The following is a 144179-nucleotide window of genomic DNA, read 5'->3' on the forward strand; positions in this document are numbered from 1 at the left end:
GATATCTCATTTTTTCTTGGGAAGGGAAAAAATAAGCAAAACCCTTGAGAATCAAGGTCCGGGAGTTGTTTTCGCTACGGGAAGGTGTTAGGCACCCATAACGACTATAGTATCCTATAGGAACCGTCTTTACTTTCAACGCGCACGCTTTATTTTTAAATGCTATTTGAAATTGATATTTACACCTAAGAGTTTACTGAGTCAAGAATTGGAGGGAGAAGAAAGTGTTTGGAGTTTTGTTTTATTTGAATTGAAGGAATATTGTTTCCTTGCCTACGTACCCTTTTAAGGGATCAAATCCACCGTAGTTCTCTTCCAAAAATGTTTTTGTTTTTGTTGGTTGATTTTAAGTTTGAAAATTGGAATTTTGAAGAATGAGAGGGAGAGGCCTCAAGGGCATAAGATTGTGAAATTGTGAGGTTGAATTAGTTATTTTGCAAAAAAAAGTCTAAGTATGATTAATTTTCATTGGAATTTGATTAAGAAAATAAAAGGAAAATCAATGGGATTTTGATCCCAAAGTTTATTTGGAAAATGATTTGAGTGATATTGTTCATATTTTTTTGGAAAATTGATTTTTGGCTAAGTTTTAAAGTTCCTAACATACATCTAAGCATACATTCCCTAAACATACATCTAAGGCATGCATACCCTAAACATACATCTAAAGGATCTATGTGATGTGTGTGCATGTGTCGGTGCTTGTGTCGGTGTACATCATTAGAGTCCATTGTCCTTTACATCATTGGCCCTAGTTTACATGCTACTCCTTGCAAGAAATTAAAATATAAAGAAAATTACAAAGTCCCTAAATTTTACATACTAAGTCTTAGCATGAAAATTAAAGTGCAAGAAATAAGAGATGAAAATATGATGTGAAATGCTATGGAAATGAGACATGAAACAAAAAGAGGTTAGTAGCATAGGTGAAATGGGAACAACATACTAAAGGCATAGTAAAGTAGATGTAATTTGAAAGTGAAGTAACAAGCAAAATTAACTAAAAGTGATAAAAGAGACTTGACATTTTAATACCATCCTAAGGTACGGTTAAAGGCCTAAATCCTCATGATATTAGAGAAATCTTGAGTGACTTAGTTCAAGAACAAAAAAAACATGAGAATTAAGGTCATTAACTATACCAAAGATCATAACGGTTGCAAGTTCTTTATACACCTTATTTCACAAGATAGCTTCACATTACTTACTAACATAAAATTCATAAAAAACTATACCTAGACAGCAAGCACACACCACATTTAATAGGTAAACTCACTCCAAAGATTACATGGTCAAGGCCACATTTATGCACCAAAACTCAAGAATAAAATCACATCACAACTTTCACAAGAAACATAACAAAAAGTACACAAATTAACAAAACACGAACACATATATTTTGAGGCAAGTTTCAACATGTAAAACAAACATTCAATGCCAATAATTGATCACAACAACTTCACACAAAAGCTTTAGAAATTTTATCAAGATTTGAACAAAAATTGACACAAAGTGTTAATCAAGAATTAAAATATTTTTCACATGTTGTGATCAAGATTTGGCATGTAAGATACATCAAAAATTATCAAAAGCATGAAAAAAACTACTAGAATTTTTTGTGGAATTTTTCATGCAATTTGAGGCCAACAGGGGGGTGCAGTAAGCATCACTGGGAGGTGTAAACAGCCACAGAAAACACATGAGAATACAAGCAGTTGGGCTTAGCAAATCCAGCAATAGGCTGGGTCGGTTTGGACTCTGGGAACCGGGTCAGGATCATGGGTTATGGGTGAAATTGAAATAGGTTAGGATCCTTTCTTCCTCATTTTTACAGAACACACATTCTTTCTTCTTCTCCACCGTTCTACTCCTTCTCTTCCAATCTCAAACAAAACAAGCTTCTCCTCATAACAATAACACACAAACAGACTCACATAAGGTTAATCATTCCCCGAATCGCCTTTCTCTAATGTTCCATCAATCGTTCTTCATCTCCAAACATGCAACACAACACGGGAACGAATTTGTAAAATATTGTGCGATTGTTGTGAAGGAAAGGGAACGAAAATGGTGTGTGTTGATGGATTTGTGGAGGTTTGAAGTTGTTAGGGCTGAAGGAGGTGGCGATTGAAGGTGGTTATGGTTGTCGGAGAGAGGTTGAAGATGAAGTTGTGGTGGTTTTTGGTTGTTAGGATGGTTAGAGGTGGTGGAGGAAAGTTGTTATGGTGGTTGAAGGTGGAGGAAGAAGTTAGTTACAATGGAGGAAAAAAGAGGGAAAAAAGAAAATTAATTTTGTGGTTTTTTTTTGTGTATTTGTGAAAAATGATTAGTTATTGACCTTGACCATGACTCATCTATTTATAGGTGATGAATGGGATTGATGGACCAATGAAACAATGTCATGTGTACTTGAACTTAACAAACCTTGACTTTGACTCTAACAAACTTGAAAAAGGATTAAGATGCAAATAACAAGAGTACAAGGACCAAAATGAAAATTAAAAATTGAATTGAAAAAGTAAATTGCAAATTAACGTAAAGCGAGACGATTAAAAGCAACAAAGCAGATTAAAATGAATCGGAAATTTTACGTGAAATGACCAAAATGCCCCCTAGGGACTAAAACTACTCAAAACGACTCAAATGCAATTTTAAAATGGTTTTTGACATGGAATTAAAGCAAGAGTTTATGCAAGCAAAATTAAAAGACTCAGAGACAATTTTTAAGGATTAAACAGGGTTTTAACACAGGAAATGACTGAAATACCCCTAGGGGCTAAACTGACTCAAAATGACTTCAACTGTGATTTTTTGAAATAGATTTTAACATGAGATTGAAACAAGGACTTATACAAATCAAATGAAAAGACACAAACAATTTTCAATGACTACAATGAATTTGAATGCAGGAAATGACTAAAATACCCTTTTTCATGAATTTTGCAAATAACATTGAAATAAGATGCAGAGGAAGGTGCAATTGATCAAGGACAAATTCAAATGACTTGAAATGCAAGAAAAGAAGAATTGAGCTAGTATTTTTAGGTCCAAAATTAGGGTATAACAACTGCCCCTATTTAAGTTTCTTTGTCCGGAGAGTCAAGAGACGGAGTCTTTGATTTGACGGGACGAAGATACTTAAATATTAACATTTGCACTGTTTTTGGACATAAAAATACGCTCTCAGATTTTCAAAATATGAATGCCATGCAACATTTTGATTATGAATGCAAGACAAACGAACTGGAGTCTACAGAGCATGTCATATCACTGGGGATTTAGGTAGACATTGACAGGGTAGACAAACCAGGGGACAAAAGAGAGGTACAAGCTGTTCTTTGGATCGAACTCGCCACTTGACCATGGAATACAAACAAGAGATGGGTACAAGCTGTTCTTTGGATCGAACTTGCTGCTTGACTGGGAGTAGAAATACAAGACAGGTACAAGCTTTTCTTTGGATCGAACTTGGCACTTGACCGGAAACATAGACATATAGAAGGATACAAGCTGTTCTTTGGATCGAACTTGTCGCTTAATTGAAAACACAAACAGATAGGCAGGTACAAACTGCTCTTTGGATCGAACCTGCCATTTGACCTAGGGGCATAGACAAAAAGTTGATACAAGCTGTTCTTTGGATCGAACTTGCGGCTTGATCAATATCACAACATGTAGGTTGGTGCAAACTGTTCTTTGGATCGAACTTGTCATTTGACCGATAACAAAATATAAGCAGGGTACAAACTGTTCTTCGGATCGAACTTGCCGTTTGACCGGAAACATAGGCATATAAGCAGGTACAAGCTGTTCTTTGGATCGAACTAGCCACTTGACCAATAACAAGATACAAATTGGAAGTTTGATTTGGAAGGATACAAATTGAGAGTAAGTTGATATTGACTTGACTTGAAAATAGACATGACCATTATTGTTGGCCCAAGAGCAAATTGAGAGTGGATTAACATTGACAAAGACATTGAATTGAAAGTTTGAGATTGAAAGAGGGATTGAAAATTGAGATTAATCAGAGACATAGACATAGACATTGAATTGAGAGTTGAAATTGAATTGAATTGGAGATTGAGATTGAGTTGAATTGGAAATTGAAACTGAGTTAAATTGACATTGAGATTGGATTGAAAGTTGAGATTGAATTGAATTTGACAGTTGAAATTGAATTGAATTGAAATTGAGATTGGATTGAAAGTTGAGATTGAATTGAATTTGACAGTTGAAATTGAATTGAATTGAAATTGAGATTGGATTGAAATTGGAGATTGAGTTGAATTTGAAAGTGAAGATTGAGTTGAATTGAAAGTTGAGATCGGGAATGCAACATGTATGTATGGTATAACAAGATCATTAAATGTATGAGCACATAAAATGCATGATTATGCATGTATGAATGCTTGGAAATGCATGATTGGTTTGTAGTTTGACAGAGAAGTTTCACGGAGACAGACGAAACATTGGAAGATTGGGCACGTAGTGGCTCGTGCTACAACATATTCACATGGAAATCCTCTTTGGAGAGACCGTCGTTGAGAGACGTATCAAAACCACGGCTGAGGGCAATAAAACTTGTAGAGGTGGGTCCTTTGGAAGCTTCTTGGATACAGGTCGCCGTTGTTAGGCGTGTCAGTGCTGGGTAAATGTTGGATGTTCGTATCTGCGGTCAATGCTTTTCAATATTTCATTCTTTTAATTTTTCAATTTTTCATTTTTCAATCCCATTTTTGCCTGAACCGCCCTTTCGGGTTTTCGATTCACCGAGGACTAAATTCTTTTCATTGACCCATTTTTGCCTGAATTGCCTTCATAGGTTGTCAATCAGCGGGGTGCTCTTTTATGCCTAAGCCGCCCTTTTGGGTTTTCGACTTAGCGAGCCTTTCATTTTGCATTTTTTTTCAATTTTTCATTCTGTTTTTTCATTCTTGCCATTGACCACAGATCATCCTGGGGAGTAACCTGCTTGTAACATGTATTGATATGGACATTGATATACATTTATTCATGCATGTTTCACTGGAATGTACCCTATTGCTCAGGTTCGCTTTCAAAATAGATAAAAAGATTTTTCAATTTTCAAAAATGTTTGTTTCAGACATTGACATTACCAAATAGAAAGATAATATTTTGTATATGGCATTGAAAATAGAAAGAAAAATAGAGTTTCAAACAATAGCACAGGCTCAAATTGATGTAGAAGAGTGAGAGTCAGCCAAAGGCATGACTTCACGGATTTACAAAGCTTGGAAAATGGTAATTTTATTGGTTGGTGATACATTGAACACGATGACCGCTATATTTCATAGAAATTTTGAATTCACAAGTACAGAAGCTTCTGATGAAGACAATCATTGACAGTTGTGGATGCCCCAAAGGGGTGATGGTGGTTTGCCGGATATAGTTACTTGTCTTTTATTGTTAATCTCATTTTTGCATGAACCGCCCTTCCGGGTTTTTGGCTCATCGAGACGCTCATTCTTGCCTGAGTTGCGTACAATCTCAGCGAGCTTTTTCATATTCATTTTTTTGTCCCTAACTTTTGCCTGGACCGCCCTTTCGGGTTTTCGATCCACCGGGAAGCGTATTTTTGCCTAGGCCGCCCTTTCGGGTTTTCGACCTACCACGCTGTTCTTTTCTTTTTAGACAAAGTATTTCTTGACTATATCGGCATTAACTGGATTTGGGAGTTCAACACCATCCATGTGTGTAAGAATCAAAGCACCACCAGAGAAAGCCTCCTTGACAACATAAGGACCTTCATAGTTAGGTGTCCACTTGCCCCTTGGGTCGGGTTGCTGGCTTATCCTTCTTTTCAATACAAGTTCGCCTTCCTTGAATTCTCGAGGTCGGACTTTCTTGTCAAAAGCATTCTTCATCCGCACTTGATACAACTGTCCATGAGCCATAGCATCCATACGTTTCTCTTCAATCAAATTCAACTGATCATATCGACTTTGACACCTTTCAGCCTCAGTTAGTTTTGCTTCCATGATCACTCGAAGAGACGAAATCTCCACTTCCAGAGGGAGAACTGCTTCCATACCATACACCAAAGAGAAAGGAGTTGCCCCGGTTGAACTGCGCACTGTAGTACGGTAACCATGCAAGGCAAACGGTAGCATCTCATGCCAGTCTTTGTAAGTAGTGACCATCTTCTGAACAATCTTCTTGATGTTCTTGTTAGCGGCCTCAACTGCACCATTCATCTGAGGTCTATAAGGAGAATAGTTGTGATGTTCAATCTTGAATTCTTCACATAAATCTTGCATCATGCTATTGTTCAGATTGGAACCATTGTCAGTGATGATCTTGTTGGGAACACCATATCGACAGATGATGTTATTCTTGATAAACTTTACTAGCATTTGGTTGGTCACATTTGCATAGGAAGCAGCTTCAACCCACTTGGTGAAGTAGTCAATTGCCACTAGAATGAAACGATGTCCATTGGAAGCTTTTGGTTTAATTCTTCCGATCATGTCAATGCCCCACATAGAGAAAGCCCATGGGGAAGAGATAACATTGAGGGCATGTGGAGGTACATGAATCTTATTAGCATAAATTTGACATTTGTGGCATCTCTTGGCATGTCTGTGGCAATCACGCTCCATAGTTATCCAGTAATAGCCGGCTCTTAACAGTTTCCTTGACATGGTGTGACCTGTAGCATGGGTCCCAAAGGTACCGTCATGTACATCATGCATCAATTTCTCAGCTTCTTGTTTATCAACACATCTCAACAAGACCATGCCATAGTTCCTCTTGTATAGGATTTCTCCGTCCAGAAGGAATTTACTAGCCCATCTTCTCAGTGTCTTTTTATCCCTGTTGGAAGCACCAAGTGGATATTTATGACTCTGCAAGAATTGTTGGATATTGTAATACCAAGGTTTTCCATCATTCACATCTTCATCAGCCTGACTTGGCATATTTTCAATAGTAAACACATGAGCGGGTCTATCAAGACGCTGCACTTTGATTACGGGCACATCATTCCAGTGATTCACACGAAACATGGAAGACAGAGTAGCAAGAGCATCAGCCATCTGGTTTTCATCCCGGGGATGTGGTGCAGCTCAACCTTAGTAAAGTATGTCAATAGACGTCTTGCGTAGTCACGGTAAGGGATCAGCTTCTTATGATGAGCCTCCCATTCACCCTTTATCTGATTAATAACAAGTGCAGAATCTCCATAGATGTCAAGGTGCTTAATTCTCATATCAATGGCTTCTTCAATGCCCAAGATGCATGCTTCATATTCAGTTATGTTGTTCGTGCATTCAAAGGTTATTCGAGCAGTGAAAGGAATGTGGTGCCCCTGCGGAGTTACAATAATGGCCCCAATTCCTTTACCATAAGCATTGACAGCACCATCAAACACCAGTCCCCATTTGCTATTGGGATCCGGCCATTCATTGATCAGTGGTTCTTCACAGTCTTTCGCTTTCAAATACATAATCTCTTCATCAGGGAAATCAAACTTAATCGGCTGGTAATCATCAAGAGGTTGACAAGCAAGATGCTCAGAAAGGATGCTTCCTTTGATTGCTTTCTGAGCTTTGTACACAATATCATATTCAGACAACAACATTTGCCAACATGCAATCTTTCCAGTAACCGCAGGCTTTTCAAAGATATACTTGATTGGATCCATTCGGGATATCAACCAAGTTGTATGATTCACCATATAATGACGCAGGCGTTTGGCAGCCAAGCTAAAGCACAACAAGTCTTTTCAAGCATTGTATACCGAGTCTCACAGTCGGTGAACTTCTTGCTCAGATAGTAGATAGCATGTTCTTTCTTACCAATCTCGTCTTGTTGACCGAGAACACAACCCACAGAATCATCTAACACTGACAGATACATAATCAAGGGCCTTCCTTCCACTGGCGGGACAAGGATAGGTGGTTCCAACAGGTATTCTTTAATGCTATCAAAAGCTTCCTGGCATTCATCATTCCATACAACAGGCTGATTCTTTCTGAGTAATTTGAAAATTGGTCCACAGGTAGTAGTCATGTGAGATATAAATCTTGAAATATAATTCAGATGTCCGAGGAAACCTCTGACTTGCTTTTCAGTTTGAGGGACTGGCATCTCTCTGATGGCCCGGACTTTGTCAGGATCAACTTCAATGCCTCTTTGGCTGACAATGAAGCCTAGCAACTTTCCAGATCTTACACCAAATGTGCACTTGTTAGGATTCAACCGCAGCTTGTACATTCTCAACCTTTCAAACATCTTTTTCAAATACACAATATGTTGCTCTTCATCACTCGACTTCACAATCATATCATCAACATATACTTCAATCTCTTTGTGAATCATGTCATGAAACAGAGTGGTCATACCCCTTTGATAGGTAGCACCAGCATTTATCAAGCCAAACGGCATCACTTTATAACAGAATGTTCCCCATGGAGTGATGAAGGATGTCTTTTCTCTATCTTCAGGTGACATCCGTATCTGGTTATAGCCAGAGAAACCATCCATAAAGGAGAACACTTTGGATTGGGCAGTACTGTCAACAAGCACATCAATATGAGGCAGTGGGAAGTTATCTTTTGGACTGGCTTTATTCAGATCCCTGTAATCAACACACATTCAAACTTTCCCATCTTTCTTTGGCACTGGTACAATGTTGGCAATCCACTCAGGATATTCAGCTGTCATGAGGAAACCCGCATCAATTTGCTTCTGCACCTCGGCCTTGATCGTAAGAGCCATGTCGGGACGAGACCTTCTCAACTTATGTTTGACAGGAGGACATTCAGGTCTTGTCGGTATCCGATGTTCCACAATCTTGGGATCTAGACCCGACATATCTTCATAGGACCATGCAAAGACATCTGGATAATCATGGAGAAGCTGAGTAATCTTCTTTTTCACTTCTGGCTCAAGTGCAGCACCAATCTTGATCTCTCGTTTGTTCTCTTTAGTACCCAGGTTGATAAGCTCTATTTCTTCCTGGTGAGGCTGAATGGCTTTTCTTTCTTGCTCAAGCAGTCGCGTGATCTCATATGGTATCTCTTCATCATCTTCCTCATCTTCAGCTTCATATACAGGAAATTCAAAATTTGGAGGAACCGTAGGGTCACTGTGTTCAACGGGTTTGTTATGGTTCAATCTGCATAATATGATTGGGATGATTTTTAGAAGGAATGCTTTTTATGCAGATTTTTAAAATTAATAAGAAAATACAGATGTTTTGGTTTTTTCTGGCATTACCATTATTTCCAAGAAAAAAGGCACTAAAAGTAAAAAACAAAGAGTCGTGAGAAAGACGACAACTTGTATTGATAACAGCAATGCCGAAACAAACATGCCCTTACAAAGATATCACTTTCGCCTTGGGCAGAGCGAAATGATTGTTATTTTGAAAACAAAGAAAAACATGAGTAACAAGACACATTACATGGAAGCATGCATGACTAAAGGAACATCAATGGCCTCCCAATTTCTCACAGTGCCTCCTGGTACAACAAATGTAGGCACATAACTACTTTCAGCAGCATCTTCAGCAATAGCATTGATAAACCCAGCACTGTAGAAAGTTCCAGTTGAAACGTCTGAGGTCGGGGAGAATCCAAGGCCTTCTTTGCACTTGTTTTCCAAAATCTGTATCACTTTGCCCCAGCCAGCAGCTTGCCCTTTTTGAACAGCTTTCTGGGCGTCTTTCAATGAAGCCATACTAGCACTAGCTCTCCGGGGTTCTGCACTTTCAACAGTCAAACCTTGAAATGCCGTCCCTTCAGCGGACCCTGCTTCAACACAAGAGAAAGATGACACTTGGCTAACCAGATACGCTTCTTCACCATGCACAGTGACAAGCTTACCCTTCCTCACAAACTTGAGTTTCTGATGCAGAGTAGAAGTTACTGCCCCAGCGTCATGAATCCATGGTCTTCCGAGGAGACAACTGTAAGAGGCATTGATGTCCATGACCTGGAAAGTAATCTAAAATGTTTCGGGACCAATGGTAATTGGCAAGTCTACTTCCCCAAGAACATCCTTGCGAGATCCGTCGAAAGCCTTAACCAAATAGCTACTTCCCCTTAGGGAGAGTCCATGATGACTCAACTGTCTCAGTGTAGACTCAGGCATTACATTTAAAGATGATCCAGTGTCCACCAACACATTGGATATCATGTCAGACTTACAGTGCACTGAGATATGTAGAGCCAAGTTGTGGTGTTTTCCTGCTTCGGGGAGCTCATCATCACCAAACCCCAAGTTATTACAAGCAGTAATGTTACCGACTATTCCATCAAACTGATCCACAGAGACTTCGTGGTCAACATAGGCCTGTTCTAGTACTTTCATTAACACTTTCCTGTGAGCTTCTGAGCTCAAGAGCAGAGACAAGATGGATATCTTTGACGGAGTTTGCAGCAGCTGGTCTACAATCTTATAATCGCTCTTTTTGATAAGCCTCAGAATTTCGTCCAGATTAGACTCTTCAATAGATTGGCCTGTTGGGCCGGCATTCTTGTCAACAGGAGGAGCAACTGGTGGAGTCATTGTAGCAACAGGTGTAACCATCTTCTTTTGGAACAAGGGTGGACGGACTTTTCCGTTTCTCAGAGCTGTAATTTCAACAGCAACATTATCAACCATAGCTGGGGATACCAGAGGCACTTCCACTCCATTCTCAATCATGGTTGCATCGTACTTGTAAGGGATTGCCTTTGTAGAGGCATAAGATACCGGACCAGGTAACCTGATCACCAAAGGTTCAACATTCCTTGTCTGAGATGCACTTCCAGCGGGAGAATCATGAAACACTGGCACAATCACACAAACATCACTGGCAATCAAGTGTTTGTCATCCATTAGGCCCTGTATATCATCTTGCACTACACAACGACCCATAGGATTTTGAAGACATTCTGAACAAGAAGCATGATCGTGATTGAACAAAGAAGCTTGGCAAAGTTTGACATGTAGCGGTACCAAAGGGGTAGCAACATTACGGACATCTAAAGTGGGAACCTCTCTAGGAACACGAACTCTGTCGAACGCCTCGATCATGTTAACAACAACATGGTTTGGAAGTGGATTGTCAAGAACATGAGGAACACTATTTTCAAAAGTCAACCGTCCTCTGTCCATCAGGTCTTTTACAATATACTTCAGAGCATAGCAACCCTCAACATCGTGGCCTTGAGTGCCCTGATGGAATTCACATGTGAGATCCTGTCGGAACCTGGGAGGCAACGGTGTAGGCGGAGGCTTGCCTGGTCTGGTGACGCAGTGGCCCTTAGCAAGTAGAGTTGGGAGCAGATCGGCATACCGCATTGGTATTGGTGGAAAATAAGTCTTGGGCCGAGGACCCTGTTGTTGCTGCTGTTGCTGTTGAGCAGGAGGCTGTTGTTGTACTTGTTGAGCAATGGCATTAACGGGCACTGGTGGTTGACCCGGTGGCAGAGGATATTGCTGGTAGAATGGCGGGAAGAAAGGATGTTGAGAGTACTGCATGTATTGGTAGGGCAAAGGTGACTGAGCAGCAGCTGTAGGCTGGTTACCGGATACCATCCCTATTTCGGAATCTTTCTTCTTATGGTGGCCATTACCATACTTCTTAGGTGCACTAGCTGAAGATTCCCCCTTTTCAAGAACAATGATACCTTCTCTGACAGCCTCCTCTAGACGAGTTCCCAAAGTAACCATGTCGAAGAAATTATTTGGAGCAGAAACTATCATTCTTTCAACATATTCCTTCTTTAAAGTTTTTAGGAATGTCTGTGTTAGCTCTTCCTCATCAAGCCGGGGAGAAACACGGGCAGCTGCCCCTCTCCATCTCTGAGCATATTCACGGAAGGTTTCATCTGACTTCTGAGACAAAGATTTAAGAGAATCTCTATTCTGCTTCAAGCGGGTGTTAAACTCATAGTGATTTTCAAAAGCAGCAGCAAGTTCCTCAAAAGTATGGATATTGTCTTTGCTCAAACCAGTGTACCAGTCTACCGCATCTTCCATCAAACTATCCTGGAAACAGTGGATCATCAGCGCATCATTATCTGCATAGTTGGCCATCTTTCGGACGTACCGAATGACATGGCTATGTGGACAAGAAGTTCCATTGTATTTGTCAAAATCTGGCACTTTGAACTTCTTAGGAACCTCAAATCGGGATACCAAGCATAGATCATGAGCCTTAGCAGAAACATCGTTCCCACGGCTAGCTTTGACCTCACGGAGTTCTCCAGCTAACTCTCTTAACTGTCTCCTCATAGCTTCCATCATAGGGTCTTGTCCACGCGGGGTATCAACATCAATTACCTGTTGCACAGTGTGTACAACAGGGTCGGTAACGACAGTAGTCACTTGAGGCATAGAAATAGGTGTAGAGGCAAAAGTTGTCACAGGAATCTGTCCTTGATTTCCAATACCGGCCGCAGTATTAGGAGCATAGAAAGCTGGGAGTCCATAAGGGTGTCCATTGGGCATAACAAACCGAGCATCAGACATCACAGTAGAAAGTGGGATAGATGGAATCACCTCAGTAGAAGCTGGGACAGATGTGGCTGGTTGTTCTTGTGCAGCCATCATAGTGGACATAGCGTCATGAGCCTTAGCCAAGTCTTCTTTCATAGCAGCCAATTCGGCACGGAGCTGAGCATTTTCTTCTTCAAAGTTAGCCATGTTTCTTCTCTTGTACAATCTTGTTTGATGAACTCTATCTGGTTGGTAAACCTTACGAGCACGAGCCACTTTTCAGACTGGGGCGGAAAAAACCAGGAGGCAATGAGCACGAGAGAAATATTTTGTGACCAGTGAATGCATATGATGCATGAAATGTGTTAATGCATATGCAAAAAGACTCTTTTTGTGTTATCGAAGGGTTTTAGACAAATTAGAAATTTGTAAACATTACTAAACAATAAAAAAAAACAATCAAACATCATAGAGTCTTACAAGATGATTCCCTTTGAAATACTAAGCCAAGGGATAGACTTTGAAATGTAAAACATCATTAACAACTGGAAATGACAACAGGAAACAGAAATCCTCAAGCATAGGAAGTGGAAGCATCATCCTCATACTCAGACCCAGACTCATAACTGCAGTATCGGGCATAGAAGTTACGGGCCCCCTAGCCCTCTTGGAGTCTCTCATAAGCACCTTATCCTTTTCCTCAATTTCCTTCCTAGCTTTAGCCAACTCTTTCTTCAATGTCATCACCTCATGAGTCTTCTGTTAATCTTTTCCATCCAAAGTCATGATCAAGTTCTCAGCCTCATAGTATCTAGTCTTCCACTGATGCTTCTCTCGGCTCTCCATAGCTAGATGCTCCTGATACATCTCCTGAGTAGGTGGTAGTAGAGGCAAAGGCATGGTTGGAATAGATGCAGACACATATCTCATGGCGAGGTAAGGCATACCAATCTTCTCAGCTTGGTTTATCACCCACCGTGTATAGGCCTCATGAGCAACACCGGACCTTACACCCATATGCTTCACCTCTTTCTTCCGAAGCTTGGACCAAGCTTCTATGAAATCCTCTCTTATTCCTGTGGGTGCATTGGAGTAGTGGAAGAAGTAAGGAGATGTAGCAAGATTGATGGGCTTTTCTTTCATCGGGAAACCAAATTGTCGCAAGGCGAGCTCCGGGTTATAGTTGATTCCACCCCGGGTACCAAGAAGAGGTACATTAAGAAACTTCCCACCACCAAAGATGATTTCCTTGACTCTAGAAGCTGGAGTGAGCCAAACCACTTCATTAGGAGTGAGAGCCATGATCCTCTGTGGAATAGACCAATTCTCTGGATTATCATGGAAAGACTTCGGAAGGTGCAAAATAAACCACCTATAGAGGAGAGGCACACAACAAAGAATGTATCCACGACCCTTGCCGGATCGATCGTGAATAGCATGGTATGTGTCAGCTAGCAAAGTAGGAACCGGATTCTTGGAGTGGAAGATCATAATAGCATTCATGTCCACGAAGTCATCAAGATTTGGAAAGAGAATAAGCCCATAGATGAGAAGTGCGAGAATAGCCTCAAGAGTGTCCTGACAAGTAGTTTCGAGATTGGCTTTCTCAAGTAGATACTTCGAAGTGAACCCTCGGATGTGAGCCTTAGTGACAAGATTCTTGGAGACATCGGTGGTCTTGAGATAGAGATCCTTAGCAATAACCAATGGAGTAGGAGGATTCTCAAGTCCCGCGAAGGGTACCCCTTTAGCAATAGATAGACCCATCAAGCAAAAATAAGCCTCTAAAGTGGGCACCAACTGAAAGTCGGGAAAAGTAAAACACTGATACTCCTGATCATAGAATTGTACTAGAGTGTGCACAAGCTTCTCATCCACATTAGTCTGGAGAAGAGTAAGTAAAGCCCCGTAACGGTGTCGGAAACCAGTCAGATCCTCGATCTTGAGTGCCAAACCTCTCAAACTAGCCAAATCCACTTCCTTGAACTTGTAGGACTTAGTCTTCCCCATTCCTACAATGTTTACAAATTCAATTGGTCTAAGCCCTTCGATAAATGCATGGAAAAAAAGTTTATGCATGTATGCATGTATGCATGATTATATTCAAGTTCGGAGAAAACATGGTGGGTTGAAGTTCAAAGTCGAGGAGTCATGGGTGGACACGGTGTCCGGTGAAACTAGGGCTTTGGATAATAGTAACCGAGTTCTAAAAAGGTTCCCAAGTTGCAACCTCTCCGACGTATATCATGGTGTCACGAGACAAAAACTCGCTCCATGATTATCCGTAAGAAGGTCTAACTTGAGTGTAGTATCGCATGACGACTAAAACTCGAGACAACACTCGGTTTAGCCTCCGCACTACATCCTAGAAAATGGCCATGGATGGGTTTGGGTATCTACGGTTCATAGCGTCATAGAACAATTAGAAGTAAAGTGCCTAAACACGACAACACGCGCCGACAACATCACCCCCAAAATGCCTCAGCTATGTGGGATTGATCGCATAATCCAATACACGAGGCAACCCTCGGAATGAATTGTCGATTATATCCCCCCTAAATCGTAAGTTCACTCAGCCCGGGTGTAGGACTTTTGATATTCTCACCCCACACGTTTGCAAGAATTTAAACATTTATTCACATAAGGAAGCAAGTAAAAGAAGCAAGTAAAAACGAAAGCGCAAGCGTGGAAATAAAGACTAGGCGTAACTCTCGAATGTATCCCCAGTGAAGTCGCTAGCTGTTTTATCTTGATTTTCGGGTGTCAAACATTGATTACGTTTGAACCTTTTTAACCTTTGATATCTCATTTTTTCTTGGGAAGGGAAAAAATAAGCAAAACCCTTGAGAATCGAGGTCCGGGAGTTGTTTTCGCTACGGGAAGGTGTTAGGCACCCATAACGACTATAGTATCCTATAGGAACCGTCTTTACTTTCAACGCGCGCGCTTTATTTTTAAATGCTATTTGAAATTGATATTTACACCTAAGAGTTTACTGAGTCAAGAATTGGAGGGAGAAGAAAGTGTTTGGAGTTTTGTTTTATTTGAATTGAAGGAATATTGTTTCCTTGCCTACGTACCCTTTTAAGGGATCAAATCCACCGTAGTTCTCTTCCAAAAATATTTTTGTTTTTGTTGGTTGATTTTAAGTTTGAAAATTGGAATTTTGAAGAATGAGATGGAGAGGCCTCAAGGGCATAAGATTGTGAAATTGTGAGGTTGAATTAGTTATTTTGCAAAAAAAAGTCTAAGTATGATTAATTTTCATTGGAATTTGATTAAGAAAATAAAAGGAAAATCAATGGGATTTTGATCCCAAAGTTTATTTGGAAAATGATTTGAGTGATATTGTTCATATTTTTTTGGAAAATTGATTTTTGGCTAAGTTTTAAAGTTCCTAACATACATCTAAGCATACATTCCCTAAACATACATCTAAGGCATGCATACCCTAAACATACATCTAAAGGATCTATGTGATGTGTGTGCATGTGTCGGTGCTTGTGTCGGTGTACATCATTAGAGTCCATTGTCCTTTACATCATTGGCCCTAGTTTACATGCTACTCCTTGCAAGAAATTAAAATATAAAGAAAATTACAAAGTCCCTAAATTTTACATACTAAGTCTTAGCATGAAAATTAAAGTGCAAGAAATAAGAGATGAAAATATGATGTGAAATGCTATGGAAATGAGACATGAAACAAAAAGAGGTTAGTAGCATAGGTGAAATGGGAACAACATACTAAAGGCATAGTAAAGTAGATGTAATTTGAAAGTGAAGTAACAAGCAAAATTAACTAAAAGTGATAAAAGAGACTTGACATTTTAATACCATCCTAAGGTATGGTTAAAGGCCTAAATCCTCATGATATTAGAGAAATCTTGAGTGACTTAGTTCAAGAAGAAAAAAAACATGAGAATTAAGGTCATTAACTATACCAAAGATCATAACGGTTGCAAGTTCTTTATACACCTTATTTCACAAGATAGCTTCACATTACTTACTAACATAAAATTCATAAAAAACTATACCTAGACAGCAAGCACACACCACATTTAATAGGTAAACTCACTCCAAATATTACATGGTCAAGGCCACATTTATGCACCAAAACTCAAGAATAAAATCACATCACAACTTTCACAAGAAACATAACAAAAAGTACACAAATTAACAAAACACGAACACATATATTTTGAGGCAAGTTTCAACATGTAAAACAAACATTCAATGCCAATATTTGATCACAACAACTTCACACAAAAGCTTTAGAAATTTTATCAAGATTTGAACAAAAATTGACACAAAGTATTAATCAAGAATTAAAATATTTTTCACATGTTGTGATCAAGATTTGGCATGTAAGATACATCAAAAATTATCAAAAGCATGAAAAAAACTACTAGAATTTTTTGTGGAATTTTTCATGCAATTTAAGGCCAACAGGGGGGTGCAGTAAGCAGCAATGGGAGGTGTAAACAGCCACAGAAAACACATGAGAATACAAGCAGTTGGGCTTAGCAAATCCAGCAATAGGCTGGGTCGGTTTGGACTCTGGGAACCGGGTCAGGATCATGGGTTATGGGTGAAACTGAAATAGGTTAGGATCCTTTCTTCCTCATTTTTACGGAACACGCATTTTTTCTTCTTCTCCACCGTTCAACTGCTTCTCTTCCAATCTCAAACAAAACAAGCTTCTCCTCATAACAATAACACACAAACAGACTCACATAAGGTTAATCATTCCCCGAATCGCCTTTCTCTAATGTTCCATCAATCGTTCTTCATCTCCAAACATGCAACACAACACGGGAACGGAAGCAGGCACGAAACAAGAATGAACAAAAACGATAATTCCACTACAGCTTAAATCCGACGCAAAAATGGAAAAGTAAACGAAATCACACATGAACCCAGCAACAAATCGGAATTACGACATGATTACAGGTGGAGTGCAAAACGTAGAACAGATGCGAATAGGAAAACGGCGATACCTGAGGTAATATCGGAGAATCTAAGAATTTAATACGGAAAGCTTCGACGAGATTCCGATCCAGTAAACATCCTCGCCGATCTGGACAATTCTTCTTCTTGATCTGGATCCGGTTGCGTTTTTTTGCTGTTGTTCCTCATGTTCAAACTTCTTCCTCTTCTTTGATTTCGATTCGTCCTGCTTGTTGTGATTGTATGCTTCTTTAAAAAAGATGAACATATTGGTGTAGTTTGCGTAGCTTTTGAAAGAATAATAACAGAATATGCACGTGGTTCAGCTTTGATTTCGTGATTGCTGCCATTGTTGTTTGAGATGGATACTCGAAATTGTTGTCGTGTTTATGGACGAATTTGTAAAATATTGTGCGATTGTTGTGAAGGAAAGGGAACGAAAATGGTGTGTGTTGATGGATTTGTGGAGGTTTGAAGTTGTTAGGGCTGAAGGAGGTGGCGATTGAAGGTGGTTATGGTTGTCGGAGAGAGGTTGAAGATGAAGTTGTGGTGGTTTTTGGTTGTTAGGATGGTTAGAGGTGGTGGAGGAAAGTTGTTATGGTGGTTGAAGGTGGAGGAAGAAGTTAGTTACAATGGAGGAAAAAAGAGGGAAAAAAGAAAATTGATTTTGTGGTTTTTTTTTGTGTATTTGTGAAAAATGATTAGTTATTGACCTTGACCATGACTCATCTATTTATAGGTGATGAATGGGATTGATGGACCAATGAAACAATGCCATGTGTACTTGAACTTAACAAACCTTGACTTTGACTCTAACAAACTTGAAAAAGGATTAAGATGCAAATAACAAGAGTACAAGGACCAAAATGAAAATTAAAAATTGAATTGAAAAAGTAAATTGAAAATTAACGTAAAGCGAGACGATTAAAAGCAACAAAGCAGATTAAAATGAATCGGAAATTTTACGTGAAATGACCAAAATGCCCCCTAGTGACTAAAACGACTCAAAACGACTCAAATGCAATTTTAAAATGGTTTTTGACATGGAATTAAAGCAAGAGTTTATGCAAGAAAAATTAAAGACTCAGAGACAATTTTTAAGGAGATTAAACAGGGTTTTAACACAGGAAATGACTGAAATGCCCCTAGGGGCAAAACTGACTCAAAATGACTTCAACTGTGATTTTTTGAAATAGATTTTAACATGAGATTGAAACAAAGACTTATACAAATCAAATGAAAAGACACAAACAATTTTTAAGGACAACAATGAATTTGAATGCAGGAAATGACTAAAATACCCTTTTCATGAATTTTGCAAATAACATTGAAATAGGATGCAGAGGAAGGTGCAATTGATCAAGGACAAATTCAAATGACTTGAAATGCAAGAAAAGAAGAATTGAGCTAGTATTTTTAGGTCCAAAATTAGGGTATAACATTGTGTGTGCATCTGCTAATGCTGAGAGATGAATGATGAATTATTGTGCAAGATGATTAAATAGTGGTATGTATATATAGCACCCTAAACACTAAAAATGAAGAACATGATTCATGCGTGATTCATGGAATCTGTGATCTGCAATTTCAGCCCTCTTAATTTCTTTTGTTTAGTGCACCAAAGAATCGGGCGTCACCCCTCTTTTATTATGAAAAATGAAGAAAAAAAATGAGTGAATTTCAAACACCTGTAATCTTTTTATTTAATGACATTCCAAATTCGAATCGTATTTGTGATTTGCATATTGATTACTCTATAAATACACGAAATAATTTTCCTTTCACTCCAAACACCTGTAAAATCAACTTTGGTAAAATACACGGTTTTATTTTATAATCCAAGCAGTCCATGTTGATAAGCAAATAAACATGCCACCCGTAGCAAATGTTTACTATGAAGATGAAGATGAAGATAAATAAGAGATACAAAATAAAAGGATTTTTAATTTGTACCAAAAAAAAAAGATTTTTAATTAATGATATATAAGTCAAACATATTGTTCCGTTTTTGTATCCCTTACATACACACCTTTTTAAGAATTCAAAAATTAAAATCATTTCTTAATAAAAACAATGATCTGGTACCTTTTTAAGAATTCACTAATTAAAACCCTTTCTTAGTAAAATCAATGATAACGCAGTGATACTACCATAACATATGCCAAGATCAAAACAATTAATGACAATTAGAATAGAGAGAATGACACGTGTACTATTGAAAAAAAATAGCGCACATATATATAATAGAGATGACTATACTACATAAATTATAAAAGAGGCTTATAATAAGTGAAAGATGTAGCCTATAAATAATGGAATAAAAAATACTACGATTTACATTTAACGAATTGAAGGCATCTTACTCATTTATTAATCATATCCTCCATTTTGACCTGCAATAGGAGCTAGCGCAAAAATATATTTTTTTACAAATTCATGTCCATTTCTAATAGAGACAGATCAATTATTTAATTTTTGTAAGGACAAAATTCATACTTAAAACTATACGACTAAAAGTATATTGCATACTTTTAGAGTACAAACAAATATTTAAGTAGAGTCCATCATTGACTAACGTAGTGGTTAGAGTGTTTCGAACAAAAAATAATAATGAACGTCAAAGTGTTTGCAGGTAGAACATCCTACCGAGATGAGCTCAACTACCTTTCTCTTTTGTTCTTCATCAAATGTGGTCATCGATCTTGGTTTACCCTCGACTTCGTTTTTATTAATTGATTATAACTTTTTAAGAAATCAACAACCATAATTTTTTTAGATAGATCCCCTCTCACCACTTCTCTTTTGCTTAGCTGAAGAGGTGCTTAGTAGGGGTTTGGAAGCTCTTGTTCAAGAAGGACATGACTCTAATACATGCTACCAGAGGCCTCTTAATGCCATGTCACTGTTTGTATGCTGATGATATCCTTATCTTCTGTAAGGGTACTCTTTCTAATATCCGGAGCATCATGGATTTGTTTGATGATTATGGCGTTTATTCGGGCCAGTTAGTAAATGCTGCCAAAAGCAAGTTCTACTCTGGTTCTTTGCCCCTCTCCAGAATCTCTGTTATTGCTTCAATTACTGGATTTAGTCATGGATGTCTACCTATCACTTATCTTGGAATCCTTCTTTTTAAGGGGAAACCTAGAACTCTGCATCTCAGACCTATATATATGATAAAATCAAAGTTAAAATTAGTGCTTGGAAAGGAAGGTTGTTATCTATTATGGGTAGAGTCCAACTGGTAAATGTTGTTATTAGTAGTATGCTTGTATACTCTTTTCATGTTTACCAATGGCCATCTAGTCTTCTCTCTGAGCTTGCTAAATGCATGAGAAATTTCATTTGGAGTGATGACCTCGCTCAGCGGAAAATTTGCACGGTTGCTTGGAATATGGTTTGTAAGCCTAGAGAGGAAGGAGGTCTGGCAGTGAAGGATCCTTCCATGGTCAACAAAGCCGCTCTGCTCCATCTTTCTTGGAAGTTGTTAACTTCAAATGAGCAATGGGCCATTCTATGCAGGGAAAGATTTTTGTGCAAAGGCAAACCAAAGGCCAACTATATCTCTTCATCTGTTTGGCACGGAATGAAGCATCACATAAGCAACATTTATGAACAATCCACTTGGTCTGTTGGCAATGGTGAACAAATATATTTCTGGACTGATCGTTGGCTGGATAAGCCCATTGCTGAGCATTGGCAACTTCCTACCTCTCTTTATGACTCTCTAGATATGAGGGTTACTGATTGTATTGTGGCTGGGACCTGGTGCCTCCCGGACTTTCTTGTGACTAGGGACCCTGACTTGGCTACGAAAATTCTTAAAATCACTCTCCCTGTTTCGGATATTCCGGACACGCTTAATTGGAATAGAGCGGTTGATGGTGTGCTGACCAACAAACTTGCTTACTCTCACTTTGCTGGTAGTAGTCAGAAAGTTCCTTGGTTTAAGTTGATTTGGAATACTTATACTCCCCCATCTAGAGCTTTCATCTCTTGGAGACTTATTCATAATAAGCTCCCTACAGATGACAACTTGCGTAAGAGGGGCTGCATTGTTGTATCTGTTTGTTGTTTTTGCAGAAGCCAGGAGGAAACATCTCAACACATTTTCTTTGAATGCCATGTTACTGCTCAACTTTGGGATTGGTTAAGGAAAGGCACGGACCAGAATATTGATGTGTCTAACGTCCTTAATCTAATTATGGGCAGAGTTGGTATAGGAAGCAAGATGGTTCAACAAGTGATGAATTCTGCTATCTTACATACTATATGGAGTATATGGCTTGAAAGAAATCAAAGATACTTTAACGATAGGAAGAGATCAATGACATCTTTGTTCAATGTCATTCTTGCGGAAGTGCACTTGAGCTTTAACTTGGCTATTGTTAAAGGAGCTTCGGTCATGACAGATTATAAAGTTTCTAATCTTTTTAATATTCCTCTTAAAGTCCAGTATATTGCTCCAGTTCGCGAGGTTATTTGGGTCCCTCCTTCTTCTGGCATAGTCAAGGTTAATTGTGATGGCTCCTCCATTGGAAATAATCCATGTGGTGCTATTGGTTTTGTTATTAGGGATTCTTCCTCCAACTTTTTGGGAGCTATGGCTAGCAATATTGGTCATGCAACTTCTCTCGAAGCTGAATTTTGTGCTTTTATGCTGGCCTTGGAGAAGGCTCAAGAGATGAATCTCTCCCAGCTTTGGATGGAAACTGACTCTGTGGCAGTGGTTACAGCCTTCCATAAAGATACTGGAATACCTTGGCAGATGCTTGCTAGATGGTCCAATTGTATGCATTTTAGTAAATGATCACTTGCTCTTGCACTCACACCCTTAGGAAAGGTAACATGATGGCAGATGCTCTTGCCAAAAATGGGCAGGGCCTAGCCTTATTCTCCTCTCAGTGGTGGACCTCCCTGCCCACCTTTTTGTCTCACTATCTTTTAAGAGATAGTCTAGGTTTATCTTTTTCTCGTTTTAATATGAACTAATTGTACGTGGTTCCGGCTGCTCCGGGTTTTTCTTATATTTCAGTGGTCTTTATTAAAAAGATACAAAAAGCTATACTAGTTTTTTTTTTAATTTATTTACTCTTTTTTATGTATTTTTGATATATTAGTTACTCACAACCATCATTTTTTCTAAAATATGATTGGATGAACATGTGTAAATAATTTCTACTTTAACATTGAATGTTAATTAAACTTTAGATTTAATCATTCAATTAAATCAAATTAATAATTTATTAACTTTAGAATGATTGACATCATTCTTTTGGGGGTGAGTAGTGACGGGTGGTGAAGGATATCGTTTTACAGTAGTCATTTTCGTGAAGGCGTCTGTTTTAGGTGGTGATGTATTTTGGTGGGTGTTCTTCTCATGAGTGTTGAACGAAGGGTATGGTTAGATGTTGTGTGTAGGGATGTCTTTTTTGGTGTTTATTTTTGGATGTTCCGCCTATATACGATGCTTTTAGTTTGTATTCTCTAAATTATAGGTTTCTATTCGTCTTGTGCAAGGATCTAATTGTTAAATAAAATTTGTCATTAAAAAAAAAAGAATGATTGGCATCAATCCGAAGCTTCAATATAGTTAAATCTTCGTAGTCTTCCTAAAAGGCTACATTGTGTAGAAATTAAACCTCAATATTTAGACTCAAAGCTCGTCATCTGTACTACTAATATTTCTACTGATTCACATTAAAAATAGGGAAATGGAAAACCTCTCGTTTCTAGTTTGTTTAATATCTATTTGAATCAAGTATATATTTGTATACTTTATGCTACAATCCATCAAAGGATATTATCTATATATCCACCTGTTTATTTTATAAAGATTAATTATATGATTGTTCTAATTACAGTATATTAAAAAATGACCTTTAAAATTATATAATAAAGATCTTAAAAACGTGTGGCTTTATATACTGAATCCAATAATTAGGCCTATATATGAGTTGGGTCAACCCAGAAAATCACGTTAAACTCATCCAAATAAACCTAAAAAAATGGGTTGAGTTGGGTCATTGGATTGATATGGTTTTAAAAAATGAAAAATCATAACAAAATAACGGCTCTTGAGTAAAATCAGACTCAGACCCAAACTCACTTATCCAATAATACCCCCATTTTAGTTTTACTTTCATAGGAATGAAGGAGAATATTAAAAGTTTTAGTCATAAATCAAGTCTAATTTTTAAAATTGGCACCAGGTGTCATCTATATAGAAAATTAATGCATGATAGAAAATTAATGCATGATAAAGTTAAAAATTAGAATATTGCATTTTTTGGTTATTTTGATATTAATGCAATTTTATGTCACGTAACTTTGCGATTATTTTATTATGAAATTTATTATCTGATATTATTATTATATATTATTTTATGATGCTAAATTATAGTGAAAATAAGTTACACTAATCTTTTTTAAAAATAACAAATTTGGGTAAATTTTATGAAAAAAATATGAGGACTCATTATTTAGTCATTTCTTATTAACAAAAAAAAAAAAAAATAATTGGTAACCCAGTACCCAACCCAAACTAGAAATTAGTAGGTTTGTCCAATCCAACCTAATAATATAACGGGTAATTATTTTAACTCACCTAAATTAAAGTAGTTCAAGTCTTAGGTTTAACCAAACTCAACACAAACAGATCCAGGTACACCCTAATAATACTCCAATGGCCGCCTGATTAGCTTCTTGGTGATTAGACGGTAAACAATAAAAAAAAAAAAAAAAAAGTTACATGCAATATCATGGTTGTCCAGCTAAGTGGTAACATACTCAAATTTCAAAAAAACAATTCTTTATTCAAATTTGAAAATGATGCAATGATAATGACATATAATCATCTTAGCATAAAAAATAGAACACATGTAATCATATAAACAGTTTGGCTAAGTAGTTGGAAAAAAATATCGCATGTCAAAAGGGTGCACATTTTAAGATAGGACTTTTTCTAATTATCACACCATGTATATTTCTGGTTACATCCTAAAATGACAAAATTACTCTTTCATAAAATTTGATTTTTAAAAAGCCTCTTCTTTCTTTTTTGGTTCCACCCCAAAACCCGTCTTTCCTTAAACTCAGTTTAAGTAGGTCATGTAAACTGAGTTTAAGTGTACATACTTCGTTTAAGTAGGTCATGCAAACTTAGTTTAAATAGATCATGTAAACTGAGTTTAAGTGTACATATCAACATTGTTCAATGATTCTACGTAATCTTATTTTAAGTATGTACATGTAAACTCAGGTTAAGTAGGTCATGTAAGTAGGTTCATGTAAACTGAGTTTAAGTAGGTCATGTCAGTTTAAGTAGGTTATTGAAAACTTAGTTTAAGTAGGTCATGTTAACTCAGTTTAAGTAGGTCATGTAAACTCAGTTTAAGTAGGTTCATGTAAACTAAATTTAAGTAGGTCCATGTAAACCAAAATTAAGTTAATCACAACAATGTAAATTGAAACAGTCATACGTACAGTGCAGGTGAACAAGAAGAAAAAATTGAAACTAACATTATTGAAAAAGAAGAAGAAATTCATTTACTTATATGCAATTGAGTATGGATTAAAGATGTTTTAATTCACTCTTTAATCTTCCATAGAAATTGATTGAACATCAGATTGTTTGATCGTTTGTGGGTGAAAGAGTGTGAAACTATGTGACATTGAATAAAATCAAGGTTTTAAGAAAATTTATATAAAAGGACAATTTTGGTATTATCAAAAAGTTTTAAGAAAATTTGGATGTAACTAGAAATACATGGGGTGTGAATAGAAAAAGTCTTAAGATGGATAAGTCATTGTATGAGTAAAACCAAGCCACTTGTTGTACATACAATATGATTTAGATTTTACAGGCTCAAAAGATCTGTATGTTCCTTTCCCACATAATTAACTATATACACCTGTCTTTAAATATAATATCCTTTTAAGTAGTCGTTTTGTCTTTGTTATATGACCATTTGTAAACATATCCTTAACTAATACTACAAAATTATCTTGAAATATGCAAAATTAAATTTAATACACATACAAACAAATGATGATTTGATATTATTAACGCACAAAACAAACACATTAATTACACTAATAATGATTCTTAAAAAATGTGAAAAAGGCAAAGAGTACCTATATATAGGGACGAAGGGAGCATAATTTTATCTCAATTAATGTATATATTTTTAATTAAATTAAGAAAAATGCTTGATAGCACGACAAACTAACAAGCAAGAAGGCACATGACATATCTTAAGTCGTTTGATGAATCGTTTTTCATTTTATTAATTATTTATTTTCTGCCACTTTTTTTGCCTTCTGCATGATTTGTGTGTCGTGTATTGTCGTGGGGGTAAAAATTCGTGTTGTATAACACTTCACTTAAATTAAAGATGCATCTAATATAACTTCTTAAAACTGGTTAAAGAGTTAAACGTTGTGTCTTCTTATCAATTAAACCTAACTTTAAACTTTGTTGACAATGGGTGCATATATTTTAGGCTAAATTGCATTTTTGGTCCCTTAACTATTTAGGTAGTATCACTTTGGTCCCTTAATTAAAATTTGATTTATTTTGGTCCCTTAACTTTCTCTCTATTACACCTTTTGGTCCTTTCCGTTAGTTTTAATTCAAAAACGTTATGGTCTCTTCATTTTATTCTGGAATTTTCCTGCGATTTTTGTTGTTGAAGGTTGATGGAGATGGCAGAAGATCACGATGAGACGGAGGAGGATGACGAATGTCCTGCGGTTGCGGAAGAGGCGGAGGCAGTACCATTGCATTCAATGCAATTGCAGCGCGAACATCAGTTGCATGATCAAGGATAACATCGTTTCCCTCAGGATTCAAAGGCTCGAGAATCGGAACCGTTCAACTTTGGAAGATTTGGATCGTTGAATGCGGTACTTGAGAGGTGGAGGACCGACTCGTGGTGGTTCTTCTGCGGGTTCCAGCCATTACTTTGAAAGTAGGAGTGATAATTGTTAACCGTTGCGGTGGAGGAAAGTGTAACTAAATACGGTTACGACGAAGATTGTTAAACGTTGAGGTGTGCTCCTGTGTGGCACGGTGCAGACATATTGGCGTGCTCCCTAGAGTGCGTAGCCTCAAGGCGGCGTATTATAGTACATGTGTAGCTGTGTGAGTGGTCTTGTGACCGATCCAAAACAATTTCAACAAGAGTATGTTGGTTGGGGTTAATGTTTCTGCATCTTGGTTGGCTGAGGCGGCTTCTGTTTTGAATTGTAAATCTGGCAAGTTACCTTTCCTTTTATCTTGGGCTACTTATTGTTGGAGATTCCCGTAAGCTGAATTTTTGTAAACCTTTCATTGACCGTATAAAATTTAGATTGTCGAGTTGGAAGAGTCGAAGCTTATCTTTGTGTGGCCAATTGGTTCTTCTGAATTCTGTCTTGTCCTCTCTTCAGGTCTACTTTATTTCCTTCTTCAAGGCTTCTGTAGGTCTATCGAATCATTATTTAATTGTTTTTTCCGTGGGCCGAAAGTTAAACTAGTTGGTCCCCAAACCATATTTACAACTCTTAGTTTTGAGTATTTATTATAACCATTAAAAAAATTCGACGTCAAACTAATATGATGTTGAGAGAGTTGGTAACATGACTTCCTAAAAAAAAAAAAAAACTGAATTTCATTCATGAAGTCGTCTATTTGGGATTGAGTGAACTTAACCTGTTCAAAGATCATATGTCTTACTATCAAGGTACCTCGAAATATGATTAACCATATAGTCTAAGCTACGAAGGTACCTTGAAATGTTCTTAATTATAAGGGTTATGCACTTGTTAAGGAAACTAAAAGTAGCATGTTTGCATTGGATTCAACAATATTTTAACTTTTAAAAAGCTAAATTCATAACTTTTCGCCATTTTTCAATACAATATTTCTATTTTTATCTTCTTATACAATGTTTCAAGAGCACTCTTTAACATTTTCCTAATTATAATTATGATTATGATATGCTAGAAAAAAATTGAGGGCCAAGGGCAAACTGGCTCAGTTGTCCTGTTATTCCAAGACCTTAAATAGATAAATAGACTTTAAAGCAATTGGTCCACAATCCCAAACTACACATCAGCAAGGAAACAAAAGTCAGCTTTTAATTGTTAGCATTCACATATATAGTAAAGACTTTTGGTTTAAGTTAGGCAATTTTATCACATCAAGAACATTTAGAAGATGCCAAAAAATAAGACTAAATAATGCAAAGGTTTTGATGAACTATTTTGACTCATTGTGTGGATTTTAGGTATGTTTGGTGGGTAACCTACATCATTCGATCATTCCCATCATATAATTAAATGAATCCCACTTAATAAAATTGAGAATCATATCCTGTTCATGATCATGTTGGTGTATGCTTAGCACAGTCTCATGGTAGTTTAGAAGTCCTAACTCAACTGACAAATGCCGAAATTGCAAGGCCCGACGTCATGATCCGGGTTTGTACCCGAAACCTCAAAGTTGTGTGAGTTTAATTTTAGTGTTTACCACTTCATCTAAGAACAGTCTCATGGTATCATTTGACATACAAAATTACCAGCTAGGCACAAAATCATAAATTAAAAACATTAATTCATACACAAAATTCGAGCGTATTACATAAACTACATAAATTATAAAAGAGGCTTATAATAAGTGAAAGATGTAGCCTATAAATAATAATATGATTTACAGTTAACAAATTGAAGCCACCTTAGTCATTTTTTTTTTTTAAGAAGAATAAGGCATCTTCGTTATTATTAATCATATCCTAAATTTTGACCTGCAATAGGAGCTAAAACAGCTAGCGCTAGGGTTTTGCTAGAAGACACCTTTTAGCAAGTTATTCTATGAGCATTTGCTAAAAGACACCAACTAATTTTTATGAAGGTGTCTTTTACCAAAGTTATAACTAAAAAGTGGAAATCACACATTGAGGTGTGGGTTGTTAAAAGACACCTTCATTGGTGGCTTCTAGCATATATAACTTTACGAAGGGATGCCAAGCAAGCAATAGCACTAATTTTTTTTGGAAGTATTTTTACAATCCGAAGCTTCATTACACTTAAAGCTCCTTAGTCTTCCTAAGAGGCGTCTTGTGTAGAACTTAAACCTTAATATTTCTATTAAGTATATATTTGTATACTTGTGCTAAAAATCTATCAATGGATATAATCTATCCACCTGTTTATATTTCTATTAAGTATATATTTGTATACTTGTGCTAAAAATCTATCAATGGATATAATCTATCCACCTGTTTATTTTATAAAGATTAATTATATGATTGTTCTAATACAGTATATCAAAAAATGACCTTTAAAATTATACAAATAAGACCTTAAAAATGTGTGGTTTTATATGCTTAATACAATACTCCTATATGGCCGCCGGATTAGCTCCCTGGTGATTAGACAGCAAACAATAAAAAAAGTTACACGCAATTTCATGGTTGTCCAAGTAAGTTGTAACATACTCAAATTTCAAAACAATTCGTTATTCAACAAATTTGAAAATGATGCAATGATAATGACATATAACCATCTTAACATCAAAAATATAACACATGGAGACAACACTTGATTTTTAATAGAAAAAAAATGATAAAACTACTCAAAAACTAAGACTAATTTAAAAAGTTATTTGAGAAAGCTGCCCCAATTTAATGTATGTGCATCCATCCCCTGCATGCATCCTCAATCTTTTATAACCATGGCAATACATTGAAAAGACCTCATACAATAAGGGAATATATGATTCTTCAAGGCTCAAATTAAAGGAGGTCAAGCAAAAAAGTGCACATCAACACTTCTAACACATTAAAATTAACTTAACAGCATAATAGCCAAAAAGATAATATAAAGCATGAGTTCTTGAGAAAAAGAGACAAATGACCAATATGAAAAGAGCATGAACGCACCAATTTAAATAATCCTTAAAAAATGAATGAAAAAGAAAAGGAACACGCCTGCTTCTTGGATCCAACAACAAAATCTTTGTTTTTGATTAAGGAGTATGAGAATGATGACCATTCCCGTTTTCAGTGTGATTGGAAAGAAAAAAACTCAAATAAAATCAAATGTATAGTAAATGTACATATAGAAAATAGGGGTTAAGAAGCACTATATATATAGTAGACATATGAGAGTTTCCATAAAAGGTTCTCATAGATAGAGAGGGTCGGTCGCGCTAGTCGATCGGGGTTGAGATGGTTCCAGCGGAGAATTTGGAAGGGGAAGAACGGAAATATGAGAATGTGGAGAGAAGAGTAACATTAGTTGTTATTGATTATAATTTATTTAGTCAATAACTTTCTGCGTTAATTACATACTCGCTCCGTCCCTTAATGTAACATACCTTTGCTTTTTTCACATTTCTTAAGAAAAGCTGTCAGTGTAATTATTATGTCTGTTTTGTGTGTTAATATTACCATATTGTCATTTGTTTGTATATGTATTAAATTTGACTTTTTAAATTTCAAGATAAGTTAGTAGTATTAATTAGGGGTATGTTTAGGAAAAAAAAATAATAAATGCATCTAGTAATTTGAAAAGGGGTTTAGATTTAAGGACAAAAATAAAGTCAAATGGGTGGTTAGTCATAAAATCAGTGCTTATTTGAAATGACAACATATGCTAATTTTTTGCATCTCGATTGTATGCATTTTGAAATACGAATTTGAAACGCAAAACAAAATGAATAATTGTAATAATAGCATTTAATATCCAATTAAGGACAGTAGAGAATTTCAAATTAGTGACATTTTTTTTAGGGGTCAAATTAGCGACATTTAACACTCTGTGATACCGGTGTTTCTAACATTTTTTAGGGGTCAAATTAGCGACATTTAACACTCTGTGATACCGGTGTTTCTAACATTAAATTGTGCATTTTAAAAATGTTTTTTTGGTCTCCTAGGGTTTCCTCCATCTAGGGTTTCTAGCGCCTCCCTTGCTTGGGCTGCCGCCGCACCTTGGGCCGGATTCACCTCGTGAGAAGTTGATCTGCATCTGTTTCCATGATCTAGATGCTTCCTCTTAGCCTTTATATACAGTCTCCTTCTCTGATTGTTGCATCGCATCCAACCCTAATCCATTCTGTGTTACTATACGCGTCTGTGTGTTTCCATCTGTGTCTCCCTGCTTTCCTTGCGTTTCCTCAACGTTTCCTCCCTACCAATCGACCTAATGGATCCTTCAAACCTCAATCTCAACGGTCTAACTTTGTCTGAAGAGGGTTTAACTCTCAACCTTGAGTCTGAAACAGAAACTGCTGCAATCCTTGAACACTGCCTGATTGGCCGAGTCCTTGCTGATCGAGAAATCCAGCTTGCCTATTTCAGCGAGCGTATGTCTCGTGCATGGAAGCCAGGCAAGCGGGTTACGATCACCAAGTCTGTGTCGGATCGGTACCTCTTTCAGTTTCACCATAAAGTCGATGCTACACGTGTTCTGGATGAGGGTCCCTGGTTGTATGACAACTTCCATATTGCCATGGATCGCATCTCTCCTGGTGTCGTTCCTAGTTTCGTTCCTCTGAACCATATCGACTTTTGGGTTCAGGTTCATGGTCTGCCATTCGGATTTATCCAACCAAAAGTAGGTCAAGGCATAGGAAGTTTCTTAGGCACCTTCAAAGCATATGATAACCGAAATACTATCCATAGCTCTTTTATGCGTGTTAGGGTTTCCATTGATGTCACTGTTCCGTTGAAAAAAGAGTGGCGTGTCCGTGCTTCTAACGGTGCTTTTGTTACTGTTAATTTCAAATATGAAAAATTGGGTGTTTTTTGTCATAGGTGTGGATTGATCGGACATACTGACAAAGTGTGTCCAGAATTGTTTGAATTAGATGCTGATGACGGTATCCGTAATTGGGGAGCTGATCTGAAACCAGTTACACAAAGGCTTGGTACCGCTGCTACAAACCGTTGGCTACAGGACCCTATTCCTGCCACTTTGCCGCAACAAAATCATCCCTCAGGTGTTGCTTTTGCTGGCCGCGACAAAGCTACTGAAGGAGTGGGAAATTCGGCAACTTTCAATGACCGTATGCTTGCCTTTCAGTCACAACTTACTGCTATGAAACATGATGTGCTTGCTGCCCAAAATGCAGTGCTGGCTAAAAAAGGTAATGGTATGAATTCTGCTTGCAACGTGAATCTGCTGCCTTCTTCTTCCACAGGCACTTCAGCTTCCAGCTTGCTGCCAGGCCGCCCCATAGTGCTTGGTTTACCTGCTGCTCCATTCTCAATTGATTCCACTGCTGAGACACTCGAGGAAAATGGTTCGGAATTGAAGAAAAGAAAGCGTATGCTGGCTCTTCAGAATGGAGAAACTTTTGCTGCTGAAGGGGATATGGGAACTTTTGTAATAGGTTCGAATGTTAGTCATGGGGGGGACACTGATATGAATGTAATTGCTGATCCTTTAGGTGATGAAAAAATTGTAACGGCAGGCTCTGATGATCAGGCCTGCCTAGATAAATGAGCCTTGTAGCGTGGAATTGTCGGGGTGTAGGTAGCCCGAGCACAATTCCCGACCTTAAGTACCTAATCCGGCACTTCAATCCGGACCTACTTTTCTTAAGTGAGACTCTAGCTCACCGTAATAAAATTGAAGAACTCCGTTTTTTGCTTGGTTACGATGCTTGTTTTCATGTCGACCGCACCGGTAGAGCCGGGGGTTTAGCTTTATTTTGGAAAAATTCTCTACATTGTCAACTTGTTAATTTTTCTAATAATCACATCACTGTTGAAATTGTAAATACTACTCTTGGTACTTGGAGACTTACCGGCTACTATGGCTATCCTAACGGAGGGCGTAGAACAGCCGCTTGGAATTTTCTCCGACAACTGTCTATGGAATTTTCTGGCCCTTGGTGTATTTTCGGTGACTTTAATGATATTTTGGATGCAGGTGAGAAAAGAGGGCGCACCATGAGGCCTCCTTGGCTTATAAATGGCTTTCGTCGAGCTGTTATTGATTCAGGTTTATCCGATGTCCCGGTTGAAGGGTACCCGTACACTTGGTTTAAAAGTCTTGGCACTCCACGTGCGGTGGAAGAAAGGTTAGATCGTGCACTTGCTAATAACTTATGGTTTAATATGTTTCCCAATGCTATTGTCGAGACTCTTGTGGCACCTGTTTCCGATCATTATCCAATTCTTGTAAATGTTGCACCTATAACTCGGCCTTATGTGCATAAACGCCATTTTCGCTATGAAAATGCATGGCACCTTGAACCGGGTTTTAAGGAGCTAGTTACTAACTCTTGGCAGGAACATTCGACAAGTACGCTCATGCCTAAACTATCTTGTTGTGCGGAAGACATGTCAATGTGGAAAAAGAATCATTGTCACAAATTAAGGACAGACATCGAGGATTGCCGCAAACAAATGCAAGACGTACGGTTGCAAACTGCGGGTGAGGACCAAACTCGCATGTTTGAACTTAGGAAACGAATGCAACGTCTGCTGTCCCAAGACGATGCCTATTGGCGCCAACGAGCTAAATCTTTTTGGTATAAGGATGGCGACAGAAACACCAAGTTTTTTCATGCCTCGGCAACAGCTCGGAAAAAGGTAAACCGTATAACTTCCCTTGATGACGATGTAGGCAATAAGGTTACTAGTGATTGCGGTTTGCAGGAAATAGCGCGAAATTATTTTGTGAATATTTTTCAACAACAGGATAGCGATTTTTCTCCTGTTATAGATGTTATGAATCCATCTATCTCTGTTCATGATAATGATATTCTCACGGCACCTTTTACTAAGGTAGAGTTTCGAGAAGCCATTTTTTCTATGCATCCAGACAAGTGCTCCGGCCCTGATGGTTATAGCCCGGGATTTTATCAACACTTTTGGAATTTATGCAGTGATGACATATTCAAAGAGTGTTGTGGTTGGCTGGATACAGGACAATTTCCACCTGATTTAAATATTACTAACATTGCTCTCATCCCAAAAGGTTCTGTGCAGGTTAGTATGAAAGATTGGCGGCCGATTGCACTATGTAATGTGCTCTATAAAATTATATCTAAAGTGCTAGCGAACAGGTTGAAGAAAGTGCTTTCTCAGTGTATTTCTGACAACCAATCCGCATTTGTTCCCGGTCGTTCCATTCTAGATAATGCTATGGTAGCAATTGAGGTACTCCACTTTATGAAGTCAAAGACACGTGGGGAAGATAGGTATGTCGCTCTCAAACTTGATATTAGTAAAGCCTATGATCGTATGGACTGGAATTATTTAATGGCAGTTTTAACTAAAATGGGTTTTCATCAACGTTGGATTCATTGGATGCGTATGTGTGTAGAGACAGTCGATTACTCTGTACTTGTTAATGGAGAGCAGGTTGGCCCTATAATTCCAGGGCGTGGTCTCCGACAAGGGGATCCTCTTTCCCCCTATCTATTTATCATTTGTGCAGAAGGCTTATCGTCACTTATCAGAGATGCCGAGAATCGAGGTGTTCTTACGGGAACAAAGGTTTGTCGCCAAGCACCTTCTGTTTCCCATCTTTTGTTTGCTGATGACTGTTTTCTATTTTTCAAAGCTACGGAGGAGCACGCACTTGTTATGAAAAATATTTTATCCACTTATGAGTTAGCTTCGGGTCAAGCGATCAGTTTGCCGAAATCAGAGATCTATTGCAGTCGCAATGTCCCTGTCGACCTTAAAACCACTATTACTAATATCCTTGGTGTTCAAGTTGTTTTGGGTACAGGTAAATATCTAGGCCTACCTTCTATGATAGGTCGGGACCGCAAGGCCACCTTTGCGTACATCAAAGACCGTGTCTGGCAGAAAATTAACTCCTGGAGTGGTAAATGTCTCTCAAAGGCGGGTCGCGAGGTAATGATAAAATCAGTTTTACAATCTATTCCCACTTATGTGATGAGTATTTTTCAGCTACCTAGTACGTTGATTGACTCCATTGAAAAGATGATGAATTCCTTTTGGTGGGGACATGGCAAAACAACGCAACGAGGAATACATTGGATGAATTGGGAGAAGTTGTCGGCACCAAAAATACATGGAGGTATGGGTTTCAAGGATCTCTCCGCATTTAATTTAGCTATGTTAGGGAAACAGGGATGGAAGTTCATCACAGAACCGCATTCTCTTGTTGCTCGAATCTTTAAAGCTAGATATTTTCCGACTGGTTCCTATCTCACGGCTACTGTGGGACATAATCCGAGCTATGTCTGGCGCAGTATTATGCGAGCTAGGTTTGTAGTGCGTGGGGGAGCACGCTGGAGAATAGGTTCAGGGGCGTCTATTTCTATTCTTAATGAACCATGGTTGGCTAATGGGGAGTTTATTAGTAGTGATATTCCAGGTGCTCAATTTGTTCATAATTTCACTATTAATAGTCTTATGAGTTTACATGAAAAAAGTTGGAATGAACAGGTGGTTAGACAGGTGTTCAGTGTGGATGTTGCGAATAAAATACTTCACACGCCACTTATCTCCCAGGTTGATGAAGATAGACTGATCTGGAAAGCGGAAAGACACGGACGCTACTCTGTACGTAGTGCCTACAGGTTGTGTGTCTCAGAATTAATTGATTCCTCCTATTTATGGCGTCCGGGGTACTGGTCTGGTATTTGGAATCTTAAAGTCCCACCGAAGGTTAAGAATTTATTGTGGCGGATGTGTCGGGGATGTTTACCAACTCGTGTCCGTCTGTTAGACAAAGGTGTTGTTTGTCCCACTAACTGTTCTAGTTGTGACTCTACTCATGAGGATCTTTTGCATGTTTTTTTCGACTGTCCTTTTGCTATACAGGTGTGGGATAGAACCAGTCTATGGGGCTCAGTGCAGCGCGCCCTCACTCATACTGCGTCAGGTACGGATGCTATTTTTTATCTTTTAAAGAACCTGTCTGCTGAATTAACTCAACGCCTGTCCACTGTAATTTGGAGTCTTTGGAAACATCGCAATCTCCGTGTTTGGGACAATGTGACAGAAACAAGTGCTGAAGTAGTAGATCGTGCACGGAATATGATTACCGATTGGCAATTAGCGAATGCTCCGGCTGTACTTGCAGCTACCTCGAGCCCACAACATACCATAGATGCGAACTTGGAGGCCTCATCCTCACACCAACACAATCAAACTATGTGGCAGCCCCCTTTGTCAGGTAGATATAAATGTAATATTGACGCTGCTTTTTCTTCCCATCATAACCGCACAGGTATTGGCATTTGTGTGCGCGACTCGGAAGGTAGCTTTGTGCTGGCCAAGACTTTTATATACCCTTGTACTGTTTCGGTGGATGTGGGAGAAGCGTTGGGGTTGCATTCTGCTTTGCAATGGTTGAGCGATATGCAATTGGATAATGTAGACTTTGAAACAGATTCCAAGGTAACAGTTGATGCTTTCCTTTCAAACAGGAACGACTTGTCCGAATTTGGTTGCCTTATCTCTTCTTGTTGTTCTTTGTTTCGTGAATTCTTTTCTAACTCTAGGGTGGAGTTTGTTAGGCGACAAACCAACACGGTGGCTCATACTCTTGCACGAGAGGCCACGTGTTCTGCTAGTTCCGCTGTCTATTATGAGATACCCATTTGTATTGAGCCTATTATTATTAATGAAATGCTATAAGCACGTTTCCCTCAAAAAAAAAACATTAAATTGTGCGATTAGAAATTTAAAGGGATGAGCAGTAATGATAATTAGGCCATAAAAATGACATGTGTACTATAGAACAGAGAACGATTGATTTTTGTATATTCTAGATACGACTAATATTTTTAAAAATGTCAATAAATTTGTACAAAAAAGCAATTAGGGAGTGTAATGCCAAATATTAGTATCATGAAGCTGGTCAAAAATTACTTTATTATTGCAAATTAAATTTGTTTTTTTTTTATGCCAACTGAGTTTAAATCTAAAAAACAAAAATTGTGTTTGTATTTGACTGTTATGCATTTGATACCATTTATTCTAATTTGTGAGAGAAATAATTAATTTTTTATTAGCCAATGATACTTTTGTTATAAAAGAAAATTAGCCATTGATACCATTCATTCTACTTAGTGAGTGAGATGATTAATTGTTCATTGCCACACATACGTTATTATATTTTTAATCAACAAAATATTTTATTGATCCCAAGTGTACTATCTAATCTAACTTATTTCTAATACTAATAACAATGTTAAGAAAAATTGCCAACCCTAATTCTACTACTCTTTGGCGCCAAAGATGTTTTGTTGTTATTGGTCCACGTGATTTTGTAACTCATCTATTTACTAAATATTTCCATTTACATATATTAATTCTTATATTTATTATGTAACTTTCCACTATCTATTCATACATCTTTCTAATCTTATTGTATAATCTTTACTTTCACAGGCTGGGAGTAGTTAAAAACAAAGGTACGCATACCTTTGTGGATGATTTCTCTAATATGCTAATTGATGAGAAGGTATTGGTTGTTCTTCTTAAATTGACCATAAGGTTAGGTTATGTAATTATCTATACTCATCCTCTTTCATTTGTATTGCTCAGTTTATTCTCTTATATGAATATGATGTTGTTTAAGAAATTAAAAAATTTCTTAGTTGTTTCAAGTGTTTATTTCTAATATTTTTCTCTATGATTCTAAGAACTTCAACTCAATACACATGAAGGCCACAAAGGAAATAAATAGGAAATCAAAGTAGAATGCATTTAGATTTGTACCAAAATAATCTCATGGTCAAGTAATGTAATTTCCTACTTCTTATGAATTGAATTGAGCGATGACAACTTATGTTAGTCTTAACATAATTCGTTGCAAGTGGATTTATCATGTAACATAATTTTCTACTTATTCTGAAGTTAATTGAGTAATGACAACTTATATTAGTCTAACATAAATCGTTACATGCGGATTTCTTTATTTATATATATTGCGCCTTCTACAAGAGGAATCACATTTTGTATTTTTTTTAAAATTGGCAAAGATGTATTTAAAGAACTCCGATCCAAGCACAAGATGTTCCCAAATAATACTGACGACAACTTATATTAATCTAACATAAATTTTTCCATGTGGATTTCTCTCTCTCTCTCTCTCTCTCTCTCTATATATATATATATATATATATATATATATATATATATATTGACTACTCACAAAGAAAAATGTGGTTATTGGCCTAATTGACAAAGAAAGACAAAGAAAAATTGACAAAGAAAAACAAAGAAAAAGAAAAATTGACAAAGTTGCCTCACGGTGGAGTGGCTGTCCGAGAATACATTAGTCATGCTATTATTGGCCATTGAACAATGCATTCATTATATGCAACTTCTTGCAAGCTTCATTTTTTCTCTATTGATGTTATGGTGTAACAAATTTGTGAAACTAATGTTTTAATTTGTCACAAGTGAATCTAAACTTATTTCACAAGACCGGTCCTAATATTTTTTTCTTCAAGGGAGACTGGTCCTAATATATGTGACTATCTTTTATGTTTGGTCATGTATGTATTGGTAAAATATTTCTGAAACAACTATTATCGCAAAACTCAAACTAATTTTTTTTCTTGCAAGCTTCATTTTTTCTCTATTGATGTTAATAGGTAACTCCATGAAGTCCATCACATTTATTTTCATATATTATTTTTCAATGTAAATGACCCGTGCGGTAGTACGGGTAAACGGTCTAGTATATCTAAGTAATAAGACATCCTTCTAATGCACATAAAGAAAAGTTACACTTTTAGGTATAGAGACCAAAACTAAAGATCCAAAGAGCAGCTGATATAAAAAAGGAAGAAAATGGCAAAAGCCACATAGCAGTACAACCAAAAGATATTGAGTCCCCAAGATGGTTAAACGGATAACTTGCTTTACTTCTCCTGTATAATTCTTGTGCAATGAATGATAATGCTACAGTCACTAAATATGACAGATAGCCGAAATCACTAAAGTTTTTACAAATTTTACCCACCAAAACCCAAAACAATCTTCCCTAAAAAAAAAAAAAAAAAACCCAAAACAACCTATCTATCAATTTTCCTCCCTGCAATTGCTAGTGTCACAAATTCTTTATAAATTGGAGACTAAGTATAGCAGAATCGTGTTGTGCTTGATATGCGACATTTTGTTTGCTTTCAGAAAATAAAATAAAATTGGCTAGAGAATTATGGGGGTTTGTATGATGATATCAAAAGAATTATGGGTAGAAAATTTTGTGTATAAAACTCGAATGAATTGATGAATATATAGGATGGTATGTTATAGAGAAGCCATTCGTTTCCTTTTATTTTGCGGGTGCTTTAATGAAATTAAAAAAAAAATCGTATGAATAAATGTGATATTAAAAGTTGCCATATATAAATCATTGACTTAGAATGTAAGATTAGAAAATAACCTTATTAACACCAAATCCTTAAATTGAAAAAACATTAAATTATAATTAGGCCTAAATCTTGCCACGTGTACTTTTTTTATAGAGAAGCTTTGAATTGTTTATACTAGTGTAACGCCCCGTGCCAAGCACGGGATACATTTTATTAAAAATTATTTAACAGGTTTTACATATCAACAGATTTTTTAAATATTATTGTTTTTGTTTCCTTTCATCCATAATTTCGGCGTCATGTGGTATTTTATCTTCATATTTAAAATTGAAACAATAAATCATCATTTATTGAGATAAAAAATGTTAAATTTTATAAAGAGATGATTATTTTTGTGAAAGGGATAAAATATTTAACAAAATTACAATTAAGCCTAAAAGATAAAAACACTATAAATAATTAATATATTCCCAAAAAATCAACCAATTAGTAAAAGTTCATTTTTTTAAGGGAAATTGGTAAGAGTTCATATTAGATTTGGTTTATCAGTCATTCAATATATCCATTTATCAAATGGATATGATTACCTATGTTTTAATTTTCCATTCTTAATAAAAAAAAAAAAATACTTAATTTCAATACTCTCTCAGATCTCAATTATAAACAAAAATACCTAAATTCAAAAACTTAGTTGTATCAATTATTATTCTGGGTTTCATAAATAATACAAAATTCTCAAAAGTTCATCTATTAAAACTTTCTTTCATGAGAATATAAAAGTCATTAAAAATAAACTTACATGAATTAAAATATATTTTAGGATAAATAACATTAAGGGGGGGGGGGGGGGGGGGGGGGGGGTGCGCGCGCGCGACCAAACCCTCAAAATGTTAAGACAATCTATAACATAGAAGACCAAATCTATTCTTAACTAAATCTTCACTAATCTGAACATGTGTGAAAGACCACCAAATAAAATCATTGATAGACAGACCTAAAGTACCCAACTTATCTGCGCAATAGTTTTCCTGTCTGAACATATAGGACATCATGAAATTCATTGATTGCAATGGAGTAAGACAGTTAAGCCATCTATTTTTGATATGCCAAGGAACAATTTGAATTACTTGATGACTAAGGTAACCATTTTTGAATCACTTTCAATCCAAATATTATGCCAATTTTTCTGGTAAGCACATTCCATTGTAAGAATGACTGCCATAATCTAAGTAAACAGAGCATTACAAATTGCAAGTTTTGAAACAAAACAACCAATACTCTCTCCATGATTGTTTTTGTAGATGCCTACAGAAGCTGTTGGTTTTGGATTGCCTTAAGTTATGCCATCAGTATTACACTTTATCCAACTATGGATAGGTGGTTGTCAAATAACCCCAATAATTTTTGTGTTCTTTGATGATGAGTATCCATTTTAAAAGCTTTCAAAATAACAAAATCAAAGATAGTTGGACCATTTGTTAGATTTGTCCTACCAGATAGAGAAGCTTGAGTTGTGATCATAGCAATAATTGCATTTCTAGCAAGTCTTGTTTTTTTTTTTGGTTACAAAAGTCTTGAATTATTGAATCTGATTATTTCTACAATACCACATAGGATAAACAACATTAAATAGAGACAAAGTAAGTTATATTTGATTTGAGATTAAAAAAATTAATTATTATTTATATTTAAGATTGGAAAGAGTCCCTAAAAAAATATTGGAGATAGTATTTTTCTCGGAAACAACTTATCTATGAAGAGAGAGAAAATGAGAAATCAATTTTGTTTAATATCTTCCCTCAATTTTATTTTATTGGAGATCAAAGGGTCACAAATTAAAACACTTTAATGTCCTTTTGCTTTACCGTAATTTTGATTTTCACATCATTATTTTCCATTTTTCAAAAAGAACCATCCCTCCTTCTCAAAGTTCCTAATTGAAACCAACAAACCCAAACGCGGGGAATAAAAAGGTATAATATATGTGCCAACTCCCTCGATTGAATGTAGAACTGTTTTTCATTATAAAGACTGAACTCATCTAATATCATAATCTATATGGAACCTTTTGAAGTTAAAGTGTGACCAAAATATGGAGCATAAAAAAAACATAAGTAAAGTGTGACCAAAAAATTCTCTCTACCAAAATAATAATATATTTTCTATAGTTCATTTGTCTCTATAATTTCAGGGTTGAACGTGATCCTTGTTGATGAAAAAAGATTTTGTAACATTGATTTTCCTATCCCTAAAGAAACAAATAAAACGATTTAAGTAAATGAATATATTTTTACTTTACAATCATATTAAACAATCAAGTTGATAATTATAAACAAAGAGTTTAATTCCTCAACATAATATACGAAGAGAGTACATTCAAACCGATATCTATGAATTGACAAATAATCAAAATTATAATTAAATACCATAGTCTATTCCATATTAAAAATTAAAAATAAAAAACAAATAAAGGTCACACATTCAAATTCAATTCAATGACATTCATTTTAGTTATTGTATTATATCTTTTGTATTCTATTTCAATACCACCTCAGTTGGTTTAATTTATTTCATTCTTTAAGGCTCCCACAAGTATAACTTCTTCCATTGAATCCTTATTTTTTATTTTTTATTTTGTTTTTGTGAGGAGGGAGTAAGGAATCTAGAAAGGTTAATTGGATTAAAAGAGATAAGGTGTATCTTGTTCAATATATAACTTCTTCCATAGAATCCTTAATTTAATTATTATATTTATTTTTGAATTTGTGTAAAGTTTAAGACATAAGTAAATCGTAAATTGATAATATGAAAACTGAAATATTTTTCATTGAAGTGTCAATACATGCAACAATATTGATTTATTCAATTGAAAATCGTAATTCCGTTGTCTATAACATGGACTTTATTCTACTACATTAAAAATAGACACATAACATTGACATAATGGATAAACAACTTAAACGTAACCAAGTCACTTGTAAATATTATTTCTCTATCTTCACAATCTTTTTGACCAGTTGAACAATTGCGTCAGATGTCCCACAAATCTTCGTTTATTGGCAACGTTCTCTTCTTAGGAGGTGCAAATGATTAAGAATCTGAGTCAATAACATCTTTCGCGTTTACATCCTGTGGAGTTGTGGGACTTGTTTCAGAAAACTTATCCATTAAATCCTATCATAAAAATTGTCAAAAGAGTACATTTAAGCTTACCCATAATACATGTTTAAAAAACAAACAAACATACAAAAAATAAAGCGTAGCAATTTGAATCTTGTTCAATGACATTCATTTTAGTTTTTCCACCATTTATTCATATTCTCTTTCAACACTCACTCTAGTCATGACTCCAATTACATCTGCATATATAACACAAATTAAAATATTGATTAAATTACAATTTAATATTATAAAAATATAATGTATACTTGAATCATATTAAACAAAATGTTTTATTAGCATTAAAAAAAGATCTAAACGGTTACTTAATTATTAAACCTATTAATTCAACCTTTAAGGTAATTATACAACGTTTAAAAATAATGTGTAACATTGAAATATCATTAAAAAACAAAATATATATGAATGAGAAAAATCAAGGTTGAAAAAAAAATATTGAAAAATAAAACTATTTTCACCAAAAAGTAATTAATTTATTATTGCATTATTATAAATAAACAATATCAAATAATCCAATTGATACGAAGAAAGGGATGGTCACTTACCAACCAAGTAGTTGTTGTAAAAATCATTGAAAACATCAGATGCATGTGTAAATGAATACACGTTTGTTGGGACCAAAACAGTTTTAGATAGTTTGACTTTTGTGTTGATTGTGAAATTCAGTTGATGGTCGATATGAACCACTGTTGCAAGCAACATCAAATGAGGAAATCGTGAACACCATTCCCTCTTGGAGTTGCTCCATGAACTTGTAGATCGATATTCTTCGTATAGATGCACCAATTCGATCACCCTAGATAACAAAGATTAAAACACTATACTTTAAACATAAAAAATACAAAAAAACAAAAATGATATGAGAAAAGTACCTTTCGATCCATTAGAACCAACTACATGGAAAATAGTAGTTTTTTATTTTTGTAGTCTTGAACAAACCAAACACGAATAACCCTCACAAGCAATGTCCACGATTGTTTTCTTGGCGAAACATCAAAGATGAAGTCGTGTTTCGTAGATATTTTCCTTTGCAACAGAAAAAATTACAGAAACAACTGAGAGTATAGATATCAGATAATAGTAAAAGAAGAAATATATTTTGTGATTCTTGTGTACTCGTACCCAAAAGCGCTACTATTTATATAGAAAAATAGTACCATAACGGTTAATATCTATTAATTATTAATTTGACCGTTTTAAAATTAATATTATCAACATCTTTAATATTATAAAATGTGCATTAAACGATTAGATTATATTTCATTTTTTTTGAGGGAATTAGATTATATTTTATGTAACCTACAAAAAATTAACTCCATAACATTTGAAATTTAATAATATCTTATTAATATTAAGTAATATAATTTTGTAACGAATAAAAATTAATTATATAACCTTAAAAACTAATTACTACAATTAAATTTTTAATTAGTAGTTTACTGTCATAGTGTAACAGACCAAAATTCAAAATATAATTTATTCAAGTTATTTATTATAATTTTGTAACCTACCAAATTTTTAATGTACTGTATAAATGTTAGTAGAATACTAAATATATTAATAATTATTTGATTGCAACGTACAAATTTGTAATGTAACATATAAATTTTAATCGAAACAATAATTATATTAATAATTATTTGATTGTAACGTACCAATTTTTTAAAGTAACATATAAATTTTAATCAAAACAATAATTGTATTAAGTAATTATTAGATTGTAACGTACCAATTTTTTAATGTAACATATAAATTTTAATCGAAACAATAATTATATTAATAATTATTTGATTGTAACGAACTATCTTTTTTATGTACAATTTAATGTTAAATAAAAAACGGTTTTTAATAATAATTATAATTATTAAGCTTGTATTAAAAATTAGGAGGAATTTTTGGAACAAAGGCCAAGTAGGATTATGATGATGTGGACATCTTTAGAGGAGAGGATTTTAGAATAGACTATTTCTAAAAACTCTAAATTGTTAGTATAAAGATTGTAGATTGTAGATGTAGATTAAATTAGTAGAAGCTTAAATTTTTTGTTATATCTATCATCTTTCCATACTTTGTGCTTGGTTGTGTTTTATTGAATGCATTCTATTTTGCCCCAAAAAAAAAAAGTAAAAATGAACCTGCGAAGAGAGCAAGGAAAAAATTACTAGATAATGGTGATTTTGACTGGTTTCTTAACCATAAGCCTTATGACCTTGCACCAACTTTAAGTACTAAGTAGTTGATATATTAAATTAGGGTTACGAAAGCTCTAGTTTAGCTAAATTAGAGACGGTCATTAATTATGGAGCCAACTTAAAGTGTTACGAAAGCACCTTAAATTTTCAAAATTGTTGTATTCTCATACTTGTATCGTGCCAGTTTTGGTACTCTTACCTATGCAACATACACTACAAGAAAATATGTGATTTGCTAAGGCCAATTTCGTAGCTACACCGCAGCTAATTTCTAGCAAACCCATTTAGCTAGAGATAAGCTACGGAATAACTATTGAATCGGCCGTAGCATGGATTGAGAGACAAATTTGCTAGGGAATTAATCCCTATTAAATCCGTAGCAAGTAAAACTAAAATCTTAGCAAATATTTAGTTAGTCCGCAGCAAAAAAGCATTCAAAATAAATCTTCCGTAGCAACATAACTATGACTTCTCGAAGCAAATTCGCAACAATTCTACAGCAATAAAATTGAGGATATTTCATAGCAATTTCACAGCAAATCTATAGCAAAATTTTCAAAGTAAATTTTACAATATTTAATGTCTATCCATAACCAATCCTGAACAAATAAATACACAAACTTGAAACTATAGATCACCTTTTACAACTATTTCAAATTAATTTCAGTAAACATGTTTTTCAGCAAAGTGAGAGAGACAAAGGTTACAGAGGTAAAACACAAATAAAAACTATTATCAATGCTCTAATACATAGTAACCTCGAGAAGACATTGTCATTAGCTACTCTCATGCAGAGCACTTAAGCCAGAATTTGACCATAGCATCAATCCCATTGACCTTAGTCTCAAGATATTCTTTGTTGGAAAAAACCCCTTATCTAAAAACTCTAACCACATTGGTTAAGCTCTGCAAACAAGTTCAGGAAGCAAGTAAAGTTACCTTAAAACACATCAGGCAATAACTTGTTTCCTCCATCACACCTTGTTTGCACCATCATTGAAGTTGTTTCAAGCAGAAGATGTAATTCATTATCAGTGGTATACGCTATAGCAGAAGCAACATTTCAATACACGAGCACCATTCAGTCCAAACCTGTAGAATTAAGAAATATAAGTAGTGAGCACACATTTCAGACATAACGCAACAAATCTATCTAACATTCAATATACCTATCTGTACGAGTCGTTGAGGCCTAAATTTTCACTCGGCCTCTATGAACGTAGCCTTACACTCAACTCCACCTTGATATTGTCGAAACTACAATAACGATATATTAAATTACTATTAAAGTTAGTCTTCAGTAATGAAATTTCAACAAGTACTAGCCCCAGTAATATAATAAACTCAGAAATATTTTTTTTTAATCTTACGAATGCAGGAATTGTAAAGACTCAGCCCAAGCAATGTAATAACTCAAGAATTCAAAGCTTATCATGTGCGAAACAACTATAAACACACAATATCAACTTTAGATGCTATAGAAACTCAATAAATATCAAAGTCAAAACATGTGTGCCATCTAAAGCTGCCCCAGTAATTGTCCAAAAATATCCATTATTGACAGCAATATAAAATCAAAGATATAAACGAATCACATACGAAACTAAAATAAAAAAACTCCACTCTAACACTAAAGACAGTTCACTTCTCACACCTCAAAAACAGACGAACATGATTTCAATTTAAAAAACACAGCTTACCATCTGTAGGAGTAGTAGCTGCCGAAACAGTCGGGAGTTGAAGCATTGTTAGCAAATGAAAAACCCATCTAAAAAGAAGCAGTCGCCAGAGCCACTATTCTACATGGATTGAAGTCAAACTTATGAATTATTTTCTAAGATTCTCACTATTGCAAATGTCAAAGACACATAAACAATTACTATTGCAGGCACTAACATGCAATAATGCAAAAGGACAAGAGTGGATGTATATCATGGATAAAATCTTGAAACATTATAAATTATTTTAAGCAACATATATTAATCTGAGCCAAATTTGAAATTGAGAAGGATTTGGAAGGTGTATACCTCATAGTCTAACCATTTGGCTCGAGAATCTCCATAAAGAGAGTCTAGCTCATCAGCGTAAACTTTGTTTCCATATCTATATATAGAGAAGGTGGATCCGAGCTAAGAAAAATGATTGTCAATGAAAATAAAGAACACCAAATAAAACATTGTGTTCAGTTGTGTGTGTATTTGGACTAAGAGAGAGTGGTACATGGGGTCTCAGCCACTGACCTGATGCCATCAGAGCGAGACAAGTTAGAAGATGATTCAGAAAGAACAAGGACATAATACGCAGGTGAGGTTTAACCTCTTCCATGAACTTAGTGCTTGGTAATGATTTTCACTTTCAGATTATTAATGTTGTACGATATCAAAAATCTACCAGTTTTAAGAGTAAAGAAACTTGTGAAGAAAAGGTGGTTATAATCATATCCTAGGCCTGATACCTCAAAGAGATGTCTACTTCATTGCAAGCACGCCATATACAGTGTTCCATACATTCCCAATGTTAGGAAATTCAAACAGAAAATTAGAGCACAAAAACAATACAAATTCAAATATAACTTTAACCTAGAAATCAAATAGAATTCATAGTTTCACATATCAATACCTTAAATCGATAGTGCAGATCAGAGAAAGTGTGGCCAAGTAGAGAATCGGAGAAATTGTGACGAAGTAGTTGCGAATCAGCGAACCAATGAGTAACGAGAACGATTCTGCTAGACGCAATTCTGAGGGAATGATTCTGAGAAATAGAAAAGGAAAGCGATTCAGATTAGAGATTCCTAGGGTTCATGATGAAGATTATAAGTGATTATGATGAAGATTGTCTCTAGAAAAAATTTGTCTCAACACATAAAGAAAGATGTGGTCATAACTTAGTGGTTGGTGAAGATTTACAGTATCTTACTGTTAATGTTGTACGATATCTATATTCTACCAGGTCTAAAAGTAAAGAAACTTGTGAAGAAAAGGTGGTTATAATCCTATCCTAGGTTTCATACCTCAAAGAGAAGTCTACTTCATTGCTAGCATGCCATATACAGTGTTTGATACATCCAACAGATGCTGCTCCATCTTTTCTTTCCATTTGAAAATATCCATAAACCTCTCCTGCGTGAAAAATAGTAAATCAATACACAAAGGCAGAAGAAGGAAAAAATTGGAATAAGTGGCATGTATACACAATCGGGATCACCTGAAACATTATCAATGAGTTGTCAACGTTCAATTCAAACCCAATTACGTCGCTCTGCAGAAGCATCATGCGCAATGTTCAATTCATACTCAATTCGCAACAAAACAGTACAACAGAGCTGCAAAGCATGTCATTACCCAATGACCTTCCGAACAAGCCACTGATTCTGCGGTGTGAGCCATCTCTACACATCGTGAATGACTATGTAAAAAGCCAGACGACTACAAATTATTTCCTGACAAAGTACAGTCAAAGGAGAATAAATACCGACAAGACATTCTGAAAAGAAAACGTATTACATGAAAACAGGGAATGTGTAGTCAAAATGAGAAAATATTAAAGAGAAATGGTGAGCCAATTTGTTAGAATTTCAAAAGAAATGAAAGAAAAAGGATAAGGAATAGAATATGAAAGTAAATCAATATTTCAGAAAAAAGGATTTTCTTTCTATTAAGTTATAACATTTCTTTTTTATTCTTGATTAGAATGAAGATTTTTAATCTCCTCATGCACTCATTACAACGTCAATGTAATGCTTGGAAGGACAAAACTAAAATTGTGAGTTGTAAGACAAAGTTCATTATTATATCAGTAACATTGCTTTTGAAGGTGGGCCACTTCCATTTGTTAGATCAAAAACAAAATTTAATGTCAAAGAGGTTTTATTATACCATAAAGTTCATTCATACCTATAAATACTTCTACCAAATATATGCCCTGTTTCTAACTTCCCCTGTGGGACAAAATCTACACATTGACATTAACAGTCTTCATACTCCCTCAAAAATGACAAGTTATGCATATTTAGAAATATATTACATTGGGATAATAGCCAGTTTCTTTTTCAAAGGATTTTTCAAAGTAAATAATTAATAATAATGAACAATCAGATTAGAAATTTCTTGAAATACAATGCAGAATCAATAAAAAGTAAATAGATCATAAGATTAATTGAAATAGATCCATATCAACAAAGAATACTTCTTCCACAATTGATGGATCAACATTGGCCCTTTTAAGAGCAGCTACATATCAACAAAACAGAGATAAGCATATCTTCAATAAGTTTCAAACACAATGAAATACAACATAAGTTTTATGTGACTGTTTGGGAGAACTTTTGAAAATAGCTTATTTATCACATTTCTCATAAGCTTTTTTCAGCTTATTTTAATAAGTTCTTTAAGATAACTTCTGAAAATATCTTATAGCATATACAAAGACAATTAAACTTTATTTTATCATCTTCTGTAGAACTAGCATATGTAACATTATACATAAGTGCTTATCATGAAAAGTACTTGTGCTATAAGCTCCAAATAAGCTGTTGATCTAAACAGACCCTATAACACCCACGTCGTGGCTTTCGATATCCCGCCAGTTGGATACGAAAGGTTCCCGCCAGTTGGAACGAGCACTATCTGTAAGGATGACCCCACGATAATAGGAGGAACCGAATCACATCGGAATGAGAGGGATCCTGAGGCCGTGTAGGTATGGGACTACATGGTTGAAGCAAGGCTTATAAGAATTGTTAGGTACTACCCATATCAACAAGATGCATCTTCTTTTCGGTAGCTCAATCCATAGGAACTCCACAGTTAAGCGTGCTTGGCTTGGAGTAGTACTAGGATGGGTGACCTACCGGGAAGTTTCCCGGTAAGCGTGCGAGTGAGGACAAAACACACTAAAAAGACTCGTGTTGGTTTGTGGGGTTAGTCGGCAATCCTAAAAAGCAGTCTGGGATGTTACAATATGGTATCAGAGCAGACCTCTCCCAGTACGGTGTGGTTCGGGGACGAACCAGGCGAAAGCTGGTGGGCATATAACACCCACGTCGTGGCTTTCGATATCCCGCCAGTTGGATACGAAAGGTTCCCGCCAGTTGGAACGGGCACTCTCCGTAAGGATGACCCCACGATAATAGGAGGAACCGAATCACATCGGAATGAGAGGGATCCGGAAAACATGTAGGTATGGGACTACATGGTTGAAGGAAGGCTTATAAGAATTGTTAGGTACTACCCATATCAACAAGATGCATCTTCTTTTCGGTAGCTCAATCCATAGGAACTCCACAGTTAAGCGTGCTTGGCTTGGAGTAGTACTAGGATGGGTGACCTACCGGGAAGTTTCCCGGTAAGCGTGCGAGTGAGGACAAAACACGCTGAAAAGACTCGTGTTGGTTTGTGGGGTTAGTCGGCAATCGTAAAAAGCAGTCTGGGATGTTACAGACCCTAACAAGTTTGATGCAACATAACAACAACTCACACATGCTACAAGAGAATTTCAACATTGAAAAACACAGAGACAAGTTTCTATGTTGCAGAGGAATGAATTGAACTAAAAAAAAATGATAATACATAGATTTCAGTGAATATTTCACTTATACAAATACACTTTCATTCAGTTCAATTTGACAAGTTAGGTTATAGGTGAAGCAGTCGAATAAAGTTACGTAGAAGATGAAATTGAAGTGAAAATACAAAAATTAGGGTTCTTACCAAATTAACACAGATCCGAAAATTGATTGTATTTGAGACAGATCAAACTGCGTGAATCGGAAATGAAAGGAAAACGCAGATCATAAACTCGTCGGATTTGAGCATCGACAACAATTTTGAGGTACTCGGCCATGAACTCCCAAACAGAGGTAGATTGGAGAGATGGTGGAGACCGGCTCTACGGAGGTGCTACGGTGGAGATCGGCGCTATGGCGGTGCTACGGTGGAGATCGGAGCTATGGCGTTGGTACAGTGGAGATCGGAGCTGCGGAGGTAGCACAGTGGAGATCAGCGACGGTGAGAGAATGTGTTTTTACATCACGATATGGTTGAGTGTTATGCAAGAATGCATTTTTTTCTAACAAAAAAGATTTTGACAAAAAATTATTTAAATTTAAATATAAAAAGTCCAAATAAAACTAATTTCAGTCAAATGGTAGCTAATTATTTTGATATTTGCTACCATTACATTCCGTAGCACAAGTATCCTAGCATATCTTATATTTTCTTGTAGTGATATTTTTTTTTTTAAGGAACCTATGCAACATAGATAGTAGATCATATATCAAGCAATCTTTTAAAAAACATTACTAAATTGGTGAAATTGGAATTCCTAAAGTTTTGTTTTCCTATATTAGAGACGACCTTTAACTATAAGGTTTGAATTATGTAGTCGTCTTAAAATTGAAGGCGGCAACTAATAGGAAACTGATCTAAATACGAACATTTTTTTTTGAACAAGTCAAAATGATACCACAAAAAACAATCTTCTCCCTAGCACAAGGTGTGCAAGGAGGAGCAAATAGTTTTACATCACAGAACTGAAAGGAAAAAGCAGAAAAATTCAGTCAAGACCCAAACAAGCAAAGGGTTGTTTCAACCACATAAAATGACCAATAGGAAAATTAATATTTTGAGCTTTCAATCACCAATAGGTAGAAACTTTATTGTCGAACAGTATTATTGTTAGTAAGTTATACTAGAAGATTATTTCTATATTTAATCTTTTATTGTTATAAAATTCATATTTTATTAAAAATGATAAAAGTCTACATACCTTGAACCAGTTTTAATATCAGTTAGAGAAATATTATTGGGGCAGCCAATTCAGACACAACATATGATAAATATTTTATTAATTGATATCAGTTAAGTTTTTCAAAGTTTGTTAAAGAGAAAGGACATAATAATTTTTTCAAATACTATTAATTAATTCAGCAATGAGTACATGTATATTGTTGATTTTGTACTATAACCAAAATATTAAAATAAGAGCAGTGTCAACATTTTCTAGCTAATAAGCTAACTTATTCTTTTGTTTACATTTCATTTCAAACTCATACCCAACTTGGGACGCATTGGTCCAAAAAGCATACTCACTTATTCAAAGGCAAGCCATTTTTTTAATAATAGCTGAATTTATCATAATAATTTTCACATTTGTAAACTTAGTTTCTCTTAAAAAGACTGTCGAATTAAATATCTAATTAAAATTTGGTTTTTTTATTCAATTATACACTATAATTGATATTAAGCGCCATTAAAAAAATATTAAGTGGATCACCAATTATTATTTACTATAATTTTACTATTAATATTATCCTTCACTTTGAATTACCAAGCTAATTTGATAAAATTATTATTCTATGTGACCTATTTGTAATTACTTCTTAATTCATTTGAAATGAATTACTTTACTAGTTATTAGATTTTTAATTTACGATAATATTTTTCTTTTTACTGTTGGATACTAGTTGAATTATAAAATGTATCAAATCATAGTACACCAACCAAGATGAATAGTTGAGGTAAAATGGATAAAGAAAAAACTATATAAAGGGTGCTCCTACCTTTCATAAGAGCAACAACAAAACCCACTTTAGGAAAATATGAGGTTCCAAATGGCCTCCATTACTCTTACTATTGCATTGACAATAATCTCTCTTAGCCTGCCATCCCAAATTTCAGCAAACAATTACGTCTATTCCTCTCCACCACCACCATCTAAGCCATACAAATACGCTTCCCCACCACCACCAGTTTACAAGTATAAATCACCACCCCCACCTGTCTACTCACCACCTCCACCTGTTTATAAATATAAGTCACCACCTCCACCAGTCTACTCACCACCTCCACCTGTTTATAAGTATAAGTCACCACCTCCACCTGTCTACTCACCACCTCCACCAGTTTACAAGTACAAGTCCCCACCTCCACCCGTGTACTCACCACCTCCACCAGTTTACAAGTACAAGTCCCCACCTCCACCCGTCTACTCACCACCACCACCAGTTTACAAGTACAAGTCCCCACCTCCACCCGTCTACTCACCACCTCCACCAGTTTACAAGTACAAGTCCCCACCTCCACCCGTGTACTCACCACCACCAGTTTACAAGTACAAGTCTCCTCCTCCACCTGTCTACTCACCACCTCCACCGGTGTACAAGTACAAGTCCCCTCCTCCACCCGTCTACTCACCACCTCCCCCAGTTTACAAGTACAAGTCACCACCTCCTCCTGTCTATTCACCACCTCCACCAGTTTACAAGTATAAGTCTCCTCCTCCTCCTACTTACTCACCACCTCCACCACATTATATCTACTCTTCACCACCTCCTCCTTACCACTACTAAATGGTGGTTTATGATAGTATCCCAAGGTATACTTCTTCCTGCGTACAACACACACAAAAAACATAATATTTAAAATACTTTTATATAATTTAGTTACAATGCTTATAATATTAACCCGATAAATACCTATTTGGGTGTAGCTTCAAATAGAAAATATTTGGTAACATACACATAAATAATAAAATTTAGTAGATAGAAGTTTAATAACATCATTTCTTTTATAAATTTTATCATTTATGTATGTGCGCCTAAATAAAGTGTAGTGCCTTTTGAAATGTTGCTCTATAAACCTTGTGGAAATAGGTTTAAATGTGAAATTACATATACCTTTTAAAGTTTTAGTTTAAAAAATTCGATTGTTCAATCTTTTAAAATATTATCATTGGCAATTTGTAACAATAAAGATGAGAATGCAGAAGGTGAGTCCATCAGGTCAACCAATATAGATTGTGATCATATTATAGAATTTAGCTAGAAAAAAAATATATAGTTTTTTTTTTTTTGAGGGAAGAAAAAAATATATAGTTATATGCTTCTTATTAATTTTGTTTGATTTAAAATTTCAAGGGATTAATAATCCTAATAAACAGTTTTAGCTAGATTGTATGTGGTAAATTTTTTAGCTAGATTGTATATTGTTTAAGGCAAAACCATTTTTTTTAATGAAAGATATTGATATATTTATGTGTGCATATACTTTTGTAGGATTTGAGGAATATAATGGAAATAAAGAGAACACAGTGCAAAGCAGGAAGATGCATCAATTCACAATTATATAGCGGAAAAAGAAAAAAAAAAAAAAAAAACCTAAGCAGTTTCCATGCACTCTGATTCAGAAAATGTCACTCCTTTTTTCTTCATTTGTTTTGTTTTATGAGATTATTATTCTCATTATTGTGCTTGATGTTTGAATTTATACTGTTGTAAAGCACTGTGTGTAATATTATTCAAATAAATAGAGAACGATTCTGAAATTTGTCATATTGTAAAGAATTGCTATTTTGTCATATACGGTTTAAATGCATTTTTGACCCCTTAACTTTTAAAAAGTTGTGATTTTGGCTACCTAACAAAAAAAAATATCAATTTTGCCCTCTATATTTATGGAAATATGGTTTTTTGACCCTTTATCTTTAGTAAAATATGTTCTTTTGGCCCTCTATCTTTAGGAAAATATGCTCATTTGATCCCTTATATTTACAAAAAGTTGCAATTTTGATCCTCTGTTTTGGAACTCGTGGCATCTTCTCAACAGTTTTGCTACGTTTTGGAAGTTAAGGGATAAAATTGTTATTTTTTTTGTTAGAGAATCAAAATAGCAACTTTTTAAAGGTTAAGTGGTTAAAAAATAACAGCAGTGTTATATGTCCCGAATAATGTTTCGGGAAATTTCACGAGTGTGTGTATTTTCTAGTTTTATAAGCGAAACTACATACGTCTTGTGGAAAACATGTGGGTCAGGGGTGTTGGATTTTATGGATAACTTTAATTACGTTGATATATAAAATATAATATCAATTATTATTAATTGTTAATGCACTTGGTTAAATAAATATAATGAATATTTATTTGGGCTTAATTGTGAATGACCCGTGATGGGTTGGGCCATTCTTTACGTTAGCCTGTTGAGAGGTCTCTACCCTCATCTGGTGGATATATATAACCTGACTATCCCATTAGGTCAGTGATCACTCAGCCATTATTCCATCAGCAAGAGGGCAGTTACAACTTCTCTATCAACCGTTCAAGAACAATCAATGGATCCAACAATGACAGGTACATGTTTATATGCTTTATCGATAATTTTCTATTCATTCAATATGCCATGTTTTGTGTCTATACCTGTTTAAAACACCGTAAATTTCATCAATTGGTATCAGAGCCAATTAGACACATCATATGGTTATTGTTTTGAATGGAACTATTGCATTATCTTTCATTGTACGATTCTGTTTGTTATGCATGCGATTGCAATTTTGTACCATTCATGTGCATACAACTTATGTTCCTTTTTTAACGTACGGTTGTTTTGTTTTTGTTTGGATATATGATTCTAAAAACATGCTTTTCACAAATACTAATTTATACTATGAATAAACCCTCCCTGTCAGTGATTGATTTCCAAATTCATCGATGCAAAAATTGATTTCCAAATTTAATGAAAACCTAATTTTTATTTGTAATTTGGTTCGACGTTTTCATGAAATTGATTTTGGAAAACTGTTTGCTATTGTCTCGCCATTAAAACCCTGTAAAGATTATTGAATTTCGATGACTAAAACTATATTTTTCATCCGGGTATGATCGCGGGTCGTTTTGACCCGTTTTCTGATATCCGGGTGAGGAAGATGGTCTTTTTAAAAAAAAAAAAAAAAAAAAAAAAAAAAGAGGAACAAATTTTTTTTTTATCACGTGATTGTTTTTTTTTTCTTGCGGACACTCGCTTACGTACGCGTATGTGACTAACTCAGAATTGGCTACCTTATTATTATTATTATTTTTTTTTATTTGGCATGTGTATGTCAATTTTTTTTTTTACGGGAATGTGTATGTCACTTATTTGGCCCAATATTTTATCAATTTTATTGCTTAAGCTATTTTTGGGCCATTAAATTACATAATTGATAATTATTTGGTAGCAATTTATTATTCGTAGTAATAGTAATTACATCCTATCGATGTATTATTGTTAATATGAATTTTGTGTAAGTTGTTCGTTTGTGTAGTTGTATTCTCACCTATCGTGAGACCAACTATGTGAATTTTGTTTTTTGATTATAGACTCAATTTATTAACGAAGTTAATTATTTACGTTAGTAGTAATTACATCCTATCGGTGTATTATTATTGATGTAAATTTTGTTTATTAGTAGTTATGATCTATATTATATTAATAATAATTACATCCTATCGATGTATTATTATTAGTGTAATTATTGTGGTACAATATCTTGTTTATTTTATGCTTATTATATTCAAATATCCTATCGATATTGAAATATTTTGTGCTATAAGCTTTGGTTATTATTGTACTTTGTGATATAAGATCATAATGATGTAGAGTCTTTCACTAGGATAATTTTGACTGCATATTTGTGGAATCATTTTTGTATAATTTTTGATGATTCCTTATTGTTCAATGACAGTCTCTTTTCCTAGCTCTGTGAAAACTCTTAATGGGACTAACTATGAGGACTGGAAAGATTCTCTGGATCTTTACTTAGTTATTAATAACTTTGACTTATCTTTAAGAACTGATAAGCCTGCTACCCTTACCAATGCATCTACTGATACCCAGAAAGCCTTTTATGAAAAGTGGGAAACCTCCAATAGGGTGTGTCTTAAGGTCATAACTTATACCATGGAGAAGTCCATTAGGCAAAGCATTCCAGAAAGTGACAATGCTAAAGATTATCTGAAGTCCATAAGTGAAAAGTTCACCCGCTTTGACAAAGCCAAGAAAAGTGAGTATTTATCATTGTTTGACAAGACAAAGTATGATGGTACAAGCGGTGTGCGAGAGCATATTATGAAACTGATGCACTACTACAATAAGCTGAAGGATCTCAAGGTCGAGATTGGTGAAAGTACTTTGATCTGGAGGGTCCTTGAATCTCTGCCTCCACAGTTTGACGTTATGAGGACCTCTTATAATACCCAGAAAGCTGAATGGACTATAGATGAGATGATTGCTATAGTAGTTCAAGAGGAGGATTCTCTCAAGAAAAGTAAATCTCATAGTGTTAACCTTGCAGCTTCCACCTCTGGCACAAAGGATGTCAAGAAAAATCACCACAAAGGAAAGTATCATCATGATGACAAGAAAAAGGGGAAAGCAATGCATCACTTGGAGCCTAATAAGAAACCTTTTAAGTCAACCTTCTTTAAAGGAGAATGCAAGTATTGCAAGAAGTTTGGTCATAAGATGGTTGATTGTCTTATTTTGAAAAAGAAAAATGAGAAGCAAGGTACACCCCTAATTCTAGCTTGCTTTGAATCTAATGTTGTAGATGTCCCTTCCAATACTTGGTGGTTAGATTCAGGTGCAACTATTCATGTTGTGAATTCCTTGCAGGGGTTCACAAGGCTGAGGAAACCAAGTGATGCTGAGGCAAAGGTCATAGTGGGAGATGGAGCTGGAGTACCCGTAGTAGAAATAGGAGTTGTTTCTTTACTTTTACCTTCTGGACACAATTTAATTTTGAAAGATGCTGTTTATGTACCTTCTATGAGAAGGAATTTAATTTCTGTTTCGGCATTGGATAAATGTGGTTACACTTTTGCTTTTGGTAATGGAAAACTTGATGTTCGTTTTAATTCCAATATTGTTGGTTCTGGAATTTTATGTGATGGATTATATTTTCTAAATGTCGATGAAATGTGTGTTAATTCTGTTGTTGGGACTAAGCGTAATAGGAGGGATGAGAGTTCTTCGATGTTGTGGCATAGACGTTTAGGACACATTTCTAGGCCTCGTATTGAAAGACTAATTAAGGATGGGATTCTCCCTAATCTTGACTTCTCTGATTTTGATACTTGTGTTGATTGCCTAAAAGGGAAATTCACCGCCAAGACTAGGAATAAGAAAGCAAATAGATGTGATGATGTGTTGCAGTTGATTCACACGGACATGTGTGGTCCCATTACACCTACTGCTATGGGTGGATACAGGTATTTTATCACTTTCATAGACGACTTCTCTAGATTTGGGTGGATAGATCTTTTGCAAGATAAGTCTAGTTCTTTGAGTGCATTCAAATCTTTCAAAGCCGCTGTCGAATTGAAAACTGGAAAAAGGGTTAAATGTGTGAAGTCTGACAGAGGAGGAGAATATTATGGTAGATATGACGAGACTGGAAGAAATCCAGGACCATTTGCTAGATTTTTAGATGAATGTGGGATTGAAGCTCAATACACTATGCCAGGCACTCCTCAACAAAATGGAGTTGCAGAGAGACGTAACCGCACTCTTATGGACATGGTAAGGTGCATGCTTAGCCATTCTTCATTGCCTGATTTTCTTTGGGGAGATGCCTTAAGGACTGCTGTCTATATTCTTAATCAAGTTCCTAGCAAGTCTGTGCTGAAAACTCCTTATGAGCTTTTGATGGGTAAGAAGCCAAGTTTAAAACATTTTCATGTGTGGGGTTGTAAAGCAGAAGTTAGACCTTATAATCCTGAACAAAAGAAACTTGATCTGAAGACTATTAGTGGTTTCTTTATTGGTTATAGTGTGGGTTCCAGAGGTTGCAGATTTTATTGTCCTTCTCATTCTACACGAGTTATTGAATCTGACCGAGCATTTTTCTTTGAGGATAACTTGGATAGTGGGGTCTCTACGCCACGACCAGTTACTCTTGAAGAAGATCGTTCTTTTCTTCCCACACCAGTCTTTTCTCTTCCTATAGATAACGTGGTTCCAGTTACTCAAGGAGATGTTATACCACCACTGCAGGTTGAAAACCATAATGATATTCCAGAGCCTATTGATGTTGATGAACCGGGTGATTTAGCTGAAGTAGTTCCATTGAGACGATCTCAGAGAGTACGTAAGTCTCCAATATCAGATGATTTTGTTGTATATCTTCAAGAGCACGAGTTTGATCTTCATGATGATGATGATCCTACTACTTTTAATGAAGCAATCTCTTGCTCTCATGCATCTGATTGGTTAAAGGCCATGCATGATGAATTATCTTCTATGTCTCACAATGATGTTTGGGATCTAACAGAGTTACCAGTTGGTTGCAAGGCTGTTGGATGCAAATGGGTCTTCAAAACCAAACGTCATCCAGATGGTAACATTGAAAGATACAAAGCCAGATTAGTAGCAAAAGGCTACAGTCAAAGAGAAGGGATTGATTATAAAGAGACTTTCTCGCCTGTCTCCACCAAGGATGCTTTTCGAGTTGTTATGGCTTTGGTTGCACATTTTAATTTGGAACTTCACCAGATGGACGTGAAGACTGCCTTCTTAAATGGAGATCTTGTTGAAGATGTTTACATGGTTCAACCTGAAGGTTTTGTTGAAGCGGGAAAAGAAAACTTAGTGTGTAGACTAAAGAAATCCATTTACGGATTAAAACAGGCTTCTAGGCAATGGTATTTGAAGTTTGACCAAGTTGTCACTTCTTTTGGTTTTAATGAAAACGCCTCAGATCAGTGCATTTATTTAAAGACTAGTGGGAGCAATTTTATTATTCTTGTGCTATACGTCGACGATATTCTTCTTGCTAGCAGTTGCATTAACCTTTTGAATGAGACAAGATTAATGTTGAGTAGCCACTTTGATATGAAGGACCTTGGTGATGCTTCAGTTGTTTTAGGCATCCAGATTTTTCGTGATAGGTCACGTGGTATTCTTGGATTGTCTCAGAAAGGATATATTGAAAAAATCCTTAAGCGGTTTAATATGCATTCTTGCTCCCCATGCACTACGCCTGTTCAAAAAGGTGATAAGCTCTCTAATTCTCTATGTCCTCAAAATGATAAAGAAATTGTTGAAATGGAAAAAGTCCCATATGCTTCCGCTGTTGGTAGCTTAATGTATGCTCAAGTTTGTACTCGTCCCGATATTGCTTTTGCAGTTAATGCTATAGGGAGATATTTGAGCAACCCAGGTTTGGGTCATTGGAAAGCCGTTAAGAAGGTCTTGCGATATTTGCAGGGAACCAAAGATTATATGTTGACCTATAAGAAGTCTGATCAACTCGAGGTCATTGGTTATTCTGACTCTGATTTTGCAGGTTGCCCTGACGACCGAAAGTCTACTTCCGGCTTAATTTTTATGATGGCTGGAGGAGCCATTTCTTGGAAGAGTGTTAAACAGACTCTTACAGCTACCTCTACCATGGAGGCAGAGTATGTCGCTTGCTATGAAGCTACTTGTCAAGCTATGTGGTTAAAGAATTTGATATCCCGTTTCAAAGTTGTTGAAAGCATATCTAGGCCACTTGTGATATATTGCGATAATACTGCTGCTGTGCATTTCTCTCAAAACACTAAAAGCTCTTCTCGGTCAAAGCATTTTGACATTAAATATTTATTTGTGAGAGAGAAAATTCTTGAATTTCAGACTCGAATTGAACATCTTGCTACGGAGAACATGTTAGCAGATCCACTAACCAAGGGCTTAACTGTTGGAGCTTTTCAAAGGCATGTGACTCATATGGGTTTAGTTAAGTCTTTTGATATTCTGGATTAGTGGGAGTCTGATTGTTATATTTTGATATAACTTTGATGAGATATTTCTGAAATGACGTCACTTAATAAACATATCTCTTTTGTAGCATCTTTTATGCTTGGACCATTAAGGATTACATATTTCTTATTGTTGTGTTAATCCATATTCATTATTGTTATGTGGAATGTAGGTATTTAACATGTATGATTTGTTTTCCCTATCGGATTCAATTTCTGCATTGTGAAATCTTGCATTCTTAAGTTGTTTTGTGACTAGTGCTGATATAAAGTAGTTGATATATTCGTTTTATAATTTTATATATTAATGATTAATTAAAGTCATCCAAGTGGGAGAATTGTTGGATTTTATGGATAACTTTAATTACGTTGATATATAAAATATAATATCAATTATTATTAATTGTTAATGCACTTGGTTAAATAAATATAATGAATATTTATTTGGGCTTAATTGTGAATGACCCGTGATGGGTTGGGCCATTCTTTACGTTAGCCTGTTGAGAGGTCTCTACCCTCATCTGGTGGATATATATAACCTGACTATCCCATTAGGTCAGTGATCACTCAGCCATTATTCCATCAGCAAGAGGGCAGTTACAACTTCTCTATCAACCGTTCAAGAACAATCAATGGATCCAACAATGACAGGTACATGTTTATATGCTTTATCGATAATTTTCTATTCATTCAATATGCCATGTTTTGTGTCTATACCTGTTTAAAACACCGTAAATTTCATCAAGGGGGTGAATACATGTTGGGCAGGGGTGATAATCAGCCAATCAAAATTATTAATTCAAGGGTGATAATTAGCCAATAAAAAAAAAACAGGCTCCATTTATTTTAATGGTCAGTTACCACAATTCAAGGGTTGTTTTATAAAGGTCGGGAAAATCTCGGGAAGCTTGTTTTCGGGACATTCAGCATTATTCAAAAAATAATACATGCAAAATTCAAAAACTATCTAATTTTTCTGGAAAAAAAACTATCTAATTTGATGGCGGTATATGTCAATCACTTTATTTCTTCAACATATGATGCGCAAGTAGCCACATAGGAAAAAGAGACGAAGGGTAAGTCATAATTTTCAAAAATATAAAATAGATGGAGTAAGGTAAATTGCACATTTAACATATCTCATTCACATAAGCATATAACCATCAACAAGACATGCAGGCATGATATATATCCTAATCATCCTCTATTTCATGTTGGATCTGTCACCTACAACCCCACAAGCGAGTCTAGTCAAGGTGATTCAATATCCAACGGAAACGTCTAACGTTTTAACTTTACATAAAACATTGCCACTAACTTCTATTAACAATATTGGGTTTCAATAATAACAAGACGGCTAGGGTTTTCTAATAATATTTCAATGCTATTACATTACAAAATGTTACTAGAGAATATATATATATATATATATATATATATATATATATATATATATATATATATATATATATATATATATATATATATATATAGGGGTTTGCTACAATAGACCCACTCATTTTCATGAAGGTCTATTTTAGCAAGGTGCACCTTTTGCTTTAGACTAAAAGACCCTTATGTTATTTTTTTGAAAAAGAAGAAACTCAAGGACACAATTGTAATTGACGTTTAATCATTAATGTTTTTTTTTTAATTTTCTATGTTAATGCTTCCTTGCTGCTTATCTATGTCACTGAATCTCTTCTTCAGCTTGCTTCTCTCTCTCCGTTTCCCATTTTCCTTTCTTTCTTCCCGTTTCTTGAAATCAAGTGCAGCTTGATTTCTTTTTTCTTTTTTTAACAAGTTCAAGAGGGACACCAATCAAATAAGTTTTGAAATTTTGGCTCGTTGATTGAATTCTTAATTTCTGGGTGATCTTAATTTGAAGTTTTGAACCTTTTACCAAACTTTTATCATGTTCTTAAAATCAAACGATTACTTTTATCATGTTTTGAACCTCATTCTCTTTCTTCCTTCTCTGTTTCTATGTTATCTCCTCTTCTCTCACAACTTTTTCAGAGATTAGGGGCCTGTTTGGAACACTTTTTGTTTTTAGTTTTAAAAATATGTTTTAAAAAACAATTTTAGAAAAGTGATTTCAAGAAGAGAAAAAGAAAAAACCTGTTTGGTAATGTGACTTTTCAAAACTGTTTTAGAAATGAAAAAATTAGAAAACCCGTTTGGTAACATAATTTTCAAAAACAGTTTTAGAAAACAGAAAATTAGAAAACCTGTTTGGTAATTAAAATTTTTAAAAACTTGTTTTTTTTTAATTTTTTAATAACCTATATAAATTATATTTTTTTCTTACAATTTTATCCTTAGTTGCCGATCAAATTAAATTTCAAGTACTATAGTTAAATGTAGAATTTAGTCGCAAAATAAATTATTTTTTTAGATACAAGTCAAAATTTGTTCAAGCGATACATAATTTAAAAATGTAAAACACATCAAAATATTATAGCATATTAATGTCGATAACATAAACATCAAATAACCAAACAAAAACAATCATCCGCAAAATAACTAACAAAACTCCAATATTGCATATAAGAAAATCTAAGGAACCTAAACAAATACTATGATAAGCACTAAAGATAATTATGTCTCATCACTAGAACCTAAACAACTACAAGTTATATCCTTAGAGCCTAAGTACCCATCCACGCTTCCTCTCATTAGACATGGCGATATACACTTCCCTCCAATCCGGATTCATAAACTTTTCCATAGGCATCATCCGAAATGTCTTCTAGTTCATGAAGAGCAGCCACAGACTTTGCAAGAGAACAATTCGAAATTACACGCGAAGTAGCCTCTGCACTCCTATCAGCTCTTGCCAAAGAAACTTTAGCCCATGCTGCAAGTGCCTCATTCATATGATGTGATGTAGACTCCTTCTTGGATCTCACACGAACCTGTTGCTTTTCACTGCGTGTGATGTGTCAACATAAAAATAAGCATTACAATTTAGAGTAAGCATTGAGCAATATTTTGCATTGAGTAATATTAGTTCTCATAACAAGTTATGTTATATAAAAATGGATCTAATTCTAATCACTTTTGTGCAATATGATCAGGTTATAGAGATGACAAATAAACTGCTAATAACTAATATAATCGATGATTGACAGTGTAAAAACTCTTGACAACAAGTGTATGTGTATCTATCCAACAAGGGGAATGAGAATCAATTTGAGGCAATAAGAGGAAGACTAAAACATGTATAACATAACAGAACAAGGTTTTGTTCAATCCATATAAGGTTTTGTTCAATCTGAATAAGAGACCCTTTGATTGTATGTGTACTCTATTATCTTATTCAAACCATATAAGGTTTTGTTCAATCTGAATACTCAATCTTCTGTCCCTTTGATTGTGAAACCAGGTGGTTGAGTGACATACACAGTCTCTTCTAATGTACCATTCAGAAATGCAGACTTTACTAGTTGATACTGCTATAACCAGTCTGATAGTTTCATGTCTTGCAACTGGTGAGAAAACTTCAGTGTAATCAAAACCTTCCTTCTATAATAAAACTCTAGCCACAAGCCTTGCTTTGTGCTTCGCAATCTTCCCTTCTGGATTCAATTTTAACTTGAAAACCCATTTTATATCTATTGCTTTCTTTCCATCTGGAAACTTAACCAGTTCATAAGTTTGTTTCTTCTCAATAGATTTTAGTTCATCTATCTTAACTTCCTTCCATGCCTTATCACATAGTGCAACTATGTAACATAATGTAATATAATGGCTCAGTGACTGCTAGCATTGTAAAATGCACCAATTCACCATCACTACCTAGTTCATCATCCCCAATTACCTGGCAATCTTATGATCCTCTTGGAATTTGTCTATTTCTTTGTGGTCTGGCTATAGTGGTTGGCTCTTCATCTAAGATTTCTTCTTCATTAGCAACTTGATTTATGGTGAGATCATCAGATTCTCTATTATCTTCAATGATAACCTGTTTCTCAGAGACACTGCACTTGTTTGCACTCCAATCCCAATATTCATCTTCTAAGACTTTCACATCCCTACTGATAACAATTTTCTTAGATTGTGGATCAAGCAATCTTTATGCTCTACTATTATGATAACCAACTAAGATCATAGCTTCAATCTTGTCATCCAACTTCTTTCTTCTTGCATCAGGGACATGCTTATAGCATATTGAGCCAAACACCTTCAAATGACTGACATATGGTTTTCTACCTGACCAAACCTCTTCAAGCACTTAATTATTTAATTTCTTAGTGGGACATCTATTTAAGTGTAAGCTGCAGTATTCACTGCTTTACCCCAAAATTCATGAGGTAGCTTTTTCTCTTTCAGCATACTCCTAGCCATATCAAGCAAACTCTTATTCCTCCTTTCAACAAGACCATTGTGTTGAGGAGTGTAAGGATCTGTCACTTCATGAATTATACCCTGACTTGTGCAGTAAGATTCAAAATCTCTAGAAGTATATTCACCACCTCCTTCTGTTTTAAGAATATTCCCCACCTTCAAATCTTACAAAGAATTTGAGATGGTAGAGTTATGAGAATTTTCTCCATGATTACTTTATCAGAACGAGTCTCACCACATAGCTTCATCTGATTAGTTATTGTTTGAATTGATGAGAAATATTCCTCTATCTTCTCTTCTTTCTTCATCTTCAGCAATTCATACTGTCTTCTCAATGATTGCAATTCTTCCCATCAAGATCACCTTCATCTGTTTCACCCATTTGTCCCAATTCTCCCCATCAAGAACTGGTAAATGCGCAGAGATGTTTCCATTGGAATTCATGGTTAACTCTCTTCTTCTTGGCTCAAAAAATGATTAGGCTCTGAATACCAATTTCTTGGTGAACAAATTGATCTACGATTTATGTGTTTTGTGTGATTGAAGGATAAGAAACAGTTTTAGAGAATGAAAAAGAGAGAAAGAGATTGGAGAATCAAAACTGAATGCATTAGCTTTATTGAATAAGGAACCAAGTATATATACAACATGTTCCAGCTATAGCTTGCATTACAAGTAAATGCTAATTGTATAACTTTCTTTCTAAAAACAAGGTAAAGTAGTTACTTAGGTAGCAAGGTAACTAACCCTAAATCAAACTAAGAGTTTTTAATTACAAATTCAACACTCACAAGGGCATGGTGGCGGAAACTCTAACCCTAAGAGAGCAAGCAAATTCTTGAGAGGTTTTGATTTTGCGTAAAAAAATTTATATAATATTTTGGATATTTTTTTTTTTTGAAGGAAGGAATATAATATCTTGGATATTGAACTCTAGGATGTTACATATCTTATTTACCAAAACCATTTGATTATGATATATGCCAAAAATATTTATAACTAAATGCAATAAAATAAATATAAATAAATTTGACTAGAAAAATAAACACTCCATTCTTTTTACCAGTTAATAATAATGTTTAATTTGCAGAGATGGATACGCGTTTTTTTCCGTTCTGCTTAATTCGCTCCACATTAACCTTCACGTTAAACATATCAGGGATATATTCATATGTGTTTCTCCTGTGTTTGTCTATGGTTATTTAGACTATTTTGCAAAGCATAAGAAACAAATAAAACAAACTAAAAGTCTGATATTATAAAAATCTGGTTTTAAAAAAAGGCAAAAAGTTGGAAAGGGGCCTTCGACAGGGTGACTCTCTTTCCCCCTTTCTTTTTTTATTGCCGCCGAAGGGTTACATGTTATGATGAAATCAGTTGTCGAGCACGGTATGTTCGTAGGTTACGAGGTTGGGGCGCATGGTGATGTGTCCATTTCCAATTTACAATTCGCAGATGACACTCTCTTGATGGGGGTTAAGAGTTGGGCAAATATTAGAATCTTAAAGGCAATGTTGGTTTTGTTTGAATCTGTCTATGGTTTAAAAGTTAACTTTCATAAAAGTATGTTATATGGGGTTAAGATCCTTGATTCCTGGTTGCATGAGGCGGCTTCAATGTTGCATTGTAAACATGGTAGACTTCCTTTTTTGTATTTGGGTTTACCTATTGGCGGTGATCCGATGAAGATTGTTTTTTGGTACCCTTTGGTTGATCGAATCAAAAGAAGCTTGTCTAGTTGGAAGAGCTGTAATCTCTCTATGGGAGGTCGGTTGATACTGCTTAAGTTTGTCTTGTCCTCAATCCTGGTCTACTTTCTTTCCTTCTTCAAGGCTCCCTCAGGTATAATCTCTATCCTTAAATCTATTTTTAATGGATTTTTTTTTTTTTTGGGGGGGGGGGGGGGGGGGGGGGGGGGTGAAGTGTGAGGCGGTTAGGAAAATTACTTGGATTAAATGGGACACTGTTTGTTTGAGAAAGGAAGACGAAGGTTTGGGTGTTAGGAGGTTGAAGGAGTTTAATCTTGCTCTTTGGGCAAGTGGTGGTGGCGGATCTTACAGGAGCAGGGGAGTCTGTGGTATAAGGTTTTATGTGCCCGATACGGAGAGGAAGGGGGTAGTTACAGACAATTTTGAAGGTTAGGGATGGAGTGGGTCAGGATGGATGCTAGATAACATTACTCGGCAGGTGGGGGACGGGGCATCTACTTTGTTTTGGGTTGACCCTTGGCTTGAAGGGAAACCATTGTGTATGACTTTTGTGCGTTTGTATGAGTTGGCTGAGAACAAATTAGACACAGCGGCTTATATATTTGCTAGAGGTTGGGGTGGTAATGGGGAGGCGTGGAAGTGGCGTAGGAGGTTATTTGCGTGGGAGGAGGAGTTATTGGGGGACTGTGTTGTTCGGCTAACTACTTTTTCTTTACCATGTTGATAAATGGATCTAGACATTGCATGTTAATAAATGTTACACTTTTAGCTCAGCTTATTATTTTCTAACAGAGGCAGATTTTGATAGGCAGCAACAACATATTATTAACAATTTTCTGTGGCTGAAAGCAGTGCCTTTAAAAGTACTGATTTTGGCTTGGCATCTGTTCCTCAATCAGGTCCCTACCTGAGATAATCTTTTTCAAAGGCGAATCATCCTAATTTTTGAACAGGGTTGTGTCGCAAATTGTGGCTCAAATGAGGACATAGATCATTTATTTATTATGTGCGGTTTTTTTGGCGGTTTGTGTCATCTTATTGTGGGATGGCTTCGTTTCTTAACAGCTTTACATGGGTATTTGTTTGATCATTGGCATTAGTTCAGGGGTCTGTAGGGTTTTTCAAAGAAAGTGACCGAGTTCATGCATATTATTTGGCTCTCAGTTGTGTGGACTATTTGGAAAGCTCGGAATAATAAAATCTTCCAACAGAAAGAGGTCAACTTGCTTGCGTCAAGCGAGAGGGTGAAGCTTCAGTCATTCTGGTGGTTGAAATCAAAATACGCTAATTTTGATTTTGACTATCAGTTGTAGCGGCAGTGTCCTTTAGCTTGCTTAAATTCAATACTCTAGATTGTTGTTTCTTTTTCTTTTGTTTTCTGCCTTTTGGCTTTGTACAGGATTGTTGACTCTTGTTGTGTCTAGACATTTTAGCACTTCTTGTGCTAAGGTGTCTAGCTGTTTTTTATCTATCTATATATATATATATATATATATATATAAATGGAGGAATTTGTGTTATTTTTGTTGAAGAAAGGAACACGACTGCAACTAATGGCAGAGACAGAAAGAGATAATCAACGCGAGAGAGAAAGAGATGACACCCCATAATTAATTACACTCGTAAATTACTGTTTTATCCCTTAGTTTTGATTTTTTCCAAGAAACAAAGATTGGGTTTTTAGTCCAAATGAAAAGGTGCATGATGCTAAAATAGATCTTCATAAAAAGAGGTGGGTCTATTGTAGCAAGGGTTAATTATGTTTTTGGTCCCTACAAAATTGCGACCTTGTAAGTTTAGTCCTTACTTAATTTTAATAGCATTTTTAATCCCTACAAAAAAAAATTTACTTATAAATTTAGTCCCTGCTAAAATAAATTTTGTTTAATTATACTTAAACTCTTAAATTTTTTAACGATTCTTTTTATACAAGTTTAGAACACTATGAAAGGTTCATTTACCAAAATCTATAATTTTTTAACATGAAATAAATTAAATATGAATTTTTTAAAACGACAAAAGTTTAAGATATAAGTAACAAAAATATGGACGTAGAAATCAAATTTTTGCGATATTTTTTTTGGAGGACCTTTTAATAACATTCTTAACACGCCTGTAAAAAATTGTTGAAAAACTTAAGAGTTTAAGCATAAATTAAACAAATTTGGATTGAGTAATGACTAATATTGAGTGCAGAAATTTTTTGTAGGGATTAAAAATGCTATTAAAATTAAGTAAGGACTAAACTTACAAGGTCGCAATTTTGTAGGGACCAAAAACATAATTAACCCTTTATTTAATAAATATTAATTATATAATTGCTCTACATAGTACATAGTATATTAAAAATGACCATTCCTAAAAAAAGACCTTAAAACGGTGTTGCTCAATATAACAATTTTCTATATATGGCTGCCAGATTAGCTCCCATGGTGATTAGACAGTAAACAATAAAAAAAGTCACACGCAATATCATGGTTGGTTCAATATTTTGTTGTCCAACTAAGTTGTAACATACTCAAATTTCAAAGGAACAATTCGTTATTCAACAAATTTGAAAATGATGCAATGATAAAGACATTTTATCATCTTATCATTAAAAAAACACGTGTAATAATCACTTAAACACCTTGACAAATAAAATCATGTACGCAATGTTAATGAAAGTTGCCTTAGTTGGTAAGAAGTTGATTCATCTGCAACGTCGCAGATTCAACGTTTGTCGTAAATATCAAGATCTCTTTGATAAATGATCCGTAAATACTTTTGTAAATATTAGTTGAATCTTGAGATCTGTTTTGACTATAGTGAATTCTTAGAGGGTATAACTCGTCAAAATTTATATAACAAATAAAAGGGAAAAAAAATTACGTGTTGTGATGTCATGTGAGTCTTAGTGTACATTTAAGTTATACAAGTCGGTGTATGAGTAAACCTAGCTACTTGCGGGAAATGAAATATGTTAAATATCTTACGCTTCAAAGGATCAATATATGTTTCTTTCACACGAATAGTTCTCTCTCTTTCTTCTTTCAAAAACCATAGCCGTCACAACTTTTCTTATTTTTGGTCTACAAAAAGTGTGATTTAGCGTCAATTTTGACCCAAAATCACTCTATCGAATTTTTTTTCTTTTCTTTTTTAACAAAATAAGTGAATTTCACATATATTCAGTTTTCTTTCTTTTGTTTTTGTGATTTTGTCGTCTAACACAACTTTATTTATTTTAATTTCTCGTCTTTGTGTAGTGTGTTTAATCGTTAGCATTCACATATATAGTAAAGACTTTTGGTTTAGGTTAGGCAATTGTACACGAACATTTAGAAGAAGCCAAGAAAATAAGACTAAACAATGCAAAGGCTCTGATTGGAACTATCTTGACTCTGTGTGGTTTTTAGGCATGTTTGGTGGGTAACCTACACCATTCAATCATTCCCATCACATAATTAAATGAATCTCCCTTAATAAAATTGAGAATCATATATTAGCTTTGTCGCGACTGAAGTGAAATAATTGTTTGACCTCAAAAATTAATATCTGTGTATAAAAGCGTAATATAGAAACATTCATACACAAAATTAGCATATTACATTCACTACAATTTTTTTTAATACGTATAAAACAATTTATAAGAGGTTAATAAAGTGAAAAATGTAGTAGTCCATAATTTTTTTTGAAGAAGCCAAAATGAAATATAACTTAACAAGAGTGATTCAACTCGCACAAGGTGTGCTAGAAAGAACCACCCAAAAGGAATACAATGTTAAGAGTATGTTGCCATAAGCACACCGGATAAAAAAAACAAATGAACAACTACTCCCTAACACCCATACATAATAATGGATTCCGCCACCAATCATTATAACTGAAAGCAAAAGTGAGCAGCTTAGCTTTTAACCAAGAAAAAAACATAAACTTGACATAATCTAATAACTTGATCAAATCCTGAGCTTTGTGCTTAAAAATCCTGTTGTTTCGTTCCTTCCAAATGACCCAAACAGTAGTGTGCCAAATCACTTGGAGGTAAGAGTGAACATACCGCGGTAAGCCCGCCAATCGACCAAAATGATGAAAATGTTCAGCTACCGTATCAGGGGTTATGAAAGACATACCAACCCACTTATAAATGAGGTGCCATAGGCTACTGAAGATGTCACAACGCAAAATGAAATGAACCGCCGACTCCTGGCTGCCGCTGTTGGAACAAAATGTGTTTAACATTACCCTTTGAGAGTTTTGATGATAACAAGGTATTAAAATTTGTCAATCAAATATGCTAATATTTTTTCAAGTGTACCGGACTATAGACAAAAATTTGATATCTTAAATAGGTTCTGGAAGAACAAAGGAGAGCTAAGGAATCAACAAAAAGGAAGCTTGAAGCTTCTAAAGAGAAGTGCTTTTGAAGTATAGTGCTCCTGAAGTGATGACGTCATTAGATGCAAGTTCGTCAGAAGCATCTCATCAGAAGCTGAAGATCACCAGAAGCTGAAGTTCATCAGGAGATGCAAGACTTAAAGCTTGAAAGACTGTTCAATGGATTAAATTTCGTCTAAGCATTGTAGAAGACCAGAAGAGTAAAGCAACGACTATTTTGAAAGGATTTGAAGGCATTGGATGCTTGTTCTTTGAAGAGCGTTGACAAAGTACAATTGTACGAAGTGTACAACCACTACCTCCACTACTCTGTTTTTGTCTCTGCTATAAGACAAGAAAAACAGCCCTGCCTGCAACGATGTTCCTTCATAATTGGAATGGATTTGAAATTGATCCTTTATAAGACAATAACCATATCAGGCAATAGATCATTGGTGATTGATCAAAGCTTCAAACGACTCTATCTTGATGTGCTGGCAATTCACAACGTCTCTTTCACACCTCTATATAAAGAAGTGAAGACTTAGAGATTAGCAAGGACTCAACAACAAATTACAAGTGCCAAAACTCTGCTGAAATTGTTCTGCATTCAAAAGTTTACTTAGAATTTCTTTTTCAAAGTTCATATCTTTGAAATTCTAGAGTCTTAAGAGTCTGTATCTGATTTGTATTGTGAACACCACTGATTGTATATCAAGTGTTCAACCTCAAACATTTTTCTTTTTAATTTTGTTTGATTAGAAGTCTCTTGCAGTTGTGCTTGAGCATTAGAAGTCTCTTGATTGTGTTCAAGAGCATAGGAAGTCTCTTGTAGTTGTGCTTGAGCAGTTTGAAGTCTCTTGCTAAGTTTAGCAGTGAGTAGTTGTAATCAGATATTACATTTTAGTGAACTGTACTTGGAAGTACAAGGGGGACAGGACTACTTCCGGTTTGTGGAAGGAACCTGTATAATTGCTTTGTGTCTTTCTTCTTTCTCTCTCTCTCTGTTTTTATTCGCTGCAAGTTAGTCCTGAACATCACTTCAGAAGTATAACTCAATCTGTTTCTGATCAATGTTTTCAGCTTAAGAGAAAACGAAGAAAAAGCTAACACAATTCAACCCCACCTTCTTGTGTTTTTCTCACCTTCAATTGGTATCTAGAGCATTGGTCTACTGTCTTAACACTTAACAGTGTAACAGAAAAAGATCTGAGAAAAACATGTCTGGTGAAGACTCTGGTTTTGGATCTGGGAACAACAATGTTGTTCCATATGATTATGGTGACAACAAGAAATCTGACTCTGGAAAAGTTCCTAAGTTCGATGGAGATCCAGAAGAATTCTCTTGGTGGAAAACCAACTTCTATAGCTATGTCATTGGTTTAGATGAAGAACTATGGGATATACTTGAAGATGGTGTTGGTGACTTGGTCCTTGATGAAGAAGGAGTTGCTATTGATAGAAAGAAACATACTCCTGCTCAGAAGAAACTCTACAAGAAGCATCATAGTATCAGAGGAGCACTTGTCACTGCTATACCTAAAGCAGAGTATATGAAGATGAGTGACAAATCCACTGCTAAGGCAATGTTTGCTTCTCTTTGTGCAAACTCTGAAGGCAGAAAGAAAGTCAGAGAAGCAAAAGCTCTTATGCTTGTTCATCAGTATGAGTTGTTCAAGATGAAGGATGATGAAACTATTGAGGAAATGTACTCAAGGTTTCAAACCCTAGTCTCTGGATTACAAATACTGAATAAGAGTTATGTTGCTTCTGATCATGTTAGCAAGATACTAAGAAGCTTGCCTGCTAGATGGAGACCTAAGGTTACTACTATTGAGGAAGCTAAAGATTTAAACACTTTAAGTGTTGAAGATCTTGTCAGCTCTCTCAAGGTTCATGAGATAAGTCTAAATGAATATGATCCTGCTAAGAAGAGTAAATCTATTGCTCTACCATCTAAAGGGAAGTCATCAAAAGCTCTTAAAGTTATCGATTCTGAAGAAGAGTCACCTGATGGAGACTCTGATGAAGATCCTACTAAGAAGATGGCTATGCTTTCCAACAAGCTTGAGTATCTGGCAATGAAGAACATGAAGTTTCTGAGTAAGAGAGGTGGTTACAAGAGCTCCAAGAAAGAAGATCAGAAAGGATGCTTCAACTGTAAGAAGCATGGACATTTCATTGCTGATTACCCTAATCTTCAGAAGGAGAAATCAAAGGATAAGTCAAAGAAGTCAAGTTTCAACTCAAGGAAATTCAGAAAGCAGATTAAGAAGAGTTTAATGGCAACCTGTAAAGATTTAGATAGTGAATCTCGGTCTGAAAAGGAAGAAGTTGAAGATGAAGCAAATGTAGCTATGGGGTTAGTGGCTACTGTGACTTCAGAAGCAGAACCTGACTCGGACTCTGAAGATGAAAATGAGATATGTCTAACAGCAAAGGAAAATCAAAATCATGGTACCTAGACAGCGGTTGCTCAAGGCATATGACAGGAGAGAAGTCTATGTTCCTCACCCTCACAATGAAAGAAGGAGGAAATGTGAAGTTTGGAGGCAACCAGTCTGGCAAGATCATTGGTACATGAACTATTGGTAACTCCTCTATCTCAATTAATAATGTGTGGTAGATGGCCTTGAGCATAACCTTTTAAGTATCAGTCAATTTTGTGATAATGGTTATGATGTGATCTTTGAAAAGACCAACTGCATAGTAATCAACAAAGATAACAAATCCATAGTATTCAAGGGAAAAAGGTTAGAGAATGTCTATAAAATTAACTTCACTGAACTGATTGATCAGAAGATAATTTATCTTCTGTCAGTGTATGAGTAAACCTAGCTACTTGCGGGAAATGAAATATGTTAAAGATCTTAAGCGCTCAAATGATCAATATATGTTCCTTTCGCACAAATAGTTCTCTCTCTTTCTTCTTTCTTAAATCCTAGTCGTCACATTTTTTCTTCTTCTTGGTCACAATTCTGACCCAAAATCATCCATCCGAATCGTTTTTCTTTCTCTTCTAGCAAAATAAGTGATTTTCACATTTATTTAGTTTTCTTTCCTTTGTTTTTATAATTTCGTCGTCTTACACGACTTTGTTTATTTTGATTTCTCGTATTTGTGCAATGTATTTAATTACTAGCATTCACATATAGTAAAGACTTTTAGTTTTAGTTTTTTTTTTTTTTTTTGACAAGATAAAGACTTTTAGTTTAGGTTAGGCAATTGTACCACATCAGGAACATTTAGAAGAGGCCAAAAATAAGACTAAACGATGCAAAGGCTCTGATTGGAACTATCTTGACTCTATGTGTGGATTTTAGGTATGTTTGGTGGGTAACCTACACCATTCAATCATTCCCATCACATAATTAAATGAATCCCACTTAGCTTTGTGGATACTGAAGTGAAATAATTGTTTGACCTCAAAAATTAACATTAACATCTGTGTATAAAAGCATAATATAGAAAACATTCTTACACAAAGTTAGCATATTACATTCACAAAAAAAAAAAAAAAAAAAAATCAATACGTGTTCGTGTCCTCTAACTGTTCCCTGATCACACGCTACAAACTCGGAGACGGTTATCTCCACGAGCGCCTATATAAAGGTCACTTAACTTCACCCTCAAGGTATGATTCACTTTTCACAATACTTTCTATACACTCTTTCTCAATTCAATTATTGACTTGAACATTGAAGTGATAACGTATCTGCAGACACATTTTGTTCCACCACGAAGACTCATCGTCACTGTACCAGAACACATTCCGCCGCCGTTGTCTCTCATCTATCTTCTCTGGACATATCAATACGTATAAAACAATTTATAAGAGGTTAATAAAGTGAAAGATGTAGTAGTCCATTTTACAATTAACTATTTTAAGGCAACTTAATCCTTATTTTGACCTGCAATAGGATATAGCACAGCGCAACACTTCTTTTGGACAATTTAATCCACTATTATCAGAGACGGACAAATAGTTTTAATTTTGTAGGGACATAGTAGTTCATAGTTTCATACATAAAATTACAAGACTAAATGTATATAAGATTATTTACAATGGAACTTCCATATTATTAAATATTTAAATGTATCCCACACTTACACAATTTTTTTGATGTCAATATATACCCTGAACCTCAACAAAATTCAGCAAATAGGCCCCCACCTAAAACTATATTTACATTTCAACAACCTTCGTTTATTTTATAACTATTATTCAACGGCGGAGAAAGAAAAAAAAAATTCATGTAGGCCATCCAAATAAGCTATAATATATATACATAAAATTTATGTTTAATTAATCATCACTCATAAAATTGATCATAAATTAAATTACATAATTTAAAAATTTAAAATAAACATCTGCACAATCGAGCGACTTCAGAGTATGATAGTAACGTGTACTGAGATGGAGAAAAAGTTAGGCCACAAGGTAATTTTATTTAAAAGTCAATGATATTTTGATAATTTCAATAATAAAAATTTTAATATTTTTTGGGCTAGGTGGGTCGTGGACCACCCGAGCCCTAATGTGCCTTCGCCAGTGACTATATTAAATCGAATCCACAAGAAAATGAAGTGAGAAAATCATTCTATAGTAGTTACTAATTATTTATAAGCACAAACAAATATCATTCTATAATAAGGGCGTCTATTTAGCTTGATGCGTGAATAAGTGAGACACCCACAATCGTTAATGAACTTTCTTATACTTAGGCACATGCTAGGTTTACATCAACTGATGTGATTAAGATTAGACAATGCTCTGAAAATTACATCTGAAATCCATCAAATCTATAGAATGTCGCTTGCATTGGACAAAAGTACCTATATTCTATTTCAAAATTGCTCCGTATTTGCAACTACATGACACCTTCACCAGTGAGTTCAACCTTTCTTTGGGCTTTATCAACTCCTGTCATCGATCATGGTCCACCTGGGTTCAGCCAGGATCGACTTCTATTTTATTAAGTGATTATAACTTTTTAATATATTAACACCAATGATTCTTTAAAAAAGGCTAAAAGTATATTATTTTATAGTTTTATGTTTTAAACTGTTGGTTGTAAATACAAAGTAGGAAAAAATGCCACAAATACTAATTAAAAAAATGTAGTTACATCACAGACAAACTCGAATATTTAAACCGCATAACCTAAAGCAATCTACCTTATGCGAACCAAAACGAAAATGGTATGAAACATATTGGTCTTTATCCACCTTGGGCCGCGAGTTAAACTCATTGGTTTGCGGTCCCGGACCATATTCACAACTCTTATTTTTGTATAGTTTTTATTTGAAACATTAGAAAATTAAGCCTCAAACTAATATAATGTTGAGAGAGTCGGTAACATGACTCTTCCTCGAAAAAAATAGAAAAAAAAAAACTAAATTTCATTCTTGAAATTGTCTATTTGAGACTGAGTTTAACACCGTTCAAAAGATCATATGCCTTACTATCAATTCAAAGGCTCGTCATATTTATATGGGGAGTGTTATTTGAACAACCAATTTGGTGACAACTTATTTGACAACCATATTTTACAAAGAAAAAAGTGGTATTGACACGGAAACCATAGTAATAGAGAGATAAAGTAAAAAATAATGTGAGTATGAGAGAGAAAGTTGTTGCAAAAGTTGTCACTAAATGGATGTTCAAATATCATTTCTCTATTTATATACTTATGTTACTACAATCAATAAATGTCGTAATTTTGTTTTCTTACTCACAGTCGACATTATCTATCCACTTATATAATATATTTAATAAATATTAATTATATAATTGCTCTACATAGTACATAGTATATTAAAAATGACCATTCCTAAAAAAAGACCTTAAAAAGGTGTTGCTCAATATAACAATTTTCTATATATGGCCGCCAGATTAGCTCCCATGGTGATTAGACAGTAAACAATAAAAAAAGTCACACGCAATATCATGGTTGGTTCAATATTTTGTTGTCCAACTAAGTTGTAACATACTCAAATTTCAAAGGAACAATTCGTTATTCAACAAATTTGAAAATGATGCAATGATAAAGACATTTTATCATCTTATCATTAAAAAAACACATTTAATAATCACTTACACACCTTGACAAATAAAATCATGTACGCAATGTTAATGAAAGTTGCCTTAGTTTGGTAAGAAGTTGATTCATCTGCAACGTCGCAGATTCAACGTTTGTCGTAAATATCAAGATCTCTTTGATAAATGATCCGTAAATACTTTTGTAAATATTATTTGAATCTTGAGATCTGTTTTGACTATAGTGAATTCTTAGAGGGTATAACTCATCAAAATTTATATAACAAATAAAAGGGAAAAAAATTATGTGTTGTGATGTCATGTGAGTCTTAGTGTACATTTAAGTTATACAAGTCGGTGTATGAGTAAACCTAGCTACTTGCGGGAAATGAAATATGTTAAATATCTTACGCTTCAAAGGATCAACATATGTTCCTTTCACACGAATAGTTCTCTCTCTTTCTTCTTTCAAAAACCATAGCCGTCACAACTTTTCTTATTTTTGGTCTACAAAAAGTGTGATTTAGCGTCAATTTTGACCCAAAATCACTCTATCGAATTTTTTTTTCTTTTCTTTTTTAACAAAATAAGTGATTTTCACATATATTCAGTTTTCTTTCTTTTGTTTTTGTGATTTTGTCGTCTAACACAACTTTATTTATTTTAATTTCTCGTCTTTGTGTAGTGTGTTTAATCGTTAGCATTCACATATATAGTAAAGACTTTTGGTTTAGGTTAGGCAATTGTACACGAACATTTAGAAGAAGCCAAAAAAATAAGACTAAACAATGCAAAGGCTCTGATTGGAACTATCTTGACTCTGTGTGGTTTTTAGGCATGTTTGGTGGGTAACCTACACCATTCAATCATTCCCATCACATAATTAAATGAATCTCCCTTAATAAAATTGAGAATCATATATTAGCTTTGTCGCGACTGAAGTGAAATAATTGTTTGACCTCAAAAATTAATATCTGTGTATAAAAGCATAATATAGAAACATTCATACACAAAATTAGCATATTACATTCACTACAATTTTTTTTAATACGTATAAAACAATTTATAAGAGGTTAATAAAGTGAAAAATGTAGTAGTCCATAATTTTTTTTGAAGAAGCCAAAATGAAATATAACTTAACAAGAGTGATTCAACTCGCACAAGGTGTGCTAGAAAGAACCACCCAAAAGGAATACAATGTTAAGAGTATGTTGCCATAAGCACACCGGATAAAAAAAACAAATGAACAACTACTCCCTAACACCCATACATAATAATGGATTCCGCCACCAGTCATTATAAATGAAAGCAAAAGTGAGCAGCTTAGCTTTAAACCAAGAAAAAGACATAAACTTGACATAATCTAATAACTTGATCAAATCCTGAGCTTTGTGCTTAAAAATCTTGTTGTTTTGTTCCTTCCAAATGACCCAAACAGTAGTGTGCCAAATCACTTGGAGGTAAGAGTGAACATACCGCGGTAAGCCCGCCAATCGACCAAAATGATGAAAATGTTCAGCTACCGTATCAGGGGTTATGAAAGACATACCAACCCATTTATAAATGAGGTGCCATAGGCTACTGAAGATGTCACAACGCAAAATGAAATGAACCGCCGACTCCTGGCTGCCGCTGTTGGAACAAAATGTGTTTAACATTACCCTTTGAGAGTTTTGATGATAACAAGGTATTAAAATTTGTCAATCAAATATGCTAATATTTTTTCAAGTGTACAGGACTATAGACAAAAATTTGATATCTTAAATAGGTTCTGGAAGAACAAAGGAGAGCTAAGGAATCAACAAAAAGGAAGCTTGAAGCTTCTAAAGAGAAGTGCTTTTGAAGTATAGTGCTCCTGAAGTGATGACGTCATTAGATGCAAGTTCGTCAGAAGCATCTCATCAGAAGCTGAAGATCACCAGAAGCTGAAGTTCATCAGGAGATGCAAGACTTAAAGCTTGAAAGGCTGTTCAATGGATTAAATTTCATCAAAGCATTGCAGAAGACCAGAAGAGTGAAGCAACGACTATTTTGAAAGGATTTGAAGGCATTGGATGATTGTTCTTTGAAGAGCGTTGACAAAGTACAATTGTACGAAGTGTACAACCACTACCTCCACTACTCTGTTTTTGTCTCTGCTATAAGACAAGAAAAACAGCCCTGCATGCAACGATGTTCCTTCACAATTGGAATGGATTTGAAATTGATCCTTTATAAGACAATAACCATATCAGGCAATAGATCATTGGTGATTGATCAAAGCTTCAAACGACTCTATTTTGATGTGCTGGCAATTCACAACGTCTCTTTCACACCTCTATATGAAGAAGTGAAGACTTAGATATTAGCAAGGACTCAACAACAATTTACAAGCGCCAAAACTCTGCTGAAATTGTTCTGCATTCAAAAGTTTAATTAGAATTTCTTTTTCAAAGTTCATATCTTAGAAATTTTAGAGTCTTAAGAGTCTGTATCTGATTTGTATTGTGAACACCACTGATTGTATATCAAGTGTTCAACCTCAAACATTTTTCTTTGTAATTTTGTTTGATTAGAAGTCTCTTGCAGTTGTGCTTGAGCATTAGAAGTATCTTGATTGTGTTCAAGAGCATAGGAAGTCTCTTGTAGTTGTGCTTGAGCAGTTTGAAGTCTCTTGCTAAGTTTAGCAGTGAGTAGTTGTAATCAGATATTACATTTTAGTGAACTGTCCTTGGAAGTGCAAGGGGGACAGGACTAGTTACGGTTTGTGGAAGGAACCTGTATAATTGCTTTGTGTCTTTCTTCTTTCTCTCTCTCTCTCTCTCTCTCTCTCTCTCTCTCTCTCTCTCTCTCTGTTTTTATCCGCTGTAAGTTAGTCCTGAACATCACTTCAGAAGTAGAACTCTATCTGCTTCTGATCAATGTTTTCAGCTTAAGAGAAAACGAAGAAAAAGCTAACACAATTCAACCCCCCTTCTTGTGTTTTTCTCACCTTCAATTGGTATCTAGAGCATTGGTCTGCTGTCTTAACACTTAACAGTGTAACAGAAAAAGATCTGAGAAAAACATGTCTGGTGAAGACTCTGGTTTTGGATCTGGGAACAACAATGTTGTTCCATATGATTATGGTGACAACAAGAAATCTGACTCTGGAAAAGTTCCTAAGTTCGATGGAGATCCAGAAGAATTCTCTTGATGGAAAACCAACTTCTATAGCTATGTCATTGGTTTAAATGAAGAACTATGGGATATACATGGTGTTGGTGACTTGGTCCTTGATGAAGAAGGAGTTGCTATTGATAGAAAGAAACATACTCCTGCTCAGAAGAAACTCTACAAGAAGCATCATAGTATCAGAGGAGCACTTGTCACTGCTATACCTAAAGCAGAGTATATGAAGATGAGTGACAAATCCACTGCTAAGGCAATGTTTGCTTCTCTTTGTGCAAACTCTGAAGGCAGAAAGAAAGTCAGAGAAGCAAAAGCTCTTATGCTTGTTCATCAGTATGAGTTGTTCAAGATGAAGGATGATGAAACTATTGAGGAAATGTACTCAAGGTTTCAAACCCTAGTCTCTGGATTACAAATACTGAATAAGAGTTATGTTGCTTCTGATCATGTTAGCAAGATATTAAGAAGCTTGCCTGCTAGATGGAGACCTAAGGTTACTACTATTGAGGAAGCTAAAGATTTAAACACTTTAAGTGTTGAAGATCTTGTCAGCTCTCTCAAGGTTCATGAGATAAGTCTAAATGAATATGAGCCTGCTAAGAAGAGTAAATCTATTGCTCTACCATCTAAAGGGAAGTCATCAAAAGCTCTTAAAGTTATTGATTCTGAAGAAGAGTCACCTGATGGAGACTCTGATGAAGATCCTACTAAGAAGATGGCTATGCTTTCCAACAAGCTTGAGTATCTGGCAATGAAGAACATGAAGTTTCTGAGTAAGAGAGGTGGTTACAAGAGCTCCAAGAAAGAAGATCAGAAAGGATGCTTCAACTGTAAGAAGCATGAACATTTCATTGCTGATTACCCTGATCTTCAGAAGGAGAAATCAAAGGATAAGTCAAAGAAGTCAAGTTTCATCTCAAGGAAATTCAGAAAGCAGATTAAGAAGAGTTTAATGGCAACCTGTAAAGATTTAGATAGTGAATCTCGGTCTGAAAAGGAAGAAGTTGGAGATGAAGCAAATGTAGCTATGGGGTTAGTGGCTACTGTGACTTCAGAAGCAGAACCTGATTCGGACTCTGAAGATGAAAATGAGATATGTCTAAGAGCGAAGGAAAAGCAAAATGTGGTACCTAGACAGCGGTTGCTCAAGGCATATGACAGGAGAGAAGTCTATGTTCCTCACCCTCACAATTGAAAGAAGGAGGAAATGTGAAGTTTGGAGGCAACCAGTCTGGCAAGATCATTGGTACAGGAACTATTGGTAACTCCTCTATCTCAATTAATAATGTGTGGTAGATGGTCTTGAGCATAACCTTTTAAGTATCAGTCAATTTTGTGATAATAGTTATGATGTGATCTTTGAAAAGACCAACTGCACAGTAATCAACAAAGATAACAAATCCATAGTATTCAAGGGAAAAAGGTTAGAGAATGTCTATAAAATTAACTTAACTGAACTAGTTGATCAGAAGATAATTTATCTTCTGTCAGTGTATGAGTAAACCTAGCTACTTGCGGGAAATGAAATATGTTAAAGATCTTAAGCGCTCAAATGATCAATATATGTTCCTTTCGCACAAATAGTTCTCTCTCTTTCTTCTTTCTTAAATCATAGTCATCACAATTTTTCTTCTTCTTGGTCACAATTCTGACCCAAAATCATCCATCCGAATTGTTTTTCTTTCTCTTCTAGCAAAATAAGTGATTTTCACATTTATTTAGTTTTCTTTCCTTTGTTTTTATAATTTCGTCGTCTTACACGACTTTGTTTATTTTGATTTCTCCTATTTGTGCAATGTATTTATTTACTAGCATTCACATATAGTAAAGACTTTTAGTTTTAGTTTTTTTTTTTTTTTGACAAGATAAAGACTTTTAGTTTAGATTAGGCAATTGTACCACATCAGGAACATTTAGAAGAGGGCAAAAATAAGACTAAACGATGCAAAGGCTCTGATTGGAACTATCTTGACTCTTTGTGTGGATTTTAGGTATGTTTGGTGGGTAACCTACACCATTCAATCATTCCCATCACATAATTAAATGAATCCCACTTAGCTTTGTCGATACTGAAGTGAAATAATTGTTTGACCTCAAAAGTCAACATTAACATCTGTGTATAAATTTAGTATATAGGCCCTGAACCTAAACAAAATTTGGTAAATAGGCCCCCACCTAAAACTATATTTACATTTCTACAACCTTCATTTATTTTATAACTATTATTCGGCGGAGAAAGAAAAAAAAAATCATGTAGGCCATCCAATGCTATAATATACATTCATAAAATTTATGTTCAAATAAACATCACAAATAAAATTGATCATAAATTAAATTACATAATTTAAAATTTTAAAATAATCATCTGCACAATCGAGCGACTTGAGAATGTGATAGTAACGTGTACTGAGATGGAGAAAAGGTTAGGCCACAAAGTAATTTTATTTAAAAGTCAATGATATTTTGATAATTTCAATAATAAAAATTTTAATTTTTTTTGGGCTAGGTGGGTCATGGACCACCCGAGCCCTAATGTGCCTTCGCCAGTGACTATATTTTTTGAACAAACTAAAATGGTGTATATATATATTCACAAGAGATCCCCCCGCACAAGGAGTGCAAAGGGAAGATCAAACAAGAGTTTTTACAATGTCATAGCTGCCCAACAACGGGAGGTAACCAAAAAAGAAAAAAGAGAGCTAACAAATACCCATACAACAAAGTGGGTGTTTCCACCATTCATGATAGCTATAAGAGAAAACAACATGTTTAGATTTTAACCACAAAAAAGAATTTAGCTTAACCTTCTCTAAAAGCACCTCAACACTTAGAGCCACATTATTGAAGACACGGTTGTTTCTTTCTTTCCAAATCACCCAAACCGATGCAAGCCAAATTAGTCGAAGATAAAGGTAAGAGAAACTTGGCAAACCAGCCTGATGAGTAAACTGCACAAAATGATGACGTAAATCTCCATGAAGAACCGATGAAATACCTAACCAATGTGCACAAAATGATGACGTAAATCTCCATGAAGAACCGATGAAATACCTAACCAATGCAACACATGTGACCAAAGGGAGCCGTAAGTGGCGCCCCCTAAAAACAAATGAGTAGTCGTTTCCAATTCCCCACAACCTGTTGTACAGTCCGTATCCATTTCTTGTATAACTCCCCTCCTTAACAGATTATTTTTAGTAGGCAATCTGTCACGAAGGAGACGCCACACAAACAGAGACACCTTCGAAGGAATACATTTATGCCAAACCTCATCAACATGCGATCTGTCAACACCAGCTCCGGAAAAAGTAAGGAAGTGATATGTCCCTCGAGCCGTGTAACCATGAATCGGGTCTAGTAACCACCACCAAGTATCACAAGATGTATCCTGCAAAACAACATTATGAAGCACAACATAACATTCCCCCACACTCTCCTCCTCCCAAGCTAGTAACCTACGTCTCCACTCCCACCCTCCTCCTCCCACCTCCCAACCAAACCTCCGCATCTCCTCAACAGTTCTCTCCTTAAACACAGCCAAGTCAAAAAGACGGGGGAATTTAAAACGTAAAGGTAACTCCCCCACCCAAGTATCGTACCAGAATAAAGTAGCCCTACCATCTCCCATAATCCGCCGAACATTCTCCTCAAACCAATTACCTACTCCACTACCCACCCCTTCTCGAATCCTACATATCGTCCTCCACCAAGATGAACACACAGTCCCCCCCTCCTTCAACCGACCCCCTTCCTCCTCATATCTAGATTTTAAAAAGTGATACCACAAACCACCCCTATCTATCAACATCTTCCAACACCACTTCCCCAACAAAGAAATATTAAACTCTTCTAACCTCCGAACCCTAAAACCACCAACCTCCTTAGGAAGACAAACAGAATCCCAACTAATCCAGGCTATTTTCCGATTATCCTCACCACCCCCCCCCCCCCCCCCAAAAAAAAATTTTAAAAATAGATTCAATAGAAGAAATTATACCTGCAGGGGCTTTGAAAAAGGAAAGAAAGTAAACCAGAATTGAGGACAGGACAGACTTCAGGAGTACCAGACGCCCACCGAAAGAAAGGAATTTATTATTCCACGACGACAGTCGAGTAACAATGCGATTAACCACCGGTTTCCAAAAAGACAGCTTCCTAGAATCACCACCAATTGGAAGTCCCAAATACGTAAAAGGAATAGTCCGCCGTCGACAATTCATTACCGAAGCACCCTCCGCCAACCAAGAGTCTGAAATGTTCACTCCTGTCAACATGCTTTTATGGAAGTTCACCTTCAACCCCGCGACTTCTTCCAACAACAGAAGCACCGCACGCATAGTGCGCACATTCAACCAGCTTTTTGCACCAATGATCAGAGTATCATCCGCAAACTAAAGATGTGTCAACTTTACTCCACCAATCTGACCTACCCCATAACCCTCAAAAAGTTGCGCCCCCACGACAGATGACATAAGAACATTAAACCCTTCTGCAGCTAACAAAAACAAGAACGGTGATAACGGATCCCCCTGTCGAAGACCCCTCTCTATAGGGAACTCATCAGTTGGACACCCATTCACTAACACCGATGCCGTTGCCGTTCCCACACACTCGGCCATCCATTTCCTCCACAGTACTGGGAAATTCATATTGGCCATAACAGCGTCAAGATAATTCAAATCCACCGAGTCGTAAGCCTTTTTGAAATCGACCTTGAACATAAGCAACTCCTTTTTCATGCATCTAGCCTCATCCACGACTTCATTTGCAATTAAAACACCATCCAGGATTTGTTTCGCTTTGACAAACGCGGATTGCGATTCCGAGACCACGGTGCCGATAACTTTTCGCAACCTATTGGCGAGAACCTTTGCCAAAACCTTATACATGCATCCCACTAAAGAGATAGGACGGAAGTCGTTTAGACGCTGCAGACTGATTACCTTTGGTATTAACGCAATAAAAGTAGAGTTAACACCCTTCGTTAGCTTCCCATTTCGATGAAACTCCGTCATGAATCTCAAAAAATCCTCTTTGACTAGATACCAGAACTCCTTTAAAAAACCAAAACTGACACCATCCGGCCCCGGGCTTTTAAAGCTATCACAATCCCAAACTGCTTGTTGCACCTCCTCCCGCGAGAACGGTAAAATTAAGGACCCCGCATCCACAGTAGACAACCGACGAAACTGAAGACCCCCTACATCAGGCCGCCGCATAGGAACCTTCTTAAAATGTGTCGAGAAATGATTAAACACAGCTAACCGAACATTACTTACTCCTTCAGCATATACGCCATTCACCATCACCCTATTGATAGTATTATGACGCTTCCTACTCGACATAGCACCATGAAAAAATTTGGAATTGGCATCTCCCTCCCTTAACCAGTGCATCCGTGACTTTTGCCAATTAATACTATTCTGAACCTGTGCCAACGAATGCAAGTTCACCGACAGATCATGAATCTCGTAGAGCTCGTCCTCACTAAGTGCCGTCACCTCTGCTTTTGAATCCAGGAAAGCAAATTGGTCTTTTACCGTCAATATCTTACTATCCAAATTCTTGACATGTTGTTGATGCCACTCCTTCAAACTATATTTAAGCATTTTCAGCTTCTCTTTCAAGACATAGCCGCCCCATCCTTGACACTAAAAAGAGCCCCACTTTTCGCAAACAAAGTCACTATACCCAGGGAATTCAGACCAATATTTGAGCATCCGAAACGGCCGAGGTCCCCAATTGACTTCCTCATTGACCAACATCAACGGAACATGATCTGATAGGCCCCTCTGATAGGAAATCTGTGTAGAGTTTGGCCAAGTCACACTCCATTTTTCTGACGACAAAAAACGATCCAACCTACTCATAGAGACTCCATCCCCCTTGTACCAAGTAAACAAATGACCACAGATAGGCAAATCAATCAAGTAACTGGAATCAATGAAGTCGTTAAAAGCACTTGCATCTGCCTGTCTGAACACCGTGCACCTACCCTTCCTTTCATCCTCGCCACGGACAGAATTGAAGTCCCCGCACACACAAACATTTAGGTCATTGTTGTTGAGCACCTTAGACTTCAACGTAACCCACATCTCCCTTTTCGCCACCAAATCACACGGTGCATACACATTAAAGATCATGAACTCTTCATCCGAAGGAATAACCTTGCCTTTGATTACCAACACATTGCCATAGCACATGGAAGACCAGACAACAATACGCGACGTGTCCCACACGGTAACCAATCCACCAGAAGCCCCTACCGACCTACAAAAAGAAAAATCTCTCGGAGCATCTCCCTAGATATTGTTAATCATGGCATCCGTCACCACCTGCCATTTAGTCTCCTGTAAACACAACACCATAGGTTGCCGATCTTGTACCAACTTACGAACCTCCGCCCTTTTTTCTCCACCCCCTAAACCCCGAACGTTATAAGATAACACTTTCATTGGTAACACACTTCTCACCAATCCCTACAGCCCCCGCACACCTAACACCTCTTCAACGCCTGCCCATCCCCCAATGTGCTCCTCGATAACTCCTTAGCACCTGAGGTCCTCCACTCCCGTATACCCTCCTTAGTTAACAAACTGAAACCATTTTTTGTTTCGCACTCAAACGATAACCCAGCTGCCCTACCAATCTTCTTAACATCCTCTGCCACACTCTCTGCTTTACCACGAACCAAAACCCAATTTTCCAAATCGTTGTTAACAGAAGATGAAGAGTTTTTTGAAGTTTCCGACGAAGATGTAGTAACCGCCTTAGCGGGAAAACTATCTTTACCCTCTCTCCCCGTCCTTTTATGTCGCTTTAGAATTTTCAAAATTTGCTTCCTTTCCACAGCCGGCATTCGAGCAACTTTTTTCATAAAACCCATATGATAGTTAGCAGCGCCACCCTTCCTTCTGCATACCGGAAGAGATTTAGAGTCCTGTGACTTCCTTCCCGCATTCAGTATCTTCTTCCTCGTGCTCTTCGAACTCGATGTAAAAGCATTCCCGCCCTCAGATATTGGTTTTTTGGATAACCAATGTAAACTCCAAGGGCCACTTAGATCATGTTCCTTCGGATCGATGGCAGGTATAGATTGTTTAATGCTCACGGGGCTTAAGACATGTTGCATATTTGAAGTATCAAGTCGTACTGCTACTTGTCCGAGAATACTAGCTCCATTTCCTTTAACCGTCGTGACGTCCTCCTTGACGTTTGCACCGCCGGTATCCTGATGGACGTGACCCTTATCACAATGCGAAACTGGTGATGTCTGCGAACCAGCTTCATTGTTATCACCTTGTTTCCTCCACCAGACACCCATTCCTTCTCCAAATCTGTAACCAAATCGTCCAACTCCCATTCACCCTTGACCTCGTCCAAATCGTCCTCCTCATGGAACTGCTTGTCATCATCCGAAGTCGGGTCCAAGTTAACTTCCTTTAGAAAAGCATCCTCCCCTAAGTTGTAACCCCATTCCTCGAACATATTAACATGGAACTTGCGACCATCGATGAAGAAAACTGTTGACTGTTTAATAACTTCAACGTGAGTTGTCGACACCAGAATGCGTGCAAAATCCAATCTAGACTTATCCACAGTACTCTCGTCGGCCTGCAACAACTTCCCAACAGCTGAAACGCATAAAGTGAAAAAATCATTATTCCACACGTGCACAGGAACCCCATAAAGACGTAACCACGCTCCCCGTTCATAAGTGCACTTCTCATCCAACCACTTTTGCATATCTGTAAATAACATACTGAAAAAAGAAATTGCGTCGTTAACGATATTCCAAATGTCTTCCTTCCCGGTACAATGAAAAAACACTTTGTCTCCTCCCATCGGTTTAACAACCACTCTTCTGAATCCTGCCTCGTCCAATCTTTGTTGTAACGCCAACACCGAGTCCCCCGAATTAATCGTTGCCACTACACCAGCCTTGGCCCACTCTAAATCATCAACATGTGATTGATAGAAAGGAATAAAATCTGTACCGATTGGGCCTTGTTGTAAATGCACCATGGAACCCATCTCCGGCTTCATCACTAGCGCTGCTCCCTCCAAACCCACCACTGCCGATCTGTTCTTGGGAGGCTCCTCCACGTTAATCCCTTCTTCTTCCGGCACTGGATCCTCCTTGCCACCACGGGCCCCACTCTCCAGCCTACTCCACTTAAGCGCTCGTCCCTTCTCAATCAACGTTTCCTCCTTCTTAGCATCATCTCCTTGTAGCCCATCCTCAACAACTGCCGAGCCAACTTGCTCCTTCCTGTCATCCTTGACGCCGTCGCAGGAAGGTTGAACCACCTGCTTACCTCTCACAGCCACAGCTGGCCTAGCCCCTACAGTAGTCTCCCTATCCCCTACAGCCGTATCCGCATCATTGTGTGCGAATCTGTCAAACCGTGCCTCGCGAGCCAATATTCGATTTTGACCTAACCAAATATTATTCAAAGCCTGCAACAGTTTATCCTTATTTTTAACATTAACGTACTTTACAAATCCGAATTCTTGGCCGCGTGCATTCTTGTACCGAGCTACATAAACTTCCGTCAAAATACTGCAGACTTCGAAAGCTTGCCGAAGGCGAATCAATGGTACGTTCTCCTGAAGCCTTACTACCGCACTTACCATTCACCGAGACAGGTTGATGCCCATGCCGTTCCAAGGTTGCCGGACGTCCTTCAGACATAACAGATTGACGCGCGTTGGACCTATCCCCCCTCCATGCTGATCGTGAATTCTGTCAAAAGTCAGCCTCTCAAAAACCGACTGTCGTGCCTGTACTCCTCCTGAAATCGTCCCTCCGTGTTCGTCAATGCTTCCTATCGCAGCCTGTCCTCTAGGTACTGGTTCCGTCGCTTTCCTATTTCGAGACCTCACCACAGTCCAATCTCCGCTATACCCCCCCATCTGTGCTGCCCTGGCAGGAACCCACACCCCCCAGACTGACTCTTTGCCGGAAAATAGCCCAGACGCGGTTGCCGTAGGTTAACCCTAGGGTTTCCACACTGACACCCTCACCCGCTCTCATTTTCAAAATCCGCCAGTGACTATATTAAATCAAATCCACAAGAAAATGAAGAGAGAAAATCATTCTATAGATCCTTCTTTATAAGCACAAACAAATATCATTCCATAATAGGGGTGTCTATTTAGCCTGATGCGTGAATAAGTGAGACACCCACAATCGTGGATGGACTAACATATTACTTTGAATGTATTTATTTTAGGCAATGTATAAATATTTATTGCTTCATTGATTACATAAATAATTACATCGATTACAACCTCAGCATAAGCCGAAATCGCTAATGAACTTTCTTATACTTAGCCACATGCTAGGAATGATGTGATTAAGGTTAGACAATGCTCTGCAAATTACATCTGAAATCCATCAAATCTATAGAATGTCGCTTTGATTGGATAAAAGTACCTATATTCTATTTCAAAATTGCTCTGTATTTGCGACTACATGACACCTTCACCAGTGAGTTCAACCCTTCTTCGGGCTTTATCAACTCCGATGATCGATCATGGTCCACCTGGGTTCAGCCAGGATCGACTTCTATTTTATTAAGTGATTATAACTATTTAATATATTAGCACCTATGATTCTTTAAATAAAAATAGTTGTAATAAAGATTTTTGTTTATTTACTAAAATTCATTGTCAAAAAGAAAATTGTTCGTACATTGAATAGTATTCATACAATTTCAAACCTCTGAACTAAAGTACAGTAATATTTTCCCTCATAAAAAAATAGTACAATAATCCTCAATAAGAAGCTTCTTAGTCTTCTCAAGGCTTGATGTAGAAACTAAATTAACCATAATATTTTCACTCAAAGCTCGTCATGTTTTTAATAATATTTCCACCAGTATGTATTTATATACTTATACTTATGTTAGTTCAAACAATCAATGTTGTCATATTTTTTTATTCACGGTCGACATAATCTATCCACCTATATATTTATTTAATAAAGATTAAATATCAGGGTCGGTCCTTTAAATTTGGATGTCTTGGACGAATCAAAAGAGTGGTGTCCCTATAAAAAATCCACAAAAAATGATACGACTAAGATAAATGAATGGAAAGATTATTAAACATTTCATTTGATATTGTGCAAGAACACAAATATAAATCTTTGAAATGTGAACCAATTAACTCTATAAGCTAGGGTCCATGCTCGAGTCTAGCTTCACTCCTATCTTGCTTTTCTCCATTAGAACAATATCTTCAGGAAATTAGGACCATTCACAGGTGACACATCTCTTTTAGGACCATTTCTCAGTAGCTCATCCCTTAAGTCATTGCTAAGGCTATTCCATGTTCTTGGATCATAAATGTCCAATAAAATAGACCAAATAGGTTGTTCATCAACAAAAACAGGGATATGTTCATTTTCATTATTATAACCATCATTTTCATTGTTTTCAACCAAAATAGTTTGCTCTTCAACAGTCCATTTTAGATGACCAGACAATTGTTTAATAGGCAACATTTCAAGCAATCAAAGAGATGAAACAATATTAACTGGATGATGATTTTTAACTTCAACTTAAATTCTGATTAATTTGTTCCAAAAGTCTTCGGGCACTAAATCAAACTTCTTGTTTCTGAAAAAAGAAAATCATAAAATTAACATCTTATAAATAAATAAATAAACTTCCACGACTCAGAAAATAAATAAATAAATTTGTTGATTCATGAAAGGTGAAAATTCGTATGACTATTATTGAATAATAAATGTGTGGTATTTTGTATGCCTAGTAATATAACAATTTTCAATATATGGCCGCCAGATTTGCACCCCTGGTGATTAGACAAACAATAAAAAAAGTTACCAGCAATCTTATGGTTGGTTCTATATTTTGTTGTCTAGGTAAGTTATAACAGTTTCAAAAAGGACAATTCGTTATTCAAATTTGAAAATGATGCAATGATAAAGACATTTTATCACCTTATTATTAAAAAAACACAAGTAATAATCACTTAAACACCTTGACAAAAAAGAAATCACGTAAATAGATTACATGTTAATAAAGATGGACTTAGTTGGTAAAAAAGTTGATTCATCTGCAATGTAACGTCCATACTAAATTGTCTAAAATATTTAAACAGGTGTTAACCCCAGCCGTATCCTCAAGCTCGTCCTCTCCAGGAAGGTTGGCCTGGCTCAAAGACTCTTAAAGAGTTTTCTTCTCTTCGGCAAGCTTGCTTTGGGCCTCAACCACCTGCTCCAAAGTAGTTTAAGCATCTGCCACCTGCTTCTCCAGCGAGGCAATACGACAATCTTTTCCCTCCACAACAGCCTTTGAGCTAGCCGCTCCTTCCTCCAGCTTAGACACTTTAGCTGCCAGGGCATCCCTGTCCTTCACCAGCACATCAGCTCTGACCTCACCCTAAGTTGAGGCATTATTCATGACCACTGCTATTTCCAAAGCCTTTATCTCAACAATGATCTCGTCGGTAATTGCCCTGCTCTTGCCAGCAGCCCCAAGGTCATGAATAACCTTCAACTCTGGGTCAATCAGACAAAGGGTTGAATGGGGCCATACCGATCCGGGTTAGACCACATGTTCGGCAATTGGAGGAGGTCACCTCCCTTAGATTGAAGAGGAACGTCCTTGATGGGCGAACCCAACCCCTTATCAGACGACTCCACCCTTTATCTTTTGGCGGACGCATCGACCCTTTCCTCGACACGGTCCTCCTCAACCAACTCCACCACTAGACGAGAAGAGGAGCTAGGATCTGCCCCGACTATCAGATTGTTGACGAAGTGGGCGTCTTTCTTCTTACCGCTTCCAGCCAGCTTCTTCCTCGTCTTGTTCACAAGCTCCTAAAAATTCTACATCTTTCATGCGAACACAAAGTATGAAAAAATATGTTAGCAATAAAAAGATGGAAAAAAAATAAATCAAAAGGAAACCGCGAGAAAAACATATCTATCATGCAAACCCATCATATCCTTCGATACCATAAGGTCATGGGTATTGATGAAGCGGGGCTCTGTTACGGGTTTCCCCTCTGCATTCAACACCGGGTTACCCTCCTTGTCCACCACCCATGTAGGCTGAAAAGACATGACAAAAGCTCAAAGCTTATCATGAGCCTCCTTCTCCTCCTCCGTCAACCAGGCATAATTACGACCAAAATCTTTCAATTCATAGTCATATTGTTTTTTGCTCCAGCATAAGGGGGAGAAGGGAATACGGGTCGGGGCCTCGCCACCAGCCGCATAAGACTCCTCGCCATCTTCAAAAGTTTGTCTAGAGCAGCCTCACTTCTTGGCTTCACCAAGAAGAAGAGCTCCTTAAAACTCCTCACCTTCCCCGCAAAGATGCCGAATATCTTCTTATTCTGGCGGAAGGACACCCAACCAGAACCTCCTCCTTTCTCCAACCCCAGTTGTACTGTGAAAAGGGCGAATAACACGTTTTTAGAAGGGGTGATTTCGAGGTCCTGACACACCAGTTCAAGCGTCCTCATAAAAGCGTAAGAGTTATGGTGGACTTGAGGAGGGGACAACTTCGTCCATAGGAATACATCCTTTTGAAAATCTGAGAAAGAGAGCCTAAAACCCATATCTTTGAAAACCATTTCGTACATGGGAAAGATATGGTCCGGGTAAGGCGAGCATACTATGTCCGAGATGCTCGGGAGCGTAACCTCTCAATCCTCGCTCCTCCCTATGGAGCTAAAAGGGATTTCCACCGTCCCATCCGGCGCAAAGGACGAAACCGTATCTAACAGAATATCCCCCATCCAGGAGTTATTCCGCGTCGCGACCTCCTCTCCATTTGAATTATCGGCCATGAGAAACCTGAAAGTTAAGGAAGGGAAAAAGTGAATCTAACATTTAGATTCACCTTTCCTTCACCTATCAGACCGACCATGACGAGGAAGGGATTGAACATCTTCGCAAACGATAATAGATAGAAGGGAAAACGCGAAAAGACGGAAACTTTCCGTGAGAAAGGCAGCCCTACGATGGAAACCGCCTCTCCCATGACGGAAAAACCACTTTCCGGTGGCAACAGGTCAAAAGCTTATGAACTAAGTCACAATCTTTCATCGACGGTTTCTCCTTAAAAATACAATAAAACAGACTCTAAGTATTACAACTACTCATACACAGTGGAAACCACCAGAACAAACATCAAAAACCATCGTACCGGAGCAACCCTAACTACGCATGTTAGATTACAGTTTTAAACAAATAAATAATGCAATCAAACAGAGAAAATTGACAAGAGAATGCAGAGGAGCATGAAGCTCTTATGCGTTGATGAAGAACTGGACTTGCAAGTGAAAGGTTGAGGGACCAAAATGCATTGGAACTGTTGAATAGATTCTGAAACTTTAGGGTTGCTAAAATATGAAAATGGTAAGAGTGTTCTAAACATACGTTTGAACCTATTTATATTTCATTCGCAACCTTCCAGAAAGCAACGATCTAGATCCGGTGCAGTCCTTCGCATGCAACCATTCAATGTGTAACCAAGACAACGGTTCATATCACATCTATTCGCACATCTAACGGTTCTGAGTAAACACATTTGATTCCCAAACGTCAGGATCAAACCAACAACAACTATGGAGCTTTGGGAACGTAAATCGAGACACTCTCAAGGCAGTAGGTACTCAAGTACCGCGCTAGCCTTTACACATGGCATCAAGGAACCAAAGGTCATGTCTCCTCACTCTCACCCTCGAGACATGGGCATTGATTGCTGAATGACAAATGACCAACTCTCTAATGAAGGAATCTTTCCATCTCACAACAATATAGACAGACACATGCATGCCGAACACATCTCATATAAATCATGGGACTCACTTTGTCCTAACTAACGAGCACATTCAGGGGTTTAGCGAGCATATTCATGTGTACAATACCGTTAACCCTAATGTCAACATAGTCATTGATATGATAAGTGCTGAGGTAGGTTCACTTTCTCTGTCCGATCAACCCACTCATGGTGGAACTTGTGAGGCATCCCCTTGTGAACTATACAGTTCCATCGAGGACTAAATTACCTAACAAACATCTCCGGGATACTAGTGACACATTCTTATGAATAACATTGTTAACCCTGACATCAACATAATCGCCGATGTGATAGGTCATGAGATATTTTCATGTCATCTACCGATCCAGTTCGCTTACAGTAGAACTTGTAAAGTATCCCTTCGCAAACAAATATTGTTCATAACAAGCATACCAAGGAAGCTTCAATAGTAAAGTGGGCACCTCCCTCGCACTATCCACCTTACCTGGATATGAGGCAAAGTCTTCATAAGGCCTCCACGAGCAGTTCCCTCGCTTAGTCTTAAGTAATCACTTTTTACAAAGAGCAACGACTTGGGAGACTACTGTTCTGGACCGATCAAAGACCTAAGGCCCAATTGTTTAGGCCCAATAAAAACCCATCCCAAATATCGTATTTGGAAATTTACTCGCAACACACCTCCTCCCCGCAAGAGGGGGTGCACAGAGCAACTGAGACCAGTTCAAACAAATTGTAACGTCTTTTTCCCCACGTGAATCTTTCCCCGAGGGTTACACTTCCCACGATTTCGTAACTGTCGGGCACACGTGTGCCATACAACAGCTCTACAAATACCCACCTCTATATAAAGGGGACTCCTCATAGTTCCCAAGGTAGAATCTCTCTCATCGCTTATCCCCCATTTCTGACCTCTAATAACTTGAACGTCGGAGTGTTTGCAGGTACACACCCTCTGCCTTTTCAGTTTATAAACTGACGCATTTCAACCACCTACAACCACCGCATTAAAGAGCACCGACAGTCGCCTTCTGATCAAGTACGATCACATTAAAATTACAATAGAAGTTTCTTGAAAAAATGAAATACACCGTTAAATAGTCGTATACATCTGCTGAAATAGTGTCAACAGATGAGTACAATATACATGATTCACGCATGTAAACTCAATACATTAAAACCTGTTAACATAAGATATTAATGTGAAACGACATGCGTAATTCATACAACTTCCTTCTGCTTACTCTTACCACAAACAACTTGTGTATCTGCAATAATTATATTATTAAAAAAACACATGTAATAATCACTTAAACATAAAACACATGTAATAATCACGTAAATAAATTAGATGTTAATGAAGGTCAACTTAGTTGGTAAAAAGTTGATTCATCTACAACATAACGCCCATACTAAATTGCTAGAATATTTAAACGGGTGTTAAACATAAAATACTAGATACATTAAAATTACATCAGAAGTTTCTTGCATAAATGAAATACACCGTTAAATAGTCTTATAGATATGCTTAAATAGTGTCAACAGACGAGTACAATACATGATTCACGTATGTAAACTCAACACATAAAAACTGTTAACATAAGATATTAATGTGAAACGACGTGCGTAATTCATACAACTTCCTTCTGCTTACTCTTGCCACGAACAACTTGTGTATCTGCAATAAAAAAATAAAAGAATTGAGATGAGACAACCACACATTCCTAACCCTAAATGCCAGATTTGTGAACTAAAAGGTAAAAATATTCTAGACAATTTAGTATGTGCGTTACACGCAACCAGGGACGGAGCCAGAAAAAATCATTAAGGATGGCGAAAATATAACACATGATAAATAACATCGATAATAACTAACTTTTACCATTTTATATATATATATATATATATATATATATATATATATATATATATATATATATATATTATGATACTAAAAATGGAGGAACAAAAATAATGTTTTATTAAAATTTACTAAAAATATGAGGGTCTACCGTTGAATTGGATCCATATTAGGTTTCCCCATTTTTACCATTAAGAATTGTACAAAATTCTCTCAAAAAAAATTCGTATAAAATATAGTTTATTGAAAGAAAAAGCCATACAACAAAAAGCCAACAAAATACGTACTCCTCTAATATTTTTGTTGTGACTGTATTATAATTTTTTTTTTTGACAAAACTACATATTGATTGAATATCTTGAGCTCTTGTGTCAGCAAGTCGGTTAGTGCAAGTAGAATTGTTTAAGGGGCGAACACTATATTTTTTTCTTATTGATACAGGGGCGACACTGCATATATGTTTAAGAGTACTGTGTATTATATGTTAGAGGGATGGTGACCACCCCATTTCCATTATACATAGCTTCGTCCCTGCACGCAACATCGTAGATTCAATATTTATCGTCAATGTAAAGATCTCTTTGGTAAATGATCTTCAAATATTTCTTTAAATGTTATTTGAATATGATGTTTGCTTTGATGATGGTGAATTCTTGGAGGATAACTCATCAAAACTTTGTATAAAAAATAAAAGGAAAACAATTTGGCTAGGAAATACCAGTACTAGGAAGAAAACAAATTACATGTTGTGATGTAATGGGAGTCAAAGTGTACATTTAAGTTATATAAGTCACTGTAACCTAGCTACTTGCGGTAAATGAAATATGTCAAAGGTCTTGTGCGCTCAAAGGATCAATATATGTCCGTTTTGCAAATAATAATTTTTTTATGGCAAATAAAAATAATGAGTAGATTACTTTTTCTTCTTAGTTCGAGTTTAAACTTATGACCTCCGATCCTTATTTTTTAGTTTAAACCGGTTGAATTACACCCTTAACTCAATCCCCTTCCCGATTCAGACATAATTAATGATTACATCAGTCTTTTTTTTTTTTTTTATGGAAACCGTTAGTAGTCTTTAAATTTAAGATAGAAAACCAATTAATGTTTCTGAGAAAATTTGTAAGATCCAATTTAGTCTTTGAAAAAAATAAACCGAAACAAGTTAGTTATGATCTTTGTACACTTAGCTTGGTTTATAAAAGAAATGAGAGAAAGTGAAAAGAAATTATTAAATAGTTTGGTATGAGAGAAAATGAAAAAAAAATGAAAAGAAATACGTGTATTTTTATGAAAATATATTCTAATTTTATCTTCTTCTTTTTTTTAAAATAAAAACATTCTAATTATCGTACGTATATTTATTTCGTAAACCACTAGATATTTGACCCGCGCTCCGCACATGTTTATTGTAAAGGGATTGACATACGAATAAGGATATAGCCAACATGTTAGGAATGAAATTATTGCGATGCATTTTTTTAATATTAAATAAGTGTACAAAAAAAAAGGCAAGAGGATAGGAATGAAATTGGTGCGATGCTTTTTTTTAGATGGAATTTGTTAGGTTAAATTACTGCTAACCTAATACAGTAAATGAGCGGGAAAATATTAGGTTAAATTGCTACAGACCTAACAAAACTAATAAATAAGAATATAGCCAACATGATAGGAATGAAATTGGTGCGATGCATTTTTTTAGTATTAAATAAGTGTACAAATAAAAAAGACAAAAGGATAGGAATGAAATTGGTGCATGCATTTTTTTAGATGGAGTTTATTAGGTTAAATTACTGTTAACCTAATATAGCAAATGAGTGGGAAAATATTAGGTTAAATTGATGCAGACCTAACAAAATTAATAAATAAGGATATAGACAGCATGATATGAATGAAATTGGTGTGATGCATTTTTTTAGTATTAAATAAGTGTAAAAAAAAAGTCAAGAGGATAAGAATTAAATTGGTGCGATGCATTTTTTTTAGATGAAATTTGTTAGGTTAAATTACTGCTAATCTAATACAGCAAATGAGCGGGAAAATATTAGGTTAAATTGCTGCAGACCTAACAAAATTAATAAATAAGGATATAGCCAACATGATAGGAATGAAATTGGTGCGATGCATTTTTTTAGATGGAATTTGTTAGGTTAAATCCTTATTTATTAATATTGTTACCTCTGCAACAACTTAACCTAATTTTTTCCCGCTCATTTGCTTTATTAGTTTGCACTTATTTAACCTAACAAATTTCATCTAAAAAAATGCATTGCACACAAATTTCATTCCTATCCGCTTGCCTTTTTTTTTGAAGAAAATATTTTCTACCATATCAATGATCTTACGGGTTAAAGATTATTTATCAATCTCTATTATAGTCGAGAAAACTCATGCGACGCACAGGTCAAAAGTCTAGTTACTGCTAACCTAATACAGCAAATGAGGGGGAAAATATTAGGTTAAATTGCTGCAGACCTAACAAAATTAATAAATAAGGATGAAAAAGATGTAATATCAATTTGGTGTACTTTTTTTTAAAGACTAGAACTTCCTTGCTACCGCCCGGGTCATAAAAAAATGGAGAAGCTAATATATGGTGATATGATCCATTACATAAATAATAAAAGAATTAAGAACATACAATGGTTGTTCACACATTTTGGAAAATCTTTTTATACACTACATTTGAAGTGGTGTTAATACAAACTTCATTGTCATCTGTTAATAATATTTTTAGGACATTATAAATGTAGTAGACAAAAGCAAAATTTTATAGTACAATCCCAACTTATAATTTTAATGTCATAATTTTAAATAGAACTATAAAAGCAGATTGTGCAATTGATTCAAAATATTTTTAGCGACATTGAGCAGCAATCCATAATTTTTTAACGAAAGAGATTTTGGCAAAAACACCACACAAATTATAAATTACTGAAACAAAGCAAATGTATTTTGATTCTTATCAGTTCTGTATGTAAGTTTAAAATATCTGTCATGATTCTATATTTATGTCATTTATATTGTGCACTTAGTTTTAATGATAATTTTCCTTATCCTACTGTAAATCATCATACCAATGCTTGTTATAGTAATATGTTTAACTCCCAAAACAACTAACATAATTATGGCCGAATAAATTAGATTGATGATAAGTTGAATAACTTATACATAAACTATATAAGAATAGAAGAACGAAAAAATCCAAAACAATTAGATATGAAAGAAACAAATTTGCATAAATTGTAAATCACTTCCTAGTAGTAAAATTTGTTGCTTCTTAAAATATTTGAGGATGTAACAAAACGTAAAAATAAGAAAACCTAAAAAAATTAGGGTTAGTATTAGGAGGGAAAATATTAGGTGACGGCCTAAATCACCCCTCTTTGAAGGATGAAGGAAAAGAAACTAGGATTTTGGTGACGGCTCACACAAGAGAGAAGGAGAGAGGGAGGTGATGAGAAACCTGACAACATTAAAACTTTTGTTATATCTATCATTCTTTACACACTTTGTGCTTGGTTATGTTTTATTGAATGCATTCTAAAAATTACTGGTTAACTAGGTATAGAACCCGTGCGTTGCACGGGCTTGTTAGGTTGTTCATACTATATGTTAATAGTTTAACAATTTTTTTTAATAATACTAAAATTTAATTGACAAAAAAATTGATATGAAACTAAGTTTTTGTAAATGGTAAGACAACATAGAGGGGGGAATGTAAATGAAATCAATTCTATTAAGCTATTAAATACATGACTTGTCAACATGCCAAATAAAATTAAGAGATTTAATTCAAAGTAGTAAGGAAAGAAACTAAAATTGAACAAAACACTTTTGATGCATTTTATTTACTTTATTGAACTATCTTACAAATATTTGAACATGAATCAAATGGTTGGAATATGAAGAATATTTTATAAATTTCTTCACTCCTTCACTAAACTCTCAGACTATGAAGTCTTAACCTCAACTTTTCATTTCATTCTTTCCTTTGCATCGTCTTATATACTACATGTGAGCAAGTTAAGTCAAAATAAAGAGAAGCAAACATTATATTTTGGGGTTTTTTCTATGTTACCCTTTCATGATTTGGGGGTAATTTACCCCTTTCAAAGAAAATTTAAATTTTCTTTATCTTTGTTTTTAATACCGGTTACCATTTTCATATCAAGTACATCAAACTTTTTCATCTTCATTTAACATGTGATCTCCATCTCTTTCGTTTCATAATCAAATAATATTTGTTATTAGAGGTAGTTTACCCCCAATTCATCAAGGGTAATGTATTTTGGTTTTTTCTTACAATTAGTTATCATTTTCATCTCAAAAACTTTAAGTTTCTTCATCTCCTTCATTCAACATGTGATCTTCTTAATTTTAGAATTGAATCGTATTTATCATTAGGGGTACATTATCCCTAATTCATGAAGGGATAATGTATGCCTCATCTTTATTTTGGTGGTTTCCTCAATTGCATTGTGGATAATAATTTGCGTATATTTACTTTAAAGCCAAAAAAGTTACAAAAATTACAACCAAATTAACCACATTTTGTAACCTAACATGAACTTCTTTGAATGTGTTTCCCGGTCCGTACTCCACATCACCGTCTCCGTAAGAAATCTAACCTCCTTGATATATATACTTGAGTTTAGACTTACACAACAACACTGGTTTATCATGTTGCCATAGATTCATTTACGCTACCCCTCAATCAATTTATGTGAAGAAATCAAAATCTTTGTTAATTAAATATACATATAGATATGTAGAGTTAATGGCAAATACGATATAGACTGACATGACAAAATTTTAAATAACAATATGAAATTAATATTGAAGGTTAGTTTCACAAATATGCTTGAGATGGTAAAAATAGAAGTTGCTTAATTGAAAATTCTACATTTTCAATTCAGGGCATAACTCTCGTGTTATGGGAATTCAAGAATATTTTAATTCACGGTATAACTCTTGTATTATGAGAACTCAAACATCTTTTAAATCATGGCATAATTCTTTTCTTATGGGAAATCAAAAAACTTCTATTTCATTGCATAACTCTTGCATTCTGTAAACTCAGTGGGTAACTTTAGACATGCTAAAATAAATCATAGAAAACTAAGATATCTAAAAAAAATAACACACACACACACAAACACATGCAAGATAATAATTTGTGCATCATTATGCATATTCTCAAACACCATGATAAAAAGCTGAAAAATAAATTTTCAATATGTATAACATCCTCTCACCTCAAACTTCATTGCCCATACAATTGAGCTCCAACTTTAGAAAATCTATAAAACTTAGCAACAGGTTTACAAAGACATCCGTCTCCAAAACACAAATTGAATTATAGGAATTTTCATATCCTAGGAGACCGTATTCCACAGACTTTTAAACTATTAAAAGGTGGAAGTTACAAATAAAAATGTGGTTTTAATTGTAGTTATGTGGCTGTTCTTCTCAACCTCCAAGATTTCAAGAGTCAGAGGTTTGTAGGACTAAAGCAAGAAGCCCATGGAGCAGTTCAAATTGTCTATAAGTTTGAGGAACTACTATTAAGTAATATAAATCGACAATACATTACATATTCTTGACGGTTACATATATACAATCTCATCAAATAAATTTTCGTGGTTTTTAAAAGGACATTATAAATCGCAACATATCATTATGTCAAAGCTTTAACTAATTTTTCTATCGATTCCACTTTGAGGGTAGTAGTGGTTCATTAATTAGATATAAATTGATATATAGTGGAGGATAACTCATGAATGTGAGAATTTTATTTTATTAAAATTAAGAGTAAATTATAGATCTATATATCTTTGTAAAGAAAACTATGTAAATCATGCTTTTTATAATTTGATACGAATATTAGTTTAAAGATATAGTTTCCCTTTTCCACGGACTTCTTGAGCAGCAATGGTATAACAAAGACCATTTATACCCTTGTCGTCATGCATACAAAAACAAAGATCACAATGCCTATATTTACATTAAGAAACAAAATAAAAAGAAAGCTATAAAAGTAAATTAACAAAAATTATATCAATACCAAGCCAGTGATAAAACAACATGAATATAATGTATGACCAATACAATAGAGAAATGAAACAAACTAGAAATTAAAAGATGAAATTGGGAAGAACCCTTTTGATTTAACTGAAATATCAATCTCGGATAACAGAGAGATTTGATTACAAGATGTGAAATAGAAAAGTTCAGAGGGGAGAGAGAGAGTTTGGACTTATCAATTCACATGAGAATTAAAATAAATCTATCCTCCTATTTATAAGTCACGAAATCCTTCAGGTTTTGGTTAGCCTTGTGTACTCTAGTGCTCCTACGCATTTCCTGAACTTGAGGACCACTCTTCTCTAATTCCTTCTCTTTCATCACCTGTGGGCCCCTTGTTGCTGACTCAGCACTTACTGTATTTTTTCTTATTACAATACCATCCCCATTTAAGGCAACCTTGTCCTCAAGGTTAAGATCTGGGTAAGTGACCTTCATATCTTCCAAATCCTCCCAAGTGGCCTCAGTTTCTGACAGGTTTGTCCACTGGACAAGAACTTAGGGATTTTTGAATTCCCCCTGCTGCACCACACGTGCTGCTAGTATCTTAGCAGGTGTTATCACAGGTCCCATTTCAGCCATAGTTAAAGGTAAGGGCATGTATTGTTCAGTGGTCCCTCCTTTGAAAGGTTTCAATTGTGATACATGGAAAACTGAGTGAATTTTGGCTTCCTCTGGTAGTTGCAATTTGTAGGCCACAACACCTACTTTGGCTATAATCAGGAAAGGTCCAAAGAATCTCATGCCTAGTTTCTGATTCTTGCGCAGAGCAACAGAGTGTTGCCTATATGGTTGTAACCTTACCAGCACCCAGTCACCTACCTGCAGTTCTACATCCCTCCTCTTCTTGTCAGCCTGATTTTTCATATACAGTTGAGCTTTTTCCAAGTTACTTTTGAGTTGTTGCAGTGTCTTGTCCCTTTCACCCAGCTGTTCCTGAACTGTAGCAGGGTCATTAGGATGGGGTCTGTATCTCATTACTGAAGGAGGGTCCCTTCCATATAAAGCTTTGAAGGGAGTCATACCAATGCTTGTGTGGTGGGCTATATTATACCAGTACTCTGCCCAAGTGAGAGCTTTATACCAAGCCTTAGGATTCTCAAAAGTAAAACATCTCAAGAACATCTCTAAACACTTATTGAGAACCTCAGATTGTCCATCTGACTGTGGGTGATATGCAGAACTCATAGCTAGTGTGGTACCCTGTAGTTCAAACAGTTTCTTCCAAAAATTGCTGGTGAACACCTTGTCCCTGTCAGATACTATGGATTTTGGAACTCCATGCAACTTCACTATATTATTCATGAAGGCATCAGCTACTGTCTTGCTATTATAGTCACTTTTAAGTGGAATAAAGTGAGCAAATTTTGTCAACCTATCAATTACCACCATTATTGTAATGTATCTATAAGAAGGAGGTAAACCAGTGATGAAGTCCATAGCAACATCTTCCCATACCTGAGATGGAATAGGCAGTGGTTGTAACAGTCCAGCTGGTAAGCATTGAGAAGCCTTTGCTTGTTGACAGATAGCACAGTTTTGCACAAACTCTTCAATATCCTTCTTCATGTTGTGCCAAAAATATTGGTAACAAATTCTAGCCATGGTTCTAGTGTTCCCTGAATGCCCTCCTATAGGAGATGTGTGGTTTTCCTTCAAAATTATTTGAATCAGCTCAAAGCTTTCGGGTATGACTACTCTACCTTTCCAATACAGCAACCCCCCTTTTGTTGTGTACTGAGGCTTCAGGTGTGGTTGTTCTTTGCACTGAGTTATAAGCTCCTGCAATTTTTCATTATGGTGCACTTCTTCTAGCAATTTTTGCATAAGTTGTGTTTTTGGTTCAGACCAAGACATCATAAACATTCTGGACAAGGAGTCTGCAGCTATATTCTCCTTTCCTGGCTTGTATTCTATGACAAAATCATACCCCAGAAATTTATGTAGCCACTCCTGCTGTTCTGGAGTTTGTAGGCTTTGGTCCATTAAGCTCTTCAAACTTTTCTGATCTGTTCTAATAATGAACTTGCTCCCCAACAAGTAGTGTCTGAATTTTGAAATAGCTTCAGCTATTGCCAGCATTTCTCTAAAGTAGGCAGACTTCTTCTGGTTTCTGGGTGCCAGCTTCTTAGAAAAAAATGCTATAGGATGGTCATTTTGGTGAAGGACTGCTCCAACTCCTATGCCTGAAGCATCAGTTTCTAAAATGAATGTTTGCTGAAAGTTGGGTAGAGCCAATACTGGTGCTGATGTAACCGCCTTTTGTAACTCTTCAAAAGCCTGCTGAGTTGTTTCATTCCAGCAAAAAGCATCTTTTCTTAACAGGTCTGTTAAGGGTGCTGCTATCTTAGCATAGGATTTAATGAATCTCCTATAGTAGCCTGTTAGTCCCAAGAATCCCCTTAGTTGTTTCAAGTTTGTAGGTTTTGGCCACTTTATTACTGCTTCTACTTTTGTAGCTTCCATTGCTACACCGTTCCCTGACACCACATGCCCCAAATACTCTATCTCTTCCACCCCAAAAGCACATTTGGATAACTTCACATATAAAGTATTTTGACTTAGCACCTGCAAAACTGCTTCTAAGTGTGTGAGATGATCCTTCCAAGTAGTGTTATACACCAAGATGTCATCAAAAAAAACTAGTACATATTTCCTCAAAGCATGCTGAAAGATTTGGTTCATGAGGCATTAAAATGTAGCTGGTGCACTGGTCAATCCAAATGGCATCACTAGCCATTCATAATGACCATGGTGAGTTCTGAAAGCAGTTTTGTGTCTGTCTTCTGGTTGAATTAATATCTGGTGGTAACCAGATCGTAAATCCAGTTTGGAAAAATACTTGGCACCACAAAGTTCATCCAGCAACTCATCTACAGTAGGCATAGGAAAACTATCCTTGACTGTGATAGCATTTAGAGCTCTATAATCTGTGCAAAATCTCCAACTTCCATCTTTCTTTTTCACTAAGACAATAGGAGATGAGAAAGGACTGTTGCTTGGTTGGATGATTCCTTGTTCTAACATTTCCTTCACCATCTTTTCTATCTGCTCCTTTTGGCTGTGGGGATACCGATAAGGCTTGACCTTGACTGGTTGAGATCCTTCTTTTAATGTAATAACGTGATTCTGAGCTCTTTGAGGAGGTAGACCTTCTGGTGTGTTGAACAGTTCCCTATAAGTGTGCAGTAACATGGCAATTTCAGGTGCCATTTGCTCTGGCATGTCCTCCCATGTGTCATTTTTTGTGGCAGCTTGTACCCTCTCAACAGTGAACACCTCTTCAATACTTTTAGTGTTCTGCATCCTTCTCAGCTGATGCAACTGTGCGTGCCCCGGGCCCACATTTAGTTCTCCCTGCAAGGTGATGAATTTTCCTCTGTGGAAAAACTTCAAGGTCAAAGCTGAATAATCTGCTACGTGTGGACCCAGTGTAGCCAACCATTCTGAACCCAGAATCAGATCTGCACCTGCTACAGGCAGTAGGTAAGCAGGAATTACTATCTCATGCTCCTGTATCATCACTGGTAATTTTGTCACCACCCCTTCTGCAGTCATAGTTTGACCATTGCCCACTAGTACTTTGAAACATGGTGCAGGCTCTACAGGTAATTTTAGAAAATTGGCAATTCTAGGTTGAACAAAATTTTCAGAACTTCCTCCATCAATCAGAATGTGTACTTGGAGTTTGCCAATTTTTCCCATAAAACGCATTGTCCCACGGCTGTTTGTCCCTTTCAACGCATTTAAGGACAAGTAATGCTCTGTTTCTGTTGGTTGTATGATGTTTTCTGTAATATCAGGTGGTTCAGGACTCACATCTATTTCTTCCTCTGTTTCAATTTCAGTTTGCAACAACATCAGGTGTTTGTTTGGGCATTTGTGGGTAAATGAGAATTTGTCATCGCACCAGTAACATAAACCCTTATCTTTCCTTAGTTGCATTTCTGCTGGGGTGATTCTTTTGATATTTGGGTTTTTTTGGTTAGGGTTCATTGGTCTTGTGGGTGGTGTATGAAGTATGGGTGGATTGTTTGGTTTTTGGTTGTAGTTTGAATTGAAGGGGACTCTATTTTGGAATTGTGTAGTTTGTGGTGGGTTTTTCTGTGGTTTGGTTGATGAGTTGTATTTTTCTTCGTAAACTTTGGCTAGAGATACTGCTTTCACAATGGAAGGAGGAGTGTGAATCATCACATCTCTTCTGATTTCAGGGTTTAAACCACTAACAAAACAATCAACAAGGGCATCAGTGCTTAACCCATAAACTCTGTTTGCTAGAGCATTAAATTGCAGGTAATAATCACTAACAGTTCCAGATTGATTCAACTTAAATAATGAAGCTCGGGGACAATCATAGATTGAAGGACCAAAATCCAATTCTAAGGCTCTGGTGAATTCAACCCAGGAATTAAAAGGCTGAGTTCTTTGAATCATCTGAAACCAAGGAACCACATCTTGATCTAAATGAACAGATGTGATTGTTAATCGATCCTTATCAGGGGTTTCATAGTAATCGAAGAACTGTTCAGCTCGAAAAATCCATTCCAGAACATTTTTTCCATCAAAACGAGGAAAATCCAGCTTAACATTTCTTACCTGAAACGGAGCTTTGCTCGAGTTCGCAGCACCATGGGAAGAGTTCTGAGCATTGTTGCGTAGGAGAATTGCAAGAGCATCGTTGATACGATCTAACTTCGCATCCGCTGCTGCCTGTCGATCCTCCATTTGCTGAAATCGCGTTTCACTTGCTGAACCCAATCGGTCGAATTGGATCTGAAAATCATCATGAATCTGCTTGATATCTTCTGCGTTTTTCTTCACTTCGACCGTGAGCTCCTTCATCCTAGTGTTTTCTGCCATGGTGAGATGAAAGCACCAATGAAACAAACTAGAAATTAAAAGATGAAATTGGGAAGAACCCTTTTGATTTAACTGAAATATCAATCTCGGATAACAGAGAGATTTGATTACAAGATGTGAAATAGAAAAGTTCAGAGGGGAGAGAGAGAGTTTGGACTTATCAATTCACATGAGAATTAAAATAAATCTATCCTCCTATTTATAAGTCACGAAATCCTTCAGGTTTTGGTTAGCCTTGTGTACTCTAGTGCTCCTACGCATTTCCTGAACTTGAGGACCACTCTTCTCTAATTCCTTCTCTTTCATCACCTGTGGGCCCCTTGTTGCTGACTCAGCACTTACTGTATTTTGTCTTATTACAAGAAACCTCTAGTCCCTATCCAAACATAGAAAGAAAACTACGACACAAAATCAAAATTTATAGCACCAAATAGTTGGTTGGAAACTCACCATGATCTACAATATTTTTTTCCTACAATTATTAGCATCATGCATAAAATCATATAGTCATGTACAAAATAATCATAAATTTGATTCTATAGCGGTATAAAGTTATATGAAGAAAATGTATAAAAAAAACAACCAAAAATACATACCTTCTAATTCTCGTGGTTCCAAGATTTTTGCATGGAGGGAGAGTCGTGTGAAACAATAATAGTACTGCAAATTTTCAAACACCTGAAACCAAACCTCTAACAATCAGTACCGAACATACCTTTTTTTATAATCCAATTCTTGCTTCTTCTTTTTACAAAATTATCCAATTCTAGCTAAACTCAATATAAAGAGGATTGTATTTCTACTCAATTGTGTGGATGTGTGGAGGCTAGAATTCATAAGAGTGTGACCATTAAGCCATAGTTAAAATGATCAATATATATCTCTTAAAATAATTGCATACGTTGGAATTCTTAGAGTGTACCCATTAGAACATCCATAAAGATTATTAATGTGTACCTCTTCAATTTTTTTTCTTTGATGTTGAAACAAATATATACTATTGGATTGGAGACCGAATAGTTATACATTCAATAAACAGTGGGGCAACTATGACATTATTTTATATATAATTAGATAGAGATTAAGTTGATATAGTATAGTGGAGAATTGGAAGGTTTTAAGAGAGGTTAGACATTTAATTGATATAGTGGAAAGTTGCAAAGTTCAAAAGAGTGATTTAAGAGATGATAGGAAGCTTTTCTAGAGTACCACATCATCACAAAACTTGCATGAGAACAACTCAAGTTTCCTTTACAAAGATATATATAGAAGATAGATAGATAGATAGATAGATGGTGATTTTGACTGGTTTTCTTAACCATAAGCCTTATGACCTTGCACCAACTCTAAGGACTAAGTAGTTGATATATTAAATTAGGGTTACGAAAGCTCTAGTTTTGCTAAATAAGAGACGGTCATTAATTATGGAGCCAACTCAAAGTGTTAGCCAACATATATGGGTAAAGAGGAATGCTAGGGTCACACCCTCTAACACACCTTTTAACACACTCCAATGGAAACTTGCCATCTCATTCACTTTTTTTAAGTTTTTTACCTGTTACCTGATCAGTTCAAAAGAACCTTTCATTTTATGGATGTCTTTTTAAGTTTTTTATTATTTGGACTTTAACTTCTCATCTTCATTGATCAACCTTTCACCATGAATGTCCATCACGTTCTAAAAAATACGTTCTGAAAAATTCTACAAATTCTACTCTTACCACCGAAGATTTAACCCAAATTGACAAACACTATTTACAAACTTCTGCGGAAAAAAGACATCCATATCTAAATCGTATTCCCCCAAATAATGCCATTGACAGCATTGCCAAATTTCAATTCAAATAAAAAACAATTACCAAATGAATGTTTATACAAATTTCCAAATACATTGCAAAAGAGAAACCCAAGGCTTAGAATCAATTTTGAGAAACAATTTAGATCTGAGAAAAAAAAAAGCAACAAAAATGAAACCCAAGTAAAACTAGAGATGGAACCCCATAAGAGAGTGTGATAGATACAACAGATAGGAAGCAAGATTTGAAGGAGGCAGCAACGTTGAATTCTCTCTCCTCACTCTCTGTTTTTTTTTTTTTTTTTACAAACATATTTTCTTAACATGTGCAACCGGTCAGCAGGTAAAAAACTTAAAAAAAGTGAATGAGATGGCAAGTTTCCATTGAAGTGTGTTAAAGGATGTGTTAGAGAGTGTGACCCTAACATTCCTCATGCGTAAAATGAAACGATTAAGATTTCATACCATCTTTTTAATGAACATGATATGATTGTACCAAAAAAAAAAAGAGAAGATGATATGAAATCCTTCAAAAAGATTTCATATCTTTTACTTTATTGCAAGGTTGCATATCTATCAATCATATACTGAGAGAACGATGAAAAATTTATTGGGATTTCGAGTTATCGGTTGAAAACGTACCTTGTACTAATACGTTTCTAAGTAAATTTGTGGCTTTATCTTGTATATTAATATCATAATATATGGTATTAAAATATTATTGTTTAAATGTTTAAACTTTCATTGTGATGTTTTTGTGGTCAATTAAAGAATCTATCTCTTATATATTTATTATATAACAAAACTTATGCTTTCATCCACATATTTCGCACCTTAAATTTTCTAAATTGTTGTATTCTCGTACTTGTATCGTGCCAGTTATGGTACTCGTACCTATGCAACATAATTTTTTTTTAAGGAACCTATGCAACATAGATAGTAGATCATATATCAAGCAATCCTTTAAAAAATACTACTAAATTGGTGAAATTGGAATTCCTAAAGTTTTGTTTTCCTATATTTGAGACGACCTTTAACTATAAGGTTCGAATTATGTAGTCGTCTTAAAATTGAAGGCGGCAACTAATAGGAAACTGATATAAATACGAATTTTTTTTTTTAACAAGCCAAAATGATACCATAAGAAACAATCTTCTCCCTAGCACAAGGTGTGCAAGGAGGAGCAAAATAGTTTTACACAGGGGCGGATCTGACTGAAACAATTTTTTTTTTTGTCAAACAATTAAATAATATTAAATTTAATAAGAAGTTATGTTAAAAATAGTTATAGCAACCAAAATTACAAAGAAAATAATCTATTTTCTATTTGTTGAAAATAAACTAAAATTATGTCATTACTAATTGTTCAAAGAACATCTCTTTCTATATAGATTACAGCAGATGAATCAAATGCTCTAATAATATACCGTAACAAGATACCCGTGTGCATATGGACGGGTGAGCGTGTTGCGCTTTTTTTTTTGAAGTAATTTGCAATTGCGTAGAAATTATAAAAAAAATATCTCTGTATTGATATATGAATAAAAACATAAATAAATGTATAAATTGTACAAAAAATTATTTATTTATTAAATATGAGTAAAAATATAGACACATTTATAAATAAAAAAATAGGTTCTCTTAATAATATATGAGTAAAAATATAGACACATGTATAAATTAAAAAAAAAAATATAACACCATGTTAATATATGAGTAAATATATAGACACATGTATAAACATAAAAAAAAATTAGATGTTTGTATTAATATATGAGTAAAATTATACAATGAATTGATAAAAAAAAAAAGAAAAAAAAAAGAAAAAAAACTGGTGTGGCACTTGCCACACCATATGCCCTGTTGGGATCCGCCCCTTGTTTTACATCACAGAACTGAAAGGAAAAAACAGAAAAAAGTCAAGACCCATACAAGCAAAGGGTTGTTTCAACCACATAAAATGACCAAAAGAAAAATTAACATTTTGAGCTTTCAGCCACCAATAGGTAAAAATTTTATTGTCGAACATTATTATTGTTAGTAAGTTATACTAAAAGATTATTTCTATATTTAATCTTTTATTGTTATCAAATTCATATTTTATTAAAAATGATAAAAGTCTACATACCTTGAACCAGTTTTGATATCAGTTAGAGAAACATTATTGGGGCAGCCAATTCAGACACATCATATGATAAATATTTTATTAATTGATTCCCTCAAAAAAAAATTATTAATTGATATCAGTTAAGTTTTTCAAAGTTTGTTAAAGAGAAAGGACATAATAATTTTTTCAAATACTATTATTAATTCAACAATGAGTACATGTATATTGTAGATTTTGTACTATAACCAAAATATTAAAATAAGAGCAGTGTCAACATTTTCTAGCTAATAAGCTAACTTATTCTTTTGTTTACATTTCATTTCAAACTCATACCCAACTTGGGACGCATTGGTCCAAAAAGCATACTCACTTATTCAAAGGCAAGCCATTTTTTTAATAATAGCTGCATTTATCATAATAATTTTCACATTTGTACTATAACCATTATTTATTGCTATTATGACTGGTGGAAACAACCGCTCCTTTGTATGGACGTCCATCTGTAATTTTGTCAGGTTATTGTTTTTTCTTTGGGTGCTTCCCTTTGCTCTGTTTTGGCTAGCACCTTCTCTTTGTAAATACTGTTGAGTGGATTCCCTTTTAGCACGCCTCGTGCGGGGTTATCTACTACTTGTTAATATATACACCATTTTTGTTTGTTAAAAAAAAAAAATTCACATTTGTAAACTTAGTTTCTCTTAAAAAGACTGTCACATTAAATATTTATAATTATTCAATTATACACTATAATTGATATGAAGCGCCATTAAAAAATATTAAGTGGATCACCAATTATTATTTACTATAATTTTACTATTAATATTATCCTTCACTTTGAATTACCAAGCTAATTTGATAAAATTATTATTCTATGTGACCTATTTGTAATTACTTCTTAATTCATTTGAAATGAATTACTTTACTAGTTATTAGATTTTTAATTTACGATAATATTTTTCTTTTTGCTGTTGGATACTAGTTGAATTATAAAATGTATCAAATCATAGTACACCAACCAAGATGAATAGTTGAGGTAAAATGGATAAAGAAAAAACTATATAAAGGGTGCTACTACTTTCATAAGAGCAACAAACCCACTTTAGGAAAATATGAGGTTCCAAATGGCCTCCATTACTCTTACTATTGCATTGACAATAATCTCTCTTAGCATGCCATCCCAAATTTCAGCAAACAATTACGTCTATTCCTCTCCACCACCATCTAAGCCATACAAATACGCTTCCCCACCACCACCAGTTTACAAGTATAAATCACCACCCCCACCTGTCTACTCACCACCTCCACCTGTTTATAAATATAAGTCACCACCTCCACCAGTCTACTCACCACCTCCACCTGTTTACAAGTATAAGTCACCACCTCCACCTGTCTACTCACCACCTCCACCAGTTTACAAGTACAAGTCACCACCTCCACCCGTGTACTCACCACCTCCACCTGTTTACAAGTACAAATCCCCACCTCCACTCGTCTACTCACCACCACCACCAGTTTACAAGTACAAGTCCCCACCTCCACCCGTCTACTCACCACCTCCACCAGTTTACAAGTACAAGTCCCCACCTCCACCCGTCTACTCACCACCACCACCAGTTTACAAGTACAAGTCTCCTCCTCCACCTGTCTACTCACCACCTCCACCGGTGTACAAGTACAAGTCCCCTCCTCCACCCGTCTACTCACCACCTCCACCAGTGTACAAATACAAGTCCCCACCTCCACCCGTCTACTCACCACCGCCCCCAGTTTACAAGTACAAGTCACCACCTCCTCCTGTCTATTCACCACCGCCACCAGTTTACAAGTATAAGTCTCCTCCTCCTCCTACTTACTCACCACCTCCACCACATTATATCTACTCTTCACCACCTCCTCCTTACCACTACTAAATGGTGGTTTATGATAGTATCCCAAGGTATACTTCTTCCTACGTACAACACACACAATAACCATAATATTCAAAATACTTTTATATAATTTAGTTACAATGCTTATAATATTAACCCGATAAATACCTATTTGGGTATAGCTTCAAATAGAAAATATTTGGTAACATACACATAGATAATAAAATTTAGTAGATAGAAGTTTAATAACATCATTTAATATCATTTCTTTTTTAAATTTTATCATTTATGTATGTGCGCCTAAATAAAGTGTTGTGCCTTTTGAAAAGTTGCTCTATAAACCTTGTGGAAATAGGTTTAAATGTGAAATTACATATACCTTTTAAAGTTTTAGTTTAAAAAATTCGATTGTTCAATCTTTTAAAATATTATCATTGGCAATTTGTAACAATAAAGATGAGAATGCAGAAGGTGAGTCCATCAGGTCAACCACTATAGATTATGATCATATTATAGAATTTAGTTAGAAAAAAATATATAGTTATATGCTTCTTATTAATTTTGTTTGATTTAAAATTTTAAGGGATTAATAATCCTAATAAACAGTTTTAGCTAGATTGTATAATGTTTAAGGCAAAACCATTTTTTTAATGAAAGATATTGATATATTTATGTGTGCATATACTTTTGTAGGACTTGAGGAATATAATGGAAATAAAGAGAACACAGTGCAAAGCAGGAAGATGCATCAATTCACAATTATAATTATATAGCGGGAAAAAAAAAAAAAACAACCTAAGCAGTTTCCATGCACTATGATTCAGAAAATGTCACTCCTTTTTTCTTCATTTGTTTTGTTTTATGAGATTATTATTCTCATTATTGTGCTTGATGTTTGAATTTATACTGTTGTAAAGCACTGTGTGTAATATTATTCAAATAAATAAAGAACGATTCTGAAATTTGTCATATTGTAAAGAATTGCGATTTTGTCATATACGGTTTAAAATATTCAAAAACTATCTAATTTTTCTAGAAAAAAAACTATCTAATTTGATGGCGGTATTTCTTCACTTTATTTCTTCAACATATGATGCGCAAGTAGCCACATAGGAAAAAGAGACGAAGGGTAAGTCATCATTTTCATCATAATTTTAAAAAATATAAAATAGATGGAGTAAGGTAAATTGCACATTTAACATATCTCATTCAGATAACCATCAACAAGACATGCAGGCATGATATCTATCCTAATCATCCTCTATTTCATGTTGGATCTGTCTAACTTTTTGATGATATGGATAGAGAAGTCACCTACAACCCCACAAGCAAGTGAGTCTAGTCAAGGAGATTCAATATCCAACGGAAACGTCTAAGCACGTTTTGACTTTACATAAGACATTCCCACCAACTTCTGTTAACAATATTGGGTTTTCTAATAATATTTCAATGGCATTACATTACAATAGGTTACTAGAGAATATATATATATATATATATATATATATATATATAATGGACTACTAACTTAGTAATATAAATACCCAATAGTTTAAACTCAATACTTTATTATCTATCTCCTACCCTTAAATTCATGATGTATCATCAAGAAGCATTATGAGTTTGTCAAACCAAATACGAGGACGAACCAAGCGGAAGCTGGTGGGGATGTAACGCCCGAGGCTGACGAGGATGGGGAGCGGTCGTCGGTGCACAAGTTAAGACGATGAGCGGCTCCTGACATCTTCTAGGCAAACCGAATCACATTGGAATGAGAGGAATCCTGAGACCGTGCAGGTATGGGACTGCATGGTTGAAGGAAGACTTATAAGAATTGTTTGGTACTACCTAAATCAACAAGATACATCTTCTTTTTGATAGTTCATTCCATAAGAACTCCACAGTTAAGCGTGTTTGACTTGGAGCAATTTTAGGATGCGTGACCTTTTGGAAAGTTTCCCGAAAAGAGTGTGAGTGTGGACAAAACACACTGAAAAGACTCGTGTTATTTTGTGGGGTCAGTCGGCAATACTTAAAGTCGTCTGAGTGTAATAAAAAACATACTAAATGATATAAAGCTTTAACACTAGCCATCTAATGAAAGATGGAATGATTGAAGTGAAAGCTCACTCTATATTGAGTAAAATTTTATAAGCTTTCAGCCTTTATTTCTGTCAATGTTAGTTTTTTGCTCATCTAACTCAAATTTGAAAATTTTCTTGTTATCTTGAACAACTTCTATTTCACTTTATTAAGTTCTTCCAACTAATAAAAATACCCTGAATTTTCAATCTAGAGACATGATTCAGCTTATTTTGATCAGTAGCAAATTTTTATTCTTTTTGAAATCATAAAACCCTGATCCTTCACTTTTACTCAATTTATATATGTTCGTTGCCTTAAAATAGGTGGACATTTATATGATAGTCTTGGTTTGATTCAAGTTGAGTAAAATATGGTCAAATTTGGGGCTTAAAAATACATAATATTTATATTTGCTTATGGCATAAGCTGCTATGATCTATTTCCTCTCACTTTTATAGGTCTTGATGTTGAATAAGAAACTAAGATTTTAAATTGTAGTTGATTCGCGGAATGAGCAAAGCGATCCTAGTGAGCTAGTTTCAAAGGGTTGTGAACTACAAAGTTTGATGGGCGAACCATAGGCGAGGTCAAAGAAAGGAATTAAAGAGAGTTTCATGGAAGAAGCAAGTGAAGATTCAATAGGCAAACAACATTTCTCCTAGAAAAGTAAGGCGGTGTTAGTGACCCTTTGGATGAGATGAGCAAATTTTTCTAGGAGAATATGCATTTTTCTGATTTATATATAAATAGACGTAATACACAATTTAGAGATATCTTACACATCTCAAACTTGTTGTTAGAGAGAACGGAGAGGAGAACATAGATACATCATTGGGAAATTCGTCAAAGAATTTGTCAATTCTTTTATTCCAGGCTCTAGGTGCTTGTTTCAAACCATATAAGGTTTTGTTCAATCTGAATACTCAATCTTCTGTCCCTTTGATTGTGAAACCAGGTGGTTTAGTGACATACACAGTCTCTTCTAATGTACCATTCATAAATGCAGACTTTACTAGTTGCTACTGCTATAACCAATCTGATAGTTTCATGTCTTGCAACTGGTGAGAAAACTTCAGTGTAATCAAAACCTTCCTTCTATAATAAAACTCTAGCCACAAGCCTTGATTTGTGCTTCACAATCTTCCCTTCTGGATTCAATTTTAACTTGAAAACCCATTTTATATCTATTGCCTTCTTTCCATTTGGAAGCTTAATCAGCTCACAAGTCTGATTCTTCTCAATAGATTTTAGTTCATCTATCATAACTTCCTTCCATGCCTTATCACATAATGCAACTATGTATAATGGCTCGGTGACTGCTAGCATTGCAAAATGCACCAATTCAGCATCACTACCTACTTCATCATCACCAGTTACCTGACAATCTTCTGATCTTCTTGGAATTTGTCTGTTTCTTTATGGTCTGGCTATAATGGTTGGCTCTTCATCTAAGATTTCTTCTTCATTAACAACTTCATTTATGGCGAGTTCATCAAATTCTCTATTATCTTCAATGATAACCTGCTTCTCAGAGACACTGCACTTGTTTGATGTCCAATCCCAATATTCATCTTTTAAGACTTTCACATCCCTACTGATAGCAATTTTCTTAGATTGTGGATCAAGCAATCTATATGCTCCAGTATTATGATAACCAACTAAGATCATAGCTTCACTCTTGTCCTCCAACTTCTTTATTCTTGCATCAGGGACATGCTTATAGCATATTGAGCCAAACACCTTCAAATGACTGACATATGGTTTTCTACCTGACCAAACCTCTTCAGGCACTTAATTCTTCAATTTCTTAGTGGGACATCTATTTAAGATGTAAGCTGCAGTATTCTTTGCTTTACCACAAAATTTCTGAGGTAGCTTATTCTCTTTCAGCATACTCCTAGCCATATCAAGCAAACTCTTATTCCTCCTTTCAGCAAGACCATTGTGTTGAGAAGTGTAAGGAGCTGTCACTTCATGAATTATACCCTGACTTGTGCAGTAAGATTCAAAATATCTAGAAGTATATTCACCACCTCCATCTGTCCTGAGAATATTCACCACCTTCAAATCTTACAAAGAATACGAGATGGTAGAGTTCTGAGAATTTTCTCCATGATTGCTTTATCAGAAAGAGTCTCACCACATAGCTTCATCTGATGTGTTATTGTTTGAATTGATGAGAAATATTCCTCTATCTTCTCTTCTTTCTTCATTGTTGTGAAAGTGACTCAAAATTGGAGAAATTGAAGTTTGTTGAATCTGTCAAAATCGGGGCCCGAATGGTTCTATCCGGGGCCCGAACTTTGCATGTTTTTGGAGACTTTTGATTCGACATTTTTTGGGGCCCGAATAGTCAAAATTGGCGCCCGAATTGTCGTAACAACATAAAAATAAAATGTATTTTTATGGGCCAATTTGTTCGAATTTTATGAGGGATACTTTTACTATAAATATAGACCTTGTATCAGATGTAAACCTTGAGATAGGGGGCTGAAACAAGGGTTTAGAAATCAAACTAGGGTTTGTATAGAGTTTGCTCTTGGTAACAAACACTAGGATTGGGTGGATTCACCTTGGGAAACACTATTAGGACTGAGTCTCTTGGTCACAGGAAGAGATTGGGGCTTTGGGTAGAATTAGGCGGGAGACTTATTCTTGTAAACCATTGATATCTCTTTTGTAAAGTTACTCATCATTATAGTGAAACGGAGGGCTGCTCTCTCCCCCAGACTATGTCAATTTGGACCGAGCTGGGTAAACAAATTCTCTTGTGTTCTCTCTTTATTTTATCTCATTGTTTTCTACTTTTGGCTTGTGATTATAACAATTACCCACTAGTATTGGTTGCTTGATTATTACTTACTTCACACATCAAGTATTTTATTGGTGTGATTTTCATTGAATTCACAACAATTGGCGCCCACCGTGGGGCAAGGGTCGAAGAATAATCAAGTACCATGGGTTCAAAGTGGGATATTGAGAAATTTACCAGAGATAACGATTTTGGGTTATGGAAGGTAAAGATGGAAGCGGTGTTAATACAACAGAAGTGTGAGAAAGCTTTGAAGGGTGAAGGTGCTTTACCGGTCACCATGTCACGTGTAACGCCCGTCGTAATTATTTAATTATTTGATGAGTTTTAACATATATTTATATGATTGATATATGTGTGATTTATATGATTTAAGAAATTAAGTAGTTTACATGATTTATAGATAAATTATGTGATTTTCAAGATTGATGTGAAGTATATGATTTTGTGAAGTTATAATGTTGGTGTGACTTATTTTATTATTAAATAAAATAAGTTATGAAAAATAAAATAAAAATATTTAGAAGTTGGGCTGTGAGGTAAAATAAGTAAGTTTAGAGGTGAGAAGAGTAATACGAAAAGATAAATAGGGCAAACGTAAGTTAGAAACATTTTTACGTGAAACGCTTTTGGAGAAACTGGGAGAAAAGTCAGAAAAGAGGAGAACTAGAGGGAGAGCTGCGATTTCATCATAACCAGGTAAGGGTGAGACTAACTTTCAATATTATTAAGGGTATGATTCTGAAAAATGGATTTAGCATGATTAGGTTGAGTTTTTGTGAGAATTGAGAATTAGGGTTAATGACCGATTTGATGATTAAACGATGAAAAGATGTTAGATTGATGCCAAACTTCTATACAGACCTTAGATATTCCATAGGGTGATATTTAGATGCTGTTTGGATGATAGAACCAAGAGATTAGGAGAAATTTTGAGGAAAACATGTTTCTGGCCGTACTGACATTCATCGCTCGCAACTGCGAGCAGCAACACTCGCCATTGCGAGCTATGAAGTTCATCGCTCGCCACTGCGAGCAAGAACACTCGCCATTGAGAGTAACCCTGAACCGCTCGCCGTTGCGAGCAAAACAACTTGTCGTTGCGAGTAACCCTTTTTAGTCGTTCCAGAGAGCACGTTTTGCTCGCCGTTGCGAGCAATTGTACTCGCCATTGCGAGTAACACTGTTAGATTGCCCAAATTGTTCCCATGCGATTCTTTCGCGGGTGTAGTCATGAGTTGACCTTAGAAGTAAGAATGAGGGTTGTTTAGGATACCTCCAGATGTCCAGAAGTCGGTTTAGATGACTAAGATTATTAGTAATGATGTATGAGTTCTATTATGATGTTTTATGATATTCATGTTGATGTAATTCATTCCTCAATGATGTTAAGACATTCAAGCAATATTATATGCTGTATCTTGTTGTTGTTCAATGATGTTGACCATTTACTGTCTTGAAGTTGCATGAGTCGGTCTAAGTTGAAAAGATTAGAGAAGTTGTCCATGTTAATGGAATTAAAAGAGAAGCTCACGATGTTGTTAAGTTGTCTAAGTTGTAGGAAGATTGAGTCCATTGCATACTCATTAAATATGGGGGCTTGAGGCCCGACAGCTTAATGCTCAAACTACGTTGGGGGCTTGAGGCCCGACAGCTTTATGCTCACATGTTGAAGAGCCTATTTACGCTCATTTATGTTGGGGGCTTGATGCCCCGAATGCTACCACATGCATTTGCATATCAAGAAGTTTACGATGATATAAGTTGTTAAGAGTTGCATTTGTCAAGTTGTGTCGCATTGTCGAGTTAAGTGTCAAGCTGAATATGATGTCTGATGATGATTTAAAAGATGTTGTTGATTATGATTTACTGATGATATTTGATCATGAATTGATATTATGCTATGTGATAATGTTTTATGTTGTTAAATGCATTTTGATGAATTATATGTTTAATTTATTGACTGTGAAATCTCACCCCTTCTGCTTGAAAATGTTGCCCATCGTATGGGTAACTTGCAGGTAACAAGGACTAGAGGCGTTCGTGAGTGGACTCCTCACATTGTGTCTAGGTGCTCTGATACGTAACGGGATGGGGCTTGCTTTAATTCTATTCCTTACGTGTCTTTTATGAACTTTTTTTATGAATAAGTATTGAACCAAATTATGAGATTTTCTGATAAGGCCTGCGTGCCAAGATTTTATTTATGTTGAACTATTTTCCGCTGCAAAGTTTCAGATTTATGATGTTGAATTTTGAAGAATAATTTTAATTATCCATTTTATGACTTTCAAGTAGTATTTGACATTCCGTTTATGATTTAAATACTCTGATTTAATATGAAATATTTATGTTGGGAAAACGGGGTGTTACATCACGAGCGGAGAAAACCGAGATGGTGGACAAGGCCAGGAGTGTCATTGTCTTTTTCCTCGGGGATAAAGTTTTGAGAGAAGTAGCGAAGGAACCAACCGAGGCATCGATGTTGTCAAAGTTCAAATATTTTTATATGACAAAGTCTTTGGCTCATCTGCAATTCCTAAAGCAACAACTTTACTCATTCAATATGGTAGAGTCAAAGACCATCATGGAGAACCTTGCGGAGTTCAACAGAATCCTTGATGACTTGGAGAATATTGTCTTTGAGGGTTATGAGGATGCAGGTATTTTGGTGGTGTGTTGTTGGGAGGATGAAGAAGGTGATGTCTCTCACCTTGGGAGTGATACCTGGTAGAGTGGTGGTCGTCTGGAGAGTCGTTAAACACTCAACATCAGCCTGGAGACGCAGTGGTAAGAATACTCATGATCTACCTGTTAAGGTGGAGTTTCAAGGTGGAAGACATAGTGGGATGTACGTATTTGCTAGTTGAGAGGTTGGAAGCTCAACTTTAGGTGGAGTTGAACACACCGGGAATGGTATGACTATGGAGGACCTTGGGTGCTATGCTCTAGTGGTGAGCAAGGGATTTCTTCATGAAGACGGAAAGAATTTATAGCACGGCTTGCTAGATTACCTTAAAAGCCAAGGGTGATTGGATGCAAGGAGATCTTCAAGGAAGCAGGAGATGTCCTGTGTTAAAGATGTTATGGTGGATACTTGTGGAACTACCTAAAATTTCTAGTGTAGTTGGACTGCAAGGACCTTTGAGAAGGCGAAAGACATTCCGATGACTGAAGGGGTTAAGGTGTGTACTTGTGGATTACCCTAAAAATCCAAGGGTGATTGGATGCAAGTAGATCTTCAAGGAAGCGGGAGATGTCTCTTATTGAAGAGGTTATGGTGGATACTTATGGAACTACCTAAAATTCCTAGTGTAGTTGGAATGCAAGGACCTTCGAGAAGGCGGAAGCATTTCGATGGCTGAAAGGGTTAAGGTGTAAACTTGTGGAGCTACATGGTGTAGTGGGAAGCAAGGGAAAGAGCAGCATGGTGGTTGATGTAAATTGACATCATCACTAATTTAGAGTCAAGGTGGAGATTGTTGTGAAAGTGACTCAAAATTGGAAAAATTGAAGTTTACTGAATCTGTCAAAATAGGGGCCCAAATGGTTCTGTCCGGGGCCCAAATTTTGCATGTTTTTGGAGACTTTTGATTCGACATTTTTGGGGACCGAATGGTCAAAATTGGCGCCCGAATTGTCGTAACAGCATAAAAATAAAACGTATTTTTATGGGCCAGATTTGTTCCAATTTTATGAGGGATACTTTTACTATAAATATAGACCTTGTATCAGATTTAAACCTTGAGATAGAGGGGACTGAAACAAGGGTTTAGAAATCAAACTTGGGTTTGTATAGAGTTTGCTCTTGGCAACAAACACTAGAGTTGGGTTGATTCACCTTGGGAAACACTATTAGGATTGAGTCTCTTGGTCATGGGAAGAGATTGGGGCTTTGGGTAGAATTAGGCGGGAGACTTATTCTTGTAACCCATTGATATCTCTTTTGTAAAGTTACTCATCATTATAGTGAAACGGAGGGCTGCTCTCTCCCCCAGACTAGGACCGAACTGGGTAAACAAAATCTCTTGTGTTCTGTCTTTCTTTTCTCTAATTGTTTTCTACTTTTGGATTGTGATTATAACTGTTACCCACTAGTATTGGTTGCTTGATTATTACTTGCTCCACACATCAAGTATTTTATTGGTGTGATTTTCATCGAATTCACAACATTCATCTTCAGCAATTCATATTGTCTTCTCAATGATTGCAATCTTATCTTCTTCACCTTATCATCCCCACTAAAGTATTTCACAAGTGTATCCCAAGTTTCCTTAAAGCTTTTTGTATCTGCAATCTTTTCAAATACCTTGTTATCCACGCATTGATGAATATAAAAGAGAGTCTTGCAATCTTTCTTCTTGGCTTCTTTATGCGCATTCCTTTGAACTTCTGTGGGATTTGCAGGAAGTGCTTCAACTCCATTGTTGACAATCTCAAGAACATCTTGAAACCCAAAGATCACCTTCATTTGTTTCACCCATATGTCCTAATTCTTCCCATTCAAGAACTGGTAAATGCGCAGAGATGTTTCCATTGGAATTCATGGTTAACTCTCTTCTTCTTGGATCAAAAAATGATTAGGCTCTGGATACAATTTGTTGGTGAACAAATTGATCTAGGGTTTATGTGTTTTGTGTGATTGAAGGATAAGAAACAGTTTTAGAGAATGAAAAAGAGAGAAAGAGATTGGAGAATTAAAACTGAATGCATTGGTTTTATTGAATGAGGAACCAAGTATATATACAGCATGTTCCAGCTATAGCTTGCATTACAAGTAAATGATATATGTCTAACTAACTTTCTAAAAACAAGGTAAAGTAGTTACTTAGGTAGCAAGGTAACTAACTCTAAATCAAACTAAGAGTTTTGAATTACAAGTTCAACACTCACAACTCACAAGGGCATGGTGGTGGAAACTCTAACCCTATGAGAGCAAGCAATTTCTTGAGAGGTTTTGATTTTGCCAAAAAAAAAAATTATATAATATTTTGGATATTTTTTTTTTGAAGGAAGGAATATAATATCTTGGACATAATATTCCTTCTCTTAACAGGGTTGGATTTGGTATGTGCTTTAGAGATGATGATGGTGCATTTGTTCTTGCAAGAACGGAATGGTTTGCATACAGCCTTGGATTGGATCTCTAATCAACATTTTGATAATGTTGATTTTGTACTTGATTGTAAAAGAGTTGTTGATTGTGCCAATTCTAGTTTAGATGATAGCAGCGAATTTGGGTTTATTATTACTGCTTGTAAACAGCTGCTAGAGGATAGATTTCAGAACTCTCATGTTGAGTTCAACAGGAGGCAAGCAAATAGGGTAGCTCACGAGTTAGCTCAGGCAGTCCTGTCTAATCCTAGCCCCCATATTATTGATGATGTACCTATTGACATATTTTAGCTAATGAAATGCAATGAATTTATTCCTTAAAAAAAAATATCTTGGATATTGAACTCTAGGATGTTACATTTCTTTTTACCGAAACCATTTGATTATGATATATGCCAAAAATATTTATAACTAAATGCAATAAAATAAATATACAATAAATTTCACTAGTAAAAACAAACACTTCATTCTTTCTACAAGTTAATAATAATGTTTAATTTGCATAGATGGATACGCGTTTTTTTCCGTTCTTCTTAATTCGCTCCACATTAACTTTCACGTTAAACATATCAGGTTGATCAATCCAAGAAAATAATGAGTTGAGATATATTCATATGTGTTTCTCTTGTGTTTGTCTATGGTTATTTAGACTATTTTGCAAAGCATAAGAAATAAATAAAAACAAACTAAAAGTCTGATATTATAAAATCTGGTTTCTAAAAAAGGCTAAAAGTATATTATTTTATAGTTTTATGTTTTAAACTGTTGGTTGTAAATACAAAGTAGGAAAAAATGCCACAAATGCTAATTAAAAAAATGTAGCTACATCACAAACAAACCCGAATATTTAAACCACATGTTGGAACATTGGTGTGAAGATAGAAAGAAATTGGAAGGTTGAAAGATTAAACATCAAGTTATTCAACTTTGATCTAGTGTTGTGCGATTTGAAAAAATAGAGTGTGGGGATCCCACATAAAATAGAACACACACATTAGTAGTGTTTAAATAGTGGTATTTAATTTTAAATACCTGATAATGATGAAAATAATAGTTATTATTATTCTTTATTCTTGGATATCACTTCCCATAATTTTAGGTTGTGTTTGTTGTGATAAGATTGAGAATCCAACTGAATTTCCTATCTTTCCTTCATTAGTTTGTTTCACTAATCTTATGGGATTGTTTCTTTTTGATCTTATCTGATTAGTTTGTTACTTGAACTGATCTATCGGTTGCTTAATTTTTAAGTTTACCTTAATTCTTAAGTTTCTCCAAATTAGTTAAAACTCTCCCTATAAAAGGAGAGCTCACCTAGTTCAAAAATCACACCAAAAAGTTACATTGAGTTGTCGGGAACTCTTTCTCTCTTCTCCATTTCTTGACTTGTGTTGACGAGTCTTTCTTCTCTTCATCTCATTTTTTCTGTCCCTTTGGAATTAAGAGTGTTCTTAAGACCATATTCCCTTTTCGGTTTAATGTCCGTTTGGAATTAAGAATGGTCTTAAGTTCATAGTCCCTTCGATATTTTTATGTCCTTCAGAATAAATAATAATTTAAGATCATAGTCTCTTTTTCGGCATAAAGTCCCTTCAAAATTATGAATGATCTTAAAATATATTCTTCTTCGATTCTTGAAGAAGTCAGATGTTAGAATGGTGTAAAACCATATTTGAGTGCTCATAGTATCATAGTTGGAGAAGTTAATAATTAAAATGGTGGTAACACCATATTTGAGTGGTCTCAGCACCATAATAGAGTGGTATCAACCTAATAACAACTTCGCTAGATAATAGAATTTGGAAATCCAAATATAACAGTTTGTAAATTCAAAAACAACAATTTTAAGACGTTTCGACTGCTATGTCTACCGAAGAAATTACTTATTGAGGTTTCGTTGTACCTAAATACAAGAAGGATAAATCAAGCTATAGAAATACATCTTTCGACTGAAACGAAGAATTGTTTTTTGTTATAACAACAACACTAAGAAATTCACATATGCGATTTTGATATTTATTTTCAAAAATCAGGACCGCACCGTGAATAAGTAAACTGCCAACAAAATAGGAACCCTAAAAAGGTCCTATATCAGAAATCAATAGCCACCATTAAGAAATGGCATGGTTCAATACAATTGTGAGAAACCATGTCATATGTCCCGCAAGTATATGAACAAGTAAGTTGTTGCTCCGCTGCTTAACCTAATTAAAGAGAAATTCACTAATATGACTAGTTAAATCAATCTAGTTGTAGAATTAAGTGAATGGTGGATAAACATTAGCGCCTCGCAAAAATAAGAAAGTGTTGTTATAATATTATAACACCATTAGAGTCGTTGGCATTGGAGATATAAAGTTGCAATTCATGTCTGAAAAGAAAATTATTCTCTAGGACGTGATGCATGCTCCAAGACAAGAAAGAATCTGAATTTCAGATTTCTACTAAATAAAACTGAGTTGACTTAGACTTAAAGAGAGACTTGTGTACTATGCATTCTTGTGGGAAAAGACTACGCCTTTGATGTTATGTTCAAAATTAAATTCTCCTTCTATTTTATTAGTTGTGTGATTTTAATTTTTGACATATCAAAATTTATTATGTGAACAAGCGTTTAATTTTAAACTTGAGTAACTTGGATTTAATTTCAAAGTTATATGATTAGACAATTTTATTTTTTGCAGTTAAGATAAGTGAACTGAAAGTTCATATAAATCAGCGTTTAGAGAATTTGAATCTCTAAACTTAAAATTATGATATGTGCGAACTTGATGGCACATAAACTAGAAATGATAAAATGATATTTTATCATATTTATTGATGACGTGAATTTTGAAAAATAAAATTGATATGCTTGATATGTTCAATTTTTATAACGAAAATTGAAATTTATGTTGTATAAAGTACCCCAAGTCTAAGAACAAAAATTCTAATTAAGAAATTTTTGAAGAAAAGACAACACAACTTGTCTTATTTTTTAACTTGGGATTGTGTGGACTATATTTGGATTCTTGACTCTAAGAGAGTTGAACTCACTAGTAGAGCCTATAAATGTGCATTCATCAGGTATGTTATAAATGTCAAATCATATAGGTTTTATGACCTAAATGCTAAACTGAGCATAGAATTAAACAATGGCGGTTTCAATGTAAATATTTACCCTTTTAAAAAAAGAATAGTGGGGAAACTAGTGGGGGCGCTAGTGGGAGCACGACATTAATGGGGGCAAAATAAATTCTCTTTTAAAATTAAAAACTAGTGGGGGCACTATATCTGATCACATTCAGTAATTGAAAATAGTTATGAAAACATCGTATGACATGTTATAGAATCTCAAAGAGGTAAGAAAGCTATAATTGCTAAAGAATATAAATCTAATTATATGGTTTGTATATTGGAAGAGGATTCATTTGGCCTTCAAGAAGTTTTGTCTTCATTGGATGCTAACTTTTGAAAAGAAACAATAAACGATGAAATGGATTCTCTATATTCTAAAGAAATATGACACTTAGTTGACTTGACTCATGGTTGCAAACCAATCGGTTGTATTTGAATTTTGGGAAAAAGAACTAAAACCTGATGGTTCGGTTGATGAATACAAGGCTCTCCTTGTAGTCAAATATTTTAGACAAAAAGAAAAATATGGACTTTTTCGATACTCATTCACCAGTCATTAGAATCATATCCATAAGAGTACTAGTCCCTTGAAACGTTGTTCATAACTCGATAGTACTCCAAATGGATGTGAAAGTTGCCTCTTTTTATGGTGAACTATAAGAAGAAATATATATGAAACAACCTGAACATTTTTTGATTCATAGAAAAGAAAACAAGGTCTGTAAGTTAGATAATTATTCGTATGGTCTAAAATAAACTCCTAAGGAATGACATGAAAAATTTGACATTCTAATGCTATCAAATGAGTATAAAGTGAATGAAAGTGACAAATGTATTTCTTACTCATATTTAGTTTAATGATTCATGTTATGAATTATGTGAAATCATTTTTTATCAACAACATTGATAAGAAAGACCTAGACAAAGTAGAAGTAATTCTTGGTTTCAAAATTACTAGATCAGAAAAGAGAACTTTTTTGATGAATCTCACAAAGTTAAGAAGATCTTATGAAAATGTAATTATTTGTCTGTAAACTTGCAATCATATATTATGATCCAAGTGTAAGAACACTTGAGATGGAGTTAGACAAACAAAATATATGAGCATCATTAGCATTCCTTAGGTATACCACTAAATGTATTAGACCCGACATTGCCGATGTCGTGAAATTGTTGTGCAAGTTTACTAGTAGACAGATGAGAAGCATTGTAATGCTATTGAAAGATTCATGAGGTGCCATAAGAATACTATGACTCATGAATTACATTATGAGGAGTAACCTATTGTACTTAAATGGTACAAGATGTAAAATAGAACATCCTTCAGATGAGTATTTAGCGACCAGTGGCTACACATTGAGCATCACTGGAGGAGTTGTTTGTTATAACAAATGATATTGACCCAGTCCACTATGGAATGAATATGAGATGAGAACACTAGAGAAAACTAGTGACGAAGCAAGTTTATAAGATGCTTGCTTGTTGAGAACCCTTAGTGGATAAAACTGTTGCCAGAGTGTTAATTCACTGTGATAGTACTACATCTATTACATAAATTGAGAATCATTACAACAATGAAAAGAGACTATAATTAAGGCACGAACGCATAAATGATTAGAGAGCTAGCTACTCTCAAAAGGAATGGTTAAAGTAGATCATGTACGTACTGATAAAGAATTAGTCAATCCTTTGATGAAAGGAATTACTAGAAAGAAAGTCCTAAACACATCCAATAGGATGAGACTAATGCCCAAAGGTCACAAGTGATGGTAACCCGGCCTACATGACTGGAGATCCCAAGAAATAGGTTCACTGGGTAATAACAAGTCATAAGTGATAGAACATGCTATGAGAAAATTAAGAAAGCATGAATCCTGCAGCAACAGAAGGATAAGATAATAGAAACTCTTAATGAGATCTATACACTATGTTGAGTGGAGTACATAGCTACAGGAGTACTTTTGATAGATTTACCTATACGAATGTGGAACTGAGGCCAATTCCTATGGGATTTGGGGTAGAATACCTAGAGCGTTTGTTAAAACTGGGATAGACATGCAGGGTCATAAACACACGAGCTTTTAGAATACACCTTAGGAAAAGGTTTGTGTGCGGATTGTATGTCTGAGATAGAGTTCAATACTGTAAGCAACTCTTGTTAAATCGAAATATTATCCGCTATGCAAAGGTTCAAGTTGTAGGCGACACCTTTGTTTATTAGCAACCTTATGGAAATGTTTTGACGTTATTATTGAAACCATTTTTTAAATTCAAGTGGGGGATTGTTGGAACATTGGTGTGAACATGGAAAGAAATTTGAAGGTTGAAAGATTAAACAGCAAGTTATTAAACTTATTAAACTTTGATCTAGTGTTGTGTGAATTGAAAAAATAGAGTGTGGGGGTCCCACATAAAATAGAACATACACATTAGTAGTATTTAAATAGTGGTATTTAATTTTAAATACCTGATAATGATGAAAATAATAATTATTACTCCCTCCGTTCCTTTTTACGTGTCGTTTTAAAATTATAACACAAAAATAGCGAAGTGTAGTTTTGCACACTTTTTTCCTATTATACCCCCTCATTTTAATCAACTAATAATTTCCTATTTTTTTGCACACACTTTATTTTTTAAATAAATTTAATATGTAACAAACAATTGTTAGTTACTACTCTCTTTCTCCAACAAATTCCTATTTTTTTGTGCGCTTTATCTTTCTCTCATAACAAACAATTTTCAATTTTCAAAAAATTGTGCTTATCTCTTGAAATTTTTAACATGTACTACTCATGTTCTTTATAGAATTTTAACTCTTCATGGAACTATTATCATAGGTAACAAAATTTTGTTTAAATTTGAAGATAACAAGAAACAAATTTTGTTTTAAAACAAAACAAACAAACTTTGTTTAAAAAAACAAAATTTAGTTTTCTAAATATAAAGCATTAATTAGTTTTATTGAAAAATATAAGAATAATTGACAAAGGGTATAATTGACAAATCATACCCTTAAAATACCAAAACGACAGTTAAATAGGAACGAAAAATTCACCCTAAAAAGACACTTAAAAAGGAACAGATGGAGTATTATTCTTTATTCATAGATATCACTTCCCATAATTTTAAGTTATGTTTGTTGTGATAAGATTGAGAATCCCACTGAATTTCCTATCTTTCCTTTATTAGTTTGTTTCATCTAATCTTGTGGGTTTGTTTCTTTTTGAACTTATCTGATTAGTTTATTACTTGAGCTGATCTGTGGGTTGCTTAATTTTTAAGTTTACTAAATTCTTAAGTTCTCCAAATTAGTTACAAACTCTCCCTAACACCAAAGAGTTCCATTGAGTTGTCGGGAACTCTTTCTCTCTTCTTCCTTTCTTGACTTGTGTTGACGAGTCTTTCTTCTCTTCATCTCCTTTTTTCTGTCCCTTCAGAATTAAGAGTGTTCTTAAGACCATAGTCCCTTTTCGGTTTAATGTCCCTTCGGAATTAAGAATGGTCTTAAGTTCATAGTCCCTTCAATATTTTTATGTCCTTCGGAATAAATAATAATTTAAGATCATAGTCCCTTTTTCGGTATAATGTCCCTTCAAAATTATGAATGATCTTAAAATATAATCTTCTTCGATTCTTGAAGAAGTTAGACGTTAGAATGGTGTAAAACCATATTTGAGTGATCATAGTATCATAGTTGGAGAAGAATAATTAGAATGGTGGTAACACCATATTTGAGTGGTCTCAGCACCATAATAGAGTGGTATCAGTATCATATTAAAGTGGTTTCAGTATTAAAAGAATGGTCTTGGTACCATATTGGAGGTGTAATTCTCGAACAGTTTTCTACAATGCAGTAGTTAATCGAACAGTTGTAGCTGGACATGTTTTATCCTGGGGGTGTTGTGGTTGATAGTCTGTCTTGCACAATTTTGGGCAATTCCACGAAACGTCTTAAAGATAGCGATCTGGTCGTGACTCAACCTAGTAACAACTTCAGTAGATAATAGAATTTGGAAATCCGAATATAACAGTTTGTAAATTCAAAAACAACACCGAATAACCTAAAGCAATCCACCTTATGTGAACCAAAACGAAAATGGTATGAAACATATTGGTCTTTATCCACCTTGGGCCTCGAGTTAAACTAATTGGTTTGCGATCCCGGGCCATATTCACAACTCTTATTTTTGTAGAATCCTGCTCTCCACCCTGCACTTTTCGCTCGTACCCAGCCAAACTGACCAAAATACCCCTGCGTTAGTTAACTAACGCAAGTGTATTAAGATGAGCATGTGTAAAACACTGCGTGAGTTAACTCACGCTCTACTGATATATCAGTACAATATTAAATGTTGTATTGATATGCATTCAATGCAAAGTGTGTCACTAATGATCCGTAATCTTTACAAGCTCATAATTGAACCGAATTGCGCCTGTTTAACAAGATTATCGGATAATACGACATAATCGATCAAAATTACACAAAAATGTCGTTTTTCTCACAATCACATAATCACACATAACGATCCAAACGGTCCAAATTTCACAAATTCGCCGGTAAAAACCCGTAATCACTTAAACACACTTAATGACATATAAGCGATCCAAATTACACAAATTTGTCCATAAATTTCTAAAATTACATAATCTAACATAAACGGTCAAAATGACCCAAATTCATCGTTAAATTACATAAACACAAATTCATTAAAAATCAACAATACGGACACAAATTCATAAATAGTTGAATAATTAAAGAGAATGTAATGCGACCAATAATTGGTGTGACATAACCGGCCACCAAAAAAATATATCATTTCATATATTTATATAATATATAATATTAGTTACATATTGGCCACAAATATCCAAATTACATAACTGGCCACCAAAAAATACGTCGGGGTGTAATACCACTAAAAAATAGGACGAACACCGACCGACCAAAAAGTGTCATAACCTATAACCTATCTAAGAAGTCTAATGACATTCCAAAATTGTCTTCTTCTTCCATGTATTCCATGACTTCAAATTCTTGTTCCTTTTTTTTCGGAGTAAGAGTATTAACACAAACAATTGGATTGTGCTCATTTGTTGGTTTCTTTGGCGGCTTCGGCTCCTTAGACATGAGCTCATTGAAGGCGTGTTGTCTATCCAAAAACACAAAATGCCAATTCTCTGCCTCACCAATCTTGTTGTTCATCCACTCCTTACAACTCGGTGGTAATGGACAACCTTCCTTCAAAATAACATGAAGATAGTGGTTGGGAATTAAGCAAAGACACATGATATTGTAATGTGGATTAAGTGGTGGAGCACTTCAGATTGGGAAATATGTCTCACATACACCACCCATTTCGGGCAAAGTCAATCGAACAATGGCTCTATTGTAGCAAGAAGCAATAATGTGACCCAAATCCATAGTGGTCAACCACTTATCTACCGGCGCAATACCAATTGTACATTTTGGAGGGTATAAACCATTCAAGATTTTGTTATAACGCTCCTCCGTGTCATATATCGGCATGTAGTCACTCTTATGATTTCTCAACTCTTGAATAAGTGCTTGACGAACCAATACATGATCTTCCTCATCCATCCCCAATTGCCTAGCTACCACTCGGAATCCACAATTACCATCCCCTTTAATATTCACAATTTCTTCAACAAAATGCCTCATGATATTTGGAATTTGTGAAATGTATGGGATATCCCAAAACGGTTTTGAAGTAGAGGATGAAGCTTGTGAGCAGAAGTAAGTGCCAAGGCGTGCATCTTTCCTCTTTGGAAGTGACCTCTTGGGTTGTGAAGGTTGACTATCCGGATTTTGAGAATCAATAGTCTCCCACTTAGAGGGGATTCGACCCGTTGATGACACTTTGAGTGTAGTCCTCTTCCTTTTAGGTGCTCCCTTGGTTACCGCCTTTTTTGAAGGAGAACACAAATTTGTGGTTTTTGGAAATGCTATTAGACGCACCATCTCTTTGATGTAGAGTTTCATATTGTAAGGGCATGTCTTGAGACGTTCTTGAATGCCATTCCACTCTTCCATCATGGAAAAATCATCATCAATCTCTTCTCCTTGTACACTTAACCTTTTCCAATGAGAGTATATATCATCCAAGACAAGAGGCAATTTTTGCTTGCTCTTCATGGCAATAATACACGCACAAGGTAACCCGTACAATGTCTTTTGCACACAACCACAATCTTCCTTATCAAAGGCGAATGTCTTTGAGCGTTTCAATTCATCATAGATAAATTTCAATGTTCGTCTAGATACATAACCCCCCAACTCTCTCATCATCTTGATGTTTTTGTATTTGTGTTCCAAGACCGTTTTGTGCCTCCCAAAACTTCCTTGTATCTCACCAAATTGCACGACCAACATCTTGTGTATTTCATCCCAACATGATGCCAAATCACCTAAGCTACTCCTCAAATATTTTTTCAACACTCCATGAGCCGATTCAACAATGTTAGTGGTTCTACACCCTAGATGCAAGACTTTATTCGTCCATGCCCTCACAATTTTTTCCTTAAGGTTCAAAACGGTGGTTTCAACATATGTTATGAATTCCGAAAATGGCATGCATACCTCTTTGAATTTCAATAAATTACTTGCATATGATTCCTCCGTAGGAGATTCGACCAACTCTCTCCAAGCGATCACGAGTTTCTCAACAACTTCTCTATTTTGCACCTTGTTCTTCTTCAATTCTTTCTTGTCAACTTTTGCACCCTTAGGAGGCTTTGGGTTAACTTTACAATCCATGATGCACTTAGCCCTTACATACTTCCCAATATGAAAAAAACAAAGCATGGTGTATGTTTCAGGGAAAACTGTGCCAACGGCCTTCATCAAAGCACCATCTCTGTCGGTGAGAACCACCTTAGGCATGTTGTCTTTTGAGGACAAAAGACCTTTCACCATTGTAAGTGCCCAAGTAAAGTTATCCTCTAGTTCAAAGTGAAGAAAGGCGAAACCAACGGAATACGTCATTTTTGTAGAGGTGCAACCAACTATCTCAAACAACGGTATTCGGTATTTGTTGGTCTTGTAAGTGGAGTTCATGACCAAAACAGTCGGAAAAGTGTTGAGCAATTTAATTGACTCCAGATGAGCAAAAAATATGTCTTCAAGAGTAGTTTCCTCACTATTGCATCTTGTGTAATAGACATATTTATGCTCCACCAACTTCGAAATCAAGTATTGCAACTCCGTCATGTTACCTCTTTCCCCCTTGCACCATCTTGTTCGCACATTGTACACTTGCTTGATAGTTGTCACACTTTCTTTGTTATTTTGCTTCAAATTGGTGAGAATATTCCGAGGCACCGTCAAGCTCTTTGTCATGTCGATAACTTTTTTCTTCTCCTCCGCACTAAGTCTACCCGTAATAAGGTGTTCGGATAACTTTTCATCCAAGTCATGGTTGTGCATTCCACAAAGCATTGCAAGCCACCAATCATTTGTATCCTTATCAAAGAAACCTTTCGACCTAAACGGACAATTACATTTCCTTGAGCCGATGCCTTCAAGGTTCGGTTTCTTCCTCATCTTAGGTGGCTTGTATATCCCACTTCTTTCACATTGCATCGTCAAGTACAGACTTTTTATAACGGATTTATCTATACAAACACTAAATCCGGCCCTTACCCCTTGTCGACGAACCCAATCAAGTAACTCTTGTCGCTCTCTCCATCTTGCATTTGTTGTAAAAAATTAGGCATTGTCGCAACCTTCGCAAACAACAACGATAGGTACCGGTTTAGGTTCTTCAATTTTACCAATGCGAGCTTGAAATGGAATTTTGACTTTAAATGGTTTCACATTAACGATTGGTTTGACATCGCCGGAAGCATCGCCAGAAGCTTCATTTTTGGCCGGTTTCGGTTCAACGTCATCACCCGCGACATTGTCAACAATCTCACTATATATCTATTGAATAAAAAAAATTACAAAGGAAGAATAAATAAATTACTTGTGGAACAAGCTAACCAAGAACAAAAGTGACGCAAAAAATTCAAAAAACAGGACTGTACAGTGGCGTGACTTAAGTCACGCAACACATTACGCAAGTTAACTTGCGCGCCAAGCCCTACTGCCTACGAAAAACAGACAAACCAAGCACAAAAACCAGCAAAATGAGATGAGTTTTGATGATACAATACCTGATATTTGGTGCTTGATGAGCGTAGAAACTTGCTTCCTGACGATTTGCAATGATTTGGGAAGAGGATTTTGACCCAAAAATTCGCACTTTTTGGGTTTTTGAAGGTGGAGGGAAAGAAAATGGTGCTTGAAGTATGGACTGATGGGTTTTGTACGAAAACAGTAACTCTGCGTTACTTAAGTAGCGCAGGGGTATTTTGGGCATGGCTGCAGGGCACGAGTGTTTTGTGCTGGGGGAAGAGCATAATTCATTTTTGTATAGTTTTTATTTGAAACATTAGAAAATTAAGCCTCAAACTAATATAATGTTGAGAGAGTTCGTAACATGACTCTTCCTCAAAAAAAAAAAAAATAGAAAAAAAAACTAAATTTCATTCTTGAAATCGTCTATTTGAGACTGAGCTTAACACCGTTCAAAGATCATATGCCTTACTATCAATCAAGGTACGTTGAAATATGATTAAACAGGTTATCTAAACTACGAAGGTACCTTGAAATGTTCTTAATTATAATTATGATTTTTTTTGTTACATAATTATAATTATGATTAAGATATGCTAGAAGAAAAAAAATTGAGAGCCAAGGGAAAACTGGCTCATTTGTCCTTATTCCAAGACCTTAAAGAGATAAATAGACTTTAAAGCAATTGGTCCACAATCCCAAACTACACTTCAGCAAGGAAACAAAAGTCAGCTTTAAATTGTTAGCATTCACATGTATAGTAAAGACTTTTGGTTTAAGTTAGGCAATTATACCACGTCAAGAACATTTAGAAGATGCCAAAAAATAAGACTAAATAATGCGAAGGCTTTGATGATTCGAACTATTTTGACTCTTTGTGTGGATTTTAGGTATGTTTGGTGGGTAATGTACAACATTCAATCATTCCCATCACATGATTAAATGAATCTCACTTAATAAAATTGAAAATCATATCCTGTTCGTGATCATATATAATAGGTTTAAATGTGTAATTGGTCCCTGCACTTTTAACAGATTTTGGCATTGGTCCCTGCACCTTTTTTTGTTTGGCATTGGTCCCTGCACTTTGTAAAAATATTGGCATTGGTCCCTGCACTTTTTTTTGTTTGGCATTGGTCCCTGCACTTTGTAAAAATATTGGTATTGGTCCCTGCACTTTGAAAAAATATTGGTATTGGTGCCACGTGGCATGAAATGATTGGGACCAATACCAATATTTTTCCAAAGTGCAGGGACCAATACCAATATTTTTACAAAGTGCAGGGACCAATGCCAAACAAAAAAAAGTACAGGGACCAATGCCAATATTTTTACAAAGTGCAGGGACCAATGCCAAACAAAAAAAAGTGCAGGGACCAATGCCAAAATCTGTTGAAAGTGCAGGGACCAATTACACATTTAAACCTATATAATATAAGGTGGTGTATATGCCTGTAATATCATATTAGCTTTGTCGCTGAAATAATTGTTTGACCTAAAAATTACCATCTGTGTATATAAGCATAATATAGAAACATTCATACACAAAATTAGCATATTACATACACTACATAACTTTTTAATAATACATATAAAACTAGCATATTACATACACTGCATAATTTTTTAATACCTGTAAAATTAGCATATTAAACAATATTTACATTTCAACGTTTATTTATTTTATTACTACTAGTGAAAAGACGGGCACTCACGTTCCTGTCTTTCCGCTCTTTTTATTGCACTAATGTTTGAAAATTATTAATGGTATTTTTTTATGAAAATTGCATTTTGATTAAAACAAAAAAATATAAATATTTGTTGCTTTCAAGTTATAACAAACCAAAATAACCATGATTATCTATTTTAATGACACCAACAATATAATAAAAAAATATAATCTAAATTCCTTTGTTTAATGACACCAAAAGCAATTGTTATTATAGAAAAAGTTGTTTACGGGTATAATTGAGATAATGAAAAATTATGTATAAATATACTCATCTAGTTTGTTACACTTTTTAAATGATAAAGAAAAAAAATCAGACATATATATTTCTATCGTGTTTTGTTACATTTTTTTAATATTTAAATTTATTCTTATTTATTTGTTACATGTGTTATTGTATTGAAAATTGAGGGTATTTTCGGAAAGAGACAGTCCAAAAAAGTTGAAAGTTTTTTTTTTTATATACATAGCATATATAAGTGGTGGAGCCTGAAAAAAAAAAAGTTCAAGTGGGTCATCAAAATAAGCTATAATATATATGCATAAAATTTATGTTTTAATAAGTATTACACACAAAATTGACAATCAAAAAATTACATACCTTCAAAATTCTAAATATTTATCTACATATACCTAGTTACCTTAGAGTGTGATTGTAACGTAACGTATACTGAGATGGAGAAAATGGTGGGCTACAAGGTAATTTTATTTCAAAGTCAAAGATATTTTAGTTATTTCCTTTATCAATTTTTTTTTTGGGCTAGGTGGGATGTGGCCCACCCGAGCCCTAATGACTATATATTAAACCAAATCTACAAAATGAGAGAAAATCCTTCTATAGACACACTTCTATATAAGCACAAACAAATATCATTCCACAAATACTAACTCAAATGTAGAGTATTTTCATGTAGTTGCAAATACTTTACATTTGAGTTAGTATTTGTGGAATGATATTTGGGTTCAACAAGGATTGACTTCTATTTTATTAGTAAGTAACTATAACTTTTTAATATATCAGCACCTATGATTCTTGAAATAAAAAAATAGCTGTAATAAGGATTTTTGTTTATTTACTAAAATTCGTTGTCAAAATGAAAATTATTCCTAAGTTGAATAGTATTCATATAATTTCAAACCTCTGAACTTTCCCTCATAAAAAAATAGTACAATAATCCTCAATAAGAAGCTTCTTAGTCTTCCCAAGGCTCGTCATGTTTTTAATAATATATCCACCAAGTATGTACTTATATACTTATACTTATGTTACTACAATCAATAAATATCGTAATTTTTTTTTTCTTACTCACAGTCGACATTATCTATCCACTTATATATTTATTTAATAAATATTAATTATATATAATTGCTCTACACAGTATATTAAAAATGACCATTCCTAAAAAAGACCTTAAAAATGTATTGCTTACTACTCCCTCCGTTTCAAAATGAGTGTCGCTTTAGGCTTTGGCACACAGATTAAGAAATAGAATGAAATAATCATTGGATATAACGTTTTTACTAAACTGCCCTTACTTTATAAGAAAAAGACAAAATTAAAGTTGCATTGAAAATTGTGTGAGAGAAAAGTTGGAGAGGGTAAAGTTGGAAGAAAAAAATTAAAGTTGTATTGGAAATGTAAAGCGACACTCATTTTGAAACAAATTTTTTTGGCTAAAGCGACACTCATTTTGAAACGGAGGGAGTATAACAATTTTCTATATATGGCCGCCAGATTTGCTCCCCTGGTGATTAGACAGCAAACAATAAAAAAAGTTACACGCAATTTCATGGTTGGTTCAATATTTTGTTGTCCAGCTAAGTTGTAACATACTCAAATTCCAAAATAATAATTCGTTATTCAACAAATTTGAAAATGATGCAATGATAAAGACATTTTATCGCCTTATCATTAAAAAAACACGTGTAATAATCAATTAAACACTTTCACAAATAAAATCACGTTAGCAATCTTGATGTTAATGAAAGTTGACTCAGTTGGTAAGAAGTTGATTCATCTGCAACGTCGCAGATTCAACGCTTGTCGTCAATAAGAAGATCTCTTTGGTAAATGATCCATGAATACTTATGTAAATATTATTTGAATCTTGAGGTCTGCTTTGACCATAGTGAATTCTTAGAAGGTAACTTATCAAAATTTATATAATAAGTAAAAGGAAACAAAATTACATGTTGTGATGTCATGGAGTCAAAGGGTACATTTAAGTCATGTAAGTCGGTGTATGAGTAAACCTAGCTACTTGCGGGAAATGAAATATGTTAAAGATCTTACGCGTTCAAAGGATTACTATATGTTCCTTTCACGTGAATAGTTCTCTCTCTCTTCTTTCTTAAACTATAGTCGTCACAAAAAAAAAATTTGGTCTACAAAAAGGAGTGATTTAGGGTCCAATTATGACCCAAAATCACCCATTTGAATTGTTTTTTTTTCTTTCACTTTTAGCAAAGTAAGTGATTTTCACGTATATTTAGTTTTTTTTCCTTTGTTTTTGTGATTTTGTCGTCTAACACAACTTTGTTTATTTTGATTTCTCGTCTTTGTGCGGTGTGTTTAATTGTTAGCATTCACATATAGTAAAGACTTTTGGTTTAGGTTAGGCAATTGTATCACATCAAGAACATTTAGAAGATGCCAAAAAATAAGACTAAATGCAAAGGCTCTGATTGGAACTATCTTGACTCTTTGTGTGGTTTTTAGGTATGTTTGGTGGGTAACGTACAACATTCAATCATTCCCATAACATGATTAAATGAATCTCACTTAATAAAATTGAAAATCATCCCTGTTCATGATCATATAAAATATAAGGTGGTGTATGCCTGTAATAGTGTCATGGTATCATATTAGCTTTGTCACTATTGAAGTGAAAAAGCATAATTATTTGACTTAAAATATTACCATCTGTGTAAAAAAGCATAATATAGAAACATTCATACACAGAATTAGCATATTACATACACTACAAATTTGTTTAATGTTTAAAACAATTTTTAAGAGGCTAATAATAAAGTTAAAGATGTATCCTTCAAATAAAAAAAAAGAAAGAGAAAGATGTAGTTGTCTATCATAGTCCATACTAATAAGCTATTTTAAGGCATCTTAGTCCTTAATTATAGCCTCCATTTTGACCTGCAATAGGAACTAGCACAGCGCAGCACTTCTTTTGGACAAATTAATCCATTATTATCAGAGACGGACAAAATAGTCTTAATTTTGTAGGGACATAGTTCATACATAAAATGACAAGACTATATGTATATATAAGATATTTACAATGGAATTTCCATATTTAAGTGTCTATGTGTGTCCCACACTTACACAATTTTTGTGACGTTAATATATGAGAAATGATATTTGAACAACCACTTTTTGACAACTTTTGTGATAATTTTCTCTCTCACACTGACATTATTTTTTTACTTTTTCTCTCTATTGCTTTGATTTTTGTGCCACTACCTAAATTTCTTTGTATAATTTAGTTGTCCAAAAGATTGTCACAAGAAATGGTTGTTCAAATTACATTGCTCTTAATATATACCCTGAACCTCAACACAATTTAGTAAATAGGCCCCCACCTAAAACTATATTTACATTTCAACAACGTTCATTTATTTGATTACTATATCAGTGGCGGAGCCAAAAAACAGTGAGCCATCTAAATAAGCTATATTTTGTTATGATTACTATTTCTTCGGTTGCATATTTGGCCCCTTTTCTCAAACGTGAGAAGAAGAAGAGGAAACGTAGAGGCAGTTGTGTTGGAACGTGGAGAAGAAAAGAAGAAGGCGATGGTCCACTTGATGTTTATTTTGGAACTTAAAATCTAAGCCTTTCATTTTAATCTAAAGGGCTGATATTGTATTCTCATATTCTCACATAAAGAAGTCATTCTCACTAGATATGTTCTCTATGTGTGTGTGTGTGTGTGTGTGTGTGTATAATTTATGTTTTACTAAGTATTATGCACAAAATCGATCATAACAAAAATTAAATTACATAATTTAAAAATTTAAAATAATCATCTACACAAATCGAGCGACTTGAGAGTGTGATAGTAACATGTATTGAGATGAAGATTAGATCACAAGGTAATTTTATTTAAAAGTCAAAGATATTTTAATAAATTCACTAATAAAAATTTTATATTTTTTCGGGCTAGGTGGGTTGTGGACCACTCGATCTCTAATGTGCCTCCACCAGTGACTATATATATTAAATCAAATCCACAAGAAAATGAAGAGAGAAAATCCTTCTTTAGACACTTCTTTATAAGGACAAACAAATATCATTCCATAATAGGGACGTCTATTTAACTCAATGCGTGAATAAGTGAGACACCCACAATCGTGGACGGACCAACACATTACTTTGAATTAATGTATTTTTTTAGACAATGTATAAATATTTATTGCTTCATTGTTTACATAAATAATTATATCGATTACAACCTCGGCATAAGCCAAAACCGTTAATGAACTTTCTTATACTTAGGCACATCACAATTAGATAATGTTATGCAAATCACGTATTGAATAAAGGGGTGGGCAAAAAAAACCGAAAAACCGAACTGAACTGAATTGAACCAAAAAAATAAAAATTGAACCATTACTAACAGTTCTGAAATTGAACTGAAACAGTTCAGTTCGTTTCAAAATAGTTCAGTTCGATTCGAAACAGTTCAGTTCAGTTCGGTAACTAAAATTTGATTTTGTTATTTTTTTTTCTTCATATTTTTTTCAAAGGTATCAATAATAACAGTTCAGTTCGGAACAGTTCAGTCCAGTTTGAAACAGTTCAGTTCAGTTCGAAATGAAAACATTTCAGTTTAGTTCAGTTATTTTAAACTTAGCAAACAATATATATATATATATATATATATATATATATATATATATATATATATATATATATATATATATTCTATTTCAAAGTTGCTCTCATCCCAGCACAAATACTAACTCAAACGTAGAGTATTTGCAACTACATGACACCTTCACCCGCGAGCTCAACCACCTCTCATCTTTGGGTTTCATCAACTCTCGTCATTGATCTTGGTCCACGTGGATTCAACGAGGATCGATTTCTATTTTATTAAGTGATTATGACTTTTTAATATTTCAGCCCGCACCTATAATTCTTTAAATAAAAATAGTTGTAACAAATATTTTTGTTTATTTACTAAAATTCATTGTCAAAAAGAAAATTATTCCTAAATTGAATAGTATTAAGAAGCTTCTTAGTCTTCCTAAGGCGTGGTGTAGAAATTAAATTAACCATAATATAGTCGCACAAAGCTCGTCATGTTTTTTATAATATCTCCACCAAGTGTATTTATATACTTATGTTAGTACATTCAAACTCGAATTTGACACCTCATAATTGTGTGTGCGTGTTTGTAAATTTAAAAAGCAGTGATGTTTGGACAATTATTTGTGATAATGTCTGTGACAACTTTGTTTTTTTCTTCTTTTTATTGATCAAAAACAATAGAGGGAAAAAATAAAGAGATAGAATAAGATCATAATGTGAGTATGAGAGAAAATTGTTCAAAAGTTATTGCAAAATAAACGATCAAATATCATTTTTTTTTTAATTTAAAACGTCGCTTGTCACTTCTTCTACGAGACAAAGTTGAATTTTTGTTTCACATAACACAATAACTAATTACTTCTGTGAAGAAGTGATTGTCCCAAAAATAATATTTTATTAGCAACAGTACAAGCATCAAATAAACTAACGTGCTTCATATGAACATAACCTCGAATATTGACTAGCTCCATGCATATACTTTCCCACGTTAAAAAAAAAAGCCTAATCAAATTTCTAATGACTATACATTCTTTCCATAGACATCATTATTGATGATTGTGGACATTACCCCACAATATTAATTTTGGTACAAGCATAGCTCGAAATACATTTTTAAGAGAAATTATATTTGTATGATAATTTTACGATAATTTTTATGATAATTTTTTTTTCTCACACTCATGTTGTATTTTTATTCTCTCCTTTCATATTTCTCTGTCTATTGCTTTTTTCCTAAAAAAAGAAAAGAAAATGATTATCATTGATAAATTTTTAATGCATCTAACGAGGAGGAACTGAATAACCGTTTTCGATAGTGTAAATCTTTTTTTTTTTTTTTATAGCTAACAGGGTGATTTATAAGAAGAGTCTGAACAGAATTAATTTGATGAAGAAAACCTATAGAAAAAAAATTAATTTAGATAAAAGTGAGCCTACTTGGTTTTACTTCAAAAAAAAAACATTCTTTAAATTAATTGAGATAAAAGTGAGCCTACTTGGTTTTACTCAAAAAAATATTCTTTAAATTTTTCGGTCATTGAAAATCTAAAATTGTTGTTTTCAAACGTATAAAATGTGCATGCATTTGTATTTTTAGAATGAAGACTCATTTTAAATTACACAGCAAGAACAGGTTATTTAGCATCAGGAAAAAGCCCATGCAACATAAAAAATGGACACTAATGTGTCAATTAGCGTCAACCAAGTGCGAGGCTTGTGGTTTACAATAAAATGCTTGAAGCAAACTATTTGTGTCTGTCTGCAATCCTGAAGCAATTTGTAAATAATATCGTAGATCAATTTAAATTTTGGCTAAAGTGCACTTTTCACCCTTCAGTTTTAAAAAGTTGCGATTTTGGCCCCCTACGAAAAAAATGACAAAAATGACCCCATGTTTAAGGAAATATACTCTTTTGACCCCCTAACTTAAGGGAAATATGATCTTTTGACCACTTATCTTCTAAAAAAGTTGCGATTATGGCCCCTTTTTTGGGACACGTGGCGTCTTCTCAACAATTTTGGGACGAAAGGGGCCAAAAATTGTAATTTTTTTAATAGGAGGTAAAAATCGCAACTTTTTGAAACGTAGGGGTCGAAAAGTGCAGTTTAGCGTCTGCAATATCGAGGCTACATAGTGTGCGCTTAGTGTAGGTCAATTTAAATTTTTTAAAATTCTGTAAAAGCATTGGCTAAAGGGGTTGGCCAACAAAATAAAACATATTAGAAATAATTAACCGGTGATGCTATATCTCGCGACGAGTTTCGCTCGCGAACATCACGAATACATACCCCTTATTGTTATAATTATTTCCTATATATTTTCCTATTAGAAACAGACCATGCGTTTTACAAAACATAAAGACAGAAAAAAACACGTCCTCAAGAAAGATAATGCACCGTCACACCGTCATTCCAAGTTCACCTTTTAAACCATGGTCTAACTCAATCCAATTGCAAGCACATGAAGCTATATAATCCGTTTAACCCAACTAGATGTGATTTCATAAACACTGATAGCAACATCAAAATACACAAGACGTGATTCCAATTTGCAGGTGATGGTAGCTACCATGGAATCCTGGTTGGTGAAGTGTAAGGTTAAATTGTCATGGTCTTGAAGCATTAAGAAGGTGTGAAATAATGTTGGAGAGAGAAACACCTCTTTTGATGAGAGAAGCTCACTTATTAATAATTAAATAATGCAAGTGGAAGGGTCGGGACAAATTCGCGATCCATTTTTCGCTATATTCAGCATTACTCATAATTAACAATCCAATAAAGATAGAAAAAAAGTAAAATATATATACAAAGCAAAGCACATATTTTTTAAGCGAAAAAGAGAAATAAAATAACATAAAAGAACAAATGTACAGAGCTGGGGGCATTAAACACCCACAATTAACCCAAACGGGGATTCATCGTGATAAAACAGAAAAAAGAAACGACCCTAATCAATCATAACAAAATGAACTCACATCACGGGCGCAACCCAGCGAATCCGCATACAGACTCGAAACCAAGTTACAAAAAAGATGACGAGAGAGCGTTAGTAGGATAAAAGAGGGTTTTAAGATTGGCGTATGGATCGACCGCCAGCGCGGTAACAAGATCCATGGTCCAGCAACCCCCTGAACAAAGAAGCAGGTATAAAGCTCTTTCTAGCAACACTCCGAGAACAGTCACAAGGACTGCAACAGACAAGAGGACGATACCGGAGTGAAGGAGACCCTGATGCATCGAGACATGCAAATCTCAACAGACCAGAAAATATCAGAGAATCAAGCCAGGAACATCAACACAACCGATTTCAAAAAACGATTTTGAACCCATATCACGAGTCCAAATTGTTAACAACCAAACAACCCTAACGAGTTTCAAACCAAGGCCAAATATGTAACCACCAACATAGCTCTGAACCAAAAAAAACACATCAACAGCAAACAAACAACAAACCAAACAGCGGCGAACAAGTAACCACCACCGTCGAAACCCACCGGCGCGACGGCAACCGAGAAGGCTCATAAAAACACCCCAACGACCAACAAAAACCTACGTTCCACACCTAGAAAACCGAGAGACAGAACATTCAAAAGTAATAAAAAAAAATGCAACCTCTCTTGATCTCACATCCAAGAAAAGAATGTTCCAAAATCTTGGCTATATTAAAGTTGATAGAGTGGAAATATAAATATTGTTCAATTTCGTTTTGGTTTTAAGCGCATCCTCTTTGTTTTATTTCAACCTACTCAAACAAGCACAATAAACTTCAACATTGTCAATGAAGAAAGCACACATAATTACCAAATATGTCATATATTAGTCTACAAGATATGATCAGTTATGTTAACCAAGCTAAGTACATTTTAATAAAAATAGTTCTATCAATGAAATTATTATGATATCTCTCTTTATCAACCTAAAATGGTTTTTCAAAGCAAAAGGGAGTTCTTCCTACTCATGTCGATTAATCAAGTCAAAAAGCTAAAGAAAATACTACTACAATAAAGGAGTTTTCGAATCGGTTGAAATGAACTTTTCACATTGCACCATACATGAGGTAAGGTGGTGTATGTCCAAGACTTTTCACATCGAGCACATCGGGTTGGTACCCGATGTGATAAGTACTTTTCACATCGTTTTATCATCGAATGTGAAATCCCTTTTTTAAATTTGAACATGTGTTTCACATTTCACTTTAAATTTCACCTCAAATGATGTGAAGTCCTTTTTTTTAAAAGGTACTCCCTCCGTCGCCAAAAAAAATTGTTTCAAAATGAGTGTCGCTTTCAGTTTCCAATGCAATAATAATTTTTTCTTTTCAATTGTACCCTCCAATTAATACTCTGCACACTACTTCCAAAGTATTACTTTTAAAACTAACCAATAGTTAATAAGGATAATTTGGTAAAATAATCATTCTCTTTCTCTTAATCATTGCATTTCTTAATATGTGTGTAAACCCCTAAAACGACACTCATTTTGAAACGGAGGGAGTACATTTTTAGGAAATCTCTACAGTACACCCGCAAATTATGGTGTATCAGTACTCTTGCTTCAAAAATTTATAAATTAACCATTAATTTTTATGAAAAAAGGAGCTGCTTGTTGATATTTATAACTTAGAAAATATTATTTCATAAGAAAAAACATTATTTCATTGTTTATAAAAATCATACTATTTTTTTTTACATTTTATCATAAAAAACAATCAAAATTCTCTATCATGAGTAATAAAA

The 144179-nt window shown here is 35.2% G+C and overlaps 4 protein-coding genes and 1 long non-coding RNA gene across 8 annotated transcripts; 3 read left to right on the forward strand and 2 right to left on the reverse strand.

Annotated features, from left to right (window-relative positions):
- Nucleotides 1-41515: 41515 nt before the first annotated feature.
- On the reverse strand, nucleotides 41516-43891 carry LOC146914262 (uncharacterized). Its single transcript, XR_015016515.1, has 3 exons — nucleotides 42760-43891; nucleotides 42433-42683; nucleotides 41516-42066 (listed from the first exon to the last, which is right to left on the reverse strand). It is a non-coding gene; the product is annotated as an uncharacterized LOC146914262 (long non-coding RNA).
- Nucleotides 43892-51653: 7762 nt separating this feature from the next.
- On the forward strand, nucleotides 51654-112576 carry LOC146914263 (uncharacterized). Of its 3 annotated transcripts, none has more exons than XR_015014069.1 (3): nucleotides 51654-52455; nucleotides 53135-53217; nucleotides 112396-112576. XR_015014069.1 is itself a non-coding variant. In XM_085717147.1 (2 exons), exon 1 carries the CDS (start codon nucleotides 51680-51682, stop codon nucleotides 52427-52429), a length of 750 nt encoding a protein of 249 aa, XP_085573273.1. In that variant the 5' UTR covers nucleotides 51654-51679; the 3' UTR covers nucleotides 52430-52455; nucleotides 53135-53410. The 3 variants fall into 3 exon arrangements, 1 of the variants encoding a protein (XP_085573273.1); XR_015014070.1 differs by lacking the exon at nucleotides 112396-112576 and adding an exon at nucleotides 53235-53410 and having other exon boundaries at nucleotides 53135-53196; XM_085717147.1 differs by lacking the exon at nucleotides 112396-112576 and having other exon boundaries at nucleotides 53135-53410.
- LOC146914264 (uncharacterized) lies at nucleotides 55569-56353 on the forward strand. The gene is made up of 2 exons (XM_085721032.1): nucleotides 55569-56233; nucleotides 56320-56353. Exons 1-2 carry the CDS (start codon nucleotides 55569-55571, stop codon nucleotides 56351-56353), a joined length of 699 nt encoding a protein of 232 aa, XP_085577158.1.
- LOC146914265 (uncharacterized) lies at nucleotides 110833-112576 on the forward strand. 2 transcript variants are annotated; one of them, XR_015014068.1, is made up of 3 exons: nucleotides 110833-111682; nucleotides 112308-112369; nucleotides 112408-112576. XR_015014068.1 is itself a non-coding variant. In XM_085717146.1 (2 exons), the coding sequence occupies exon 1, from the start codon at nucleotides 110856-110858 to the stop codon at nucleotides 111654-111656; it is 801 nt and encodes a 266-aa protein (XP_085573272.1). In that variant the 5' UTR covers nucleotides 110833-110855; the 3' UTR covers nucleotides 111657-111682; nucleotides 112308-112576. The 2 variants fall into 2 exon arrangements, 1 of the variants encoding a protein (XP_085573272.1); XM_085717146.1 differs by having other exon boundaries at nucleotides 112308-112576.
- A 17130-nt stretch (nucleotides 112577-129706) lies between these two features.
- On the reverse strand, nucleotides 129707-132346 carry LOC146914266 (PKS-NRPS hybrid synthetase cheA-like). Its single transcript, XM_085721033.1, has 2 exons — nucleotides 130094-132346; nucleotides 129707-129985 (listed from the first exon to the last, which is right to left on the reverse strand). Exons 1-2 carry the CDS (start codon nucleotides 132344-132346, stop codon nucleotides 129707-129709), a joined length of 2532 nt encoding a protein of 843 aa, XP_085577159.1.
- Between the last annotated feature and the right edge of the window lie 11833 nt (nucleotides 132347-144179).

Source organism: Medicago sativa, chromosome 6 (assembly GCF_051527215.1).
Source record: "Medicago sativa cultivar Bolivia chromosome 6, Bolivia_mono, whole genome shotgun sequence".
Taxonomy (NCBI): domain Eukaryota; kingdom Viridiplantae; phylum Streptophyta; class Magnoliopsida; order Fabales; family Fabaceae; genus Medicago; species Medicago sativa.

What these genes read in the sequence shown, in the direction of transcription:
- LOC146914263 (XM_085717147.1), top strand. Translation starts at nt 51,680, where the DNA reads ATGAGGTTCCAAATGGCCTCCATTACTCTTACTATTGCATTGACAATA.
- LOC146914264 (XM_085721032.1), top strand. Translation starts at nt 55,569, where the DNA reads ATGACAGTCTCTTTTCCTAGCTCTGTGAAAACTCTTAATGGGACTAAC. An exon ending in AAAAATCACCACAAAGGAAA is followed by an intron (nt 56,234 to 56,319) that starts GTATCATCATGA and finishes CCTTCTTTAAAG; the next exon opens with GAGAATGCAAGTATTGCAAG.
- LOC146914265 (XM_085717146.1), top strand. Translation starts at nt 110,856, where the DNA reads ATGAGGTTCCAAATGGCCTCCATTACTCTTACTATTGCATTGACAATA.
- LOC146914266 (XM_085721033.1), bottom strand. Translation starts at nt 132,346, where the DNA reads ATGCAATGTGAAAGAAGTGGGATATACAAGCCACCTAAGATGAGGAAG. An exon ending in CTTTGCCCGAAATGGGTGGT is followed by an intron (nt 129,986 to 130,093) that starts GTATGTGAGACA and finishes GTTATTTTGAAG; the next exon opens with GAAGGTTGTCCATTACCACC.